The sequence below is a fragment of the Mus musculus genome, chromosome 3 (assembly GCF_000001635.26).
Source record: "Mus musculus strain C57BL/6J chromosome 3, GRCm38.p6 C57BL/6J".
In the NCBI taxonomy this organism is placed as follows: domain Eukaryota; kingdom Metazoa; phylum Chordata; class Mammalia; order Rodentia; family Muridae; genus Mus; species Mus musculus.
The window spans coordinates 80,820,497-80,964,675 of NC_000069.6; the positions used below are offsets into that span (position 1 = coordinate 80,820,497).

At 38.4% G+C, this 144,179-nt stretch overlaps 1 protein-coding gene and 1 pseudogene across 14 annotated transcripts; one reads left to right on the forward strand and one right to left on the reverse strand.

Moving 5' to 3' along the window:
- Positions 1 to 23,101: 23,101 nt before the first annotated feature.
- Positions 23,102 to 93,164, reverse strand: Glrb (glycine receptor, beta subunit). Of its 14 annotated transcripts, XM_030252428.1 has the most exons (12): positions 93,021 to 93,164; positions 91,472 to 91,622; positions 88,291 to 88,442; positions 59,130 to 59,236; positions 57,513 to 57,580; positions 41,396 to 41,625; positions 41,207 to 41,289; positions 39,665 to 39,805; positions 35,289 to 35,441; positions 30,412 to 30,704; positions 29,932 to 30,003; positions 23,102 to 24,761 (listed from the first exon to the last, which is right to left on the reverse strand). In XM_030252428.1, the coding sequence occupies exons 5-12, from the start codon at positions 57,513 to 57,515 to the stop codon at positions 24,468 to 24,470; spliced, it is 1,269 nt and encodes a 422-aa protein (XP_030108288.1). In that variant the 5' UTR covers positions 57,516 to 57,580; positions 59,130 to 59,236; positions 88,291 to 88,442; positions 91,472 to 91,622; positions 93,021 to 93,164; the 3' UTR covers positions 23,102 to 24,467. The 14 variants fall into 14 exon arrangements, with proteins under 14 accessions (XP_030108288.1, XP_030108284.1, XP_030108287.1 ...); NM_001345958.1 differs by lacking the exon at positions 88,291 to 88,442 and having other exon boundaries at positions 23,103 to 24,761; positions 29,932 to 29,979; positions 59,130 to 59,232; NM_001345957.1 differs by lacking the exon at positions 88,291 to 88,442 and having other exon boundaries at positions 23,103 to 24,761; positions 29,932 to 29,979.
- Positions 64,596 to 66,496, forward strand: Gm18545 (predicted gene, 18545; annotated as a pseudogene).
- Positions 93,165 to 144,179: the final 51,015 nt, after the last annotated feature.

Below are 144,179 nucleotides of genomic sequence, written 5' to 3' on the forward strand. Positions count from 1 at the left end.
TCTTTATATATTTCAGACACTAATATTGTCTCAAATGTCAGCAAAGATTTTCTCCCATTCTGTAGGCTGTATCTTCTGTCAATGGTTTCCTTTGTTGTGTGGCATATTTTTCATTTTGTTTAGTTGTTTTTGTCAGTTCTTGGTATTATGTCCTATATTAGTGTCTCCTCACACACTTACATCTTGGAGTGTTTTTGATGTGTCCCTAACAGTTTCAGAATTTCAGTTTTAAATTAAGGTCTTTGATTCATTTTGAATCAGTCTTTATACAGGGTAATCAATAGATATCCAGCTTCATTCTTCTTAGATTAGCCAATTTCCCTGTGCCATCTGTTGAAAGGTCTGTCTCTCCCTAGTGTATGTTTTTGGCATCTTTGTTATAAATCAAGTGGTTAACAAACTTTTGTTGCTTGGTACACAGAATTCAAAATGAAACTGAGCTGGAAGCTTCATCCTGCTGGGCAGCTTTTACAGTTCTGGAAAGTGCTATGTGACTCCTAGTGAGTGAGGTAGTGGGAGTCAGAAATCTTACCTATCTATGAATCCTATAAACTACAAGACCAACTTTCCAGGAAGGATATACCCACTTGAGTTACAGTGGCATGACTCTTATGAAGATATCTAACCACTTGCTGATTAAATTTGAACCTAGATGGGGTAGGGTCTATTGAAACTGAAAATCTGTTTAATACTTCATGGTGTGGAAGAATATAGGATCAGAGCAGAACTTAATTATTTGGTTTAGTCAATTGACATAGTGATAAACCACTACTTCAAAAAATATATTTTTATGTCTATAGACAGCTACCATTCTCAGACATAATCAGAGAAGTCTCTTTCTTCAGAACTGCAGGAAACACGGAAGTGGTTTGTGCAAAGTGTTATAAATAACCAATAGTTGACTGCTCAGCTGTTTAACTGAAGCATGACATCAATAACACCCCCCTCAGAATCTGATAACATTGTGAGATACAGTGAAAAAGGCATAAGTACCAACAGATAGAGAAAAGGGCAGTAGAAACAATAGCTGTGGGTGACTGTGCTGATTGCATAAAATAAATCTGCTACCATTGAGGCCAGAATGAGAGAAGTGAAGTAAAGAAGCCTGTTTCTCACTTGCTCCTGACAGATTCAGGGTGAGAAGGAGTCATTCCCTTCTGTTGTGTGCTAGTGAGGCCCCCTCGGGCTCCAGAGGACAGTCTAGATTCAACATTCATGCACATGGCCCTGGCTAAACTAAATGGGTCACAAAACAATTCCCGAACCTAGAAACACGGAGAGAGGCTAAGCAGGCAGACAAGCTTATAAAAGTGGGAGAGGGGTAAGCAACAGTGGAAGAAGCAAGTGCCTCAAAGACAGCGTGTACATGCATGCAATTGTCTAAGAAATGACATAATTTAAAAACCATGAACTGATAGCTGTGTGTGTTCAGTTCTAGATCACAGATTCTACTTCACTGATCCACAAGACTGACTGTCTAGTAACACCACAATTTCCTGGTTTCTTGGCTGATCATTTGTTCCTTTGTTTCGTTTGTCTTTACAATGGCTGTGTGAAATCACTGAAACCCTCTACCACCACTTATGTCTTGGCTGTCCAGAGTATCAAACAGTAGATACTTGAACACTTCATAATTTCATAACTCAGAACAACCTTATTAAGCATAAAATCATTGCAACTAATAACAAACTGGGCTATGTTATTTTCAACAACTCTAAATTAGTATGTGTTAAACATGAATATAAATATACACAAATCATATCTAGCTCCTAAAGTCATATGTAATCTAGCGTTCATTATATGTTTAGCATATAAGTGTACAGTAAAACTCTAATGAAGAAATACAAGTTTCGATTCAAAATCTCTCAAAAACATGTATACAATTCACATGTAGGCCAGCCTGTCTCATAAACACCCTTTCTCCAGTTTCACTCGCCATTTATATTATAATTGCTGGGTACCTCTGCAGGCTGAACAATGCACCATGGGAAATGTAGAAATATAAACCTCAAATGTGATCACTGATCTTTTGACAATAATATTTAATGTTGTCTTAAATAAGAGAACCACCACCAAGACATAAGTACAAAATCTAAGGTATTTATATCATGTAATAAGGAACAAGAAATAATAAACAGAGATCTTGTCATAAGGAAAGAGGATTACACTTTATTTATTGTTTTAAATTAGCTTACAAAAGACTATTTTCTCATATTGGGCTCTTATAACCTACTTTGGTTAGCTCTCCCCTCCCATCCCTCTGCCCTGACTCCTTTTGTTGCTATTCATTATCCCAGACAGTGTCTCTCCTGTTTTGCTGTATTGTCTTTCTCACCCACTTGCTGACTTCCTTAGAAGTTCTTTATTGAAAGTTTCCTGACATTTACCAATATATTCTCACTTGGATATGCACATTTAATTGTTAGAAGCTAGGATGAACATAGAACATGAGAGAGAACACACAGATTTTGTCTCTCTGAGCCTGAGTTATTATTTTTATGTGCTTTTCATTTCTATCCATCTTTCTACTAATTTTATAAATTTAATTTTCTTTACATATGAATGACATTCCCTTGTGTATGTATACCAAAATTTCATGACATAGTCATTATGTCTTTTAGATTTATTTGTTTTATTATATCTGTGTATGTGTGTGTGTATATATGTACGTGTACTACAGGTATGCCTGGTGCCCATACAGACCAGAAAAGGGGAATTTGAGTAACAGTGTTGTAAGCTATCATGTAGGTGCTGGGAACCAAACCTAAGTTTTTTGCAAGAGCAACAAGCATTCTTAATTACTGAGCCATATCTCTAGCCCCTTATCAGATCTTTTAAAGAATAGTTATTGAGAAGTCAATTTCAAATTGTGTGAAAGAATACAAGAGTCATATTGTCAATAGCCTACCTGTAATTTCAACTTAAATGATCATAAAATTCAACAGGAAGAAATTCACTCCAAATAAGGTGGTGGATATGCCAAGACACCCCAGTGATGATCGACATGCAAATCATCCCATTCATTCACTTTGACCTGAGAGCTATAGGACCTCTTTATTCATCATTATTTGAAACTATGTAGACAAAATCATTAATCTCTTATGAGGTTACCTACAACAATAACCACCAGGGATTCAATATCATTTATAATTCTCTAGATTTGGTAGACTGGGAGATTGAATGCTGAAAACATCTGCTGCTCTTGATTTTATTGGAGGTTGAAATATTTAAGGATTATCATAGCCTTCTGGCACAGGTGATTATAAAACATTCTATGACCATATCTGAGTATAGCAGAAAAGAGAACAATATGTACATCGTGTGTCCGACTGGAATTAGGAAGGAAGGTCAGCAGCCAGGGCTACCCAGTTACTATTCTTGCTGTAAAACATGGAAAATTTTGAATATCATGAGATAAATTGAATATACCTTTGATGTTTTAGATCACATAAGAAACAGAATCTGACTAAGAGTTTAAATTCCAGAGGACCTTGTGAAAACTGGAAAACCAGGGGTGAAGTAAATTTGGGAAGATAAGTAGGATACAAAAGGATGTTACTTCAGGAGAAATCCCATATTCAAGACCAGTGGATGTCTAACATAAGTGACTTGAGAGTGGGTGAACTTGTGTCCTTCCACATAGCCAGCAACTAGGTTCAGGCTGCCGATGGTTACATACATGAAGTCTATATACTTCCTCTTTTTCAGAGTGCTCAGCAGATTAAAGGTAATTTTCTCATTCTCTGAAGATGTGGGGAAAATGATAGGGCATCTGAAGGATTGGACCTCAATGCTGATAAAGGGGTCTGAGAGAGTCTGGGAACTGTACCTGCACACATGGCTATGACAATAACACTTATCAAATTGTGCCATCAAGACATAGGAACAGGAGACTGCTTACAGAGCAATACTGGGGAGCAGGAGTGTGATGGTGCATGAAAGCTTCTGCATTGTTTCTTACTCAAGCATCAATCTTGACCTTGACATGGCCACATGACTGTGGAAAATGACAGAAATGAAATAAGGCCCAGGAGAACTATCTCCATGTCAAAGCAAGACTACAGTGAAAAGGAACTGAAGAAGAAGTTCCATCAATAAATGGGTCAAAGAGACTGTCTGCTCAGGCCCTGCTTTTATTGCTATATTTTAGAAAATAACTGGGATGCCCTCAAGATATTTTACCAATAATCTTTAAAAATACATATTTTAAAACTCATGGTGTCCTTAGCCCCAACTTTGAAGTCTTTTCTGATCAAAGGACAAGCATTTCATATCTTTCTACTACATATTTGCTTTAAGATATTCAGGATAACCAAGTCATGGTCTGAATAAGTAACTGTTATAGATTTTTCTTCATCAAATCAATTACTTTTCCAGTTTTAATTTAATACTTTACAAGTCTCAGATCACAGAAAAAAATGCAGACAAGTTCTTTGCCAGAATATAACGAAAATGACTTCTACTCCACTCCACAGTTCAGTCCTTATTTCCATGTGAAAAGTCACAAGTGTTCTGTTCTGAGTTCACACCAGAATTTTCCTCAAGAGCATCTTACAGTACTGTAGGGTTTTCTGTAGTTCACGTTTTCAAACTCTTCTAAATATCTCCCACAAAGAAGTCGCAGAGGTTGAAGAACCACATGATCGTGTTTATTGTCTGCAACAACCTCACTACCCTGCTACCTACTTCCAATTAGGAAGTATTGTGTAACTTTCTGGAGCTATGCTAAATATAAGGAACATCAAATTAAAGGACAGAATTTCTCATTTTGGCTCATAGTTTCAGAGGTATCCATCCATGGTTTGCTGGTTTTATTTTCTTGGTCCTGAGATAAGAGTGAACTTCTGGTACTAAGAACATGTGCTAACAGAGGCTAGTAAGAGAAACAATGAGACAGACAGGCAGACAGACAGACAGACAGGCAAACAGATAGATAGAAAGAGACAGACATACAGAGAGAGAGAAAAAGAGAGATAGAGACTCCCAGACCACAGACTAGTCTCCAAGGACAAGGTCAACTTATTTCCCACTTGGAATGCCACTTCCCAAAGTTTTCAGCACCTCCTACAACAACATCACCATCTACCTTCAATATATAAATCCTATAATAAATCAAAGTTCATATTTTAAGTGAGGTCTTACTTCCTTTTCTGTGTAGGCAGAAGCAAGTTCTCCCTCAGTTGGAAAAAAACCCAAGCTTTCTGGTCACTGGTGGCAATCCTCAATATCAGGACCAAACCTCAATTAGAATCTGTCACAAAATACTTCAGATGGCAAAAGTTAATGGAAAATGGCATATTCATTCAGAAGACCAAGCGGAGAGGCGTTTAATTAAAAATGAAACAGGAATTAGATTCCAGCCCCTCTTAAGAGTTTTGGAATCGCCTTCGGCTGTACCAAAGGCTTGCTATAAAGCCAGCAAATGGGCCGTGGATGAGCTTACAATGAATGACCTTGTATATTGAGTGTTGAGATATGATATTCTTTATGAGAATTTAGAGGAAAAAATAATCTAGTTCATGAAGATACCCTCCAATTTACCATTGTTGCCAACTGTGCAGTACATTGGGAAGTTAGGATAAATGGCTAACTGGCTGATGAGTTTAACAAATGGTCAGAACATGTTCTCATGGTGTGAATGAAGTATTACTCTGACATTTGATGAAAGGCCTGATGAGAAAAGCAGTTGTGCTCAATGTTAACAGGAAGAGAATAGATACCTGCAGAGCTGACTACACTGGTACTTACCCAGTAGCACTTGGCAGCCATGCATGGCTTTTAATTGGAATGGCCACAGACTATGATTCACATTTTTCCTTATCTCATATTTTTTTAAAAAAACAACCTTAGAGCTAATTATTAAAATTTAGAATACCAAATTGTCTACTCTTTCAGGTCACCTGAATATATTTTTCATGATAAGTAAAAGGCTGCATGTTTGGTTTCAGATCCCTGGACTAGGGAGTGCATATTTTATAAACCAAAGCAGACATGGCCTCCGATTCTCCCAGCATCCCTCAGTCCCTACCTGGCACAAGTTTTCCCATCAGAGAATGTTCTAGTCCAGGGACTGTGCTGCCCCTCCCCCAGACCTTCTTCCCTAGATAATCCAGACATTGTAATTTCTTCCTCTCTTCTTTTTATTTCTCCCTTTCCTTCTTTCTGCAGGCATACATTCTGTCTTTCATCTTATCTCTGTCTAGATTCTCATGGTGACTTGCCTGGGCTCCTTCTTTGGGGCCAATGAACCTGCTTGCCCCAGAGCAGCTTCCCAATAAGCCAATGGTTATATGTATTTTAATCTGGCTTGATTTGGCTTATTTCACCAGTGGAGAAATAACTGATCAGTGTACTTTATTAATATTCCTTATTAAGCAAGAGAAGAAGAAGAAGAAGAAGAAGAAGAAGAAGAAGAAGAAGAAGAAGAAGAAGAAGAAGAAGAAGAAGAAGAAGAAGAAGAAGAAGAAGAAGAAGAAGAGGAGGAGGAGGAGGAGGAGGAGGAGGAGGAGGAGGAGGAGGAGGAAGAGGAGGAGGAGGTAAAGAAGAGGAAGAAGAAGAAGAAGAAGAAGAAGAAGAAGAAGAAGAAGAAGAAGAAGAAGAAGAAGAAGAAGAAGAAGAAGAAGAAGAAGAAGAAGAAGAAGAAGAAGAAGAAGAAGAAGAAGAAGAAGAAGCAGCAGCAGCAGCATCTGGACCTACAAAGTATAAAAATTTTAATTCTAGTGACTTGAAATACTGACTACCTAAATAAGTAATGGGGTCATAGGAATGCCTGCTCTACATTTTAAATTGATGTGGGACATGTATCAATTCTGCGAGTTAATGACAGGGCTTCAACTGGACAGACTTCTTAGTATGAAGAGGTAAGAATATGTGGAATGGGGAAATGTAATATCTTTTACAATTAATAATTGTTTAAATCCTTGCTGTTTGAAATACTCTTATATCTGGATTTAAAAGTGTCTTAGCTGCTTCTCTATTGCTGTGAAGAGACATCACGAATGTTGAGCTCACAAATAATGAGGAGAGGAACACTGAAATCAGAAAGAAACCCAAAGCAACTTTATTCACCTGGGGGAGTTACTGTGGGGTGCCTTGGCAACTTACAATATTTGTAGTCACATACAAATAGTCTTCAGCTTAAAACAGTAATTACTCTGATATAACTTCATGCCTATCAACAATAACCGGAGACAATATTCTCAAAGATAGGTTTTTTGATATGTAATATTTATATAATGTGCTATATTTAAGGGACATCTTCAGGAATGCCAGGGATAGGTTATTTCTCTGCAGGTGGAAAGAACCAATTTAAGCCAGAGTAGAATATATTAAAGGCAGGTTTATCAGGAAGCTGCTCTGGGGAAGGCAAGTTCACTGGCCCCAAAGAAGGAGGCAAGGGAAGTCACCAAAGAAAGAGGGGACAGGAAGAGAGAAGAGAAAGAGAGAAAGATCACATGGGCACAGAGAGAGAAAAGAAGGGGAAGGAGGGGTTGAGGAGGAGAGATAGGAGGAGGAGAAGAGAAAAAGAGAGGAGAGAGGGAGAGAGAGAGAGGAAGGAGAGAAAGAAACAGCTCATGTGCAAAATATCTCTCTTATATAGGGATTATATAGGGAAGATACTCTGGGGGAAGGGCAGCCCCCATCCCTGGGATGGGAAGTTTGGGTTGAGGTCAGGGTTGCCTGGTAGGGACTAAGAGATGCTGGGAGAACATGGAAGCCAGTCTGCTTTGATATGTAAAATATGCACCACATTCCCTTGTCCAGGTCCAAAACCAAAGATCTAGATAGCAAAGGTAACTGGGACACTGATGAAAACATGTTGGTAAATGTAAGACAAATATAATGAGATGTTAAAGATCTGTTAACTCTGTATTGTTCTGTAATGGCCTATACCCTGGATTTTAAAAGAAGATGGTATCATTTCCATGCTTCTAATAATATGAGTTATAAAGAATATTACATTACTCACAGCAGAAACAGATCAGTAAATTTACAGTTTGTTGTCTTAACACAAGAATTTGTAGGAAATTCAATTATAGTTAAAAGGACAAAGTTAAGTCACAGGTCAGACATAACCCATAATTTACTGTACAATAACATTGAGTCTGTAATTGTTGTGACTCTATGTGTATTATGGTTATGGTGTCCGCTAAGAAACAATGAGAAGTGGTACCAACATTCTCTGGTGAATTAAGTGTGATATTCTGAGAACTCTTTCATCTGCTACAAGTCTAAAGGGAACAAAAGACTCATAGGCCAATACGTACAAGAAACTAAAAAAGAAGCACAGTTAGTATAAATAATGGTCTCCATTTGGAGAAAATAATTTGAGAGGTAAATTTTAAAAACAGGAATGATTTCAAACCACTTCCATAAAGATTTACCAGTTTTAAACAAATATACCAACAAACAAAAAAATATTTTGCCTGGAGCTAACACTGTTTCTGTTTGTAAGAAATTCAAGTAAATACAGATGTGGAGTTAATAAAGCTTGTGAAAGAAAATATCAAAGCAACAAAACAGTATATGGTCACTGTTAACACACTCTCTAGAAAGACTCCTTCCTATACATGATGGAGCTCAGATCCTGGAGGTCAAAGGGTTTGGGTCCTATAATTTTTACTATAAAATAGTCCATAAAGTGAAATATAAAAATTTATTAATAGTTTGAAATATGCATCAAGTGGTTGGTTGAAGTGAACGGTGGAATATGAAACTGAACATTAGCAATAGTTATAGGGAAGATTCCCTCCCTTTGTGAGGCCTTTGCAGAAAAGCTTGGAGATGAGATATATTTGTAAATATGCCAATAAACAAACTACCTGGCAAACACCTTAGTATCAAGTGTTCTTAGTTTTGTGGTGTCCTGCAGAGGGTACAACAGTCTAACTAAGAAAATTTGAAGGTTTTGGAATCTGTAATGGAACTATTTCATGGTTGTGATAGTCAGTACCAACTGTCAGCTCTGTAGGATTTAGAACCACACAGAAGACACACTTCTGGGTATGTCTGTGAGTGTGTTTACAGAGAGGCTTAGCTGATATTTGAAGACTCAACCTGAATTGAGGCAGCACATTGTACAGGATCGAGTCCCAGACTAATAAAAAGCAGAAAGTGAATGTAGAACAATTGACTGTCTGCATTCTGAGTGCTGGCATAAATATCATGAAGTCATGCATCATATAAGTGTGAAATTTCAGACCCAGAAAACAAGCTGAGGTGTTGGCCTCCAGGTTCTCCAAGCATCCCTCCATCTCTCTTTATTACAGTTACGGCTGGCATATTGTTCTTGATTTTAGTGAAAATGCTTTGGATTTCTCTCCATTTATGTTGATATTGGCTGTGAGCTTGCCGTAAGTCTCCTTTATTATGTTGAGGTAGGTTCCTTGTATCCTTAATCTATCAGGACTTTTATCATGAAAGGAATGTTGGATTTATCAAAGCCCTTTTCTGCATAAATTGAGATGATCATGTGGTTTTTGTCTTTCTGTCTGTTTATGTGCGGGATTATACTTATTGATTTGTGTATATTAAATCATCACTGGACCTCTGAGATGAAGCCTAATTGATTATGTTGGATAATTTTTTGATGTGCTCTTGGATTCAGTTTGCAAATATTTCTTCAAGGATTTTTGCATTTATATTCATGAGGAATACTGGTCTTTAATTTAAGTTTCGTTTGCAATTAATTAAAAATCACAGAGGAGCAAGCCTGCTGCTATTGACCTTTCCTTAAGGCAGTAGGATAGACACTGAGGTTGGTTTTACAGGCATGTTCTCCAAATGAAATATGCCATAAAACTTCACACTTACTTTGAGGGTGCATGCTTCATGGTAGCTATGCCAGCACACAGAATGCAGAGAGGCAGTTGTTCTACACTTACCCTACCCTGAAAACTTCCAGCCCAGGGACTGGGCTGCCTTTCAGCTCTTCCTGTATAAACAGACATTTTTATTGCCAGTTCCCTGCCCTCTCTGCCTCTTATGTTTCTTTTGTACTTTTGAATTTCTGGCTGCTGCACTCCCTGGTCTCCTCTCTCCATTCCCCTTGCCCTCTCCCCACATAGTTCAGAGTCTGGACTGTCCCAGACTTGACTGCCTCTGGCTATGGCTCCGTAATATCTATAATAAACTTTCTCCTCCACCATACTTAGAAGCTGTCATAATTTCTTCCCTTTCCTTTTATTTCATTTTTTTTCATTCAGTATGAATCAAAATAAGCACTTTCTGAAGTTGCTTTTCTATGATGTTTTGCTATGGCAATGAGAAAAGTAACTAACATAAATACTGATCAAGAACAAGACAAGGTTGTCTATTCTCTCCATATTTATTTGATATATTACCCGAAATCTTAGAACAATAAGAAATCAGGGAGATACAATAAGAAAAGAAGAAGAAAGTATTTTTGTATGCAAGTGATATGACTTTACAAATGAAAGGCATCAAGATCTCTAGCAGAAAACCCCTACAGCTGAAAAATACTTTTAACAAAGGTTCAAGATATAATATTAACACACAAAATTGATAGCCTTTTTCTAAAAAAGACTTATTTGTATGAGTACACTGTATCTGTCTTCAGACACACCAGAACAGGGCACTGGATCCCATCACAGATGGTTGTGAGCCATCATATGGTTGCTGGGAATTGAACTCAGGACCTCTGGAAGAGCAGTCAGTTGAGCCATCTCTCTAGCCCGGTGGCTTCTTTTTCATATAAAAATGTCAAGCATGCTGAGAAATAAGTCAGAAAAACACAATCCCTTTCACAATAGATCAAAAAGAATAATGGAATATCTTGGAAGAACTGTTGCCAAGCAAGTGAAAGGTTTGTATAATAAAAACTTTAAGGCATTGAAGAAAGAAACTAAGGAAGACACCAGAAGATGAAAATATCTCCAAGTTTATGGAAAAGCAATCTAAACATTCTGTGCAATCCCCAGCATCATTCTTCACGGAAATTGAAAAAAAAAAAAAGTCGTCTGTTTCATATGGGATCACAAAAATCCAGGAGAGCTAAAATAATCCTGCATAATAAAAGAGCTGCTGGAGGTATCACCATCCCTAAAATCAAGTTGCATTACAGAGCTCTCATAATGAAAACAGCATGTTGATAAAAACAGATTTGAAACTCCAGTAGCTAAATAACAATGCATCTAGACAGAGTTGAGAATGTCAAGAGAAATAATATTTTATCGTGAGATAAAGCAATTGGCCTATAAAAAAAAATGAGTCTTATAAGGACATCTGACAAGTCACCAGAAACATTGCATCACAAAACACAGTACCTTCTTGGAAAACACAAGGTAGGTTGGATTAAAAAAGAAATCTTCTGAGCCAGAGCAATTAGGCAAGAGAAGAAAGGTAAATTAAATCAAATTTAAAAGAAGTTAAATTTCCCCTGTTTGAAAATGACTTGTTCTAATATATAGAAAATAAAACTCCAAAAGATTCTCCCACAAGGTAGGTAGACTATGAAACAAAAAATTAATAAAATTTCTGGGTAAAAAGTAATCAGTATAAAAAAACTAAACATTTCTATCAACCATGAACAATCCACAAATAATCTCACTCAACATAGACACCAATTTTTCTCTTTTTAGTTGTCATGTGAGCATTTAGCTCAAGGGTTTGTTTATTGTTTATCACATTCACTGCTCTCTTAAGGTTTTTTACTACTGTGAACAGATGCCATGACCAAGGCAACTCTTATAAGGACATTTAATTGAGGCTGGCTTACAAATTCAGAAATTCAGTCCATTATCATCAAGGTGAGATCATGGCAGTGTCCGGGCAGGCATGGTGCAGGAGGAGCTGAGAGTTCTACTTCTTTTTCCTTTTTTTTTAAAAATTGGTTATTTTGTTTATTTATATTTCAAATGTCCCACTAATTGGTTTCCCCTCCACAACCTCCCTATCCCACCACCCATCCCCCATCCCCCTGCCTCTATGAGGCTGCTCCCTCACCCACCACTCACCCCCACCTCACTGCCCTAGCATTCCCCTAACTAGAGCATCAAGCCTCTGCGGGACCAAGGGCCTCCCCTCCCATTGATGCCAGATGAGGCAAGTTCTAGAGTTCTACTTCTTCATCGGGAGGCTGCTCAGACAAGGGTATTAAAGCCCACACCCACAATGTCACAAGTACTTCAACAAGGCTACACTTCTTAATAATGCCCCTCCCTGGGCCAAGCATATACAAACCATCACAACTGCTCTCCCCTTTTCCTTTTCACCCAACATTGTGTTCTTAAAAACTAACTGAATAAAATAAACCCAGAAAATACATTTTAATACCCATATAATCTTGGATGTGAGGCCTTTTACAAGAGTGTGATTGATTGAAGTTAACTACTGGGAGCCACACCCTGAAGAATGATGCTTCCCTTCCCAGCAGCTACCAGTTGTCAATGCTTCATTTGCTAAAGTTAGGTACCCACCTCCCTTGCCCATGCTGGGATTTTGTCTGGGCTGAGCCTGTGCTAGTGTGTCTGCTGCCACAACTGCTAGGCATTCATATTTGCAACTGCTTGCTGCACCCATAAAAAGCTGTCTTCTTGTACTCACCACCACCTTTTGCTCTTATGATTTTTCAGCCCCCTCTTCTGGAATGATTCCTGAATTCTGAGAGATGAGCAATGCTAGAGATGTCCCATTTAGGTCTGAGTACTGTGCAATTTCTCATTCTCTATACCTTTGCCAGTTGTGAGTCTCTGTCAGTCCTTCACATAGTGCAGAAAGAAGTTTCTCTGATGAAGGTTGAAAGATGATCCCTCTATGAGCAAAACAGCAGTTTTGTTTTAATTGGTTTTATATTATGCCCATTTAGTAGGATAAAAAGGAGTGGGTTTTCCTAAAGGTTCTATGACTTCTCTAGTCATGGGTTCATGACAATAATAATAGTGCAAAATACAAGTTTCAACTTGTGGAGCTGGTGTTGTTCAATCAGAAAGTGGTTGGTTATTCTGATTATGTTTGTGTCATCAGTGCACCTGTAGGCACGTCTTGGCAGATCAGTTGTTATTGTAGCTCTTGACATTCAGGCTAGTTAAGATGGATGATTTCTTTCTCTCTTCCTGTAGCAAGTAAAATATTTCCAGCACTCTGAAAGCTAGCCATTAGCAATGAGGCTTCCAGGAATCCAGCTTGATTTCTCTGTGTTATGTGACTCAAATATGTGGTTTCTTCAATAGTATTTTACTATTATGTTCTGGAGGATAACCAAGGTCACAGGCCTATGACATCTGGAGGATTAATGGAAATTCATTATTCAACAACTACAAAGAAGGTTACCCATTCTTGGCACTGAGATTTTATTTATTAGACTATTATGCATATATATGTGTGTGTGTATACATATATATATATATATATATATATATATATATATATATATATATGTGTGTGTGTGTGTGTGTGTGTGTGTGTGTGTGTATTCATACATATGTGTTGTGTGAATGTATATATTTTATGGGACTTCTATAGTAGTAACCTTCTACAGGACATTGCTGTATCTCTGATGCTTTGATGTTAGTTATCCCTCCCTGTATTTCTTCCTATTCCTTTCCCTCCAATACTCCAACTACATGCCAATTAAAAACAAAAAAGCCTAAAGCTTTATAGAGATTAAAAGATGGCTCACCAGTTAAGAACATCTGCTGCTCTGTAAAGGATTGGAGTTTGGATCTCAGTGCCCACATTGGGTAGCTCATAACAGTCTGTGACGCAAGATCCAAGTAATCTGACAATCTCATCTGTTTCTACAGGCATCTGCAATTGGGTGCATATAACCACAGAGACACAGACAGACAGACAGACAGACAGACACACACACACACAATTAAAAAGAAAATAAATCTTTAAAATTAAGCAACGAATTAGTTTATTAAAATCTTAGGTAATAAAACTGCACACTAAAAACTATCAAGTACTGGTAAAGAATTAAAGGAGACATACAAATAATAAAACTGTATTATATGTGCATAAATTCAAGGAATATTATTAAATATTCGTATTTCCCTATTTTGAGAATTGAATGTCATTCCTATTACAATACCAGTGATATTTTTATGAAAAAATTTCAGACAAGCCACAAAAACATCTGATTAGCAAATGCAACCTTACAATTAAGAAAAAAACTACAGGATTCTCTCTTCTTTATTTTCAATTCACTATAGCAGCATTTACTGAAATGAACACAAACATGTAGGCCATTGGAGTAGATGGGAGAGCACAAAACTTACTCCTTTGATCTATTGTCTATTGGTTTCTGCAATGGTGCTAAGAGGAGAAAAGGGGAGGAGGAGGAAGAGGAGATGGAGGAGGAAGGGGAAAGGGAGGAAGAAGAAGAGGAAGAGGAAGAAGAAGAAGAAGAAGAAGAAGAAGAAGAAGAAGAAGAAGAAGAAGAAGAAGAAGAAGAAGAAAAAGAAGAAGAAGAAATTCAAGAGTAATTTCTTCAATAGATAGTATTGTGAAAATTGAATATGCGCATTGAAAAGAATGAAATTAGATCTTTATTTTATAGTATATATATATATATATATATATATATATATATATATATATAAACTCCAAATAGATTCACATTTTAAAATAAGAATGGGAACTGTTGAGCTTCAGGACGCAAGCATAAAGAAAAGGCTATATGACATTTTCAGTGTGGTGTGCTTTTGGATGTGATTTTTGAAGTACAGGAAATGAAATTAGAAAAGGGCTGCTTCGGTACTTCTTAGAAGTGGTAAAAAAATACTCAGGGGAGCAAATATGGAGACAAAAGTGTGGAGCAGAGCCTGAAGCAAAGACTGTCCAGAGACTGCCCTACCTGGGGATCCATCTCAGATACAGTCACTAAACACAAACACTATTATAGATGCCAAGTACTTGCTGACAGGAGCCCAATATAGCTGTCTCCTGAGATTCTCTGCCAGAGCCTGACATATACAGAGGTGGTTGCTTGAAGCCAACCATTGAACTGATTACAGGGTCCCCAATGGAGAAGTTAGAGAAAAGACTGAAGGATCTGAAGGGGTTTGCAACCCCTTAGGAAGAACAATATCAACTAACCAGAGCTCCCAGGGTCTAAACCACCAACCTAGGAGTACACATGGAAGGACCCATGGTTCCAGCTGCATATGTAGCAGAGGATGGCCTTATTGGGCATCAGTGGGAGAAGAGGCCTTTGGTCTGTGAAGGCTCAAAGCCCCAGTGTAGAGGGGAATGTGAGGGCTGGAAGACAGGAGTGGGTGGGTGGATGGGGGCACACCCTCATAGAAGCAAGAGGAAGGGGGATGGGTTAGGGAATTTCTAGGGAGGAAATCAGGAAAGGGCATAACATTTGAAATGTAAATAAGTAAAATATCCAATAAAAAACAAAAGAAAGAAAAAGAAAAGGGGAATTAAGTCACACCAAAGTCACTGGGCAGCAAGGGAAGCAACCACATAGGAAAATAGAGCATATGGAAGAGAAAGCCTATTGCAACCAATACATGCATATGCGTAACATTCAAAACACAGAAGAAATCCATAGAAAGAAAACAAAGCCAAGTTATAAAACTCTCAAAGCACCTAATTAGACATTTCTCAAAAGAAGATGCGCAAATGACTGACAGGGCTATGAAAAGGTTCCTGAGCATCTTCAGCCATCGGGTAAACAAGAGCTGAAGTCAAGAGTTTCAGAATGAGCTCAGACTCGTATGTCCCCTCCTTTCTATCTTTAACATCCCAAAGCCAATTTCATTTCATAAAAAAACCCTAGAAAACGCAAAGACCAATAAATTCTCCAGACTTACTTAATTTCTTTCACCAATTGCTAAGACACCGGAAGTTGCACAAGTCACAAGTTTTCTGGAACTCCAATGCAGATTCAGAACTTGGATGATAACTACTTGGCTGACCAATCCCATTTCTAAGAAATACAATCATTATGGCTCTTTGGTGGCTATACTACATATAAAAGAATTTTGCCAAAGTAAAACTTTGAAACACAGCTCTCTCCATTAGCGCCCTTCCCTACTCTTCTCTTCCTTCCATTTTCTCTCATGCACATACGGAGGTGTAGCATCGCACCATCATCAAAAGAAAGGAGGATTGCATAGGTAGAGAAGGAATGCAGGAACATTATTAGGAAGCACAGAGAAGGCTCCAAGTCCCATAAATAAATCCACCCAAAGAAAAAAGGAAATGGCAGGGTATGTTTGAATTTGACAGATTTAGATGTGTATCATAGAGTTTAGAATCTAACTTAAACAGTTTGTGGAAAAGTTACAACCGTGCACAAATGAGACAGACGTAGCAGTGGAGCACATCAAAATTAGACTGAAGGAATGACCATCCAGAGACTGCCCCACCTGGGGATCCATCCCATAAACAACCACCAAACCCAGACACCATGCCAGATAACAACAAGAGCCTGCTGACAGGAGCCTGATATAGCTGTCTCCTGAAAGGCTCTGCCAGTGCCTGGCAAATACAGAAGTGGATGCTCATAGTCATCTACTGGACAGAGCACAGGGTCCCCAATGAAGGAGCTAGAGAAATGACCCAAGAAGCTCTTCAGCCCTATAGGAGGAACAACAATATGAACTAACCAGTACCCCCAGAGCTCCCTGGGACTAAACCACCAATCAAAGAAAACACATGGTGGGACCTGTGTCTCTAGCTGCATATGTACAGAGGATGGCCTAGTCCGCCATCAATGGGAGGAGAGGCCCTTGGTCTTGTGAAGGTTCTATGCCCCAGTACAGGGAATGCCAGGGCCAGGAATGGGAGTGAGTGGGTTGGGGAGCAGGAAGGGGTGGTGGATAGGGGATTTTCAGAGAGTAAACTAGCCAAAGGGATAACATTTGAAATGTAAATAAAGAAAATATCTAATATAAAAAAGAATTTGATAAATAAATAAATAAAATAAAATAAACCCTCAGGATGTGGACCATTGTTCAGACACAGTATTTAAGAGGGTAACCAAGAAATACAAATAGAAAGGGGAACCAAAATATTTCATTGCAGCAGTGGTAAAAGAGTTGGGAATACATAGGCAACATAGGAAGCTACACCAGGCGCCCTAGAGGACATGGCCTATCTGGAAAGAGTTAAATATACTGGAATCTTTTTCATGTCTAAAAGAATTAGAGCAGGAGACTGGAGAAAAAAACGACTTAGAATCCTCTGAGGACTGTGTGGCATATAGGGAACGGGAGTTCTTTTGGTGTCTAGAAGGAAGGGGGAACACTTCATTTTATGAGGTGCAGGAGAATGAGCCTGGGGTACGTTCAAGAATGGCAACTTTTTAAAATGAATAAACATACAAATAAGTAAATGGAACAATCTGTTGAGACTAAGTCTTTCTTTGTGGGCCATCTGGTTCATATCAATTAGCACACACTTATTTTATTTGATCTTTTAATAGGCAAGCTGGCAAAAGGCTCCTAATGCAACTATAATGTGAAACTGTTATGGAACATGCATAAAATGCATACCCTGCAGAACTTAGAAAAGAAAAACTTATAGCACATGCTTGTGAATAGAACATTAATTAATGCAATCAGTTGTGTGTGTGTGTACATGTGTGTGTATGTATGTGTATGTATGTATATATATATGCTTATATAAAGATAGATATGCAACACATGGAATGTATTATAGACAAATAATATTTATATAAAATATGTATGTGTCTGTGTGTTGACTAACAACATTCTAAATGGTGTCATGAAAAAGTCAGAAGAACACAGTAGATTATCTCTCTCTTAAAAGCATACACCTGTGTTTATATTTAAATGTTCTTAAAAGCTTAAAATACAATAGGTCATATTTCAAGGATATTTTCTGCAGTGGAGAAAAAATTATCTATCTTTGCTGTATTTTAAAATCCTTATTTGAAGTGATTAATTTGCACCTAGCCAGTATACATGTCATACTGTCCTTCACTTATAAATTATTCCTTATTTAGAGCTTCCTTCTGGTTTTCTTGTTTTTCCTTTGTTAAAAAAAAAAATGAAGTCTTTGGATTTCCTTGTTTGTTTGTTTTTAAGGATTTGTATGTAATATGTGGTTGGATTTTTAAACTATTCAAGTGTTTTCCTTAGAGTGATACTCAAACTTCTTCAAAGTGTATGCAGAGTTAGAACTGGGTTAACAGTTTGTGCCATCATGTACTTTCATATGTCAAGAGCTGAGTAAGTATTTCCTTAGTCAATGACAGACACGATGGTTATAATGTAGCATATTGTGTTAAGGGGAACTCAATGTGACTTTATAAGTTCGAAGTTTGCCTCATACACTTAAAGGCAAGTTCAGAACACAAAACATTATCATTTGCTCAGAATTGTGTTAATTTCATATATTGATTGAGAATTGCTATTTTATTTAGTGATGAGACTATCTCATTTCAAAGCACTGGAATATAATAAAATACTTTAACATTGCCATTCTATTGAACATAATTTAAAATTCATTTCATGTTTCAGAATCATAGTTTTTTAGGGTAATATGATGAGTACTAATTATCATATATATAATCTAATATATCAAATATATGTGTTTATATATAAGATACAAGAAATTGAGCTAAATTTATACAGCTTGTTTAATAGATACAGGAAATGTGTCTTCATTCTTTGAAATATTCAGAAGCCCCTCATTTCCTCATGCCTTCCATTTAATGGGGTGGAAAGTGGGTACACGCTGAAGTTCTTGTGTTAGGATATTGTTTTGTCATACACACAGCCTGACTCACAATTGTAGCCTCCAGTTTAAAATTTTAATGTCCAAGAAGATGTAATTGTGTCATTTATAGGTCCTTCTACCACACTCTCATTCGAGTAACTGTGACTACTAACCTATCTTAGGAGCAGAATTAACCTGAAGCTTTTTCTAAGTGACCATAAAGGCTTTTATTTAGCCAGACACCCAATTTTATAAGGATTTTTTAAAAGGTAAGTAGTGGGCTTAACTATTTCCACATATTTTCTTTTAACCATAAATACAGATGTATGAATGATTATAGATTTATACATAGTTGTTTCTCCTCCTTTAAAAATAGAAGTACTGAAGGAAAGGTTCTTTAACAAACACGCGAGTTTGGCAGTGTACCCAGCTGCCATCCCAAGCTCTGGTCCAACACTTTCTCCTCTACTCTGATGATGATACTGGGCATTGAAATTAATTCACCTAAAAAATTTCAAAACTTCCAAAATGCCAGCACACTGACTGGAAACTTGTGATTTTCAAATGAAAGAGCTTTTGAGCTTAGGAATGAATGAACAGGAAAAGCGCAGCTGTGTTTAGGAAGAGTCTTTATAATAGTCCAAAACGGAATTTACTAGGTTATTCCCTCTTAATGAGTCCTATATAATATGCTCTCAGTTAATAAATTAAAGATACCTTCACAGCTGTCAAGCTGGCTGATGCTTACTTAGAATGATGCTAAACACTGGGGTGTCTGAGTGTAGCGAGCAGATCTGACCCATATTTTAGGAGGAAGTTTCCATAAATCGTATGGCACACGGTTGTAGCCTTCAAAGAGTAACCATGTGTGTTGCCATGGCATGTCAGTTTTCTCTGGCAAGGCAACGTTTACAGCTCTAACACAGGGTAACCTGAGTGGAGACTTTCAGTGCTAGGGCGCTTGGTCTGTTCCTCTTGCCAATCATTTCATACAAGGTGTTTCTGTTTCTGTCCTTGGTGGCCTACAGTGAGGCAAGAGTAATTGACCAATAAAATATCCATTCAGAGGGAATTGGCAGAGGAGGCTTAGTTGCACCTAGAGTCTTGGTAAGCCATTGGGGTAGGAGATGCTCTGCTCTGCTCTTCTTCCCACAGCGACTGTTTGAATTGAACTGCCTCCCACTGAAAATTAACACTTGCTGGAAATTGATTAAAGTTATAGGATTAAGAGCGGATGAGGGTTTTGGTTAAGAAATACACATTAGGTAGACAGACTTCAAAATGAGCTAAGAAAATTTGCCTGCTGCTCACCCAACAGCTCTTAATGATTTTTTTTGATTGAACTGTTCCTGCATATTGCAATTTGTAATTCTTCTTTGGTTTAACTTCTAGCTTTAAGATTCTATAATACATTGTTAAACTATCTTTAATTAGCCACATTTATTTCTTCTTTTTCTAATTATATTCCCTGGAGAGGTGTGTGCTATGATACTTGCATGGAGATTATAGGACAACCTGTAAAATTCTGTTCTCTCCTTCCACTGTGTAGGTCTCAGAGATCCAACTCAGAGCTCCTGGCTTGGCCATAACATTTTAGCAGCTGAGCCACTTTGCTCACTTCTTCTGTATACCTAAGACCTTTTACATTAGACAAATGACATAGATATATTTATGTCCTTTGGTTAATATGCTTTATATTGTTATCTTTATTATAGTAATTTAGATATTTAGCATATGCAATTCACACTGACAGTTGCTGTATGGCATTCTGTTATTAGTGGGAGCTGTGTTTTATTCAACTCAACAGTTTTGGATTCACACAAACCCTTGGCAAAATAACGTATCACACATTTGTTGACTTAAAAATTATTTGAGGTGTAGTGTGTAAGATTGAGACACTTAAAAATATTTAAGTGTGTAATAGAGATGGAACATCAGAATTCATGAACTTCAGTATTCTTGGTGGTGACACAGAAACGCCTACAGAGAAACTGTTAAATGTATCAAAATATAAGGATCTAGTTTATGGGTGCATGAACACTAGCAATAAAAATAACCTTATGTTAATTACACAAATGTTTTTAAAAGGTTCCTATTTCTTTGGTGATGTGGCTGACATTTTCCAAGAGCTTGATTTTACCCCCTTAGAAGGTTAAGATTAGCTTTATTCTAAAACAAAGTGAGCTAGTGAGTGCTGAACCATTGTTATACTGCATAAATATGCAATCAATTTGATAATATAACTTTAATAACCTTATTTTCTATAGCATGGTAACACTCACCATGAATGTGTTAAGTAAAGGTTATAGAATAGACAGCAAACTATTTGTTATTTTAGACCGGGTTGCTTAAATCTCACATTCACTATGCACATAAGTGGAAATCTTCAGTATTATAAATAATGATAAATTGAGTGGTTTTTAAAGCAGCTTAATTTGAGCACTTCACCTTCAGAGGAAAATATTTTAACTTCATTAGTCACCAGAGAGGGAAATCCTATGACTGAAACACACCTACTTCTGAATGAAATACGTATGAGTTAAAAGGAGTGTTTACAGACATGACACACAAGCCTGGTCTACTAAGAAGAAACAAAGCATTACACTAACCATTTCTATAAAAGGGGATGCCAGAATTTAGCCCTTTACTTAAGTCTAAACATGAGAGAAATTGGTTGAAGTCAATTTAGTGGGATATTAGGGTATAAATAACTTTATGATAAGGGAATGTTTTGTTTGGTTCACTGAGGCCCAGCATGAGACATTAAGTATACCTTTATGGATAGTGGTATAATCACATTTTAAAAATACTTTATATATGTATAGGTTTACCCAAGTTCCACATGTGGGGGGCCTGCAGAGGCCAGAAAGGGGCCAGGTTCTTTGGAATGGAGGTTATAAGCAGCTGTGAGCTGCTGCACATGGATGCTAAGAACTGAGGCATGGTCCTTCTGCAAGCATTCTTAACCACTAACCATCTCTAACTCAACATAGCCCCAGTCATGTTAAAGAAATTGATGTCATAACAATGAAACAAAACTCATGATCCTGGCTTGTACTATGAAGGAGAGTTACAGAAAATAGAAAAGAATTAATAATTCGCTCAGTGCCAATTTCCCGAGGAGGACCCATTCTATCGCTGTGGTCATGAAATGAAAGGTCCTTGTAATTTGGAAAGACACGCTGGAGTTGTATAGGTAAAAAGACATCATGGCTTCCATTTACAATCTTGAAGAGCAGCTTCTTGTGCACACAGAGTGATGGAAGAGAAAGAAAGCACGTCTGAGAAAAGAGGAGTGTCTGCGGACTGTAGATCAAGGGTGCACAGGAATTCTTTGTACTTTTTCAAGTTTGTTGGAACATTCTGAAATGATGCCAAGTGAAAGAAATGAAAAAGAAACAGGTCGACATGATGTTGGGTAGTAACTGGAACAGGGAGGGGGCTTGTTCTGGTAAAAGCATGCATTCGTATCTTTTAGCAGAAATGTATGAGGAAACACCAGAGTTTTAAATGTCTCAGTTTTTCAGGTCAGCAGCTTCACCCTGGGCATTCACATAAACAGCCACATCCATACACAAATAGCATTGTAATATAGTTTTGTATTTGAAAAAGGACAACTTCATTTCCACATGGGAAAAAAATCCTCCCAAGAGGAGGCAGAGTTCATACTTATACGTGAATATAAGTATGTTGTCATCTAAAAAGAATCCCAGTACATATAATGTGGGGAATCCAAATAATGTTAGGTTAAGTGCCATTTATTCTATATGCTTATGCTAAATTACTTTTTATAGTCAAAAGTCAGACTTAGCTTAGAGATACCTAAAAACGGGTCTGAGTTGGGATCTGGGCACATTGAACCCTGGGAATCATAGAAAGAGAAAAAAGGCAGGGATAACAATGTATGTGCTATTCTAAACAGATGTGTCTGGTTCATAAAACATCTGCATATTTAGCTCAAAATAAGAAGTAGCGATGAGACTCTAGACCAAGGATATAGTCTGATATTAAGAAGCTATTATATTGTATTACATGACAAAATTCCTTCCCCGCTGTTTTTACAATACATTTCTATATCATGACACTGCTTTCACTATCAGACACCTAATACCCTAGATGAAAGGCCCTAACACGAAAGCAAGTTAGAAAAACAAATGTAAGAAAATATCACTACAAAGAGATTCTTTAAATGATACATGTTTAAGGTATTTTTCCCACTGCTGGCCCATTAAACTAATACTTGCCTAGGTCTTGGGAGAGAAAACTATTCGCCATTTTACTTGTGGCATTTTAAAATGATCTAGACTGTCATGCTTTTGTAATTGGATGGTATTGAAAGACTACAGAGGATTACTCTATACACCATTTAAAGAAGGCCATAACCCCCGGAATGCTCCTGAGTTGAAAATCTTCAATAAATCACATAGCAGTAAAGAGCAAATGGCAATTGCACAAATAATACTTTTAATGCATTATGTTATGAGTTGGCTGTACAAACTATCAACAAGAACAAAAGCACTCCAAATAACGCAAAATGGCTTTATGGTCTGTTTACATTACAGTAATTACTAATAGCTCCAATTTTAGCTAAGACAGAAATAAACAGTTACACTATGACACTGTTAGAAAATGGGGCTTTATAAGAAGAGGCTTAGGGGTTCTTTTCAGATAGAAATAAGATGAAGTCAGCCAGCCCCAATATCTAGACTTTCAGCGAGAAGAAAAGGGTGAAGTCTAAAGGTTAAATAAAAAAAATTATTAACTAAATCATTGTTTTGTAACATATTCAAATACATTCAAATAAATAAAAAAAATTCCAAAAACAGTTTGAATATTACTTGAAATATAGAAACATTTTAATAAAATAAACAACCTAAGTCCTTCAGTGATTATGATTTTTCCATTTCAAGTTCATGCTAACAATTTCTGGAGTCTAACAGTAATCTGGACTCACATGTCACCACACTATTTAGGTTTGAAATGTGTGCAACTCTTTTTAAGGCTTATGCTTAATGCTCTCCATACCAACCAATGAAAGGCATGAAAATAGACTTTGATTTAAGGTGGATTAAAGGATTTATTTTATCCAAAATATTTAATTAATACATCTATCACTATTTGTATTTTGCCAGAAGCCAGAACTTGCTATGCATTTATACTAGCCCAGATTTCTCTTTTCTTCAGAAATGCTTACTGTTCTATTATCTGGCATTTTGACGACACAAGCACACTTAAAAATAAGCTTGCTTTATAAATGTATAATTATGATTTTATTTCTTAAGGAGCCTGCATAACTATTACTGATCTACCTCTCTTAAAAACTTTAAACACTATGCCATATAATCTTGCTTAATCTGCAATAATACTATCGAAAATTATTTAATAAGATGGCTTTCTTTCTTACAAGGAAGGGGATGTAAGATACTGCATACATGGACCAGTGAACATGACAGGGGTCAGCGTGCACATTATGTTTTCATCTGGATTACTGGAAGTATTTGTAGTTACAGAGTTACAGTAGCTGAAGAGCACATTATGTAGATTACATAGTATGCATATTTGTCATTGATTCTTAAAGCACTATGCTCAATATACATACATCTATCTATCTATCTCACAGTCGGTGCACAGACTTTACAGGGTCATGCTGCCATTCAAAAGTAAGGTGCTGTATTTTATTATAATCAAGTGGCATCCAAAATGCAATATATTGCTAGGAAAATGCAAAGTTTCCACAGATCAGCAATTATGAATTGCATTGGTCACAATGAAATGGTGCTGTATTTCATACAAAGGGAAATGGTTTATCATAAATATATAGACCAATATATAACATTGAAGAACAAGAAGCAGAAAGGAAATAATGCTCTTGCATAAAGGTCGATGCGCTTGGCTGCTGTTGGGATGACAGGCTTGGCAGGCGGAGGCTTCTTGTTCTTTGCCTGTGGTTTCCCAAGTCCATTGTTGACTTCGATGGGTTTCCCATAGCAGTCATAATTGGATAATTCAAAATCTCTTGGTAAGCTTCCAACAATGCTGAAGTCATTGGATCTCAAATCAGACTTGGAAGTACAAACTTTTTTGCATCTGGTCTCACCAACCTGAGCACAAAAATGAGAGATGGTGTGACAGGATTTAACTCAGTTATAGATACCATATCTCCTCAAAAAGATACTTTAAAATGGAGTTTATACATTAGCATGAATAATAGTCAACTGATTAACCAACCAGAATAATTAGACATTTAAGAAGGCTCTGATACTTTGCCCAAATAACAAGGCTAATACCATTGAATGGGCTTTTTTTTTTATTAATTTGTCTAAGAGATAATGCATGAATCAACATTAATTTAGGTTACTATTTAGGTTGTAAGACTTTTTAAGTTTAAATACTAAGAAATAAACATCTGTCCACGGTCCAGAGAAAATATTACTCTGAGTGTGAAGTCAGAGCTTTCATTATTGCCTTCCTGTTTCTGAATAGAATTGCTGATTAATTAATGATGGAGCCATTTGTCCTGCAATAAGACTTTTGACCTCTTAATCACAGCCATAAAAAGTCCAGATTACTTAAATATCTACTCACAGCAGTGAGGAGAGCATGACTTCAATATCATAACAAGCACATAATAAACAGTTCCCAGAAACTGTCACCTTCCCACACATAGTTCCCTGGAAATTCTCTGGGACATTGTGCTGGGCTGGCACATTCAGAGCAAGTGGCATGAAGCACGCACGTGCTAGAAAAGCCATTCCTGATGACACCACTGAAGAAAGAAGAAGACTGGCTCCCTGCCTACAAGGATCCTCAAACCTCCTTTAAGAAGTCATGACTCAGGAGCTGGAGAGATGGCTCAGAGGTTAGGAGCATTGACTGCTCTTCCAGAGAGCCTGATTACAATTTCCAGCAACTACATGGTGGCTCACAGCCATCTGTAATGGGATCTGATGCCCTCTTCTGGTGTGTCTGAGGACAGTGAAGGTGTATTCACATATATAAAATAAATAAAATCTTAAAAAAAAAAAAGAAGTCATGTCTCACTAGTTGGTGGATCTCTTTTTGTTCCATTCATCGGGGATTTTACACAAACTTTCTTTGCCATTTTGAAGTCACTATTAATTAAAATGTGTATATGGCAGGAGAAAAGATTTGCAATAGAATGCCCTCTTTAGCAGTTATAATTCCCAAAGTAGCTAAAAGAACCACCTAAGTAAAATAGCAATTCTACTCATCACATTCTTAATTTGTCTGTTTGAATCCTAAATTCATCAGTTTCCCATTGTTCCCCATATCTCATTTATTCTCAGAGTATACACAGTCCCCTCCGCCATATACTGATAACAGAAATGAGGCAACATAAAGATAAAGCTGTCAGGAACAACAACAACAACTGTACTATTTCCTAATTTAACCTCTAAAATTTTGTGTGTGGTTCACCTAAAAGCCAATGATTTTGTATAGAACTTCTAGAACTAAAGATAATTTCTCTACATGTTGGAAAGATGTCCAGATGAAACAACTTGGACTGAATCTAAATTAATGCTAGCTTTAAACATATCTTTACCATAAAGAAACAGCTTCCACGGTCAAACACCAGCTTTGTTCACTAAATGGTTGAAGTCTATGAGCATGGGAACTGTTTTGTCTTTTACTCATGAACTCACTGTGTACAAGTGTCGCATGTCAGGGAAAAGTTGATGGTAACAACAAACAGTTTGGAGCTGTTTTTATAAATGAAAAGAAAAACATATAATAGAAAGACATATCAGCTACCAAAATACTGAAAGCTGGCTAAGCCAGCACCATGGTTTTGTTTTTATGAAAAGCAAACAGCCTAATAGACAGACACATGGGTGAAAACTTAATTTTGCATGACAACCACAAGTCTATTTCCTAGAAGAGTCTCCTGAAATCTGGGTTATATTGTTGTGGTTTTAGCCATACTTTTCCTTAGTAATCATACTATTATCTTTTAAATTGGCATTTGGGTTTTCTACAATTCAAAGATTATTATGCCTCTATTGTTATTTAGACCAAAAATAGTGACATGCTTCCTTATTGAAGTTACTTAGGAATTTGTTGTGTATTCAAAAGCAAAATAAATGGAAACAAGTAGATTATGACTCTAAAGCTGTAATTATATACGTATTTTGTCATAGAATGGTTAGATTTGAAAAGAATTGATCTCCTTCTATCTTTATGTTATTGCACATATTAACACGTACCAACTCTGTGAACTTAGCAAGTTATAGATTACTGTAAACTTAGTGGTAACTTATGTGGGATCTCATGTTGTTGATAAAGACATGATAATGGGATGTCAGGAGGCTCCACACAGAGGGTGACAATGGTGGGGGTTCAACACTGAGAGACAACAGAATGGCAGGGAACTACAATTAGAAAATCACATGTGAACATCTCCCCACATGGAGGAGTCCTCAAGGCTCCTGTCTGCATTTCTGGAAGAAATAAGTACACACTGCAGGAGCAAAGGATCCTGTTAGTGTCCCTGAAAGAATTGCCAATGTGTTGAAGCATACCCTCCAGTCTCTCAGCTCTGCTCAGTGCCAGCAGCTTCTGAGGCTTTGATGGCAACAGAAACTCTCATCAAACACTGGGGGAGGGAACTACAATTTCTCTGAAAATAGTTTTCCTGGTACATGATAAAAGTGAGAAAAGTGTTAAAGCAGATGTGGTGTCCTAAGCCTATAATCATAGCCCTCAGGAGGCTAAGTCTGGAGGCCACATAGTGCATTGGTGAAAAGCTTTAATCATTAGTCAGGTGACGTGCAGAAGAAGTAAAGAGGAGTCTATAGGTCTGAATAATACAATGGACTTCTGCTCCTGGAAGGAGAGAGCAGACTTTGTCTTCTTTTCTCTCACTGAGTTTCATGGAAACCCTACCTTTTATATTGAAAACACTTTAAGAGAAGAAGCAGGCAACAAGGGGTAGAAAACTGAATAGTAGACTGGAAAGGAAATGTTACTATGGGAGGAACAAGGAAGAAGGGCAGGAGGAACAGGAGAGAGGAGGAGAAGGAAGAAGATTATCACAAGAACCACTGTAAAGGTGCAGGGGAGGGGCCACATTCTAAACCCATAGAATCACACAGTGATGCATTCAATCATTATCTTTTCCTTTACATGATTCTGACTGGAAGCCGTAGTTGTATCAACAAGTACAGACAAAGGGTCCCCAAGGGAGCCTGCTCTGTCCAAACAACAGAAAAAGTAAGAACAATCTAGCAATTCATAAAATGTGGAACCCATGATTTATCATCTGTTCCATCCAAATGTCACACACACACACACACACACACACACACACACACACACACACGCACACACAGAGAGAGAGAGAGAGAGAGAGAGAGAGAGAGAGAGAGAGAGAGAGATACACACACACACACACACACACACACACACACACTCACACACAAATGATCTTTTCTATCCACACCAACAAAAGCTGTGGGAAGGCTGTAGTTGCTGTCATTGAAGGCAATAAGTCCCATATTCCCACAGAAATGGTGTGAAACATGGTCATTGACAGATGGCCCTCTACCACACTGGCATGGCACCTTAGGAGCTGTACCTATGCAGACCACATGGAGAGTTGAGCCCTTCCTTTCTACTCATCAGGACAAAGTGGCCCTCCCTAGTGATGTGTAACATAGATTTCCACTTCTCCTGGGAGCAGCAATGAATCAATACTGTCCATGTCACAGGACACTTAAAGCCACTAAAACAAGAGCTTTAAATATGATTCAGAATCTCATAATATAAAATGTCTAGGATTTGGCAGCCATTCTAGGGGAGATCTCAAATTGAATGAAAAAAACATAATAAATGTCAATCCCAGATATCAAATCTTTAAAACTTGGGAACGATACTAAAGCATCTATGACCAATAAGCTTATAAAAATGAATCTATGACTAATATGCTTATAAAAAAATGAAAACTGAGACTATCTCAGTAAGAAACAGGAACTGACATGAAAAAAACACATATATATTCACCAAGTGGAAATTTGAACCTGAAAAGTTAGTAGCAAGTTATAAAAATTCTGACTGAATCAACAGGAAAATGCAAGAGCAGAGAAAAGAACTGGAAGAAGGAAGAGATTACCTTCTAAGTGTAAAGAACGCAATCTCATTGAAATTTAGAGATTAGTTCCATTAAATATAGAAAAAAGAACCAGAATGCTTATTTCCCATGGAAAGCCATAGAGAAAGAAGAAAGCGCCATTATACTTGTGAGGCGCTAAATAAAATTAACGGTTATCCTACAGTCCTATAACCAAAGAGAACAGCAATCATGGAGAAAGGAGAAAACAAAGCACTTTCAGATGGCAGAAGAGAGGTCACCTGCATCTCTTCTTCTTCTTCAATATTCATTTAGAATCATGGATAGCATGATTATGATTATTAGTTCTTTTTTAGATATAATTTATAAAAGTCAGGTGATGAGAACTATGCATGAATATATGTATTACGCTTTATAGAACTGCAGTAACAATGTGGGCTACACAGCTAGATGTCTATGTCCCTGGGGCTCTGCTAAAATTTCAAGGAATTTTCTATCTGTTGTTCCGATTGGGTAATGTCTTCTGTAGACTTTACAGCTCACCAATTCTTTCCTCTGCTGGCCTACTGATTTTTCTTACTGTCTCTCTCAGATGGCAGGAGACAGTTCAACAGCATACCACACAAAATAGCGAATAAAGGAATTATGTCAAAATATAAACATAACTTTGGAACACTAGGGTATAAGAAAGAATACAGTAAACACACACACACACACACACACACACACACACACACACATACACCAGCCTCAGGATAGCAACATAGGAAAAATCAGTTTGTTCTTCTGTCTAAAAATTCTATATGTAGCATATTTTCTAGAATTCCTTGTAAGAGGGCAGTTGGGGGTTGGAAAACACACAGAGACCCATAGGGCCAGAACACGGTCAAGGTAGGCCCAGTGTCCATGGATGTGGATAGGTCTATTGGTCTCCTGGAGAGTTTATAACCCTTAGCTCTGTAGAAACAGTCTTCTGGATGACTTTTCTTTCCTAACAGTGAACATCAAGCATGACTCTCTGAGTAAGTGCACAGGTAACTTTAATCTGCTAAGCAGCAGGTTGTTCTGAAACCAATTACTTGAATCTATTTTTAAGTCAAAGATACATGGCAAGGAAGGGCCAACGGCAGAAAGGGCATTCGGGCCTTCTCTGGCTATGATGGATAGGCTAGAGAGATCCTTACCTGTGTGGTGAGCGTGTCTGTGGGCCAGCCATCCAGTTGGTAAGTGATCTGCTGACAAACCATTGGAAGCTCCTTAACACAGTAGGAACGGGAAAATGACTGTCCAACAACAGCATGGCTCTCCTAGCCTCAGAGCTGGCTGAAGGTCTGCGCAAACCCTAAGTCCCTCGGCTTCTTACTAACATTTATATACTGAGGTAAAAACTCTTGAAATATCTCTCTGTTCAATGATGAGAAAGTAAAGCCGTTATTTTTAAACTCAGTTGAGAGTTTTCAAAAAATTTAAGGTATTAGGTCTTCCTAGGAATTCCTTGACCTGTTTTATGCTTTCGGAGAGTGCTTCCCAAAACCTCTGCTGGACTCAGTTCTGTTTCATCTATTAGAAATACATGTCAGTCCCACCACTTCATTCACATAGTGTCTCTTTTCTGGCACTGAAGAGGATGGGCAACCCACGTCCATAGTTCATTCCACTCTTACCTGCAAAGTGCTGATATGAACAGGGGTCCCCGTGCCGTTTACAGTATTCTTCTTAGCTGCGTTTCCACCTTTCCCATCTGCTTGCTCAGCCTTAGCTATTCGGGCCTTCTCGGCTTCAACCCTTTTGGGATTGTTCAGCATCACCTGGACCACAGCGTACTCCACGAGGGAGGCAAACCCGAAGAGCAGGCAGGCAATGAGCCACACATCCAGCGCCTTCACATAAGACACTTTAGGAAGCTCGGCTGCGAGGGTGGTGCACTCTGAGGCCAAACTGAGCACGGAGAAGATGCCTAGCAACAGGAAAATCAGCTGGGTTTAGCCCTGGAAAATGCTTTACAACTATTGCTCATTCACTATTGAGCAAGCAAACCTTAAGTGTCTTTAAGGATGAAAGACTGGAAGAAATATATTGTACTATGTAAAGTAGTAACTGTGGTTAGTAAATATTTGTAAATATACATCATTTAAAAATTAGATGGTTTTAAACCAAGGTTTGGAAGCACAGCGTGGATTTGATTTGAGGATTAATCATGAAACCTTGAGAGTGTGTCTGAGAGAACTGACGAGCTCTGTGATTTATTCCTTTTTTTCTGAGTTCTTGGCTTTTTGTAGAGTTTTATTTGTAGGAGGAATTTTCACCCACAAACAAGAATAGAGCACATAAAATTTTGATAAGGTTTTTTGTTTGTTGGTTGGTTGTTTCATTTACAATATAATGCCTAGCAGAGAAGATAAAGTATAGAGCATCCCTGTTCATTTCAGAAAGAAAATCTCACCTTTTTAAGATAAGGAATACAATCCTGCTATGGGAAATACTAACTTCAAATGGAAACCAGCATTATATATAAACACGTGTAATGATCATACAGTAATTAGGTTTATGTAACATAAGACAATTTAAGCAATCATAAAACTCCAGAGAGGAATTGTTCCAATTACAAGTGTCTTTCTCCTCTCTAGTCATTCGGTCTTCTCTTCCTTCTCTTCTAACCTTCCTTCCTGTCCTCAGGAGGGTGATGGTGAAAGATGACTTGCTGCCACAGACAGAGTACACACCATGACTAACACAGTGTCCAGTGATGCCCACAGAGAGATTCTGTCAGTCAAGATACTCAGCTTTCTGGACACAGTAAGCCCCCTTTCTCCTATTGGTTTTTCGTTTGTATGGTTGCTTGTTTGTTTCTGCTTAGATCCTCATCACATTTTTAAATGATAAATTGATTGGCATCTAACTTACTATTTCAGGCATAACATTTGTGAGTCGTATATTTGGAAATCAATATCAGTTTCAATGGCTTTTAATCTGTCAGTAGAATATTAACATGGAAGATTAGGGTACTATCAGTTATCGCAATAAACGACTGTCAATTGGACCCATGAGCCATCCCCTATGCATTCTCCTTGTTTCTACCTTTCCCTCACCACTCAGTCCACAATAAATTAGGCAAGGATTAATTTAAAATTAATAAAAAATGGATTCTGATAAAAAGGTTTCCATAGAACCAGACATCACTATTACTAATGGTCAGACTCAAGCCCTTGTTTTCCTCTCTCCTAGATAATGACATAAATTACTTTTATTTCTTAACTTCCTTGCTTTAGTAAGAATTCTCTCTTCCTAAGGCTTTTGCTGACAAGCATGTTGTTCTACTTTGTATCACTATCTTATATGATATATATCACATGTATTTGCTGTCTGCTGCTTCGCTAGGAAATATAGATGCATTAGAGCTAAAATGTTTTTAATCAATTTTACTAACAATCGATATTTATATTTATGACTACATTCTTCTCTTCTTGACTAGTTCCCAGCAAATAGTAACTACAAGCAAATATGTGTTGAATAAATGTAAATATCCCAAAGTGCCTTGTTAGCCATATACATATAATATGTTATATTATACATATTATACATGTACATGTATATGTATATACATACACATAACTTGTAGTATAAAATGTATTTTAAATTATTAGTCTATAGACTTCGTGTGTATAGTGCCTGCTATGTGACCATGATGACATGTGTTTAGTTCTGTGGCTCCTATGCAGATATGGTGGCACATTCCTATCATCCAGCACTGTGCTTAGAGGTAGGGACAAGCAGTGTAGCCAGTCCACGAACTCCATGTTCAATTGTGTTTGTACTCCACGAAGAATAAGAAAGAGCAATATAGACATGGGCCCAAGACAGGCATGGCTGCCTAGTCACTCTATTCCCTAGCCGGGGTCATGGAAAACAAGTAAATCTTGTGCCCCTGTCCAGCTCATCTTAAAAAAATAAAAAATAAAAGGGGGGGGGGGATGTGCCATTCCCCCAGCTGTGAGTAGGCTAAACAAATCCCTGATGGTTTTATGACCTAGATGGAGTCACCTGGCCTAACCCTTGATGGTTTTACAACCTAGATGGAGTCAACTAGCCTCATAGCATAGGAACTTCCTACCAGAGCTTTGAGGAGTTAACTGCCTGTTGAGCTTGCTTTGCAATTCAATCCTGCTGAAAGGAAGGATGGATCTGTGGGTTTCCCTTATATAAATGCAGAGCCTTTGTCTTGGCTTCATACTTCTCTTGCCCTCCTGTCCTTTTTCATTTCCAGCCTTACTTTCAGGTAGATCCAGTTCATCCGTGGCTGCTGGACACTGTGTCTTTAAAACACAGTGAAAACTGATCAAAGAACATATTCAATATCCACTCATGGCTTCTGAGTGTATACCCACAAGCTCACACCACTGCACAAACACACAAATGCCACCCATAGAGTAACAAAATAAAGACTTGGGCTTTATGGTTCCTTGATTGATTTTGATCAAATTGCTTATTTAAATATAATATTTATTTTCTTTTCTTCTTTGGTTTCCTATCCTTTAAAAATCTATATTTCATGTAATAAAATATAGCTCAGTTGCTACAAGGCATTCACCTTTGTAAAGACTTACTGCCCCTGTGCTCATTTTTCAGAACCCATACACACACTCACATAGAGGCATGCATGTCTGTGCATCATATATCTCTCTCTATATATTATATTATATTATATTATATTATATTATATTATATTATATACATGTCTAAAACATATATAATACATACATACATATCATCCAGCATATATATATATATATATATATATATATATATATATATATATATGTCTAAAACTCTGTATTCCATTCATTCCCTTCAATAATTCACAATGAGATATGCACAAAACCATTTTGGAGGGGGAATGTATACCAGAGTTTCATCTATGTGAAGTCCTGGGGAGATTCAGAAAGCACACACAAAGGAAAATTTCCATACTTTCCCTAGTCAAACTTTTGACAGGACGGATGTTTCCATTTTGACCTTTGCTTACTTTCCTCACAGAAAGAACTGTACATGCTTATTTTCTCACACAACACTGTTTGTGGGAGGGGGAGGAAGAGGTTGGTGGGAATGGTCCAGGATGTCCACATATCATGGCATCTTCCTTCCCACTGAGCTTCATCTGCAGCCAAAGCAAATGCTCTTTAAGACTCTGTAAACACGTACAAGTTTGAATGGCTGAAATGGTGGGATTTAAGTGGTTAAAAAATGGTGTTTCTTTGTCACCAGCCTTAAAAATAAAAAGCTGTAGCACATGAGTATTAAAAGGAAATAGAAACAGAACTTAAATGGCACTTAGTAGGCTTTTCCTAAAATAATAAATCATAGGATGGCACTCATATGCCATTTGAAGATGAAACTATGCCCAGACAAATGTATCATCAAGTAACCCTGTCATTGTGTGAACATCAGATTGTAATGACACAAATATAGATGGGAAAGCCTTCTATTCACATAGGTTATGTGGTACATACTATCATGTGATTTTAACACTGGAACTAGTGAAGATTTTATATTTTAAGCAATGCATGACTATATCCAATCAATAAGTACCTACTTGAAAAAAAAATCAATAAATCAACCACTGCAAAATTCTCAGAACAGGAAAAGAAAGAAGATTGCCAACTGCATAAACATTGAGAAAATATGGATCAGTGTCAAATATTGAAAGAAGCCCCCTCACTCCAATCAGCAGGCTGCCATCATTTCTAAATTCTCTGCTCCAAAGTAGTTGCTGATGCACATCACATGTTTGGTCTTTTGCTATGTATTGTAATGGTAAATTGCATTAATAATTACAAGGTTGTGTTGTCCTTAGGGATGAGAGAGTCCTCACTACACCAAAGTAATATGACCTTGCTCCTTATTTTAAAACTACTGGTTGGATAAAGATGCTGACAGCCTATAGCTGGGCAGAAGAGAGTTACATGGGGTTTAGGTTCCCAGGCTTGGGAGTCTGAGGCAGGAAATCAAGGGGAAGAAAGAAAGGTGCTATGATGCAAGATACACCATGAGCACATGAGCCAGGAGAAACAGCAAGTATTTGGGGGGACACTGCTCAAGAGGTAGCTGGACCAGCAGGTAGAAAAGTAGATTAGGAGTTACCCCCATAGTCTGAGTTTCATTTATTTGTTAACTCGTTGGGGATAAGCTTAAATTGGATGTACTTCACCACAAAATGGCATCGCTTAGTATTCCTGTTCAGAAATGCATTGACCAGAGGCTTTTCAGGGGTTTTAGACTTTGAAATATTTGCATATATCATATGAAGTCTTAAGGCTAGGACCCAAGTTTAAAAAAATATTCATTTACAGTTCATATACGTGTACACTTTAAATACAAAACCAGAAGGTAGTTTTATACATGGTGTTTTTATTATGATTTCCCAGGAAATGAAAGTCTGTAATTTTCTACTTGTTGCACTTGGTCTTTTCAGGCCTCGCGTTTTCAGGATAGGATGCTCAACCAGGCCCCACAGTCATGGTAGACTAGAAGCAGGGAAGCTTACCCAGAGGTACTCTGGCAGCACTAGCATCAGGGTTGATCCAGAAAGAGAGCCAGGAGAGAACCACAATCAGCAAGGTTGGTGCATATACGCCCATCATGTAGAACCCAACCTGTCTCCTCAGGGTGAAGATGACCTCCACACAAGTGTAGTAACCTGTCAAAGCCATATAAGTAACAGTTGTGAGAATCAGACCTACATAGAACCATCACTTAGAAGGACCTTCAAGGGACAGGATACCCCTGACGATTTCAGAAAGTAAAACTGCAAAGGGTTTTCCTTTAGCTGTTGACACTTTATAAAGAGGGTGGAACCTGCTGCCTCTGACTGGACAACCTCACATGTTGCTGAGGAGCAGCCCGTGCATGCTGTTCCGTATCATGTTTAGGCACTAAGTTTGTGTGAGAGTCTGCAACCCTTGATCTTTCTCTTGTTAGAGGCACTAGCATGGAAGATGAACCTGTGATATCCTACCCCAAATCAAAGCAGCAGTTTCATCTTAAGAGGAAACACACTTGGCCTGTATTTGTCAGCCAAACTTTCAGCCTGTGTGAACTACATCTGGTGGGTGGGAGATACCACGGTCTCCAAGAGGTCACAGTCAGAGTTCACCCTTAAGACTTTAGGTAAGTATTAGACAGTAGGCAGAACAATGACAGGTTTTTCGTGACCACGCCAGGGCTTTGAAGTGGGAAGACAGGACTTTCCTGTCCACCTTCATCCTTCCTGCACTTCAAGGCTCTCAAACTTCAGCTTTCATTCTCTCATGCTGAGATACATGCAGAAAATGCTCTAGAATATCATTCTAGAACTTCCAAAGCATCAACCAAAATTTACTCGTAAGTATCGGGAGTGTGGTGAAGGGTTTTGTTGTCCTTGGGGTGGGGGTGGGGGGCAAGAAGAAAAGAAAAGACAAGTGACAGAAATATTCTGACAAAACTCCATTTGAAAGAGACCTGCAACCCTGTAGGTTCAACAACATTATGAACTAACCAGTATCCCGGAGCTCTTGACTCTAGCTGCATATGTATCAAAAGATGGCCTAGTCGGCCATCACTGGAAAGAGAGGCCCATTGGACACGCAAACTTTATATGCCCCAGTACAGGGGAACGCCAGGGCCAAAAAAATGGGAATGGGTGGGTAGGGGAGTGGGGGGGAGGAGGGTGTGGGGTACTTTTGGGAGAGCATTGGAAATGTAATTGAGGAAAATATGTAATAAAAAATATTAAAAAAAAGAAAAGAAGACATACTTCTAAGTTGGAGATTTTTTTCCAGATATTTTGGTCCTTTTGGTCAGCAGATTACATATAATGCTTATTGTTTAAAATGTTTAATTATTTTGAACTAGTTGCCCCATATAGGCCAGGCTGACATCAAATTTATAATTCTTCTACCTCAGTGTTCTGGAATAGCAGGCATGCCTCACCACCCCAAAAGAAAATAGTTAATTTAAAAATGGCATTTACCGTTTAATAAAAGTAAGATTATGTATAAATACCAAAGGTTAAAAGACACCTCTTTTTTTTCACTTGGCACTGTGCATAATTATTTTAAACTATTGAAACCAACATATAAACCATACATAAATGAACTAATTATGGGTGGAATAGTAATGTTATGATCCATTGCCTTATAGTTAAAAAATAATCGTCATTCTAACTGGGAAAAACAAATGTGTTTCAAACACTAAAATAAACTTTATATCTATTCAACAAGATTTCCGTACAAAACTCTTAAATTTTGACATAAAGGAGGATCCACAAGCATCTTAAGCTACATGAGAAAGCTATTCTGCCCATATTATGAATTATTCCCAACTGCTGTCTCCAGGAGATTAGCGAGGTGATAACATGGAACAGAAGCAGTGAGTGGGTAGGGATGGGAGCACATGTTGATGATGACATCAGAAACAAAATGTGCAGCTCTCTAGTTTTAACTTCATTAAAAACAAAGCAATGTAGTATATTGTTCACAGGTCTCACAAGACAAGGGGATAGCCATTGTCTATCCTGGCACCCACTTAAACTTAGTCCCCTGATAACAAAACCATATGCTCTTAATCAATGACCCTGGGCAATATTTCAAAAGTATAACCTTTCATGAAAACAGAAACTATTTTGTATTACAAGTGATAGATTTAAAAAGACTCATAGTACTTCTTAAGTATGGTGCTCAAAGTACCTTGTTTTGTAATAATAATCACTTTATGTAGTAACAATATCATTTTGTAACACTATCATTTATTCATTCACCTACTGCATATGAATTGAAGTACAAAACATGTAACTATAAGCAATTATACATATATGTATATTTACATATATATATATATATACATGAAGCTTTTCCAGATACTATGTATACTATATATTAAACTATAGCTAATAGATAGTATTCATACTATATTAGTGTATATACTATATATACTCATTCATAGTCACTATAAATTAGTATAATTTAAAATAAAAATGTACATTTCACCTAATTATGTTTAAAGGTATCCTGACTAAATGCCACATCCCATGTGTGTTAAAGCAGAGTTCCACCATGGACTTTCATAAAGGTCTTTCACGAGCTGTCGATACATGTAGCTGTAAAATGTATGTTGAATATTACGGTGATTTGCTTCATAAACTTTTATTAGGAACATTTCTTGATCTTTTTGATCTTTCTCTAGTCTGTTACATTTATGAGAGGCAGGTGGGCAGCTAATTGATATAAATGTGCGTTGGGAAATTTCAATTTTCTTTCCATTTCCTGTGTCATTTTCTTTCATTATTCACTTAGGCACCCAATTTAAGTATTTTCATTTGTGTTCCTGCATGCTTCGCCTTCACTATCTGTTAGTCACGGAATAGCATAATTTCAGGAAAGTTAATGCCAATTCAGACTTCCTTTAGAAATTAGTTTTGCCAACGCTGTGTGAGAACATAAATAGATGTATATGCCTACATAATTTTATACAAATTTGCATGTTTAGTATCACATACATTTTGAACTATCTGATTTTACAAAGTTTTGCAAATATTATCTAAATACTGAATGTTTTACTTCTGACTTATATAAATAGTGATAATAATATGAAACATAGTGAATGTCCAAAGAATGTTAGCTACAACCTCGCTGTCACTGTTGTCTGCAGCTACTGGAATTAAACGGTCTTATGCATGATTAATCAAAAATTACCTTGCAGCCCTTACGGGACTCTAGAGCAGTCATCTAAATTATTTCTTTGCACCACATGTTCCAATTCCCTTCTAAGAAGTAAGGAATTTTCACTTTTTAACATTTAAATTGAAAAACTACTTATTTATGATGTATCCTGTAATTTACTATAAAGTCTCCCCATAAGAGCATGTAATTTCATTAATTCATTTGAAAGTCAACAGCAGATGCTTACTTTAAGTTTAATACAAAATTTCCTGATCTTGCATATATTTATATTAGGACTGTGAATATGAAACTCTTTATTCTCTCAATTTAAAGTATTTTCACCTGATGACATCATAATAGTCGACTTTTTGCATAATACAAATGCTTCCAAAACCATAAACTTAGCTCCCATGTACTTCTGGGTAACTTTGTCATGACTTGTTTTCCAGTGCAGAATTGCAGGCAGCTTCCAAGTTAAACTAAGAATTGCTAATAGTGGCATAATCAAATTTCTGTATTATTTAACTTTAAATTGTTAAGTGAAATGCCTTCACGCTACTGCAACTGAACCCCCTTAGTGACATAAGCTGATAGTGCAGATGCAGAGGCTGCATGCTGAGTTTTCTGAGGGCGGGGGAGTGACTTCTGAAGTTCCTCAAAAGCTCAGTGTAGTTTAATAGCGAAGGTTACTTTGCTTTGCCTTTCAGATCCTATGACCTGACAGATAACACCACACAAGGAATATCCACTTATGATCAATCCTCTCTTACTCTTATTGCTTCTCATGTAGCATAAAGATCAATGCTTTTAAAATTAACAAGACAGTCTAATTCTCATCCAAATAAAACAGTTCACAATACAACAGATGAATAAGGATAGATTATACTGTGCTATATTAAATGCTTACTTCCAAAGATAAACTTGTCAAAACTTGGCAACGTCTAAGAAAACCATTACTTGAAAAAGTTTGTGTTACTGTAGTGAAATATTGACAGGCTCTTACCAAGAGAATTACGTAGAGAAAACCCCATCTATTTCTTAATTAGAAGATCAAACATCTTAAATGAATATTCTGTATAAAAGGTTTTAACACATGGTTATGAGGATACATTTTTTACATTTATTTTATTTTAAATCATTTTGATTCTTTCCTCATTTATAATTAAAGCTCAAACAAAACTTTGAATCCTGGGTAATTAGTTTTATTTTCTAAGACATCACTTACCAGTGCCTTTATAGTATTTTGTACAGTTGCCATATTCGATATCCTCCTTTTTAATATCAAATTGAGGTAAAGCAATTTTTTCCAACTGAACAGGATCTCCTGACTGCCAGATGAATCTTAAATCATCGGTTGTATATCCAACTACAATAAGTAAATAAACAAGTTAGAGGAAAATATGCATATCAATGCTTTATCCTTATTTCAATAATCCTTATTAAACACAGAGAAGGTAAGAAATCATGACTTTATGTTATGAATTTGTAACTTAAAGTTCACAGTGGCCTAATTTTTGGCCATGCACAAAATATCAGCACAAGAATAACATGTCATCATCATAAAGAAACAATAAATTAAATAATCATCAAAATCAGATACAATCCTAGACCACCACGCATAGAAAATATCTTCTGCACCCCTATCAGTAAAAACCGTGAAAGTGAGATTGAAGCTCACGGCACATTTCCATTTATAATCATGGACTATGTACCTAAACTTTTAAAACAGGTGTGATTTTAAATAAATCACTGCCAGGTTCCTGGAAGGAACTGCAGAATAAGTGGTCATCATTATAGCATCAATGAAGTAGCGAGGAATTCGTGGCCTGGAATTAGGATAGGTGGTATCAACTCAAAACTACACCCAGAAATGACCTAACAAAAGATTGCAAAGATCATTGGTTTCTAAAAACCTACAAAGTATTTAAATGAGTGTAGTAAGTGAATATAGACTTATTTAAATCTGTATTAAGCATATTCTAATATATATATAATGTATATATTATATATGTACATATATATGGTACTAAAACATTGCATAGACTTAAACATAATCTCATTGTTAGAAATCAACAAATATCATTAAAAGTTAGGATTCACTTTAGAGCATTAAAAAACCACAAAACCACTAAATAACATATAATCTAACAAACATACATAGAATATTTTACAAGGTTGTTATAACTCATTAAACTAGCTTAATCTTTAAGCATCTACACTAAAGATTCTTTATGATATCAGCCTTCAATTATCAAGGCTGATGGCTTATTATTTTCTAAAGATAATCATCATAGAAAATTAGTGAATATGTTTTATAGAAATTTCAGGTTATAACATTTAGTACAACTTTTAGAAACTGAAAAACACAATCATAGGGACATAAAATATACATCAGTAAAAAATAATTTTTCTATCCTTCCATAGAAAATGCACACTTGGCTGGGCTTACATATATTTCAATGTTTTCCATTTTTTATTATGAGACTATTAACACAGAGCAATTATATTTTAGAAGACTATAATATTCTATATATTTTCCACACTGCCAATCCAAGTTAGTCCAGTCTTCAGAATAAGAAGTACACAGACCAACATCAACTCGCTAAAAAGCCAACTACAATGGAAAGCTCTGTCTTCTTCAAGATTAGCCTATGCAGTATGATGTTAGTATGTTCAAATAAGCATAATGGTTTTTCACAATAATAGAATACATTATCTAGATATAAACATTTTATTCCCCAAATCATTTATAACCTCATTTACATACAGCTCTCAAGTTGCATTTTGCAGCGTTGTGTGTCCATGGGAAACAGAGTTAAGTCTAGAGGACATGAAAGTGTAATAGACAACCTGAAGGCAAGAACAGAAAAATTGGAATCATTGAGCGTACATCGCTGAGATCCACTGACTTGAAAAGGAAACTACAAATAAACAAGATCTAAATAGAACAGGGTACCTCATGCTCACAAGGACGTCTCCATCCCGAAAGATAAACAACAGGATATTTTCTTGGGTCACATCATGAAAATTGGCACTTTTTTCATTTGCAAAGAATAAGTCAGGTTTCCACAAGCACTTATACATGGTGGGGTCAACTGTCAGTGCATCTGAGCCTCTGAAGTCACTAGGTAGCTTGAGTCTGGGGTCATTCCATTTCTGTCTCAAGAAAATGTTAACTCTATAGTCCTGGGGAAGGGAAAAGCAAATTCCATTGATATTTTTAATTGCTTAAAAGTAAAATAAATGCAGGCATGACATGTGATTTTTACAGACTATTTTAGCAACTAAAGTATGTTTACTGTTAGAGTAGCAAACAAATAATTCCACATGACTGAGTGATAGCATCATCTAAAAGAGAAAATTCTAAAGATACCAGTGGCTCTTCCTGCTCCCAAGGAAGGATGAAACTAATGGATAGAAAACAGAGGGAAACATTGCATATATCTTTTGTTAAATAGAAAAGCAATCAAGAAGGCAACAAGCATAACTGCCCCCCCCACATAAGTCTACATACTCCATTGTATCTTAATACCCACTAGTAATTGTTTTTAAGATTCCACGTGAATGTCAGAATCTCTATATAAAATGGCTTAGAATTTCCATTTAGTTTATGCAATACTATATACGTTTAGACCATTAGATATAATACCTAATACTATGTGAATGTTGTGGGAAAAGTTATTACGAAGTATTGTTTATAGAAGAGTAAAGAGAAACAGAAATCTGTACATGTCCAGATACAAACATGTTCACTGTAATACGCATTCTTTGTTCAAAAATCTACTTGCACATGAATGAACACATTTATAGAAGTCTGATTCAGGGGACTGATATATATTCTTGTGATGTTTAGAGAAAATTTATTCATAGCGATTCAAACATATGAGTTAGCACAAAGCCTAAGGCATATAATAAAATGAGGTTTGGACTATATGAAACAGACCAAAATGGATGCAAAATTTAAAAAATATTATGTTATACTTAATTTATTTTAGTCAGTTCTTGGTTCATGTTAAGAAACAATTGCACAAAACTATAACAATCAATTTTGGGGGCATTTTCTGCTAAAATATATGGATCAAAAAAATGTGTGATTGACAAAAATATTTTAAGTTTACCAATGAATACGCATCTCTGGCCAGACATGGTGGTGTAATCCCAGAACTTGGGAGGCAGAGGCAATTCAGGTGGTTTACATAATGAATTATAGGCTAACCAGTGCTATAGAGTGAGACCCTATTTCAAAGAAGACAAGAGAAGGGGGAAGAAGTGGATAAGACAAATTCTGGCACAAACTTGAGTCATCAGTGCACACTAAAATGCAGCATTGATGGCTTTCACTTTGTCCGCTAAACCAGCTGTATACAAAAGTATTCAAGGCACACATTATATTGGGTTTCAGGACTTTTATAGACAACAGTCCAAAGTTCATATATCATCCCTTCAAAGCTGTTTGGAAAATGAATTAAATAACATAATTAAACTCTAAATCCATGTAAGTAGATACAAAGAACTAGGTTACTTTTTATCAAAAACTAAAACTAATACCTCTCTACATGGTATAAATATATATGACTTACATATGTATAAATATTTAAATCAGCTGTAAACAGGGATTCCAGAGGGAAAAATAAAAGCAGGAATCATACTCTTCTTATCATTTTCTTTTTGTATTCAGATCCTGTTCAGTATCCAGAGGAGGTAAGACACTGAATAACTGTGCACTTTCCTGGCCACAGCCAAGAAACTACCGTGCAGCCTACGCATCTCCATCAGCAAGCTGCACTGAATATAGGAAAAACAGCAACACACTGACATAATAGGTGTGTCCATTTCTTATAAATGACTACTGTATAGTCTACAAGTCTACTGAACTATCACTGTGCTCCACATCAATATGAATTAACATATCATATAAAAGTAAAAATGATTTTAAAATTCAACATATAAACTGCCTTGCATATTATACACAGACCATAGAAGTTCCAAGTTAAGTCAGTTAAGGATTATCTGAGCACACTCCTGTGTGCATGCTCCTGAACACTGACTTTGCAGTACCAGCATCGAGAAGACACATTCTTAATCAAATGAACTTGGACCCAGATGGAGTAAAAGAGTCTTTTCATTCAGAATACAAAACTGGCAGTGCACAGCTAAGTCAATATACTGCATTAGCACACAGGCACATCTGCAAATGTGAGCACATGTGCACACACACAAGCACACTCATGCACACTCACATACACATGTACACACACACAAGCACCCTCGTGCATGCTTACATACACACATGTACACACACATACATACATTATTCTAAAGGAGGTAAAGTGATTATTTACTAACAACCAACTCCAAGTTTCCAGGAGACACAAAGTCTGGCAAACCTTTGTATCTACTCCACAGTTATCTATAACTTCCCTTCAGGAGTAATACGCCTTATGCTAAGTCAGTTTCTCAGAAAATTTTGATCATTGTACTTTGCATAAGCACATGGTAGTATTCAACTTGAGATCATAGTGAGCATTCGCTAGGATTACATTTTGAATTGTTAACCATCCCTGTCCCTGATATGATCTACCCTAATCATTGATATTATAAAGTTTCATAGTCAAAGATGATTTTAATTATCTTCTTTAAGTACTGTGCTTTGCTGAAGGACACCATCACATAATTCTATATTTAAACTATATTCTTATAGACTACTCATTCTTTTTTTTCCAATTTTTATTAGGTATTTACTTCATTTACATTTCAAATGCTATCCCGAAAGTCCCTACACCCCTGCTCCCCTATCCACCCACTCCCATTTCTTGGCCCTGGTGTTTCCCCTGTACTGAGGCATATAAAATTTGCAAGACCGATGGGCCTTTCTTCCCAATGATGGCCAACTAAGCCATCTTCTGCTACATATGCAGCTAGAGGTATGAGCTCTGGGGGGTACTGATTAGTTCATATTGTTGTTCCACCTATAGGGTTGCAGATCCCTTCAGCTTCTTGGGTACTTTCTCTAGCTCCTCCATTGGGGACCCTGTGTTCCATCCAATAGCTGACTGTGAGCATCCACTTCTGTGTTTGCCAGGCACTGGGATAGCCTCACAAGAGACAGCTATATCAGGGTCCTTTCAGCAAAATCTTGCTAGCATATGCAATAGTGTCTGTGTTTGGTGGCTGATTATGGTATAGATCCCCGGGTGGGGCAGTCTCTGAATGGTCCATCCTTTCATCTCAGCTCCAAACTTTTAGACAACTCATTCTTAACAAGGATCGATATAAGAAATGCTACAGTTCCATGTGCAGTCAATGATACTACTATGAAACCACCCCAGATGGAGTCTTCTCTTCATTAGTGGTTCCTTTGTTTATTAATAAAGAACAGTCACATCATTTTGTAGTTATTTTCTTCTGCAGAAAGCATATTTAGTGTGGGCATAATACAAAATACATCTAATCATCAGAGATTTTAAAAGCTTCCTTTTACTGGAAAATCATACTTAAGTGTCTCATTTTGTTTTGCTTTTGTCGGGAGACTAGGGAACTTAGAGATATCTGGGAGCCAACCACACTCACAGTTTAACTCATTTCCTTGGTACAGTTACTATGGCATGACATATTCAATCGGACTTTAATTATTTTCCTCTATATTTCTAGAAGTAGGTATGAATGAAAAATAAATAAAATGACAGAGAATCCATCATTATCTTCTGTGCATGGCTCTTAGAAATTCCCTATCACATTTCCAGATTAAGGATACTGTATTTTACTTTCATACTAGATTGTCTTGTCTTAGTAGGCTAGTATATATACATACAGAGATGGAAATATTAAAAACTCATTAGCATTCTTTACACTAAACCAATTACCTTGTGGAATATGTCTGCCAATTTGCTTACCGTTAATTAATTTTATGGATACTATATCAATATTTCATAATAACATTCAAGATGATATCTGGGAGGGATTAAAGCAATGCTAGCCTTTAATTAACTTCAGCTTACTTTGCATAATTATAGGTTAAGCTGTTCTAATATTTTGGGTTGAAGTCCAGAAGATTTGTTATATATTATATTAAAATTTCCACACCCCAACTGGTACTACTGGAAACACTTTATGTTCTACCAATTTCCAAAACTATATGGCTAACTTATGCAAAATTAACCTTTTACAGAATAATTAAATTTTAAAAAGTGTTCCTCCATGTTATTTTTTTTTACTTCTTTGCAAATGTTTAATCTATGATTCTACCCAATTCAAGATATATTCATGATACTTATTAGCACACTAAGTTCAAAGCATATTTTATCAGTGGACACTGGCAAAAGACAGAGAAAATTCATACAAAGCATCAGGACCCTTATAAAAGCACAGCCATCCAAAGGGAAAATGAACAATGGTGTGATGCTGTCTCTACCCAAATGACTTTTCAAAAATTACACTAATCTGGAATCAGAAGGTAGCAGATGACACCCAGAAACTGACTGATAGAATCTGTGGGACAAACTGGAGACAGTTAGAGAGCAGCTAGCATATGAGACGAATGGTACTGATAAAACAGTTTCAATTTTAAAGAAAGACAGGAAGCTTTGAACAGGAGGAGAGCAAGATGCTTAAGACACCTTGACCTGCAATGGGGAGGTAGATGGAGTTCAAATGGTTGGAAGAACAGCTTAAATCACAAAAGAGCCTCAGAAATTCCAACATGACTCTCAAAACTAGATAATTCACAGAGAAGAATGTCAGAGGATAATACAAAGGACAAAGCCACATGGCATCCATGGCAACAGGGAGAGGAGGCAAGATCAAAGGAAAAAGAATCAAAGATTCAAAAGCATCACCAACACTGGATCTTCACTGCGCAGGCCTGTGCTCAGGCAGGGATCTTGGTCCATCACTGCGCAGGCCTGTGCTCAGGCAGGGATCTTGGTCCATCACTGCGCAGGCCTGTGCTCAGGCAGGGATCTTGGTCCATCACTGCGCAGGCCTGTGCTCAGGCAGGGATCTTGGTCCATCACTGCGCAGGCCTGTGCTCAGGCAGGGATCTTGGTCCATCACTGCGCAGGCCTGTGCTCAGGCAGGGATCTTGGTCCATCACTGTGCAGGCTTGTGCTCAGGCAGGGATCTTCGTCCATCACTGAGCAGGCCTGTGCTCAGGCAGGGATCTCGGACCATCACTGAGCAGGCCTGTGCTCAGGCAGGGATCTCGGACCATCACTGAGCAGGCCTGTGCTCAGGCAGGGATCTCGGACCATCACTGAGCAGACCTGTGCTCAGGCAGGGATCTCGGTCCATCACTGAGAAGGCCTGTGCTCAGGCAGGGATCTCAGTCCATCACTGAGCAGGCCTGTGCTCAGGCAGGGATCTTGAGTCCTGTACATCTTCTAAGTGGCAAAAGAATCCCTTTTCAACACCTTATCAGATTAAAGGCAAGAGGTGACTTTACAGAGACCCTCACTGCTTCCACAGCTACGAGGCTGCAGGAGAAAACATACCTCTCTCTTTGCCTGGCCTGCCATGGAGAACCAGGGACTACACTGAATACATTTATCTGAAAGGGAAATAAAACTGAGTCAGAACAGTACAGAATCCCACACAGTGGAAGTCTCATCCGAACCACAGACTGGAGTGTGACTCACCAGCTATAAGAAAATGAACAACAGCAAGTACATCAAAGGCAGTCTACATGTTCTAGTCAAGTAGCATTATACAGACAGTGTGCATCTATGACTATGCAAGGACGAAAAACTCAGCACCTGAAATCAAGACAGGTAACCACAAAGAGTCTATACATATCAGACAATAGACTTAATAAGGAAGAGTCTACATCTGTGCCCAGGCAAGAACCCCAGCTGTACACAGAGGTATAACTACAGAGACAAGCTCAGTTTAATATCAGAACTCCGGGTCAGGATCAAACAGCTCAACATAAAACCAGATATGGTGAACCTGATAGAAGACAAAGTGAGAAATAGCCTTGAATACATTGGCACAGGAGTTGACTTTCTGAACAGAACATCAATACTGCAGGCTCTAAGATCAACTATTAATAAACATGACTTCATGAAACTGAAAAGCTTTTGTAAGGCAAGAAAAACCATCAATTGGACAAAGCAGTAGCCTAAATAATGGGGAAAGATTTCTTTTATGAACTCCACATCTGATAGAAGACTAATATCCAAAATATATAAAGAACTCAAGAAACTAGATATAAAAAAATAAACCAATCCAATTTAAAACGGGGTACAGACCTAGTCCAAAATCACTCAACAAAGCAAACTAAAATTGCTGAAAAAACACTTAAAGAAGTGTTCAACATCCTTAGCCATCAGGGAAATGCAAATCGAAATTAATTTGAGATTTTATCTTATGCTTGTCAGAATGACTAAGATGAGTAATTCAAGTGACAGCTCATGTTGGTGAAGATTTTAGCAAGAGAATAGTCCTCATTTGCTGGTGGGAGTGCAAAGTTTTACAGCTACTTTGGAAATCAATATGGCAGGTCAGCAGAAAGCTGGGAATCAAACTACCTCAAGAGTCAGCAATATCATTCCTGGTCATACACTCAAAGACGTTCCATCCTACCACAAGGACACTCACTCTACTATGTTCATTGCAGCTTTATTCATAATATCCAGTAACTGGAAACAACTCATATGTGCTTCAGCAAAAGAATGGTTAAAGAACATGTAGTACAATACACAAGGGAATATTACTCAGCTTTTAAAAATGATATAATAAAATGTGCTGGCAAATGGATGGAACTATACAAAAGTCAACCTGAATTAAATAACCCAAACCCAGAAGATAAAATCATATGTATTCACTTACAAATGGAAATTAGCTAATAAGAAAATAATAAATTAGCTCCAATCCATAGACCCAGAGAAGTAAGGAAAAGGTGGAGGTGGGGAGATTAGGAGGGATGTATGAATCTCCCTGGAAGGGAAAATTAGAATAGATTTTACTGAGAGACTTGGGGCATGTGGAGACAGATGTGGGAGTCAGGTCTTGGAGCATGAGGTTGGGTGAGATAGTGCAATGAGAGATGATTTGAATTAGGGAGTATTTGAGGGATGCCATGTAAACCTAGTTCCATGGATCCTAATGAGGACTCCTTGTAGTAGGGAATACAGAGTCTCAACTAGCCATTTCTTGTCCAAGTAAGGCTTCTAGTTGAAGGACTGGGTTACATTTAAGTGAGTTGTTGGCCAAAGGGGTCCCCTAGAAATTCTCAAACAACACAGGCTGTTGCTAAGACAAACAGTTGCTTTCCACCAACCAAGAATATTGCCCTGTTGTCAAGGGCAACACCCACACAATTCACTGAATATGGAAATGTTGAACTGGTGACTACATAAAGACTTCACCCCTATCTTCTAGTCTCTTTGGTACAGGAAAGGACCCCTGAAGGCTACTGAAAAAGAAACATGAACACAAAACCTTTGACTTACAATATGTCCTGCCTACAATATGCTAGGGTAACGGTGGCACAGAACTTGTGGAGATAACCCACCAATGTCTGATTTTGCCTAAGGCCAACTCAAGGAACTCATACTAAACACTCCTTGGATAATAAAGAACCAGAGACTAGCTAGCCCAGACACCTAAGGCATAACCAAACAAGACCGATCTTTAAAAAAAAAAAAAATCAATAGAATGACTTCTAATGATATTCTGCTAGAGGCATAGGTCTTTTTCCTATGCAGTCATCATCAGAGAGGCTTCCTCTTGCAGCAGATGGGAACAGATGAAGAGACCCACAGCCAGACATTACATAGAGAGGGAGTCTAAATGGGAGGTCTTCATTGAACCCTTCTCCCACAGAGCTCAGGGAATCCTGGGGAAGAAGAGGCAGAAAGATTGTAAGAGTCAGACGAAATGGAAGACAGCAGGACATCATGGGTCTGCACCAGGTCGTCTGATTTAATATAGCTATTAGATTAGTATTTTCACAGGACTCCTGATTGTAAGAATGGGTAGGTTTCTGACTCTATCACCTACTCTTGGGACTCTTTACCTCCTGTTGGGTTGTCATGTCCAACTTCAGTATGACAGTTTTTTAATTCATCTTATTATGTTTTATTTTGTCATCTTTGGTTATCTCTTAGAAACCTGATTTTTGTCATGAAAGAGAGACAGGAAGTGGATCTGGAGAGAAGGGGAGTTGGGGAGAGACTGGGAGGAGAAGAGGGAGGGGAAACTCCATAATCAGAATATATAGTTTGAGAAAAGAATCTATTTTCGATAAAAAAAATAAAAGGAAAAAGACTTTAATTTTATAGATGGTTTTGTCCTGCCATCATTCGTCCCTCTCCTTTTTACTAGTAGGCTTTCCCACTGATCACAAGAGAATAAAAATCAGAATGTTAGAGAAGAAAGGGGCTGAAAGGAGGGGTGATAGAGGTAGGAATGGAGATGAGTACACTCAAAACGCATGTATGTATTTGAATGAAAACATGTCTGTGGGATTTGTTACCACATACAGTGAAGATACACCAGAAAAAAAAATACATTACTCCAATTAATAAGACTGATTACTATGGCATCATAGACTTGAAAATGCAAAGCTTCTGATTCAGATCTCCACTCTACATTTTAAACACTTTGACCACGAGCTAGTTTCTTAGACTTCTTAGCATGTCTCCTTTGCTTCGGAAAACTTCTTGTATCCAGTGTAATTAATTCACCATGTGCTAGACTTTGTGCACTAGTAAACATTTCTTAATGGTGCCTTACTTCTAAGAAAAAAAATGTCAACACACTGTTAACACATTTATAGCACCTCTCTACACCCTTCTTTCCTGAAGATCCACTAGGGTAAGTACAATATACTACATAAACTTCAGACTCCTTTGATGATCCATTTTTTAGGTGTTAGTATGGGTGCATATGTAGTTATGAGTGTGAGTACATGTGTACCGTGTGCATTTAGAGATCAAAGGTCAGCCAAAAGTGTCAATTCTTACAGCCATCATTCTGTGAGCAGTTTTGTTTTTGTTTATTAGCACTGTTTTCCATAGGCCTGGAGCTCATAGTAGTAGACAAGAGCTCACAGAGTAGACAAGAGTGACTGACTACTAAGCCCCAGGCATTCACCTGTCTCTACCTCCCCATGCTGGGAGGTATGCATGCAATTATGCCAAACTTTTTAAAGTTTGGATTTTGTAGATCAAACTCAGGGAATCATGCTTCTAGGGCAAGCACTTTACCAACTAAACTATCCATGGCCTACTTTATTATCTTTAGCATACATCTACGAAAATGATATTCCAATGAACAACTCCTCCCACTGGAGGTTCTTTACTTCGTTTTCTCAATCTATCTACCACTTATTACTCTTATGATTTATTTTATTTTGAACAAACATCAAAGCTACTTTTCTATTAATTATAAATTACATATTGCTGGGTTTCAGCATGAACTGCAACAAAATCAAAGTCTAAATTGTTTTATTAAAATTAAGAGTTTAGTTCAACACTCATTAAAAGATAAGAACTCATTAGTTAGTAACCTCTGGCTAATGTTTAATGCAAAACTCCAAATAATTACTAGTTATTGACATTTCAAATGCTCTCTATTAAGACAGCTATCTTTGAAATCTATTATTTTCCTTTTTAATTGCTCCATCTACAATAATTATAGTGCTAACACTTATTTTGTATTAAACAAATTTCCATCAGAAACAGGCCACTTTATCCATGAGGAATGACTTAATTGTTTATTAAGTACTTGGTGACAAATTCTACTCATTGTTCATTCAAAGGAACTCTCTATTAGTCATTATTTGCAAAATGGATGTTCTCCAAATTTTCAGTACCAATTAAAACTCAAATTAAACTGTTTCTCCAAAGCAATAAAACACTTCACAATGAGACACTATAGCTAGTTATGTTCCATCAGTGGTATTTTAATAGGAAGAATTATTTATTGTTATTTCACAAACTCATTAGGCAAAACCTTCCATGAGTCACTTTTACCTGTTTCTCATATAAGCAAGTGTTAACTCATTTGTTCTCCTTACATTGGGATAAAAAGTAAAATTAGTATGCAAGGAAATGAAAAGATCAAGTCTTGTAGCATCTGGCAGCCTTATAATTAATTTTCTGTCAATGATTGCTTAGAAACATGGCCCAAACTGATGCCAAAGATAGACTTTTTTCAGACTAGAAGTTTCCCATGAGAGGCGTTGGGTTAAGAAAATGCTAATTAGGAGTTCTTTGTTCATATTTTAATGATTTTTCTCAAAAATATCACTTTTTAAAGTACTTACTGAGTTCTATTGAACTTTTTTATTGTTACATTTATTTTTTCCAGATCTATCCTAATTGACCATTTATATTACAAGCTCTTCACTAAGGACTACTGACATCAGACTAAAAATCCCATGAGGCCAGCATTTTAATCCATTCCTATTGTAAGAGGAAGATACTTAATGTACTTTCTTTTTTTTTTTTTTCCCTAAGCAAGAGAAATGTATTGTCCACAGTTCTGGGTGGAAGTCAGATGAAGGGCTGTTCCTCAAAGTGCCATTTTGATTTGTCCTATTCACAAGGTGGAATGAGAAAACAGCTCCCTCTGGTTCCCCTCATAGGATATGAATTGCATTATGGAGGACTCCGCCTTTAGTCCCTTTTATCTCAGAAGGCCCCACATCTTAAGACTATCTATTGCATTGGTGTTTAGTTTACATGTATGGCTTTTGGAAGGAACTAAAGAGCAGAAGGATAGCAAGCAGCATCCTTCAGGGACTATGTGTTTAGAAAGTGCTCAATATAGTTCTATTAAATACAGAAGAGAGGCAAGGAAGTCTGTGAGAGTTTGAAAGGTTCTAACATTTAATGTGTTTCAAGTTTCAAACTTAATTTTCTTCCTATGCATTGAGGATGATGAAATACTAGAAAAAGAATATCAAACTTAAATTATTCTTCTCCTTCTGAATTGGCATAGGTGCTATGACCTATGTAGTTTAATGACCTCTGCTCAATGGTATAGTTGGGTAAAAGAAGTAAAAAAGGAAGCATCATGAAAAACAAAACAAATTTTCTCTTGAAACTTTAGCATACTATAAGAGGAGCTCTGACAAAGAGATACGATAATTTTCAATATTGATTTTTAAATAGATCGCTATCAATTTCTTCATAGAATTTACTTTAAAGAGCTATTTTAGGAATTACTCGGTATAAATCAAATGAGATGCTTGGTACATGTAGAGTCAGACACTATCAGATAAATCTCTTGCAGGAGTAGGAAGAGTTTTTCTTTAAGTACATATTCCTCCAGCAGGATTTAGGCTTCTGGAAGTATTATTTATAAACATTCAAGAGCCTATGTATTAGTGTCATATTTGCTCTCAGAACTAAATAAAAATGCTGTGGAAAACATTGTTCAATATTTTATAGATTTGCAGTTCAGACATCAAAATAACAAGGGTGACACTCAAGCTTTTGTTCCATGGGGCTGGTGCCTTTTACAGACTTGAGAACATCTTTCCTTTCTCCTTTTAGCTTCTGCTAGCTGCCTATATTTCTTAGGTCACAGTCCTTCCTCAAACCATTCCAATCCATCTTTCCTCTCTTAGAGTGATGATTAATGTGTCTGATCTTCCTGTGTCTTTTTTATTACCTCTCTCATGGAAACAGGTGGACAACTACAATGGACCTACCCATTCTTCTTCTTAAGATCCCAAGGTTAACAGCAGCATCTCCTTTCCCATGAATACCATCATAGCCTCTTTCCTGTGATTAGGACCTGAGTAGCACTGGTAGACAAAGAATCAGTCGATCATAGGAGAAAACCTTGAGGATTAAGACTGTGAAGAGAAGAGGATCTAGAGATATGGTTCTGAAGGCAAGGCTCTTACTGCTGTGCGTGAGGATCTGGGCTCAATCCCTAGAAGCCACATGGTCAAAGTCAAGAACCAGTACCCCCAAATGTCCTCTGGCCTCCAAAGGCATGCTGTAGAATACACACACAGAGAGGGGGGGGGAACTATTTCATCACTTCTGATTTTATACCTAAGATTTAAAAAAAAAGATGAAAAGTAAAGAAAAAATGAACAAGTACATCTAAGGGTTCAAATAAATAAATAGGTTGGAATCCAATAACAAAATATAAAGAATAAATAGTACGGTGAGTTGGATTTTTTGAAGGATGTATTTGAAAATAGATTTTAAATCTGTACATACAAGGAAAGATAAAATCATTTTAAAATAACAAAGATGAGCAATTGCAAGGAATTAGAAATAAGCCCTTTAAGCCGATCCCAGACATGATTTTCCCTTTCTTGACAAGCACAGCTGTGTTGCCCAGAATGATTTGAAGTCTATTATTAAATCAACCAAAAGGCATGCAGGAGAAAGGCATAGAAATCCCGACAGGATCATGAATTGTAGCATAGCAATAACTCAATATAATTACAAAGCATGCCTAAAGAAAGAAAACGGATTGTGTAAACAGACTTTTATTTCCATGAAAGAGCTCTAGTGTGTTTCTGATGAGACAACGTGCTCATGCGTAGACTATTACAATCACCTATGTGGCCTGATTTTCCTCCATGGGTAATGGTTCGCTTTCCATTTAAGAAAATGCACTGTCTTTAGTAAATGGGAGGGAACACATGGAAAAATCAACAACTATTAAAAGTGTGGCTGTAGAGCATATGTTCCCTAGACACTCTTCTCATTGCTTCAAGAGCTCTTGTTTTATTTGCCACAAATAGAAGCAGAGAAACTGGTGAAGAAATTAGAATCACCACTCTGTCTAGAAATTTCATATGGGAGTGGTAAATAATCATTTGATAATTTGTGTGATGTTATGATTTATGACATCAAATATCACCTATGGCATTGATAATAACACCTGATAACAGTGGTGGGTAGCAGGATGCACGGGAACCACACAGTCAGTATGTGTGTCACACAAACAGACAGTCACTGGAATTGACACAGACACAGACTATTGAGGCACGGAGTGAGACCTCAGAATGGCAGGAAAGGGTACAGGTTCCGGTTTGCAGGCATAAGAAACAACCTAGGGAAGATGGATACAGATGCAGTGCTCCCTCCACTCCACAACGAGGATTTGCAAATACATTGAGATAACTTCTAGTGTAGGCAAAAGCAGCTGAAATCAAAGTAAAGGGATGAATAAACCAGGAGGAGCCCCCCCCACACACACACACACACACAGCGCTAAGGCTGCCATGTCAATTTCACGCACTGGAGGAAAGAGTTGCCTCTCTCTTTTCAGAAGTTGTCCCACATCTGTCTACCACCTGACTAGTGGCTATTAATGTTCAATCCAGCCCTCAACTCTGTGCCTTGGATTGAGATTTGAATAAGCAACTGCCTGTCTATCCTGGAAAAGTCTAAAGTAGAGTGACATGCTGGGCTTCCGAGACATTAAGATTTGTTTTATTTCAGCAGTTTCTCACAGGGAAGACTCCTTCATTAATGAATTAAACCACGAGTGCACGTGGAAGCTGTTGCACGTTCTTTGGTGCATTGAGATGTTATATTATTTTATAAAAGCAGAAAGTCATCATCACTGAACTTTAGGATGCTTGCAAGAACACTGTCCTCTGGATTGTAGACTCTCCTGTTTGCAAAGTGCCACCCAATGGAGCATGACAGGCTCAAGTTCAAGTCTATTTGGTGATGACTTGGATAATCAACATCATGTGGTCATGAAGATGTAACCAACATACTGGTGGAGCTGATCTTTCTGCTTTCCCAACATCTTGCTTGGGAAGAGTTTTGTTTTTATTAGTGTGTTTTTAATATGCAGCCTATGACGCTATTAATCCTGACCATATATGAATGTGCACTTGAACAACTCCACATTCAGCTTGACCTTTCTGCTCACTATTTATAACAAGTAATGAAGAACTGGTCTGTCTAGCTCCATTTTCTTAAAAGGCGTCTCTATGTGTGTGTGTGTGTGTGTGTGTGTGTGTGTGTGTTAAGTGTGTGTGTGTGTCTGTTTCTGTTAAGCAACAAAATTTAGCAAATGTCCACAATGAATCTATTCAATATGGCATCCTCAAAATACATCCTCTAAAATCCTGCAGGTACTTAAGAAGTACCACATAACACTGACAGAGTAGAACAATCTACCTGAGAAATGTGGTCCAGAGTCAAATATTTGTTTCATGTCACCTGCTGAATGATGACACATTAAAAAACAAAATCAATGAAGGAAAACAGAGACCAGTTACTTAGCGACCCCAGACTTTATAGTCCTGTTTTTGGAGATGAGAAATACAGAGTCAGGAGATTTCCAAGAGAAGGACGACTCTGGAGAGCAGTGTTTAGGGTTAGCTCATGGCTGCTAAGGAAGAAATCTAATACAATAGAGGACAGACAGCAGAGACCTAGCAGACTAAACAGAAACCCTCAAAACTTCACCTCCAAGAACCCTCTCTCACTCTTGTGAAACGAAGAGCTCACATAGATAAAAATTAATAAGTTAATTAATTTTAATACTTAAAAATTAATAAGCACTACACCTTTATCCTAAGTGACAAATGGCAGGATATTTCAGAGGAGTGTTTTATTGACCTATAATGTATGTCTATGCCATTTAAGTGTGAGAGTTGGATATGATTCCTAAATCTTTTAAATAATTCTCTAAAATTCTCTCTAACTATCTATGACTATCACGTGCTCAGGAGCTTAAATATTCTGAATATACTTCTACAACAGCAAATCCATCACAATTGTTACTATAAGTATCAGAGAGTAGCACAACACATAGTTGTTTGTATTATTAAAAAATATAATAGCTCTGAAGCTAAAAACAAAGGAAAAACTACTTTAGATGACCCTTTCTGTATTCCAAGAGACTCTGTATTCTGAGATATTCTGGAAGATTATAATACTCTAGAAGTTCCACTGGCATTATAACCAAACCCTCTAGCATCACTGAAAAAAAAGTATCTCAAAAACTAAAGTAAAAATATAAAACAAAGGAAATTTTTTCTCTCACTGAAGTATTACTTCAGTATTTGGCTTATTAACAAGGGAAGACAGCACCTACTCCTCTAAAACCATGAACACACAGCAGACTTTGTTAAAGCACTTTTTAAGAAGCCAGTGAGGGTGTCAGTTACATTACTCATTGTTCAGACAATCTGAAGAAAACACATTTCTGTTTTCTTCAAGATCATGGGCACTGCTCCCTCTTCATCTTCTCTGTGCCCATTACTCTACCAGGAATTTCAGGTCTGCTTTATGAAATAAATTCTCCCCTGTGGCCATTCCAGTTCTCTCAGAATGAGCTGAAGAGAGAGAACAAAGACTCTTCCCAGAAACTTAAGACATCATCTGAAAATTTATACATCGAAAAACTAAAAGGAGAAAATGTTAGAATTCTAAGTTTCAGCTACTTCATATAGACTGGTGAATGGCTCCACAGGGGTCCTTTTTGAATGGCTTCTTGAGGGCTAGGGGATGGCTCTCTATAAAGTGTTCACCATGAAAGCAAAGATGTGACTTCAGGTCCTTAAACGACCCCACAAAAAAGCCAGACACAGTGGTCCATATCTATAATCCCAGGGCTGGGAAGGCAGAGGTGGAAGCATCCCAGGGCTCTCTGCTCAGCCAGTCTAGCTTGCTCTCTGTCTTTCTCTCTGTCTCTGTCTCTCTGTGTCTTTCTACGACTCTCTGTCTCTGTCTCTGTCTCTGTCTCTGTCTCTGTCTCTCTCTCTCTCTCTCTCTCTCTCTCTCTCTCTCTCTCTCTCACACACACACACACATACACACACATGGGGCGAGGGTGGAGAGAGAGAGAGAGAGTGAATTAGCTTAAAAACCTAAGTCCTTCTCCCAGATGGAATACAAACAGTTTTTCAGGGTGAATTCATATTTCCTCAGCCTAAATGTTCCAAGGCTGAATTGAATTGTAAAATTACACAGGTGTTGAAAGCTCTGGTTTAACACAACTTGGGAATTTGTAGTTTTCCATGCTAGATTGAATGTATTTCTCTCCACCGTCACTCCTTGGTTTTCAGTCTTGATGGTTTACACTGTCCTCTGACTTAAAGTTTGGAAATCATAAGTATGAAATTATTATCTTACCATTGTTGTCTCTTGAATGGATCCAAAACTATTAATAAAAATGTTGACTACTACATCAACAGGAATGCCTATGAAAAAAATTAAGGATAGGTTTAGAGGCTGCAAAACCCTTGATCAGAATTGTTATAATAGGATTTTAATATTTAACCTTTGTATTTTTAAAATGTACATTTAGATGCAAAAATCTTTGTTCTTAATATAACATGCTCACAATTGCTGTTGATTTCATTATCCAAGCAGAAATCTTATTAGAAATAAATCCTAACTTCAGTTATATTCAGTGGTGTACATTACTCAGAAATATTTCTGTTTTAAGTTGTATAAACTCTGGAATATATGTTTTAATTGCCAACTGCATAATTTAATGGGTCTACTTACTAAAGAGCTTCATAAAACTCACTTTTAAAATAGTTTTATTTTTTGCCATTTCTAATCATTTCAAATCTTTAAATGAATTGCTATAGCAGTATTCAATAGCTTTTACTGATAATTACTATATTTCCATTTTATGTCATGAAAGCACAAAGCTAATCAGACTTATAATAGAGCCTTTATAAAGATTTCTGTCTGACCTGTTGGAAAATAACTTGAAAGTTCATGGAGTGAGAACTGAGGTATAGTGTTGCAATTTTCTTTCTTTTCTGACTCATTGTGCCTATCAAAGGGAACATGTGAATTTCGCCTTTAGCCTCCTAAGCACTGCTGATGAGAAACAGGTGTGAACCAACGCATGCTAGGCATGTGACAACCCAGACTGTGACTGCTGCGGCTGTGGAGAGGGACTGAATAGGCTCTGGTAATGAACACAATCCCTGTTTTTACAACATCGCTGTAGAACTCTAGTTGACTAGAAGCAGCTGCAAGACCTTTTTTTTTTCTCTCTCTCTCTCTCCTCTGCAAAGGCAGAAAAAAATTCGAGCCTTATAATTCTAATCTTCTGTACATTAAAGTCTGTCCCTTCCAAACAGTAACGATCACCGCCTTCCAGAGAACAACAATGCAATCTGGTCATAAAGGGTTTTTATTTTAACCATGGCTTTATTTTTCCTTAAAACTTGTGACAAGTGGGAATATTTTGCTGATGTAATAACTTTTATTCTGGAACTTTTTTATTTATAAAGTTAACATGTTTTTAAAACAAGTTGGCTGCCTTTCTTCAGCAAAATAACATAGGTTATTTTTTATAAATATGAAATACTAATAACAGAGAGAATTTATATACATTCGAATTGGTCATTTTCCCTGAGTAAATGGTTGGTCTACAAATTATTAACTGTTATGTCTATTATTGAATACCACATCAATGTTCAGAGCCTAAACTTTAAATCACTAAGATTAGGGACACAGAGTTCTTAGAAAATCGATCTCAGAGACCAGCCTATTAATTCACAGAATATACTTTTTCACTATTTTCAACTGGTAACTATATAACACTATTAGAATTAATATTTTTCTTAATAACAAAAAATGTATTTTAAACATTAAATAGCTCTTTCCCTAAGCACATTTCAGGACAGTTAAGTGTTAACTTGAAATCCTATCCTTTTGCACATTAGAAACAGTATTATATAGGTATGAAGACTGGAGGGAATTTGTGGGAACAGAGGGACAACGAACCTTTGAAGTTTGGTCTGATCCTGGGATCATAACTGACCAGCAGCCTGTTCAAGATATTGCTGGTGGAGTTGGGGGGCACACGGGCCAGGTCCTCGGGTGACTGCTGACTAAAGGAGAAGAAAAAAAAAAAACAATAAGAAGACAGTAAGTTTTAGGAAATAGCAATCAACAGAAAGCAGTCATTTTTTTCAGGAGAACTGGCTTGGCTCCCTTAAGACAAATACCCAACTCCACCAAGACTTTTCCTAGTAGAAGTAAATAAACAGTTGCAAACACTGTCAGAGGCAGGGTGATCTGTTTACAAATAAAAACAAGTGTATCCTAGCAAGTTAACTTTGCTAACTGCATAAAACAGTATTGTTAAAAACACTGTCCAAGTTTCCTATGATTTAGTAAAACTAGGCAGACCTTTCATGTGTCCTCAAGCAAGACAATCTACAGTCAAATGTGCACAAGTCAGTGAGATAGCAAAGAACAGGTTGGTTTGTTTGTTTGTTTGGTTGGTTGGTGGTTTTGTTTGGTTTGATGAACAATGGATATAATTTACTTGAAGAAGCAGAGTAGAATGTAAGTGTTGTGAGATAACATGTCCAGAGAGACAGTTAAGGATCCATAAGATAATCAGACTATTTATAAAATGTTATTCTTAAGAAACAATGACATTTTCACTTCAAATTAAAAAATGGCTACCCATGGTAGATATGGCTTAAACATAGTCTTGCTACTAACAGATCAATGACACAAACAAATCACCAACAAAAGTACTACTACATATTTTCTGTATATATTTGTCATAAGCTCTTTATTTAGAAGAGAGCAGGCTACCATGTTTTTCTCTTTTGCTGTTGGCTAATTACTATATATGCCACCTTGCTATTACTTCTGAATAGTGAGACATGACTAAATTGACAGCTTAACAGCACATTTTATAAATGTTATGTTGTTTCTGTTTGTTTTGTTGTACCACCCTTGATGTTTTATCAGACAATCATTTCAAACCAATAACAAACAGAAAACACACATATGACCAAAACCTCCATAATGACTCCAAGAAAGATTAAAAGGAGACAACATCTGGTATCATCTAATATGTACTAATGTGGTGATAAATGACATTAATTTCTGTGAAGCAAACTTTAATGGAATTGGCTTGACTTTTGATCACAACTAAATTACGTCCTAGTCGTCTCCGCTCTAATACAAGGAGGCCACTAGAGGAGAAACTTAAGACAGCACAAGTTTATGGAAGAGCTAGCCCAGCTATGAATTGCTACAAGGAATCTTTTCAGATAGAAATCATTCTGAGTGCAACATATTAAACAACAGATGAAAACCAATTAATTAAATTTCCCAAAGCACAGGAGATTGCATAGATTCTTTTAAAATTGCTTCTCATGGCCTTTATCAACTGCAATATCACACCTCTAGGGATCTTGGCACGGGTAATGAGATTTTCTATTTCGCTGCTGGTAAAATTGTAATCTCCCTAGAGCCAGTTGTCATCACTTCTCACAAGATCAGACACTCTAAGGAGAATGAAGGGATGAGGATAAATTGGATATTAGGATGCAAATTAGTGTTCAATCCTATCTATCGATTTTCTCCTTCAAGGAGGGAAAATGGAATTAATTATGAAATATACTTTTATTGAATCAATTAAGGGCTGCTATTATTGTGTCTCTTGATATAAAATCTTTTACAATTACATTCTTCCAAAGAAAAAAAGAGTATAAAGACAATTACCTCTAATTGTATAGTTTGGAACTTTCAGGACATTTCATTTGTTTCCTCCATCATAAACTGTGTCTATCAAAGTGTGTCCTGCCTCTGTCCACTTACACAGGATCAGCCCGATACATTCAACATTGCAAGTCCTCCTTATAATTGTATCTTTCTAAACCTAATTTGCTTTAAAATTACCTTAACCTTCATCTCGATTCAAAAATTTGCCTAAACCATGCAATCATATTCCAGGCAATACACACAAATAAATGAATTATTTGAGGACAATTGTGTAGCTTTCCTCCAGTCTATTTATAGAGTAACAACTTGATACAAAACACAACCTATGATTACCAAGGGAATCATGGCTTCTAACCTGGAGTGCCCTGTTCTAAACACACATAGGATTCAGTACTTTCTACCTGCCCTGACTGGCTCAGGTCAATTCTGAAGTATGGATTGGGTAGTAGAGGACTGATTCACTTATCCATTTCAACTGATAAACATGCTGTTACTTGATTAAAGAGAAAACCTATCTATCTAAGCAGAAGGGTATGTTTCAGGTGTGTGTGTGTGTGTGTGTGTGTGTGTGTGTGTGTTTGAGAGAGAGAGAGAGAGAGAGAGAGAGAGAGAGAGAGAGAGAGAGAGATTGATTAAAAATTGGTGATGAATGGGGAAAGTTGATGGATAAGGGAATTTGGTAGTTTATCAGCAGCTCCAAAAAGTAATAATGATAATAATAATGAAAACATTAGAACAGTGTATAAATAAATACTTAAAATGTAAAGTCTGGCCCTTCTACAAGTTGACTTCTCATCCCATGGGAAACTCTAGATGGTGTAAATAAAATATTATCTACCTTCTCATTACAACTCTCAAAGCTAAAGGACAGCATTTGACGTTAGTATTGTACATGCTCAGACTTTAAACTACAGAATCAAGGGGAGCGTCTCTCCATAAGACATACTAAAGTTTCCAACCAATCCGGACAAGGATGTTAGTTTTATAATGAGTAAATAAATAGCCCAAAACTAGGCACTGTGGCTCACACTTGCAATCCCAGCACCTAGGAGACTGAGGTCCAAGGATCTGAGTTTGAAGCCAGTGTGAGGACCAAAGTCCCAAGTCAGTATAGGCTATAGATCCTGTTCTCAACAAAAAACAAAGAAAGAAAAAAAGAAACAAAAACAATATGGACTAGTCACTAGCCACCTACCCGTGTTGCTTTCTTTGTAAGAGACACAGAAACAGAGCCAGGAAAATAAACTTCTCAGTATCAGGTTACCTTCCCATAACTTTGTTGTGTAAGGAGAAGGCAAGAGGAACCTCCTTACCATGCCAACTGCCGAAAGCTGGAAATGACTTCTCTACACTGATTGCTTCAAAGGTAAACCATGGCTCAGAGCTTTGGCTTGTTTGTGTGGATTTAGCCTGCATGGCAGCACTGTGATGGGCTCACTGGTCCAACACCCTGCAACAGTGTCTGTGTCCACCATCCAGGCTCAGTATTCCTATGCTGCTGCATCCAAGGTTCTATTGATCTTACTAATTATTGGTCTCAGTCCCTACAAAATATGAGAATTACCTTCTTCTGAGCTTTATTAGCGCCACATTGGAGCTATTCCCAAAGCCTTTTAATTCCCCTTAGAGTCAGAACAAACTGTTGTATTTTAACAAATAGAATCCGTATCCATTGAAAAACATCACTCAAAAGTCAACTAAACACACACACACACACACACACACACACACACACACGCGCGCGCGCGCGCGCGCGCGCGCGCGCGCGCACGCGTATCAGGGAATAGACCAAATTTTTTCAGCCTTTTTTCCCATTATTTGTTTCGGTAAAACTTGGCCTGAATATTTAATAAAGAGCTCATTTTTCCTATGTTAGAAGTTTATGTTAAAATTCATACAAAATGTAAAGAAATCATCATGTAGTTTATATTCATAGGCATGAAGTCTGGTTTTTTTAAACCCACATAAAAACAGTATCATTTGTGTACCTTACCAATATTAAAATTACATAAAAATACTTACTATTAATTTGGGGGAGGATTAGATGGCTGCAGCTGCTTTCTCTATAAAACAAGGTACAATGTGCACACAGAATATTTGATTGTTTATATAATCACACACATAATTTGCAAAGTGTGATATTAGTGATTTTAAGTGAAACCTAATTCGACTAACTGCTTCAGTAGTCGAATGTTCATATTTTGAATGGTTTAGCCATTTGAATATTTTCGCTCAGTCTATTAACAGTTCCAACGTATTATGAAATAAGATTCACTTCTTAGCTTTATGATATTAAGAAAATAACTCACTCAGCCGAAGTAATCAAATGAGCGGGGAAATTCTGTCTTATATAACAAGCCTTTTTACCATCATTCTTGCATTGTTCACTTGTCTAAGCTTGAACCAAAGTCATTACTAACATGGGAAGTTATGTAAAGAATGTGTCAGGCTATATGGCTGCATGATGTAACGCTTTCCAGCACTCAAAGAAAAACACAGAAATCTCTTTCTAAACAGAGGTTTCACTTTCCATTAAATGTAGAATAATCTTATCATCATATGACAACTCTGGCACTGATTATTCTAAAACGATCTGCATGGGCCCATTGCCTCAGTTTTCCTCTAACCGTAATTCTATGTCTAAGGGAATACCTCCTCTTTTTTTTCAGTGTAAAAGAAAAAAAAAATGCAACAACCACAGTCATGGGGTTTCTCAGGCTGAAAGCATTGTCCGAATGAGAGACCTGGGGCCAATGCTGCTCTGTACATGACCTAACTCAAGCACAAAGCCAAGAAGCCAGCAGGGGAAGGCATAGACTGTGGTGTTTCTACTCTTTGTTGGGTGGGATGTTGAAAATCTGATAAAATAAAGCTATATACTTCTGAAAATGGTACACAAGGATGCTGTGCATTGGTGGAGCATAGGGCGAGATGGGGATAGAACAGCAAACGGGAAGAAGATGGAATAAAGTAGAACATCCAACTACTGAGGTCTTAGGGATACTCAGGCTCAAGATGAGGATATTTGGCTCTATGGGGATGGCTGACACAGTGGTGCTGTGCACAGGATGCAGTTGAACCTAGAAGCCAGGTGGCCACCCTGGATATAAAAGTGAAGTTGTGGTGAGAGGGCCACAGGAGAGTGACCCTCCCTACCCTGCTGTGTTCCTTTGATCTTCCCAGAGCAATCTAAAGAGCTTCCCTTATCTTCACACTGCTCTGTGACTAGTGCACCAAGAGCAAGGATGGCTTCACCCCCCAGGATTCAGATGGGAGCTTCAGTATAGCAATGCATGCGAGCAGTGCATCTGTACCTTCTTCTTCGGGACCCTAGGAGAAAGCTGGGGAAAGAATCACAAATTCAGTCCATAGCATTTCATGTTTGCAGGCATGGTGATGACCTTGTCAGAGGTTGAGACCTGGCCTCAGCACAGAGGCCATGACAAAATGATATCAATACAAAGTTCTTTACCAAGAATCACTGTACACTTGGATCTTGTATTGATTACTGCTATGTTGCTGTGATAAAACACCAGGACCAAGGCAGCTTATAGAAGAAAGTTTATTTTGGCTTATGGTTCCAGAGAGATGGCGAGGAGGCATAGCAGCTACTGGCATGGCAGCAGGAACAGGAGGCTGAGAGATCATATTAGGAAGGAGACGCTTTAAACTGTTAAACCCAGTGATGTACTTTCCCCAGAATGGCTGCCTCTCCCCATAACCTCTCCAAACACTGTCACCAGCTGGGGACCAAGGGTTCAAGTGCCTGAACCTATAAATGCATTTCTCATTAAAACTGTTGCACATCAACATCGTGTTTAAGCAACTGGAGAAATGACCTCAAGCTCAAAATTAAAGGACAAACCTTTAGGTATTTAAGAGAGTGTTTAATGTTTACTTAGAACTGCTATGAAGCTAGGAAACTCAGGGGTTAAGAAATTTACAAGTGCCAGAGACTTAAATGAAAAGCACCCACAGCTGGTATTTGTTAATGGAAAAGGCTTGGGCCTTACAGAGAGATGTCTCATACAGTTAGAGAACAGCTGGGAAAATTTCATCCAGTTGCTGAAAGACTTACTGACAGCATTTCTCTGTACCTAGGAACCACTGAAAAGCAAGCTTCACAACTTCACAGTGATGACCTTTCTATGGGGACTGTGTCAGGTCAGAAACATGATAATCAGTCAGTAAATCTCTTGACATCATGCTCATCAGCTTTAGTCAGAGAAAGAAAGCATGGACCAGCTGTAATCAGTTGGGCTCACTGGCTTTGATGGTGTGGAATAATCTATTGGCAAAATGAACTTCTGGCATCTTTAAACCAGACAATCGATATCATAAACTGTCAACATCTCATTGATATTCTGAGCCATGTGAAGGAAATAACTAGCACTGGGCATAAAATTGCTAAATATTTTTGAAGTTCTAGGACCAATGGTGTTCGTAATCTCCAAATATTTTCATCCAAAATATTGAAAAAAATATATATGCATTAAGAATAAATGATTTTAAAAGAACATCAGAGGCCTACTTTTGAACAGTATGCCAAGGTGGAAGGGACTGCACAAAATAAGGCTCTGATCATTGCTCATCTCAGAAGCACTGTTCCTGTTCAGTTGTTACTAGCGGATTCCATTGAGTAATTTAGAAATTAGGACTAGGAAGTTAGAATGTGTTGAACCACGTGAATAGCACACTTATGAAGGGTCTTCAAACGATAGTGAGTATGAAGGTCTTCTGAGACATCGGTGCACTAAGACATGCTAAGGAAGTACCTATCAACCCACATACCACAATACCCTTATCAACGTCACACTCTGAAAACACAGCTATAAAATGACATATACCCACATGCAAGACTTCTCCATGAAGAAGAAACAAATGCAGATAGTTTGCTAAGCATAAGAACTAAAAGCTTAAGAACTCAGAATGGCCAGAAAGGTGGTTCAGAGAGCGGAGTTGCCTCTCAAGTCTACTGACATTAGTTTAATCCCTGGAATCAAAACACAGGTGGAAGAGAACCTATTTGACGAAATTGTCCTCTGTCTTCTGCACGACCTGACTGACATGCACACACACACACACACACACACACAGGTTAGGAGTGAGCACACATAATAATGAAGAACAAAACTTTTAATGAAAAATGGAGAGTCTTCAGTAGGAATTTCCCATTTCCTGAATCAAATGATACTAATCTTTCCCCTACAAGGATGGTGATCAAGAAATATTTGCACAAATATGCAGGATAAAAATATGGTCTAGAAGCATAAAAAATGTTTCAAGGACACAAAAGGATGAGCTGACACAACAGCTTTCAGACATTCTTTTCTTCAGAACAAATCCAAGGCAGCCCTTTGAATCTGGGAGATAATTCAGCCCCTGGCAGGCAGCTACTCTATCTCCCTGCGAACTTCATGATTAAATGCTCATAGCTATTGTTATCTAGATAGCCAACATGATTAGTCATACTATTTGGTCACCAACTAAAAATTGAAGAAACCCTGCCTATGAGAAAATAATGTTTCTATCTAATTTTTTATGAATGACCTCAAGGGACCTCTAAGGAACCCTTGGCTTAGCCTATGCATCAGGTTCCTTCCCTTGTGGAAACCTCGCAGCTAGTTGAGGTCCTCCTGCAACTCAGACTTCTGAGAAATCCTGCACAGTGTGACTAGCAATATGAGAGAAATATTCTTAGGTCATAGTTCTTATCCTAGCACAGGACATACTCAGCAGGAAATTCTCAGTTCAGCATCTCTTTCTGGAACCAAAGAATTAGATGAGGTATCTAGTGCCTAATTTTTTCAGTGAGACCTGACATCCTGGTTCTCTCTATCTTGGAAAATTGTTGGGGCTCTGCATAGGGCAGCTTCTTGTCCGATACAGAGGGCATAGTATTAATTTAACTAGCATGCAGACTTGCCATAACCCAGAGGAATACAGACTTAGCCTTGCTCTCAGCAGGGAACAGCTGAACCATGCGTTTAACCACACTGTAACTTCTGGAGTTCCCAGAGAGATTTTAAGTCCTTTGCCTCAGAGCACTGATGTGAACCAGTATTCCTAAGTCAATAAAAGTTTCAGAGGACAAAATGGTCATTTGAACAAGAGTCAGGACTAAACAGAAGACCTTCCCTAACTCAACTCAGAGCAAGCAAATAAAACCACCACGTGTTCAATTCTCACCAAGGTAGGAAGGACCCAGGTGCAGCTTTTCAACTTTTCTAAAAGCCAAGGGACTAGCTTCTGGTCTGCCTATCACAGAAGACAAAGAGGACATAACATACCTCCTCCATACTTGGGAACCATTGAGAAAAAACCACCATGGATTTGTTCTATGGTGAAAGTTTTATAACCTGCAGAACAGTGGACAGGCTGATCGACCAAGTTCCTCTCTTGCATGAAGTCAGTACACCAAGCAGGGATAAAAGGAGGTATTTTCTACTATATAGATACCAACATGGATTCATGACATCCATTAAGAAGAACATGATAAAATTCCTTGAACAAATGCTATCAAAATAGACATATATCAATTATCTGATAGAGAAAAATGACAAAATAAGCCAAAGGTTAGCAAAAAATGAAATAAAGAATGAAAACTTTAAAAAAATTTAAAAAAGAATGAAAAATTAAAAAACAATGCTTTGAGTATATAATAAAATGGACATATCTTTAGCATAATAAAGAAATAAAAGACAAAAAATAAAGTCAGACATGAGAGAAGAGACATTACAAGTGATGGCAAGGCAGGGAGGAAGCTGATAAGAGATGATGAACCACTAGATGCCCATAGGTGGATTAACTCTGAATGAGTAGTAAAATTCTAGACACAGCCAACATTCTGACTTTCTCATGAAGAAGTAAAAATCTGAACAGATCTTTAATGAGCAAAGAAAATGAATTTGTTTTAAAATGCCCAGGAAGAGAAGACGTCACTGGCAAATTCTACTGAACAGCTAAAAAACAAATTCAAGCCAGCACTTGTCAAAATCTGCCCAAACACTTAAAGGGGGAGCACCCCCAAGGACTTTATGAGGACAGCATGACCCTGATATTAAAGCCAGACAATACGCCATAAAAAACTATACCCCGTGTTCCTCATAAGCAAGAATCCTTCACAAAGCCTAGGAAAACACATACAACAGCACCTTCAATGGCCACATGCCACAATCAAGTGGGGCTTATCTCCAAGTTCAAGGATAGCTCAGCCTTTGCAAATTAGTGTTATACCTCACTCACAATAACGGAAATATAGATAAAATCCATGTGATCATATCAATAGGTGCATAAAAATCATCTGATATAATTGATCATTCCTGCTGGATTAAAAATATTCAAGAAAGTAGAGATGGAAGGAAAATCATTTCTGTGTAATATAGGCCATAGATCTGTGGGCCTCAAGATTCCTAATACTCTTTAATACAGTTCTTCATGCTGTGGTGACCCCCCTCATCTTCATTGCTACTTAATAACTGTAATTTTGCTGTTTTAAACTATAATGTAAATATCTGATATGCAGGCTATTTAATATGTGACTCTTGACCCATAGTGGTCATGACACAGAATATGAGGACCACTGCCATAGATTAAAAAGTCCACATCTAACACTGTTGTGTTTATAAAAAGATAAAGAAAGGGGGGTTCTGTTCAATGGAGGTGTGGTGAGTTATGGTGGAAGGTGCATGCCTTGGTGGTCCCATGCTGAGGCATCCCTTCCCCCTGAGGGATCAGCCACACGATGGTATAGTATAGAATACAGTTTATTTAGGGCATGGGGAAGGGAGTCAAGAGGCAGAGAAAGGGAGGGAGAGAGAGAGAGTAGAGAAGTAGAGAAGTAGAGAAGTAGAGGCCAGCCATGTGCATGGAGGAGGGGGTAATAGAGAGGGGAGAAGTGGGCAGAGAAAGAGCAAAAGAGCAAGAGAGGGGCAAGAGAGTGAGGAGGGGGCAAGCAGCCCCTTTTATAGTGAGTCAGGCATACTTGGCTATTGCCAGGTAACTGTGGGGCAGAGCTTAGACAGGATGCTAACAAACACCACATTCCAGAGTGAAAAACTAGAAGCTGTTACACTAAGATCAAGAACAAAGATGCTGTCTCTTTCTACATCTACTCAACACATACCAGAAGTCTTAACCAGTTGTCTGATGAGAAAAACGCATCAAATTGCATAAGTACATGCCTCTGTTTGCTGTAATATGGTTTTATCTGTAGAATTCCTTAGCATCCATACACTGTCAGACACTTGTGCAAGCATCCTATTAGAACTGAAAAAGTATCACTGCAGGAAACAGTATTAACTGAAAAAAACCATAAATATACTGTGCAATGGAAATTTGGGTAATTATCCCATTTACAACAGCATAAAAAAAGAATTCCATATTCAGAAATAACCTTAACCCTGATTAAGGTAATGAAATATTTGTACATTAACAACTATAAAAATTAAAGCAACAAATAGAAAGATAGCCATGTTTATGGATTAGAAGACAGTGCTGTTAAAATGTCCACACTCCCAATAGATATTTAATATTAAAGGCAATTATCTATTAAAATCCTCAAGATAGAGGCTTGGATGGTAGCTCAGTTTATAGTGTTGTCCTAGCATACAAGAGAGCCTGGGTTCAATTTTAAGCACCTCATAAACAGGGCATGGTGGCATAAGCTCCACCATCCTCAAACTTGGGAGGTGAAGGCAGGGATATCTAAAGTCCACGGACATTATTGGCTACACAGAAGGACAGCATGAAATACTGTCCTTATCTCTGACCCTATCTCTATGACAAATAAGTCCACAACCTAATGAAAATTATTACAGAAATAAAACTCAAACATCCAAAAATTCCTAAGGAGCCAAAAGAGACTCTGATGCTTGGACAAACAACTGAGAGATGTAGTTTAAGGAAGAAAGATCTGTGCTCATAGTTTCAGAAGACCATGGTGTGGAAGGTGTGCAGAGTGGTCTAAAAAGGAGAGAAAGAGTGACCCTTTTGCTCCCTCTGTTTCACCAATTATTCCTTCAAGACTCCCGGTATATGAGCTGGTGTTGCCCACATACATGGTATAGCTCTGTCACTTAGTGAGTCCTCTCTGAAAAATTTGAGGTCAAAGGCTTACCCAAGGATGTATGGGTATATATAGACACAAAATAATCAAACATTTTTAGAAAGGTTGTGTTTTAAGAAGTTATACAATTTCCTAATTTAAAAATATATTACAAAGCAAAAGGTGTATTAATGAAATAGATTATCAAGTGCATAGAGGCAGCCTGTAGGAGTTGGCTAATTTCCACTGTTATTGGCTATAGTATGAAGTTTTACACTGTGGTTAATAGCTGCTTTTTAATTTTCTTTTTAAGATCTGTCTCTCCTGAAAGAATATTTCATATTTCACATCCATTTCACAGGATGCCTTTTCTTTTTGAAACTATCCTATAATTTAATATATGCCAATCTGAACCTTCTCTATTCGGTATTCTCACTGCTAGCTAGAGAGTGGTGTGCATGTGTGTGTGTCTGTGTGTGTGTGTGTGTGTGTGTGTTAAATAAATTCTCCTAAAATATTTACCAAAATTTCAGTAGTTAAAATGGTTCTAGGTTGATGTAACAGAAGGGAACCAGAAATAAATACAGTATATAGCCAACTGATCTTCAGTTAATCAGCCAAGAAGAATGCAGAATGAGCAGAAAACATTGCATTTGACAAGTGCATTTACTAGGGAAGCCAGGCTTCCCTGAGAAAAAGAAAGAAACTGGATGTTTATCTTCTGGCTCACACAAAGATCAACTCAAAATTCATTAAAGCCTTAAACAGAAGATCTCAAACTTCAAAAGAAAACACAGGAGAAAGTCCTCGTGACATTGCTCTTGGCAATGATTTCACAGACAGACACCAAAAGTGCAGGCTGCCTGAGTCAAAGCAGGGCAGAAGGATCACAGAGCAAATGTGTGTCATGAAACAACAAAGCTGCTAGAAAACTAAGCCAAAACAGACGTATCCTCCTGACCCGAGAAGAGAGAAAAATACTGTGCAGAATGGAAAGGCATCAACAATGAAAGAAACAGTAATAAATCGGCCTTTTTTCAAAAAGAAATCTTCAGTGGAAGTTTATCAAAAAGACAGCATACTGAAATGCTCACAAGGACTTGGTTAACAGGGAACTCATGCAGTCTTACAAAGATGCTAGGATAGACATTATGGAAAAAAGTGTTTAGAGGTTCCTTTAAAAAATAAAAACAGATTTATCACATGGTACAGTAGTTCCAACATATATACCCAAGAGAAATAAAATCAACTTGTGAAAGAGATATTGTCAGCCCCATCTATACTGCTCTACTATATATAGCAGCCAAAGTCCAGAAACTATCCAAGCAACTTTCTGTTGAAGAATACAAAAGGAAGCATGTATTCAGTATATACATTATCCATATACATAGTATCTATAGTCTATGTATGTGATAGAATATATTCACCTATAAGGAAAGAACGAATCTTTATCTCCTGCATTAGTTTGGATGGAACTGGAGACCACTGTGTCATAGGAAATATGCCAGGTACATAAAGACCAGTAGCACACTATCTCATCCATATAAAAGACTTGAACAATGGGTCTTATAGAAGGAAGCAGAGGAGTAATGTTCATGAATACCTGAAAGGGGCTGAGGGCTGAGCAATTCAAAGCAGTAGACTAAGGGACATCGAAACTCAGGCGCAGAAGCCTCATTCTCATCTACTGCAGCACAACACACACACACAGACCACACAGACACACACACACAACCACACACAACCCCCCCCACACACACATACACACACACACACACATTACACACACACACACTCACACACTCACACACACACACACAGACCACACACACACACACACACACACACACACATCAAATTCCTCTGAACTCTATCAAGCTCTAAGGTACTGTCTCAGAAGATTAGACACAGAAAAGAATTTCTGTCTCTCCATCAAATGACCGTACTAAGAAAAGCAAAGAGGCAAGCCTGGGGAGATGGCTCGGAGGGGACATGTTGAACAAGCATGGAGACCTGAGTTGAAATCACCAGAACCCACATAAAGCCAGATGCAAGAGCACATATCTATAACATTAGCACTCCTACACCAAATTCAAGACAAACACAGGAGAATATCCGGAAGACGGAACTTCTACATCTCGAAATGTCATTGACCTGTACCATAATTATCTGCATGCTCTGCTGAATACCATAACTCGCCTCTAAAACAGACAAAGTTTGGCATCAAACTCTATAGTCCACTCAAATCTGAGACTGGAGAACTGGTGCTGTCTATTCTTCTAGAGAACTCAGTTCCACTCCCAGTACTCACATGGTGGCTCACAGTCATATGTGCTCATTTCCTAGGAGCGGGTGCCCTTCCTGGGCTCCTGAATATACATGTGCACATACATACACAAAGAGAAAGGGCTCATACACATAAAACAAATATAAATAAATCTTTGGAAAAAAGCAAGAGTCATTGATCATATAACCTTATATTTTGCAAACTAATATTTGTAATATACATGTAATTTGTATTGTTCAGGAAAACATAGTACATGAGTGTTCATGTTCAGCTCTCCCGCTAAGTAATAGGTATTTACTTTAAATGTATGTGGTCAACTATCCTGCTACATGCTGTTATGCAACATATCACTCAGAAATTTCCTAACTGTACATCAAAGGCAAGATCGTCCTCTCTTCTGACAGAAAAGAACCAAAATAGGTAAACCAGGAATGGTGACAGGCTTGCAGTCCCAGCAGTTCAGAGTCAGAGGTGAGATGACAGTGAGCCCAGCCCAGCCTAGGCTGTCTAGGAGCATCTGCCTTAAGTACAGGGAGACAGAAAAGACTTGGTGCTTCCAAGCCTCTCACTCTGCACATTTTCCATTTCTGTGGAAGGGAGGGGAGAGGGAAGGAGAGAAGAGGAGGGTGGAATGGGAAAGAGGGCAGGGGAGGAAGGAAGGGAGAAGAGAGAAGAGGGAAAGGCAGGAGGGGAAAAGAAAAAAATAGAAAATCAATATACAGCTGACCTTTCTGTGAGTTAAGCAGGCCTGGCTAGCTAGATTGGAGGCCTGACTTACAGCTGACATGCACTGTGGCTCGAGACATTTGGTAGCTGCCTCTGTGAGCTTCTCTGTAAACAGAGAAGATAACTGCAGGAAACTAATTCGCAAAAGGCCTGTCTCAGCAATGAATTATGGCAGCACAAATAAAGAAGCTAGATTAGCAATGATTCTGTGAGACAGACAACTCCTCGGAGCCTATTTGTGTCATGTGGAAAGGAAAAGAAAGCAGTAACTGTTTGGAATGATAGACATCCACAATTTACTCTCGGCCACAAAAAGCCATGGCCATGGGATTTATTTAAGCAAATATGCTGAGTATTTCCCTTCTTCTATAAATGCATGCTATATATTCATGCATCTTCCTTCCCCCAAATCCCCACTCTAATCCCACTCTTCTCCCAAAATTGATGAGACTAAGTTTTGAAAGGCAATATTTTCTCTGCCACTACAAGCCAATTTTTGAAAGAAGTAAAGACGGGATATTGAGGTATGAATAATTTAAACTTCAAAGCTCCTTAAGTAAGTCACTCCAGAGACACCACAAATCATTTAGATAAAGGGGCTTTGTTCCTGTCAGGAACTTAGTGGCAAAGCCCAAGGCCACCCCTAACATCATATCTGGCTCTGCTATCATGACTCTTTCACTCTCCTTTATGTCAGATCTTATGTGCAAATAATCTGTTACCAGAGACAAAAGCAAAGCAAAGCAAAACAAAACAAAACAAAACAAAACAAAACACCCTGTCTTTTGAATGACTTTCTTTGTTATAGCCCCACAGGCTAATGTGAACAGTGATGGGCAAACCCCACTATCCAGCAGGAGCAACCAACGAATATGGACATTATTCTGAATACTAGATTACCTACCTCCTTCCAGGACAGAAAAAGAAAGTTAGCCCTTTCTGTGTCTATAAATTATTGCTTAGCCATCAGTAACACCCTAGGTTGGAAAAGTTAAAATCCACAGGACTCCTTAGAAAGAAACTTTACCCCTCCGCACCATATGCTAGTTGCCTTGTGGGTTAGCATTTTCTAGCATATATGATGAAATCTCCAGCAACTTTCCTGATCCTTTCAGTCACCTTCAGAGAATGAGAACTCCTTTCTGGCACCTTCTTACCACTCAGAATTGTCACTGCACATTCAACTTGTCGAGTCCTGGTCACAAAACTGGATGCCTGATGGAAAAGCTCGAAACCAGCTAGGCCCTGAGACAGAGACATATAAGAGCATTGTCCCTGGCGTGGCCGGTTCCCTGTGCTGGCCTTGCACTTACTGATCTATACTTCTTTGTGCCTTTCTCGGATCCTGTCTCGGGAATTTCTGTTTGTTTGCTTGATTGTTTTTTTTTTTTTTTTTTTTTTTTTTGTTTGCTTGTTGGTTTGGTTTGGTTTGGGTTCCCTTGTACCAAGAGCCTACCTACTGCATAGCCCAGACTGACCTCAAGCTCACAGCAATCCTTCTGCATCAACTGCCAAGAAGGAGCTTTGGCTGTTCTCCAACTTCAGCTCCTGCCTGCCCCAAGTCTACACCTTACATCGGTTCTATTGGAGTCCAGCCCCCTCCTAGGTTCTTGTGGACAAAACCCCTTCTCTCTTAACTTCCCCATCCTTGTGCTTTTCAGCTGTCTTCACTCTCTTCTACCTCCTATACACCACATCTGAGTAACAGTAAATAATCAATATTCTCTTTCCCAGCAGAAATTCTCCCCATCCCACACAGCCTGCATCTCTGCTCCATGGCCCCAAGGCCTTGGCCACTGCTGCCTCTGGGTTCTTGGCAAGAATGAATCACAGTCTGCCATGAGCCTGCAAATGCCAGGGGCAGGCATGATTCTTCCTCCACGTGCTTCTTACTGTGTCATCCAGAAGGAAATGCACTTTCCTTACAGCTCCATGATCATAGTGTAGAGACGCAGCTGCACTCAGGGCTCCCTTGAATGCTGTCTTCCTTGGTCTCCTCAGCCCTAACAGAGCCTGAATAAGAAATACTTACTTAGCTAAGGTCTCCAGCCCTGGCTTCCTTTCCTAGTCCTCACTGCTTGCAGCAGGGCTCTGATTCCTAACATTGCTGTGCAAGGGCTGAGATCTATTGCTTTTTCCTAGTCCTTAGGGCTTTAGCCAAAACCAATACTTCTATTTTTTTTTCTATATACTCATTATTATTTTTGGAAAACCTATAAATGCCCCCCATGGTATTACTAACAGAAAATACAATGTTATATTATGTTAAACACACAATTTATATGAATATAAATACTACTATTTAATTAAAATGAAATATAAATAATTATATTAATAATTATTACTAATTAGTAATTGCATTAATAATTCAGCTATTATTATCACAGCTGAGGTTGAGTACTTTATAAAGGAAAGAAGTTCACGTAACTCTCAGATTTTATGGTCCAAGAGCAGAGTCATGTCATGACTCTCAAGCATGTCAAGAAGCAGAGAAGGACTCATCATAAGGGAAGCCAAACAGAGCAGTCTTATTTCTAGCAACTTGCTGTCCTAAAAGTAAACTCATTCTACACAACTCTCTAGAGGAGCCAGGACCAATCACCTTCAACTAAGTAAGATCTCTTAAAGTACCAACACCTCAACTCACCAAAATGAGGACCAAGCCTAAAGCACCTAAACTTCTGGGAAGATGTGGTTGCTAATAGCCCTGGGATTCCTTGTAATTTGATGCTAATTACATTCTCCTGGGAGGGTCTATGATTAAGGAATGAGTCAGCACTCAGGTGATTTCCTATAAACCTTTCCTCCTTAATTTTTAAAATAAAGGCCAGAGCCAGTGATTGGTAATTGGGTAGATTAAGGGAAGGTTGAGCTAAAAGTTGGAAGAGAGAAGAAGGAGGAGAGGAGAGGGAGAGGACGACTGAGGAGGAGGTGGAAGGGAAGCAGAGAAGAAGCACATGGCCTGGAGATACCATAAGTTACAAGGGCTCTCATAGATGTGGAAGATGGTAGTGTAGCAGTAGATCTGCCCAATCTAGGTGCACAGCTTGTATTCATATTAATTGAGTTGTGTTTTTATTGCCGGAACATATTTGGGTTGGAGATTTACTGCAACAAGGTATGCCCAAGCAAAGGTTGCAGTTATGGTATCCCTTACTATCAAATAGCAAGCAAACATTCTTCCTTACTGAATCTGGGCATGACATCACATGAGGACATGAAGTCAAGATAAACGGGCATAGTTAGGCAGAGATTTTAAAGCAAGAATTTAAGAATATTCGAATGAACCAACATTTAAGTAAACAATATATAATAAAACTTAATACCCTATAAACTAAAGTTCTTTGTCCAGATCAACATTTTAAACACAAACTGATCATTTTTATAGGAAATAAGACAAACGAAAAACCAAAAATCTTTCCTTCTATATCCACATCTATTCAACACAGCTATGAACTGATGCGGTGGGTTCCCATCACTGTTAAAAACCACTAAGGAACATGTGTCTATGAGAATGCCTGGGAGTGTAAATATATATCAGATGTGTCCAGATTCCTACAGAAACCAGAAGACAACAATCGATTCTCTGATATCAGAGTAATAGATGGTTGTGGGTGGCTGATATTGATGCTGATAACCAACCCTGAATCCTCAGGAAGAGCAGCAAGTGCTCTGAAACACTGAGCCATCTCTCCACCCTATAGCCACCAGTTTTCATGTAATAGGACACGGGTCTGGGAAAAGGCATCCTGTAAAATTATGTGCGCTGCATGTAACATTCTGTTATTCTTAAAAGTTTAGTGAAAACTTCGAGGAAACCCAGTAATTAAAATAAATAAGATTTAAAGAGCAACAATAATGAATTGTGTTCACTTGGTAAAAGAACCAGAATGGACAGAATTACACCTCAGTGCTATGATAGGCTTGTTTTCAGCTGGTAAGGGTTTAGAGAAGATCTGTGCTCACCTCTTAAGAGTTGTTTTCTAATCTTCCAAAGAACCAGGATGGCCTCTGCTATACATGGAATCATAAAAATGTTAGCCTGCCCCAGCTTCACAATAAACCATGCCAGCAATATGACCAACTCACTCTGTATACTCTGCATGCATTTCTCAGGAAGATGTAATGCATCACACCAGGCATTTGCCCTCACATAGGAAAATATGCCATAAATGCTGTCTCTAACCTGGCCAGCATCAAAGGTTACAAAGAAAGCTATGTCCAATGAAGTTATGCAGATATTTTCCTGCAATAACATTTTCTGCTTTCCAAAATTAAATAAAAGTCCAAGGACGTTAAGAATAATATTAAAAATGCAAAAATATTCTTTGAACTTTGCTTCAGATATTCTGTGATGACAAGTTAAAGTAACCTGCTTTAGAACCTTTGTTTTGGGTAGCACATGAGGCTAGCTGTGCCATTACCAGAGGAGAAAATGGAGGTGTTTGGAAGCACTATCTGCTCCATTAAGGTCAGAGACATTTGAAGTGATATGTCTTCAAACAGGCTATGTGCCTCTGAAGGAGAAGCTAATTTATTTCATATAGAAATTGCAGGAAATATTTCACTTTAGTTACACTGAGAAATCCATCAATCCCTACTATCAGTGCCTCTATTTTATAGATCTGGTTCAGTGGAAGGGCATAAGACAAAACTGAAATGAGCCCATGTCTCTGGGAGCTCAGAGTTATGTTTTCTTTTCAGAACTAACTCAACCAGTTTTGGTTGGAACTTGTAATTATTGGCATTGTATCTTTAGTACTGAATTTTGCACACGTTACAGGGCAGGGACTCTGAATAATATGTGGCTTTTGGCTGAAAGTAGTAAGATATGAAGGGATGGGACAACTTCAGGGAAAAAAGCAGGGCAGACATCAGGAAGAAGTCACAGAATATATCACAGTAAAGTGGAAGCTGAGTAGTTTAACTCAGAAGTCACTGGCCATGCAGAGAAAAGCTAGAAGGAGAAAAGGCTGGCCATAGCAGAGAAGTGAACAGCTGTCTCTATTCCAAACATCCGAGGTGCCTGCACACTAGAATACCAGTTCTTAAAGCCTGCTTTGCCTACCTGCAGATTGCCCACACCATAGTCAAAACTATTCTCTTAAAACCAGCAGCACATTATTTACTTTGTTAAATATTGACAATTGTGCTCATCACTCGAAGACCATGGTGGATAAAACTGCTTGCTCACTAGACAAAAATCAAGAAAATATTTAAATGTATTGGCAATCCATTCTTTGCCACCACATACAACGAAAATCATTGTACCACATACCACCAAAACATAATAATGACCAAATTATAGCACTACACATCAGTACATAAAACCCCACACCTCCAATATTTAACACCACACAGCACCACAACATGGCATATACTAATACATAACACTACACATCTCCAATACACACTATCTCCGATATACATCATCACACACCACCAAAACAGAAACTCACATAACCAGTACTTTAACACCAAATTTCATGTAAACATACCACCCACTGCCAACATAAACCAGACACCAAAACCTAAGTTCCCACAAAATCAAAATATACCACACACCACCAATATATAAACCCACACAACTTATAAGTAACACCACAAGCCTTCAAAACGTATCAAACATTAACACCCTAACAGCAACTTACACAAAAATTTTAATGTCCCTAAGCAGTGTTTCTAAAGAAATACTCAGATAAACATAATTTTACTGCATTTTGAAACTACAATCGGCATTGTACCAGCACAGTGCTATAGTTACCATATAAACTGAAGAGTGTTGGGAATAAAAACATTTGGGTAGTTTTACTTATGGGCTAAATTAGATTCCTAGTTTTCATGGAAGGTCATTCACAGAATACAAAACAAGAATAAAAGAGAAAAAGAAAAAACAAAACAAAACACTACACGTGAGGTTTTTGTTTTGTTTTGTTTGAAAAAGTAATAAAAAGATAAACATGGCTGTATGAGTTGCTAGTGACAAACACACATTTTCTAACACAAATCAGAATCTTAGGAGGACATTAACTCCTAGGAGTCTGAGCACTTCCCAAGATGTATATCCTCTCTCCACTGACACAGAGAGGGACACTCAATGGCAGTGTCATTTGATGCTGTGTAATGATGGGATCAACCTCTGAACGACATCCAAAGCAGGCAAGCAAGTATCTTCTAGCTGCTACTCTATGTTTTTATAAAATCATTTCTGAACAAAAGAGTCTATTCAATGTGCATGTCCAACCAATGAACTGCAATGAAACAGAACAAAATGTTCACTGATCTGATTGTAGGCTTCACATAAAATCACTCTCTCTTAAGGAAATATCATTTGTTAACTTTGGCACAACATTAAAGAACATTCAAAATAAGGAGAAGCTATTTAAGTGCTCTTCCCACTCCCCATTTCACGTGGTCATCTCTTCTTCATGATCAGCCGAATTAATATGCCATTGTGAACCTAATACAAACGTGCATGGGAGAATGTAAATAAGGAGTCTTCCATGATGTTAGCCCCCAGACTAACACACGGCAATGCAAACCAAAATGCTATTTTCACTAATTTAAAAACAATACTTACTGTGAAAATTTCATAAAGTAGTTATTCTTATTAATATTTAATGCCTACACTACATAAAATTGGTTTTTCTTGCTTGTTTGTTTGTTGTACTGGGGATTAAAACCAGGACCTCACACAAATACTCTACCACTGAGCTGCGCCCAATGCATTTACAGTGCAGTACTGTAAAGTACAGTAGGAAACGGAAATTGAATGGCTGGATATCACATAGTAAATACAGCTAGAGATAAAGATGTAGATACATCATTTCCCTATGGTCCCTAGTCACACACAAAGCCAGAAATTGCTACAGATAAAATATGGATGGGAAGGCCATGTAAGAGTCAAGAATGACTCTCGGGAAAGACCCAAGGGTTAAGGAGTCAGAAAAAGCAATGTATCCAGTAGTAGTCAGAAGAGTTAGCAGAAAGACTCAGCAGGGACTTCTAGAAGCTAACCATGAAGCAAGGAAAAGATGGAGAGGTGGACACAGGAGTGTGCTGGGATGTAGAGAAAAGCACATGGTCCTTACCAAGTAATAATGGTTCCAAGGAAGTGACTAGATTTATTTATGAGGAAGAAAATATTATCTGTGTCAAAAATTAGAGTAGAACTAGATGTGCACATTAACAAATAAACGACCCAAAGTGCTTCACTTCTTGTCCAGCATGTGTGAAGAGACGTGCAAGATGAACTCATCCTACTGATACCACTTCTAACTGCACTGCCATTAAACCATGGCTGTGTCAAAAGATTAGCTCTTGTTTTCCAGTGTAATCACTCACTTATCTGATTCAACTGTGTTATCGATCATACACGGAGCTCTGATGCACAAACCTTTAAATAGCCAGGTGCTAATCTATGTGGCCACCTCCTCTCAACTGTTGGCAGTGAAGATTCTTAACATACATATGATTTAACTAGGAAGTAAAGACCTCATCATATGAGGGATTTAATTTAATCAAAGGCCAAAATATATGATGTGAAAGAAAATGATTCTGGGAAAGAGCCCAACACCAGTCCTAACCACAGGGTTAGGAAAATTAATTTAAATACTATTAATATCCAAGGGATACTTGATTTTGGTTGGATCTCCTCCAGTTTAAAAATCACTGTGGTGACCAAAAGAGAAAAAAAAAAAAAAAAGCTACTAAATAATTCCCTTTCTTCTTCAGAGGCGTCTAAAGTATCCTTTAATTTACTTATGTCTTTTACAGTTCCTCCTTTAGTCATGGTTACATAATTTTGCTTATACAAAAGCAGTCTAATTTATTTCACAAAAAAAGCCTTAATCAGAAGTTATTTATATTTCTACTCTTTAAAGAAAAAAAAACCTGCAGTAAAAGAAATCCGACAACACACAATAGACATTCAGGAACAACCAAGTACCAATTGAGACCCTATGAACAAACTCCACATAATTTTAACTCTTGAAAATTATAGCAACAGGCATTTGGCACAGTATTACAGGTGAGTAAATCGGAAGATGGATACTTTTTTTTTCTTCCAAAAGCTGAATTTCAATCAGTTCCCAAGACATTAACTAGTTACCCTTTACAGAGCGCTGTTACTTCACAGAACTCCCACTTCCGACTGAAGCTGCTGACTATTTAAACATTCTGTTCGGACAAGGCAATATTTATTCAGCAAAGTCCCGAAGAACTGGCAAAATCTGGATAAACAGAATTATAAATGTAATAATAACAATAATAATAATAATAATAATAATAATAATAATATTAAGGAGAGGTTAGGAAATGGAGCAGATCAACCTTTCTAAAGCAAGATTGTAGCTGCACCCAAAGTCTGGAATATAAATTTGAAAGAGTCCCTTGAAGTCTAGGTTAAAGAAAATGTGCTGGAAAATGTGTTACTGATTGCAGGACTATCAGGAAGAGAATGGAAACAGTGTGCGGAGACATATCACAATAAGGCACGTCACTGGGAAAACACCATGACAAATCTGTTGACATCGGTGTAAGAGGAGATGCATGGAAATGAAACCCGAACATGACGGTAGAGGAGCTCATTTCAAAGGAAAGGTGCAGCTCCCATTTGGGCTTCATGCCTGACTGACTGGAATAATGGGGATGCCAATTTTAAACCCTGAAGAATTGTTTGGAAGGACAAGATCATTAATTCAAGTGATTGCAAAATAACAGTATGCGGGCAAAGAGAAATTGCAAAATAGATAGTATGAAAATAACTAACTGAACACTAGAAGAAGGAGGAAGAAGAAAACCCTGGTCTACATGGACAGTGATGACAGGACAGACAACCCCCACGTGCATCCCTTCTTACATGAGTGATATCTTTTTCAGTCAAGCCTCTCATCTTTGGCCAACATTTTCGTCATGAATAGTTCTACTGTAAGTACACTAAGCACATCCTCCTCAACTGGAAGTAAGTAACGAGCTACCCAGTCTGCTAGTGAAGCTAGGCAAAAGAAACCAGAGAGACTAACGACCACCATAATCATTTGCATAAACATGATGGCTTTCGTTTTTCCTTGTAAATTTGCCCCTCAGCAATATATACAACTGACGCCGTGCATATATTCTGGCATTAAATGTTAAAAGAGACAAACATTCTCAGAGAAGGTATCAAGTGCATTTATATTTATATATAATAATTTAGGTTATAGGCAAAGTTATAGAAATAACTCCCATTGTTTTTTTAGTGCGTCACAAGAGCAAAAGTAAAGCTGGGTTACTTATGTCATGGTTTTAACACTAGCATGTCAAGGATTGGAGAACACTTAGAAGATATGGTAAATATGGGCTGAAATGATTGCACACCCATAGAAGAACTACCTCAATCACTAATGGCTTCATGTGAAACTCCTCAGAAGGAAAACATGGTACAGGCCAGAAAAAGAAGAAAGAAAGATTTTGTAGAAAACACATAGACCAAAACTCTGAAAGCAACACACAGTGTTTCACAAGATGGTAGCAATCTTTGGTGTCTTGATACCAGAATTTGCTGATAGCAGAAGTAAGCAGCTGACTGTGCCCAGCAATGCCCTGGGAGTGGTAGCCTGTGCAACTCATGTGCAGAGGCTAACTAGGTTGAGAAGACAAGATTAGGCTCAGAAGCTATACAAAAACCCTGGCTCCAAGCAGCTCAGTAGATGTAGGTTCCAAAATACCTCAACACACATGTACTCCAGCAGCAGGTGGCCCTTCCAGTGATCATGTCTGCTCTGAGGAGGATTTCCTCCTCTGACTCTGGTGACCACTGGTCATCCAGCACCCTCACTGACCTGCATAAGCGCAAATGAAGCCATGAGTAGTTAGCATCCAGCGCTCTTAACTAATACATTTCTCAAGAATCTGAAGCACTGCTAACACCCACAAACTGTCCTCCCCAACCAGCACTGAACATAGGCTTGTTCTGCAGCCAACCTGACTTTCAGCTTTCTTCCTGCTATCTTGACCCAAGGTCTATGAATGGACCTTGCCTCCGAGTATTGGTGATGTCACTTAGAGCTACATTTTTGATTGATATGTGTTTGTTGTGAGTTGTCCCACATCTTTAATGTTTGCATAATAAGCCATACATTTGAAAAAACAAAACAAAAACAAAAACACAGACTATCTGCAGGTCTGTGACACACATGCCACATTCAAGACATTTCTCTAATACTCTTCATAAACATGCTAGTTCACTTAAAATTATCAGCTGCCAGATGGTTGAAATGCAGAGTTCTCGCCTAAAAATGAGCACCAGGGGCTGGGGAGATGGCTCAGTGGTTAAAAGCACTCACTGCTCTTCCATAGCACCCACATGGCAGCTCACAACTGTCTGTAACTTCAGCTTCAGGAGATCTGAAACCCTCACACAGCCATATAGTCAGGTAAAACACCAATTCACATGAAATAAAAATAAATTAATTTTAAAAAAATGAGCCCCAGTAGTTCAGAAATGACAAAACTAGTAATACATACCAGGACACTGTCCAGGCAAATCAATGAGAAGGAATTGCTATATCTCCTATGACAGAAAACTGACATACAAATCAAGGTCCCTCTAAGTTTGTTAAATCATATTTTTGCTATTGTTAGTATTGTTAAATATATTTCAGTTCTGGTTTTTAGGATATGCAAATACAGACCTATATTCACAAGCCTGTTTATGGACATGTTGATCATTATCATCTATCATCCTGAAGTCATTTCTGGAGAGGTATGGAGGATTGATTTATCTTTTCCTGCTGGATTCGGTCAGAAGGGAGATTTTTCTGGGTTTGAAGGAGATTTAAATAAAACTTATATGAAATTTCTGAGGGAAATTATAGTGTTTAGTTTTCTTTCTTTATTGAGTTTGGATTTTTGGGACAGAGTCATTCTATACATTTCTGTCTGAACTGGAACTTCCTATGTAGATCAGGCAGGCCATGAACTCACAAAGTGCCTCCTGTCCCTTCTTCCTGTGTACTGGGATTAATGGCATGAACAAACCTGACCTAAAGGAAAATTATGTTAATGAAGGTCATTAAATCCTTCTTACCAACTTAATATCAAGGCTTATGCATTTTATATACTAGAACCTTCCAAGTCAGTCCACCAAAAAAATAAAGGCACATCTGCCTAACTGGACCAAGAGAAAATTTAAATGTGTAGAATGACTCAATCTCTTGTTTTTAATTAGACATTAGATACAATGTCAAGTCTACAGAAAATTTAAAAATATCACAAATTGAAATATCTTTAATCACCAATATACGATCTACCTAGCTATTCATTTTCAAATCCCCTAACATAGGCCAGCTAAACAAATTTCCTATGTCAGAGTGGCTCTAATGATGATACCTGCACCACCCCTGATTCAGTCAATTACATTTCATCTGATTGCTAGTAAAAACTTAAGTCTAAGCCAAAAGTCTCACTCCATATAGCTCCTATTCATTAGCCTGGCTTTAAGCAGATGCCAAACCATAAAGTCTAGTTTCTTATTCATGTCACAGATTTTCAAGCACTTGCAAACAACCTTCAATTATCTCATTTCCTTTAGCACTTCCCAGTATGAAAAGATCTTAATTGCTTCTACTATTATTTCTCTGTCCTGGGAATACTGTGTAAAACAGTGCAAAAATGCCCTTAAACTTTGCTTTAAATGTCTGAATAAAACACTATACATATATATGTATATACACATTCATTTGTATCAATATGATAACATCATCAAACATTTTCCAAATATTCTATTAACCATGCTTGCACAAATAGTAGGTAAGCCAATTTCCCTATCTCATTAGGTCTTTGTCCATCACTTTATTTTTATTTTGTTGTTATTATCATAAAAAATAAATGGGTTTCATTATGACATTTTCCTATCTGTATAACATTGTGTTCCATTCATATTCATCCAAGTATACATTCTTGTCAGTGCCCCTACCCTCCTGCAAGATAGGCCCACTTCACATGACCTGTTATATATATATTTATATATATATACATATATATGTATATGTATATATATGTATATATATACACACACATATATAGTATATGTATGTAGTATATACTTAAATATGTATATATGTGTATATATGTATGAATACAGCATGTGTATATGTATATATATATATTACTATATCTATATACAAGTGGATATATACTACATATGATATTCAGTATGCAACTCTTATTTCTGAGCCTTAGTTTCTTAATTCAGGGTTATCTTGGCTCCCAATTCTATCTCACATCACCGTTTCCAATGTTACAAATTTTAGTTTGTTTTTTGTTTTCTTTAATATTTCTTTTTAATCATTGATAAAATGCTGAATAAATGAAGCCAATGTTCTGCCCCTGACAAACATAACCCAGGGTAAAAATATTCAATTCATTAGCCTAGTTGTGAATAAATCTAGTTGCCCATATGCTGAGACCATATCAATTGATGTAAAATCCAGACATAATAGAAGCATTAAGAAGAGGACAAAGGCTTTTTGGTATCCCTTCACTTATTAAAGAAATTATCACATGATTTACATTTTGTGCCAGGCATTCTGTTTTCCCTGGTAATGAGTCAAGTAAGCATTGTTCTCTCATGAGTTTACAAATATCTGGAGAAGATCCAGGAACAATCATAACCATGGATGTAAAGAAGGTTGTACAAATGGAGAAAGTTCTTATTGAAATCAGACTGTCCCAATGAGGAAAGAGAATGGGATCGCTTCCCTACAACATAGTGCCAGCTTACACACACAAACACACACACTCACACACACACACACACCCACCCACACACACACACACACACACACACACACTCACACACACACACACACACACACACACACACGTGTTTCTCAATAGAGGTCATAGTTTTATATTTAGGTTGATTTTGATGTCATTATGGTCAGTTTGAGAACCTACATACAGATTGGGAAAAAAAATCTTTACTAATCTCACATTCGATACAGGACTAATATCCAAAATTTATAAAGAACTCAAGAAGCTAACCACCAAAAACCCAAATTATCCAATCAAAACTTAGGGTATATAACTAAATAGAGAATTCATAACAGAAGAATCCTGAACAGCTGAGAAGCACCTAAAGAAATGTTCAAAGTCCTTAGTGATCAGGGAAATGCAAATCAAAATGACCCTAAGATTTCACCTTACACTAATCAGAATGGCTAAGATCAAAACCTCATGTGACAGCACATGTTGGCAAGGATATGGAGACAGAGGAACACTCTTCCATTGCTGGTGGGATTGCAAACTGGTACAACTACTCTGGAAATCAATCTGAAGTTTCTTCCAAAAACTGGAAATAGACCTACTGAAGACCCAGCTATACCACTCTTGGGAATATACCCAAAATATGTCCCACCATGCCACAGGAGCACATGTTCCACTATGTTCATGTGGCCTTGTCTGTGATAGTCAGAAGCTAAAAACAACTCAGATGCCCCTCAACAGAAGAATGGATACAGAAAATGTGGTACATTTACACAATGGAATACTATTCAACTATTAAGAACAAGAATATCATGAGTTTTAAAGACAAATGGATGGAACTAGAAAATATCATCCTGAGTAAGGTAACTCAGACCCAAAAGAACATGAATAGTATGTACTCACTGGTAAGTGAATATTAGCCAAAAAATGTACAGAATACAATTCACAGAACTCAAGAAGGTTAACAAGCCAAAGGGCACAAGTGAGGATGCTTCAATCCCACTTGGGAAGGAGAAGAAAGCAGTCATGAAGGGCAGAGGGAGGGAGTGTGGGAGAAAGGAAATGGAGGGAAAGGGGAGAACATGATCAGATATTATGGGGGGAGACAGGACTGAAGCCCTGAGGGCCAGCAGAAAGAATGGAAACAGGCAACTTCAGGAGGCAGGAGGTGGGGCACCCTCCAGCATGTACCAGAGACCTGGGAGGTGAGGGATTCTCAGGACTAAAGGGAGGGACCTTGGATGAAGGGCTCTATAGTTAGAAGGGGGGGGGGGGACTTGTAGAATCCACCTCCAGTGGAGAGGCAAGACATCAACTGGAGGGAGGGGATTGCCATCCCTCAGTCAAAAGCTCTGACCCAGAATTGTTTCCATGTGAAGGAACTGTAGGGGGAAAAATGGAGAAGAGACTTAGGAAAAGGAGGTCCAGTGACAAGCCCAAATTGGGATCCAGCTCAAGGGAGGCCCCAGGGCCTGACACTGTTACTGATACAGTGGTGTGTGTGCAGACAGGAGCTTAGCATGGCTGCCCTCCAAGAGGCCCAACAAGCAGCTGAAAGAGTCAGATGCAGATACTAGCACTCAACCAATGGAAGGAAGCTGGGAACCCCTGTGATTGAATTAGGGAAAAGCAGGAAGAGGCTGAGGAGGACAGGCTCATGGGAAGACCAGCAACCTCAACTGACCTGGACCCTCGAGATGTCTCAGAATTTGAGCCACCAACCAGGCAGCATACACCAGCTGATATGAGACCCCTGACAGACACATAGCAGAAGACTGCCTGGTCTGGCCGCAGTGAGAGAAGATGTACCTAGCTCTTGAGAGACTGGAGGCCCCAAGGAGTGGGGAGGTCTGGCAGGGTGTGGGTGGAGGGGTGGGGACATCCTCTTGGAGACAGGGTCAGGGAAGTATGGGATGAGGAGTAGGAGGGGGAGCACACTGGGAGGAATGAAGACTGGACTGTAAAAATTGATTAAAGAATTTTTTAAAATGCTGAGTGAAGAGGATATATGCAGTAGTGTGTGTATTTGTAAAGGTCTAGGCACACAGACTGAGGCTCAGTAGTGAACAAGTGATAGTTACTGCTATGAATTTCCAACAAGAGCCTGGAGGTGGGAGTTAACTAACACAGCCAGGGAGCACTGGTGCTTTAACTATTGCAAAGAACAGAACGATGATGGAGATGGGAAAGAGCAGGTGTGCACTGGGTCATCCACAGGCTGGGATGCAGATGTTGGACTCTAGCCATCAAAGATCTTCTGTGTAGAGACAAGAAATGTCAGCCACATCCAAAGAGCCATGGAATTCCTGCAAGGCATCTCAATATTGGAATGACCCAATTAGAACCAAGTTCTCAGGGGAAAATACCAAAGCAAAACAAACCAAAGCAACAACAAACCAGAAATAAAACGAAACAAAACAGCAACATAAACTCTAGAGTCAGTGTGGAGCAGAAATATCCGGGGGGGGGGGGGTGGGAGAATAGTGAAGAAGTTAAAACAAGCCGTATTATAGATTATAGAGAAGACAAATCAGATAACTCTGTAAAGCGGCGAAGGTAGAGACACTGCAGAGGTGGTAAAGAAGAGCGACTGAGCTGTTGACTCTTGGTACCTGCTGAGTTTGAGACGCTGATGTAGAAAAGGTAGGTCAAACGTGATCCGAGGATGGCCAAGGAGGTCGTGTGGTCATTTGCTGGCAAAGGGCCACTGTGTTAGGAGAGGTGTGGAGGAGTTCTGAGAGCAGTTTTCGCACATTGAGTTGAGCTTTGGAACAGAATGGGACAGTCAGGATGGAGGGTGTTACCCTCTAACCAGCTCTGAGCTAGACATAAAGTTCAGGGAGTTTATGGTATATGTATGGTATATGTATGGTATATGTATGGTATATGTATGGTATATGTATGGTATATGTATGGAATGTGTATGGTATATGTATGGTATATGTATGGTATATGTATGGTATATGTATGGTATATGTATGGTATATGTATGGTATATGTATGGTATATGTATGATATATGTATGGTATATGTATGGTATATGTATGTCATATGTATGGTGGGTGAGTGCAACTATATGCATAGGGTTAGGTGAACTCTTAGCAGCAGAATGGAAAAATCACAATCTTTCTGGCCCCTGCCCTGTATTTTAAAATGTACATTCTCAGAACAGACAGGAAAAACTACTCTTTTAGTGAAAAAACAAACATAGTTAATTTCTATTCCCTACAAATATACTGGTGAGGCTTATATGCTCCCATGACTTAGCAATGCCACTCCTGAGAGTGCTTAATAAGAGAAACAAAAGTTCACCAGGCAAGAACCTCATGATATTAAGTACATTTTCTACCCTCAATTTCTGAGATTTCTAATTCCAACTCTGCCAATCTCTCTGTATTAATACACTTAATAAATTTATACAAAATAGTTTAGGTTTCTAAACTACAAATAAGCATATAAGATTACCTTACAGCACTTTACTATGGCTGAGAGTGTAGCCTGAGTTTTTACAGCACTTTCATATAGTAAACCAAATTCCAGCCAGAGAAAACACTTTTGAATTTCTTAAGCTCTTAGTCTTAAGGCTGATTTTCATTTATTTTACTTCAGTTTTGTTTTTTTAGGTTAGGTCTTACTGTATAAACCAGGATGGCTTTGAACTCCCAATTCTCCTACCAAGGGCTGGGATTATAGAATCATATTCCTATGGAAAGAGATACTTATTTATAAAATGAATCCAACCCAAAAAATATACAAGTGTATTTTGCCAGAGAATATTTATCTGTCTGTCTATTTACTTTAATGATCATGTATGCACGTGTGTGTCTGCCACAGCAAGCATGTGGCTGTCAGGAGAGCTCTGTAGAAACTGGTTCTCTCCTTCCACTGTATGAGTTCCAGCGACCAAACTCAGCAGAACACATTTATCTGCTGAGTTATAATCTCAGATATGTTTACATATTGATAAGGTAGATGTTGGACAAGATTACTGCAACCATCAATGAAACTTTACTTATTCTCATAAAAAAATTAAAATAAATTTAAGACTATGGTAGAAACTAGCAGAGATGAATTTTCAACTCATGATGTAACATAAGAAGTACTGTGACAAGAACTCAATAGGCGCAGATGGCACCTTATGAAACCTCATAATTTTCACATGCTCTAAGAGAAACTTTACTATCTTACCCCATTTTCAAAAATCTGTCTTAAATAACTATAGACACTATATACATTGACCACTTATATACTTCGGGCAATTTAGTAGTGTAGTTGTGAAAAAGAACAAGTGTCCTCTAAATACTAAAGTAAGGTAAATGGAGGCAACAAGATTTGCTGTTATGATCTTTAAACAATATGACTTTGGATGCAGGAAGTACAGAAGGGGTTTGACTGGAAGGTAGTAACCATAGCCTCACTCACTTGTGAAAAAAAAAAAAAGCCAGACTGGTCCATGATAGCCTGACCCTACCCTCACCACACCCAGTTACCACAACCACAAGGCATTTACCAGCTTGTGTCAACAAAGAATATCTAGAACTTGAAAATGTGTCTTTCTCAGGAGAAGGCCTAACATCCTCTAGTTCCCTCGGGGGCTGATCTGATAAGGACACAAAAATCTTAACACTGAGGAGTTTTGATGTCAGCTCGTGGTAGGCCTGACCTGCCTCTCACTCCTCAGCCCAAGGGTATCTTACCCAGAGACCAAGAAAGTGCATGCATATAATTCAAGGCTAGCCTACACTTCATCCTGACATAAAATGCTAAGTAGGTAGGCTGTCGATGGTAGTTAGGAGATGCCTCTGGACATGATATGAAACTTCCTGAATGCTAGACATTAGTCTCCATGACCCTGCCTTCAAGCTTTTAAGTCTCCACATCTCTATAAAGTATCAACTACAATGTATCTATCAAGTCTAACATCTTTTCTCCCTAAAAGGCACTTTATGTTTCTTACAGACATTTATAAAACTTCAATGGTTCTTGATGCTGGAATAAACTGTTGTCTGTGGTCGATATAATTTCTCAACAATAGTAACTGGAAAATGGCCTATAACAGCAAAATAATGACATGTGTTATATTATTACCTAAAAACACATAATCTTTAGAAGTCATTACTTAGTGTTTATCTGTTGTAATGGTTGGATATTTCCAGCTTTTATTGACCATTAATATTAACCCTTCTCAGAAAAGAACCCAGGCTGATAAACTTTGACTTTTGGGAGACTGTAGCTGGATGGTTTTTTCCTTTTTTTTTTTTTTTTAAAGAAAAGTACTTCTATATTTTATCACACACTTTTTGAGGGATACACTAAATTCCTTTTGTAAGTCCTTTACAAAAAATACTTCAGAATAAATGTCATGTACCATGCAAATTTACTTCCACTGTGTATAGCAATGTAAATATAATAGACCTCAAGATAATAGTTATCTGCTTCTTAATGATTCTCATTTCAGATCATTTTAAAATCTACCCTTTGAACTTGTATTTGCTCAAAGCATGGGCCCACAGCATCCAATTAAAGTTGCATATCTGGTCAAATAAAGCTATAATAACTTGTTTCGCTTTTGTAAATGATATGGAAAGGTGTATTACAAAGCTTCCTTTACCAACAGGAAGCCACCATCACATTTCAAACATCTGTCTACTCTGACATCTTGCAAACAGGACACAGTAGGTGCATGAGTGGATGCAAACAGTGCTGTAGGTGGGCATTTTTATAACCGGTCTGGTTTTCTAACAAAAGCAGCAACATCGCTCTGCAGAAGGATATACGATGTGAGGAACGTACGATGGGCACAAGTACTGCTTCTTTTTCCCCTTCCCTTTCTTGGAAGACTTTTCTTTAGCACAAGCGTCTTCAAACAACAAGGACATTAAAATAAAAAAGGAGATTGCCAACGAAAACTTCATCTTGAAAACGGAAGTTTCAGCAGCTCAATCTAGGAGAGAAAACAAGAAGGTATTCACACTTAGGGAGCATGTGATAAGCCTGTGACTTCCCTTTAAGGAGCTTCTCATGATGGCTACCCAACGGGCAATCGTATCTCAAATCCTACATCACTGAACGTTTGAGTGTCCTTTATATAGCAGGAAAGCCTATTTATAGTCATGGTGAGACTCAGTTCAAGTAAAGATATAGAGAAAACCAGGTTCTAGTAACAGACAATTGGAGATTGTACAATTTCCAAATCTGGGATTATATGAAATTAAAATTTGGCATTAAGTTGGAGAGTATTTCAAAATAGGTTCATACCTGTAAGGATACTTAACCCACTGTTAAAATGGTTCACTCTAGCTAGAACACTTGATGTCAAATTTTAAAATGTAGGTTGTATGGATTTCTATGCTTTTTTTTTTTTTTCAAAAAAAAATCACTAACGGACTTAATTCAAAGGAAAGCAACAAACAGAAAGGTAAAGGAAGACTGGCATGAAACACTCTAAACTCACTGCTTGTAAAATATCATTAAATTTGCATGCTACTTTGTACCCTAAAAATGCCATGCAGTAAGTTGACTTGTTAGTTTTCCCATTCGTGTGGGAACTCTTGTACCAGTCATCTTCAAAAGATAGTTCTGAGTAATAGTAAAGAAACAAAACTGGAAGTGTGCTTCAGATAATGTTCCTACCTACAAATTAACATCACTGCCTATGCCCAGAAGAGAATATCCTTGCCAAAGTACAATAAACAATACAGCAAACCCTCAAGCATTTACTAACAGCAGAATAGCTAAAAACAAACAACAACAAAAAACAAAACAAAACATCAACAACAAAAAAACCCTCTTCTGTGTGCTTTGTTTTCAGATCATAAAATTGTTTTCTGCAAACTGAGACCTAAACGCCCAATTCCCATCCCACTCTGTTATCTGGAGCACCAGTGTCCTGTATTTACCCGCCCCCTCTTCTCAGGTTCACCCCATATTTATCCTATACACCCCCAAAGCAGGCCCAAAGGGCATGTCACTAGGTCCTTCACCCGCAGCCACCTCTACCACTCTGGGATGAGAGTCCCAGTACTGCAATAGGTCTGTCCCCACTTGGCTCACAGCCCCTTATCCTCCTGGAGCGATGCTAGCTGCTACAGCCGGGCTCCCGCGCGACCCTTGTCCGCAAGGCTCTGTGGCTTTCCAGAACGGCCGGCCGCTGCAGGGCCAGGTGAGCCTCCCCACAGCACCCCAGGGCCCTCGGCGCCTCTGGTCCCCAAACCCCGGCCCCGGCCCCCGCGGGCATCGGACACTGCGTCTTGCACCGAGCCCGCCTCGGGCCCCAGCTCGGCCCCGCCGCAGTGCGCAGACCCGAAGCCCGCGCCGCAGGGAGCTCGCCGCCAGGCCTTACCGCACGCGCCCCTCAGCCCTCCGCCGAGGTGACGGCGGCGCAGGTGGCGGGCGCAGAGGCAGCTGCGACCAGCGAGTCCCGCCGCCGCCCGCGCCACCGCCGCCACCGCCGCCGCCGCCGAGTTTGACGCGCCTGCTCCGCCCCTGAGCGTGCGCCGTGGCGCGCCGCGGACAACTGCGGGGACCGCGGGCGGCGGAGGTCGCCACCGAGAGGGACGAGACGCTGCACGGTGGTGGTGGGGACGGGGATAAGGGAGGGAGAAGGGACCTTAGGGCTCTTTGGAGGGCATCATCGCAGGACCCCAGCGGGAGACTGTTAGAAAAGGAGCTAAAATAAAGGAGCAGGGCTCAAGAGGAGGTTTGTGGCACTAACTACATGATGTGGGACAGCAGTTGGCCTTCCTGAACCAAAGTGGACGAGATTCCTGTGGTTTCATCATCTTCTCTTTCTGCCTTCTATCTTAATGTCGGAATGATAATTCCAATTTCTGAAGTCTGATCTTTCTACTCAGGCTTCATGTGGTCAGAATCATTACAGTAGTATAGCATACATAGTGCAAGGAATGCTGCTCCTAACATTGGTTGCACAGTTGACATTGAGCACAACAGGGTCCCTTCATAGTGTCGCCACTGACCCTCAGTGTGTCTAGACAACTGTACATCCTTCTCAATTTTATAGACGGTGAAATTGAAATTCATGCCATTAAGAGATTCAATCACCTGGAGTTTACAGATCTTAAAAGAGATTTAGCAGTGATTTTGCATGGCAGTGCCAGTTAGTTTTTGCCTTTTGGTACTAAACTACTCTAGCTTTCATTTCCATAGTTAAGAAACAACTTCTTTTAAACTTAAGCACCCTACCCATTCCTTTAAGACCCCACAGGAGTTCATTCCCTCTCTTCATACAATTTCCCTTTCTGTGGGAAAATTGATGCCCCTTGCTTCTGTCGAATAAACGCAGTTTTGTTTGCTGAGGTCAGACTGTATCTCGGAATCCCATCTGCTTTCCTCAAGCTACTGCTGGAATATTATTATGCCCGTGCCTCCATGCCCACCTGATAATAACTCTTAAGGGAAGCCTAGCAGATTTGAACCCAAGTGAGCATGGTCCAGCCTTGTATGTAGAAGAGCAGATGTTCCACTAATTCATGTATAGGCCTGTTAAACATGAGAGAGGGGCATTCCCTCCACCCAGACACTGTCTTTCAGCTCCACAAAGCTTTCTGTGTCACAAGGGCAGCAATAACTAGGAAGCAATCCTTATTTCCATTGCTAAGTCACAGCTGCCTTGTTTTAAAGCTTCACTAAATAGAACAGCATGCCTTTTTTAATTATATCAAAACATGACCACACATTTTATTTTATTTTATTTTTATGTTTTGGATTTGTCAATTTGGTATCTCTTTCACATTTTTAAATATTTATTTATTTTTAACTGTCTTCATTAATTAAACTAATAAAATTTATTTTAAAATATACAATTCAGTATTTACATTTTTAAATCATCAAAATAATTTATAATAGTTAAATGCCTCTTAAATATACATGATATCTTCTGAAGCTAAAAGTAACACGCACTCAAACAGTTTTTAAGGTCTATTAGAAACATTAAACACAATAGAAGTAGAAAAAAATTCTCTTATGAAGTCCTCTATGTAAGGAAATTGTGACAGGTTCCTGATTAGACAGAAACAGTTCTGTGGCTTCATAGAATGAATTGGGAAGTGTTCCTTCTGTTTCTAGTTTGTGGAATAGTTTGAAGAGTATTGGTATTAGGTCTTCTTTGAAGGTTTGATAGAATTCTGCACTAAACCCATCTGGTCCGGAGCTTTTTTTTTTTTTTTTTTTTTTTTTTTTTTTGGTTGGAAGACTTTTAATGACTGCTTCTATTTCATTAGGGCTTATGGGATTGTTTAGATGGTTTATCTGATCCTGACTTAACTTTGGTCTTTGCTATCTGTCTAGAAAACTGTTCATTTCATCCAGATTTTCCAGTTTTGTTGAATGTAGGCTTTTGTAATAGGATCTGATGATTTTTTTGAATTTCCTCAGTTTCTGTTGTTATATCTCCCTTTTCATTTCTGATTTTGTTAATTTGGATACTGTCTCTTTTGGCTGAAAGTTGATTTTAGTCTATATTAGAATGGCTACTTCAGCTTGTTTCTTGGGACCATTTGCTTGGAAAATTATTTTCCAACCTCTTACTCTGAGGTAGTGTCTGTCTTTGACACTGAGGTGAATTTCTTGTATGCAGCAAAATTCTGGGTTCTGTTTATGTAAGCAGTATGTTTTTCTATGTCTTTTTATTTGGGAATTGAGTCCTTTGGTATTAAGAGATATTAGTGATTCTTGCTTCCTGTTATTTTTTATGTTATTACGTTTGTGGGGCTATCTTCTTTTGGGTTTGTTTAAAGATTACTTTCTTACTTTTCTAGGGTGTAGTTTCCCTTCTTGTGTTGGAGTTTTCCATCTATTATCCTTTGTAGGGCTGGATTTGTGGAAAGATACCATATAAATTTGTTTCTGTCAGGGAATATCTTGGTTTCTTCATCTATGATAATTGAGAGTTTTGCTGGGTATGGTAGCCTGGGCTGGCATTTGAGTTCTCTTGGGGTCTGTATGACATCTGCCCAGGATCTTCTAGCTTTCATAGTCTCTGGTGAGAAGTCTGGTAATAATTCTGATTAAGTGTGGTGTAATTCTGATAGGTCTGCCTTTATATGTTACTTGACATTTTTCCCTTACTGCTTTTAATATTCTCTTTGTTTTGTGCATTTGGTGTTTTGACTATTATGTAATGGGAGGGATTTCTTTTCTATAACCATGCATTTCTAAGTCTATTGGTCTTGCAAACTTTATATGCCTCAGTACAGGGGAACACCAGGCCCAAGAAGTGGGAGAGGGTGGGTAGGGGAGTTGGGGGGAGGGTACAGGGGGCTTTTGGAATAGCATTGGAAATGTAAATGAAGAAAATACCTAATTAAAAAAATAATTTAAAAAAGGGGTTATAAAGGCTTACTATGCACATTGTACACCATGTAGCATTTGGAGAAAAGATCATATAAGGAATAAGAAGTGAGTGTTGAAAATGAATAAAACCTGAGTTTTACTCAGGAGAGTCTGAGCAATGACATAGATTTAGCTCTTACCCAATAATGTTTGGACCCATGCTCAGAATCTCCACAACTAGTTCAGTTTTCCTGCTAAATGTGCGAATACATACACATATGAAGTATTTTAAAAAGTATGCCCTGGCTTCAGGAAACTAGAAGTCCTGCTGCTTAAATGGCCTTACTCCTGTTCCTCAACTGTTATGGGTCAACCACTTCTATAAGTCAGGGAGAACTGCTTGTGGAGACACTTCTCAGGGTGCACTGCTTTGCAGTCCCTCCCCAACCCCCACCCCCACACACACAAACAATCACAAATTTCTTGAGACTGTCTTGCCCCACAAGTGTACCTTCACACCTCTATCAACTTCCTTATATGAAGAACTCTGCCCGTTCTTGTAAGATATCATAGGAGTTCCCTCCTTTTCACACCACTTCCCCTCCTCAAAGGACAGTTGATGCCCATTGCTGCTGCCCTAATAAATGCAGTTTTGTCTGCTGAGGTCAGACTTTTGTCTCTTTCCTGCCTTTTATTCCTTTATTCTGTACTCTGAAATCTAACAATTTTAAAGGAAAAGGGGGCTGTTCATTAAAATGTACCAAGAAGTTGTGATGGATTGGTGGGGTTTTGTGCCCAAAGCTTAGGGGACAGAGTTAACGATCTTGCATGAGTACAGTTACACTCACAATTTTGAATATTTTTCTACAAATATGACCACCTTGTAGTAACATGGTTGTTGACTGTGATAATGTGAAAGAAGACTCTTCTTTTTTTTTTTTTTTTTTTTTTTTTTTTTTTTTATTTTATTTTTTTTCCATTTTTTATTAGGTATTTAGCTCATTTACATTTCCAATGCTATACCAAAAGTCCCCCTTACCCACCCACCCCCACTCCCCTACCCACCCACTCCCCCCCTTTGGCCCTGGCGTTCCCCTATACCGGGGCACACAAAGTCTGCATGTCCAATGGGCCTCTCTTTCCAGTGATGGCCGACTAGGCCATCTTTTGATACATATGCAGCTAGAGTCAAGAGCTCAGGGGTACTGGTTAGTTCATAATGTTGTTCCACCTATAGGGTTGAAGATCCCTTTAGCTCCTTGGGTACTTTCTCTAGCTCCTCCATTGGGAGCCCTGTGATCCATCCATTAGCTGACTGTGAGCATCCACTTCTGTGTTTGCTAGGCCCCGGCATAGTCTCACAAGAGACAGCTACATCTGGGTCCTTTCAGTAAAATCTTGCTAGTGTATGCAATGGTGTCAGCATTTGGAAGCTGATTATGGGGTGGATCCCTGGATATGGCAGTCTCTACATGGTCCATCCTTTCATCTCAGCTCCATACTTTGTTTCTGTAACTCCTTCCATGGGTGTTTTGTTCCCACTTCTAAGGAGGGGCATAGTGTCCACACTTCAGTCTTCATTTTTCTTGAGTTTCATGTGTTTAGGAAATTGTATCTTATATCGTGGGTATCCTAGGTTTTGGGCTAGTATCCACTTATCAGTGAGTACATAATGTGTGAGTTCCTTTGTGATTGTGTTACCTCACTCAGGATGATGCTCTCCAGGTCCATCCATTTGGCTAGGAATTTCATAAATTCATTCTTTTTAATAGCTGAGTAGTACTCCATTGTGTAGAAGAAGACTCTTCTAAAACAGCATCAGGAAGAAGTTTATTTTCCATAATCTGTAACTTGTTTACTTGCTTTTCTAGATCTTTTTTCCCTCCACTCCTGGTTTACTCATCTATTTACACATTTTAAAATACTGTGTCAATTAATAAGTTTACCTCATCTGACTAGACTTCTTTCTAGAGCTTTAGACACTATATATCCAAATGCTTTCTCAACATCAAAATTTTTCTGTTTTTTATCTATGTATAATGTGTGTGTGTGTGTGTGTGTGTGTGTGTGTGTGTGTGTGTGTGTGTTTGTGTAGTGTTAATTCCTTTTATCATTGCTGTGAATAAATACTCAACAAGAAATGACTTAAGGGAAAGAATATATTCCTTACAGTCCTGGGGCTACAGTCTATCATGGTGGGGAAGGCGTGGTGGCTGTAATGTCAGGCAAATGGTCATACTGTATCGAAAATCAAGAAGCAGAGGAACATGAATGCTGCCCCAAGCTTGCTTACACCTGTGAATTAAGTTTATTAAATAGCTCAGCCCTTGGAGTGAACACAAATTGGGGTCTTTTTCTCACCTAGGTTATCCTAGTATGAAAGCACCCTCATACATTAGTAGGCCCAGATATTCATCTCCTAGGTGAGTGTAGAGCCTTTCAAGATGGCAATTACTATTAACCACTGCATATGCTGGCCTCAGCATGCTAAAAGCATCTTTTCTCTAAAACTGGTCGATCCACAAGCCACCTACCTCTTCTCCACTGATAGAAAGTCATCATCTGGGAGAACAAGACTAAAAATTGTGAAGCTGTTCAAGTTTTATCTTTTTTTTCCCCCTAACATCTACCATTAATGTAGAAATCCTGGAATCCAATTACTTTTGACCATATGTACTGCAACCACCCTAGAATGGGGCCCAATCAACTGTCCCCAAACTGTACCACAACAGTACTATACACTTTGCTTCCTACTATTCTCCTGTTTCTGAATCTTCCCAGCACACAGTCCAGAATACATTTCGAAAGCATTTCATGTTGTATTATATCATTCCTCAGCTTGAATCCCAGCAATGTGACCCCTGGACATTATGAACCAAAGTGCATATATTTGTCTGCAAGATCTTCTACATTCCACCCCATGCACACCTATGACTCTGTTTAGTTTATCTCCCACTTTCTCTTTCTCAGCTGCCCTGAGTTTCACCATCTTCATCCCACCTTGAGTGTTTGCCTTCAGTTGTTCCCTGTAATGAAAATGATCTTCCCTCAGAAAGCCATGTATTAACTGTTTAATAGCATTGTCTTCTTTTTCAGATACCAACACCTCAGGGAGATTTATTAAATATTATTTAAAAGTTCAATATTTTTCTACATCCAAAGATTTCTGATAACTTTAGACTTCCTTTTTTTTCTGTCTCAAGGTATTTATTACATTCTAGTATAGTATTAATTCTAAAATAACATCCTAATATACTATGAATACACTACTATTCTTGGGTTCAATGACAGCAAGAGCATCTCTAACTTTTTATCTACTGATATTGCTCAAGGAAAATGCAAATGACCATATATAATTTGGATAATTTCTCCAGGGCCAAATAGATTGATTGAGGTTAAATATTTAGAAGAAAAGAGAGGAGGAGCCAAAAACAATATTTTCCCCATTTATGCTCATTTCTATTTGCTTCATAGAATGATAGATGTGGAACCCAGTTATATATTACATTCTGTTTTTGTCTCATTTGTTTACAATAACTGGAGATATTGTGTAGGCCTATCTCAAAATAATAACAAACATATGCTCTGTGTATATAGAACTTCCATAAAATATGTCAATCTTATTTTTCCTGGTCATGTAGCTTAAATACATTCTAAAATAAATATTTTAAATACCTTAAATAGGTATCTTAAATTGAATATTGGAATAAGAGGTAATTATTATATCAGTTGGTCTTTGAGAAATGCAGTTTTTACTCATCCTCACAAGTAGTCTCAGAACTAAGATAAAATATTAATTACAAATTAATTTCTTTGTTGCTCAGTTCTACCTGGCTCATTCCAGAATAATAGCCTGCAATAGAGTCACCATTCGTGAAGTTTTCCATCATTACAGTCCATTTGGCATTATAATCAGCAAATATGAGCCAAAAAAAAAAGCATATCCAGCTGCTTGAGATGTGTTTTTCATGAATCATCATTTTCTCAAAATAGAAGAAATAAATAAAATGTAAAGGAGACTATTACAACAGAAGATGCTGAAAACAATGGGTCTATTAACCTCTGCTAAGCACTATTCATGAACTGTAAAGTAAAGCAAAAGAGGATGAGTAGCCAGCCTTAATGAAACAATGAAAATAGTATTTGGTAATCCATGATCACTTCCACATGCTCTCCTGATACAACAGATTATAAGCAATCATATAATTGCTTTTGAAGTCCATTTTCAAATAAGAGGTGAATTTTTAAAATTCAGTACTAATTACAAAATATCTTTAGTGTTGTACATAAAAATCTTCACTATTTACTATGAACTATATTTTTATGACAAACCAGGGGCTAGAAATGGAAATGAAATTACCCACAGTAATAGAGCAATAAAGGAAGTTAGAATGTTACTACAGCTTTAATGTCTATTGCAATATCAAGACACATTGACTCTAGGGACTACAGGTGTCACCCAGTGCTGGTCCTGTACTTCATCATAAGAGTTCCCATGTTTACAAAGAATCCTCCCTCCCAAATTTGTTTGGTTATAGTTGCATATGAATAAAGCAGGGAAAACAGCCAAATATCTAGACACAGACATGCTTGTATGCATCAGAAAAAAATGAAGTTAAAAAGGCTGTTAAACTCAAGACCCAAGCTGACCTTAAATATTAGTTAATATGTCAGCAATTTTATTAGATATTTTATTTATTTAGATTTCAAATGTTATCCTCTTTTCTGATTTTCCCTCCAGAAACCCCCTATCCATCCTCTTTCCCCGTATCCCACCCACCAACTTGCACCTCACCTCCCTGGCCTTCCCCTACACTAGAACATCAAGCCTTCATAGGACTAATGGCCTCCCCTCCCACTGATGACCAACAAGGCCATCCTCTACTTCACTGCAGCTGGAGCCAGGGGTTCCTCCATGTGTACTCTTTGGTTGGTGGTTTAGTGGGAGTTCTGAGATTTCTGGTTGGTTGGTATTGTTCTTACTATGGTTTGCAAAACCTTTCAACTCCTTCAGTCATTTCTCTAACTCCTCCGTTGGGGACCCAGTGCTCAGCCCAATGGTTGGCTTTGAGCTCTGACTGAGCCTCTCAAGAGACAGCTATATCAGGATCCTTTCACCAAGCACTTCTTGGCATTTGCCTTAGTGTCTGGGTTTGATGTCTGTCTGTACTTAGGATGGATTCCCAGGTGGGGCCGTCTCTGGATGGCTTTTCCTTCAGCCTCTGCTCCACACTTTGTCTCAATTTTCCTCCTGGGAGTATTTAGTGCTCCCTTCTAAGGGTTGAAGCATCCACTCTTTGGTCTTCCTTCTTCTTGAGCTTCATGTGGTCTGTGAATTGTGTCTTGGGTACTCAGAGCTTTTGGGCTAATATCCACTTACCAGTGAGTGCATACCGTGTGTTGTTCTATGACTTGTTTAGGATGATCTTTTCTAATTCAATCCATTTGCCTAAAAATTTCCATGAAGTCATTGTTTTTAATAGGTGAGTAGTATTCCATTGTGTAAATGTATCACATTTTTTGTATCCATTCCTCTATTGAAGGACATCTGTGTTCTTTCCAGCTTCTGGCTATTATAAATATGGCTGCTATGAATATAGTGGAGCATGTGTCCTTATTACATGTTGGAAAATCTTCAGAGTATTTGCCCAGAAGTGGAATAGCTGGGTCCTCAGGTAGCACTATGTCCAATTTTCTGAGGAACCACCAAACTGATTTCCAGAGTGATTGTATCATCTTGCAATCCCACCAACAATGGAGGAGTGTTCATCTTTCTTTCTCCACATCCTTGCCTGCATCTGCTGTCACCTGAGTTTTTGATCTTAACCATTCTGACTGGTGTGAAGTAAAATCTCAGAGTTGTTTTGATTTGCATTTCCCCAATGACTAAGGATATTGAACATTTCTTTAGGTGCTTCTCAGCCATTCAGTATTTCTCAGTTGAGAATCCTTTATTTAGTTCTGTACCCCCCTTTTTTTAATAGGGTTATTTTTTTCTCTGGAGTCTAACTTCCTGAGTTCTTTGTCTATATTGTATATTAGCCCTTTGTTGAATGTAGGATTAGTAAAGGGATTTTCCCAATATGTTTGTTGCCATTTTGTCCTTTTAACAGTGTCCTTTGCCTTATAGAAGCTTTGCAATTTTATGAGGTCCCATTTGTTGATTTTTGATCTTAAAGCATAAGCCATTGGTGTTCTGCTCATGAAATTTTCCCCTGTGCCCATGTGTTCAAGGCTTTCCCCCACTTTATCTTCTATTAGTTTCAGTACTGAAATGTTTTGTGTTCAGCATAGGAATGATAATGAAAATTACATACATAAATTTTCTTTTATATTGATTGAGGTTATATATACCTTACGACTCTTCATTATTGTGCAGTACTTTTAATTCACTGTATTCTAAACTATTTTATGAGATCCATATTATAGATGAAAATCCAAGGATACCATGCAACTTTTCCAAAGTCAATTTGCTAATAAATTATTTAAAACAAGATGTACCTACAAATGTCTGGATCCTTAAAACATTTTCTATTTGACATCATCACATAATAGATAGAATATCAATCATATTCAATGAAAACTTCATATTAATTATGATACTACAACTATAACCTGAGTGAGATTTAAATGAACAAAACTTACTTTTCAATATGTGGAGTGTATTCTGTCAACACTGAAGATACTGCTTAGACAATCACCTGACTCATCTTAATATCTACTAACCTGTGCTTGTGCTCTGACCACAGGGAAAAACAGTCTATACTTGATGGTATATGGACCTAAAATAATTTTCTGGGTTGTATCATTTTGTTGAAGTTTTAAGTACAATTGAATTTTCATGATATGATACAACACTTAGATAATTTAGACATATGATCTAAACCTTTAGTAAAATTAATAAAAGAAACATCACCATCTATGTAAATGACATATCATTACTGTTTTTAAAATAAGCCTTAGAAACAAATAAATATATTAGTTATTCAGTTCGGGGAGGTTACTTTCTTCAATATAACTTTTAAACCATTTATTTATTTGTTTATTTAGCATTTTGACCACAATTTCCACTTCCTTTGCTCCTCCCATACCTCCCCTGCTTCCCTTCCTCTCCTCCTCCATTTCTCTTCGGAAAAGGGCAGGCCTCCCACAGATATCAAGGAGCTGTGGCATAAAGCTGAAGTAAGACTAGGTACCCCACCCCCTCTCCTATTAACGCTAGACAAGGCAACCCAGTGGGAGGAAAGGGTTCCAAAGGCAGCCAATGGAACAGAGACAGCCTCTGACTGTGCTCTTATGAATCCTACAAAAGACAAAGCTGCACAACTGTAATATATGCTCAGAGTCAGTCCCATTCGGGTTCTCTGGTTGGGGGTTCAGTCTCTGTGAACTGCTATGGACCCAGGTTAGTTGATTCTGTGGGTTTTCTTGTTGTGTCCTTGGCCCCTCTGGCTCCCATAAGTCTTCCTTCTCCTATTCCTCAGGATTCCTCTAGCTCTGCCTAATGTTTGCTGTGGTTCTCTGTATCTCTTTCCATCAGTTTCTGGGTGAAGTCTCTAATGACAATTGGGCTAGGCACCAGTCTATGAGTATAGGATAATATCATAAGGAATTATTTCATTTCATGGATTTTTTTTCCATTTCTGTTTGGTTCTATCCTAGATCTCTACTTTATCTAGTCTCTGGTTCCTGGTCCTACACACAGTGTGAGGATAGGATCCCTCTGTTGGCATGGATCTCAACCTGGAGCAGTCATTGGTTGGCCACCCCCACAATTTCTGCAACACCATTACCTCAGCACACCTTGCAGACAGGGCAAATTGTATTCAAAAGCATTGTGGCTAGGTTGGCTTCCCAACCCCTCAGCTGGAAGTTATGCATGGTTACAGGAGATTGCCAGTTCAGGCTATACATCCCCCCACTGCTAAGAGTCTTAGCACACTCATAGATTCCAGGGAGTTTTCATTGTACTGGATTTCTAGCTTGTCCTAGAAATACCCTCCTGATTCCAGTTGTCTCTCCTAGTACTCTGGCCCTCCATCCTCCCCTCTTCTCCATCCCACCTCTCCAGACCCCTGTCCAACTGAAACATCTAGTCTATTTCCCTTTTGCAGAGAGATTCACACCTGAACTCCCTTTGTTACTCAGCTTCTCTGAGTCTGTGGACTGCAGCATGGTTATCCTTTACTTTACAGCTAATATCCACTTCTAAGTGAGTACACACCATCCTTGTCTTTCTGGTCTGAGTTACCTTACTCAGGATGATATTTTCCACTCCACCCGTTGATTTTAACAGTGGAGTAATATTCCATGGTGTAAATGTACCATATTTTCTTTATCCACTCTTCAGTAAAGGGACATCTTGGTTGTTCCCAGTCTCTTGCTATTATGCATAAAGCTTCTATGTACATAGTTGAGAAAATATTGTGGTATGGTAGAATATTTTTTGGATATATTCATAGGAGTTCTACAGCTGAATCTTGAGGTAGAGCTATTCCCAATTTTCTGCAAAGTCATCATACTGATTTCCAAGTATTTGTACAAGTTTGTACTCCTGATAGCAATGAAGGGGTGTTCCCCTTGCTCCATAGTCTTCACAAAATGAGGTTTCACTTGTGGTTTTGATTTTAGCCATTTTCACAGGTATACAATGAAGTCTCAGAGTAGTTTTGATTTGTATTTCCCTGATGGCTAAAGATGTTGAACATTTCTGTAAATGATTCTTGGCCATTTGAGATTCCTCTGTTGAGAATTCTCTGTATAGATCTATACCTGTTTTTAATTGAATTATTTGGTTTGTTATTGTCTAGTTTCCTGAGTTCTTTATATATTTTGGATATCAATTCTCTGCCAGATGTGGAACTGGTAAAAAAAAAAAATCTTATCCCATTCTCAAGACTGCTGTTTTGTCCTTTTGATGATGTCCTTTGCCTTACAGAAGCTTTTCAGTTCCATGAGGTCCTATTGGATAATGTTGATATTAGTGCCTGTATGATTGGTGTTCTGTTCATATAGTTGTTTCCTGTGCCAATGCCTCGAGACTATTCTTCACTTTCTTTTCTATCAATTTTAGTGTATCTGCTTTGTGTCAAAATCTTTGATCCACTGGGACTTGAGTTTTGTGCAGGGTGATAAATATGGATCTACTTGCATTTTTTCTACATGCTGATATTCAGTAGACCATAACCCCAATATAAATTATATCAAAAGAATGTATTTTAGCCCAAACTCTGCATGTCCAGATGCCTTCCCTGCTATGATGGAACCTGAAACTGTAAGCCAAAGTAAGCCCTTCCCCCCTCAAGTGTCTACCTGATACACATTTGGTCACTACATGAATGTAACTAGTTCAATCAGGAAAAATGAGGCAGAATAAAATATTTAGATAAAATGTAATACTCAGTGTCTTTTAAAACACAACATTAGCTCTTAGGATGTTTACTGTGGGAAAAAATAAAGGAAAATGTTATCTTTTATATGTTCTTTTTAAGACTTCTATGATACTTACCAAGCCAATTTTATCTCATAAAGAAGCATATCTCTGCTGTTTAGAATGTTTATGTTCTCAAAACCACCTATATTGAAACTCTATTTAATTTGAAATGAGAAGGTCTTAGGAGAAAGCATAATGAATAGGAATTAGGTCCTGAGGGAGGAGCCTGATGACCTGGTTCGCACCCTAATGAAGGAATTCCAGACAGCTCACCTGCCTCCTTCTATCATGGATGGCAGCACAAAACAAGAACATGGCTACGCCACCATGGATTCCTTCATCCACAAAATCTGCCAATTCTTTCATATTGGATTTCAGACTCCAAGACTGTTAGGAAGAAATACTTGTTTAAGTCATTCAGTCTATAGCATGTTTTTGTTGTTGTTGTTGTTTTGTTTTGTTTTTTATTTTTAATAGCATTGTGGCCATCTAAAACATTAAGTGTTTGAAAACATTTGATCAATAATTATATTTTTAGATAGATAAATAGATCTCATAACTCTAGGAAAATGATTAATGTCATACAGTAAATGTCTCTCTGGGGGAAAAAAAAACAACTTGTAAGTACAGGGTACTGGAGGAAGAAAGGAGAGATGACACAGAATCTATCCAGTTCTATGAGAACTGGATATGGAGTCTGTCTAGGCATCTTACCTGTATCACAATGTGAGGGACAAGACTAAGTTAAATAGAGGCCACAGAAGGAAATAGAAACTATTGAGTTCCACAAATCCTCCAGAGAAATAGAAAATATCCAGCTGAGAAATAAATTGGGTTGATTGTTCTGCAAAATACAGTAGGCAGCTGTGATGGTTTGTATATACTTGGACCAGGGAGGTGAGGCCTTGTTGGAATAGGTGTGACCTGGTTGGGATGGGTGTGTCACTGTGGGTGTGGGCATAAGATCCTCACCCTATTTGCCTGGAAGTCAGTCTTCCACTAGCAGCCTTTGGATGAAGACATAGAACTCTCAGCTCCTCCTGTGCCATGCCTGCCTGGATACTGCCATGTTCCCACCTTGATGATAATGGACTGAACCTCTGAACCTGTAAGCCAGCCCCAATAAATGTTGTTTTTTTATAAGACTTGCCTTGGTCATGGTGTCTGTTCACAGCAGGAAAACCCTAACTAATACAAAAGTTGGTACTGGGAGTGGGATATTACTGTGATAGGCCTGACCATGCTTTTATTTGAAAGAATGTGGATTTTGGAACTTTGTATTTGGAAAACAGTGGAATGCTTTAAATGGGGCTTAATGGGTCATCCTAGTAGGAATATGGAAGACTTAGTTGCTGGGAGTAATTTGAACTGTGTTGACCTGGCCCAAGAGATTTCAAAGGAGAAGAATTTCAGAATGTGGCATAAAGACTGGTTTTGTGGTATTTTGGTGAAGAATGTGGCTACTTTTTGCCCTTGTCTGAAAAGTTTGCCTGAAGCTAAGGTAAAGAGACTTGGATTAATTGCATTGACAAAAGAAGTTTCTAAAAAGCCCAGCAGAGACTTTGTTCTCTGGTTAAGTCTTATGAAGAGAAGTTTGAACAAGCATAGCAAGCTTAGAAAGGAAAAATATAAAATATATGGTTCGAGTATTAAAGGGGTACCAGGAAGTGAAATGGAACAAATTCCTGTGTTCTAGAAGATAACAGATTAAGGGAGTGGGACCTTGGGGCAAGATCCTACCCAGCTAAATTAAATCCAGGCATGGTGGTACACACCTTTAATATCAGGAGAAAGGCATGCTGTCTCTGCATTCAAGGTCAATCTACAGAGCAAGAACCAGGATAGCCAAGCTTAGGCAGTGAAGGATTTAGAAAGCATAAAGCCAGTGATAATGTAATTGTACAAGGGGATCACGTTCTAGTTCCTGTAAGCAGCAGAACTCGGCAGCTTCAACCATGTGGCTCTGGCTCTAGAGTTAAGAATGGAAGGAACTACTGGGAAAATTGATGCTGGTTAGCTGGGGCTAAGGAATTAGCAGTGATTAAGAAGAGACCAGCATCACTGAGGTGAAATCTTCTGGAAATTGCTTTTTTGGGAGCACAAAGAAGCTGTGTTCCAGAGATACCCAAGGTTGTACCTCATGCTGTGGCTGGACTTGGTAATGTGTAAGAGTCACTCAGGTGGTACTGCTTGTGAAGGAATGAAGGGATCATGGAGAGAAGCTGAGGCTTAGCACTGTGAGAGGCCAGGGAAGGCCATTGGAGAAGGTGAAGCCTCAGCTGTAGTTGATGGCCCAGGACTGAAGGAGTCATGCAAACGATTTGAGGCTTGGCACCCTGAAGAGAGCCTATGAGAGGCTATTGGTGAAGCCTAGTTGGAGTGGAATACCCCAGTGTATTGGAGATGTCAGTACCATGGAGTGATCACCAAGAACTGCAGCCATAGTGGAGTGGATCAACCTGAGCTACAGAGTGCTACAGAGGGCAGAGCTGGAAAAGTGATGTCAGCCCTTAGGAGGAGTCCAAAAGATCAAGTGGAATCCCAGACACTGAAACAAGAAGCTTAACATTGAAATTACCTTGGAGACTCAAAGATGTTAAAGATGCCAGAGCCATGGAATACATGCTGAGGAAAGCTGTTAACAGGGAGTGGAACCAGCCCAGGAGAAAGCAGTTTGTTGCAGTCAACAAAGATGAAAAAGGAGTGGAGATCTGAAAGACTGCTTTGACATCAGCCATGGAGATGCAGTGTTTGGAGTTTGCCCAGCTGGTTCCTGCCTTGCTTTGGAGATTACAGTTAATTAAGTTGAATTAATCTCAGAAGAGACCTTGAATTTTGGACTTTTAACATTGTTGCGACTGCTATAGACTATGAGGACTTTGAAAGTTGGACTAAATGCATTTTGCATTATGCTATGTTTAAGTATGGCCCCCATAGACTCATGTTTTTTTAACAAGTCTATGGGAACCAGGGAGTGGAATGTGATGGTTTGTATATCCTTGGACCTGGGAGTGGCACCATCTGGAGGTGTGGCTTTGTTGGAATAGGTGTGACCTGGTTGGGATGGGTGTGTCACTGTGGGTGTGGGCTTAAGATCCTCACCCTATTTGCCTGGAAGTCAGTCTTTCACTAGCAGCCTTTGGATGAAGACATTGAACTCTCAGCTCCTCCTGTGTCATGCCTGCCTGGATACTGCCATGCTCCCACCTTGATGATAATGGACTGAACCTCTGAACCTGAAAGCCAGCCCCAATTAAATGTTGTTTTTTATAAGACTTGCCTTGGTCATGGTGTCTGTTCACAGCAGTAAAACCCTAACTAACACAGAAGCCTTGCTAAATAACCTTGAAGTTCTGATTGAGATGTAGCCAAATGTGGATATGAAAGTACTTTAGAGGATGGGGCCAGTTCAGCTATGAGCACTTGGCAGGAGTTTATAAGGTAATGGGTTCCATCCTGGCAATAACAAACACAGACACAGACATACACATACACACACCCACAGACACACAGACACACAGACGTGCACCTTCAGGCAACATAAAAATATTCTTTTTAAATTATTAATCATTTTATTCATTACATTTCAAATGATAAACCCTTCCCCAGTTTCCCCTTCACAAACACTCCCAACATTGATTTAATGAAATTCTCAGGCAAATGAATAGAACTAGAAAATACCATCCTGAGTGAGGTAACCCAGACACAAAAGAATACACATGGTATGTACTTACTGATAAGTAGATATTAGCCCAAAAGCTCAGAATTCCCACAATACAACCCACAAAACATATGAAGCTTAAGTAGAAGGAAGAACAAAGTGTGGATGCTTCCCTCCTACATAGAAGGGGGAACAAAATTATCACAGAAGGTAGAGGGAGGGAGGGACCTGGGAGGGAGAAGGATGCAGAGTGGAAAGAGGGAAAATAATCAGGTATGGAAAGGGACAGGGGAGAAGTACAGAGGGTCAGGAAATTGAATAGAAATATGTAGCAGTGGGGGGGTGGGGAACTAGGGGTATCCTCTAGAAAATCTTAGACACCAGGGAACTGAGAGGCTCCCAGACCCAACATTCGCCGAAAGACCCGACAATGGGGAGATAAAAACCTGTAGAGACTAGCTCCAGTAGATAGTCATGACTGCTAGTTAAGTGATGGAAACACCCACTCATCTCAAAATTTTTAACCCAGAATTGTTCCTGTCTAAAGGAAAGACAGGAACAAAAAATGGAACAGAGACTGAAGAAAAGGCCATCCAGAGACTTCCCTGACTAGGGATACATTACATCTTTAGACACTATGCCCAGACTCTTGCTGATGCCAAGAAACACTTGCCACCAGAAGTCTGACTAATACAGATGCAGATACTCACAGCCAGATATTGAACTGAGCCCATGGACCCCAATGGAAGAGCTAAGGAAAGGGCTGAGGAGGGGAAGGAGATTACAACCCTATAGGAAGAACAATATCTACTAACCAGGCCTCCATGAGCTCCCAGGAACCAAGCCACCAACCAAAGAGTATACATGGAGGGACCCATGGCTCTTGATGCATATGAAGAAGAGGATAGCCTTATCTAGCATTAATGAAAGGGCAGGTCTTGTGGAAACATAAAAGGATTCTTGAGAACATAAATGATAAAATGAATGTATAATCAACATGAAAGAAATCATCAAGGAAAGCTTTAGGATTGTTTTTATTGATTATTTGGGAAGTTTACAACAGGAACCCCAATAATACTCACTTTTCAGTCCTTCCATGCCTGTGCATGGAAGAGGAGAAGGAAAAGGAAAAAAAGAAGAAAAAGGGAAGAAAAAGGAAGAGGAGAAGCAGGGAGAGGAGGAAGAGACAGAGGAGGAGGAGGGAGAGGAGGAGGAGGAAGATGAAGAGAAAGAAGAAGAAGAGGAAGAAGAAGAAGAAGAAGAAGAAGAAGAAGAAGAAGAAGAAGAAGAAGAAGAAGAAGAAGAAGAAGAAGAAGAAGAAGAAGAAGAAGAAGAAGGAGAAGAAGAAGAAGGAGAAGAAGAAGAAGAAGGACTATTGATGGAATTGAAATATTGAAATAGTCTTCTCAGAATAACATGTACCTGAGCATAAGCAGTGTGTTGGGACAGAGAGAAAGGCTAGGGATTGGCAGAGATCATAATGAAGCAGAATCTCTAGGGATAGTGGGAAAGAAGGAAATAGGTAAGGAACTGGTTGAGCAAAGAAAAGACCAGAATCAAGTCAAACCCAGAGAGAAGACAAGGAAACTGGCATTAGTGTGTGTGTTTTGCTTGGCTTTGTTTTACTTTGCTTCATTTCACTGGCACAGAAAAGAATATAAACCGTGGAGAGACGATTAAAGGAAAGCTTTCTAACACACAGTATGAATCCCAGTGCCTTGTATTGTTTTTATTGATTATTTGGGAAGTTTACAACAGGAACCCCAATAATACTCACTTTTCATTCTCACAGCACAACTCCAATAGCTGTGCATCAGATACTTCATTTACAAACTGTGAAGAGAGGCTAATGAGCCACCATTAAACTTCCAATGAATTATAGTAGAAGAACCATATATATTAACGGCAATCTTAGTGGGTTTTGTTCTTTTTTTCTGTGGTTATGTCACATGTCCACAGTCTTCCTACACTTCCACACAATCAAAGCAGGTGACGAAATAGAATGGACGACATTATAAATTTTCTGATGTGTTCTGAGTAAGTCTATTTGACATATTAACTGTATTTGTTTGCTGCCAGACAATTAGAGCGTCTTTTTTTCCCCCTGTGCTTCAAGTATCATCATGTCTCAAGCAGAGAGACATTATTTCTCTCCCTGACTTGACTTTCATGCACATTCTTTCTAATGACATCATTGGACACCAGGGCTTTCTCATCACTTAAAAGTAGAAATCTCTTTCTGCCTTTCCTGACCTTCACTTGTTTACTTGTCTGTCTATGTTTCTTGAATATAAGATGATCAGACATTCTCCAGTTCAGACTCCTCTGACCAGCACCCCCAGGGACTGCACACATCCTTTATCTTATTTCTCTGATGCAGTGAGGCTGTCTGTTGTTGTTTGCTGCTCTAAGGGTCTCCATTTTTGCCTACTCTGCCTTCTTTGGCTATTTTTTTTCCTTTCATATCATTGATTTCTCCCTCCAGTTTTGAATTGCTGTGAGTCCTTTCTGTTCTCAGGTCTTCGATCGAGCTCACTGTACAGTACCCTTCTCTTCATTCCATATGTTTTGGCCACTTCATTTGCCATCTAGATGAAGATGTCTTAGCTCAGATTGATATAGCAGATTCCCATAGAGTAGGTAGCTTAAACAACTTCGTTTTGATAGTTCCAAAGCTGTGAATCCAAGGTAGATTCGATCTGATGTAATGTCTGATGGAGGCCTTCATCCTGGTTTACAAACAGTGCTTTCTTTTCACACCACCCTCAAAGAACTGAAAGAATACAACATCTGTCTTTTCTCAGACAACAGTTTTAACATCATGACCTAGCCACCTTTCTAAGGCCTACTTTCTGATACCATTGTTTGTGGTTAGGGAGGATTCCAAAGTCCAAAATCTGGGGACAGGGACCCTTCCCTCTGAGTGCACAGCTTCCTCCTGTCCTTTCCTTGTCTTCAGAAGGACACAAATTCCTGGGCTCAAAATCCTCTTACAGTCTAGAATTCTCTTAGTTTCAGAGCAGTATAATAAGTGTGTCCTTCAAATCTCTACTTGTAAATACAAATACAGCAAGGAACACTAATGAGGAATAGAATTCTCCCTGCATCTATCTTTGTTTTTTTATACAGCACATTTTATTATATATATACACACATATAAACACATCATTACCTATTCCATTTGCTACATCCCCTGTTGTAATTTGATTCACTGGTTCTTCATTCTCTTTCAACAAGCCAAATCTGTCCTCTACCAAAGGCCTTTGAAATCATGATTAGTATGGAGAATATACTTTTTTTTTTTTTAGTTCTTATGACAGCAAAAATATTACCCTGCAATTCTACCTGGGATATTTCTTGTGTCACAGGCTCTCCTGTCCACATGAACATTGTGCAGCATTTCCCATTTCAGAAAATCGTGTATCTTCACAATTCTTTCATAGTCAGCAGCTATCTTTTTTATTTATTCATTTACCTTTTAAAATCTCTTTTAGGATAAGGTCTCTGGAAAATAATTTGTCCTCCTTATCAAACTACTCCTGTCCTGTGAAATTATAAATAAATAAATAAGTAAATAAATAAATAAAACTTCTTGAGTATTTCTCTTCTCTGCTGCATTGAAGAAGGCTGTCAGCTGGGCCAGGAATGCAAACAGAAAATAAAACAATGTGTACTGTTGACAGATAGAGAACTTTCTGCAGAAATATTAGATTCTGCAAATGGGCCCTTTGGTGGGGTTGACATCTTTTAACAAATAGATTCCATTTTACAAATAGTAATCAATAAATTGAGTTTTAATTTTTTTTTACCCATGGAGAGAATACAAAGAATCAAGAAACAGAAGCATCTTCACACTCAGTTCATTTTATAACATTCATGCTTTATACTTTTTTGTTGAAAACTAGCAATAAGTTAATAAGTTAATTGCTATTAACTTTAAGAGGAAAGGATTAGATAATAAGCCTTTTGACTTTGAAGAACTATGTCTGATCCAGTTGCCTTTGTTAGTACTATCTTCTCCCTTCTTACTGGTACTTAGAGAGTGAACAATACCAGCTACCAGGTGTTTAGAATGTTTTGACACTAAATTAATTTCCGATTGCTGCTGTAACAAAATCCTACAGTCTGGGTCATTTAACTGTTACAATGCTATTTGATCACAGTGGTGGCATATGCAACTAAAGAGAATGGGGCCTTGAGTCTGGGCTTCTCTGAGCCCAGTTTGCAGGTCTTCCCCTCCTATCTCCCTTCCCCAACTCCTTGCCTAATCTCAGCCCCCAACTACTGCAGGCCCTCCCTGGAAACTCAAAGACCCACTCTAGCCAGGGAATTTGGTAGGCTAACCTCAGATCCTCATCTTCCCCTTGATTTCTACAAGTTCAAACCCCCAGTCTCATTCCAAGCCCTGCAGACTACGTGGCCCAACCTCCCTTCCATTCCTGGGCCCATCTCTAGTGGGTTCCACAGATATTCTCCTCCTAAATGATCTCTCCCACTCCTTGATTTGAGTCCCCCTGCTATTGCTGGAGTTCTTAACAGCAGGCAGTCCCAGAAACCACAGGCTACTTTTGTCAGAGAAATCAGCAGTCCTAACAACATATCTTCATCTTTCCCTCATCTCTTCCAAATCCACTCTGACCTCCTACCTAGTTTTGCAGCAGACCACCTCCCAAGGCCTCTATTCTCCCCGCCCCCATCTAGAGTAAACTACAGAGATCCTAACCTCCAAAGCTCCGTCCTCATACCCTTACATTATCCCACCACCCAATACCAACAGGAAGTCACAGGAAGCCTATGGGCCACTCTGAACAGGAAAGCAAGTAGGCTAACTAAAGATCGTCATTTGTTCCTCCATTCCTCCAAGTCAAATCCCACAGTGCCATTCCCAATGCTGAAGCAGACCTTTTGCTCACTTTCTGTTCCCATTCAAATGGACCAATTAAGCAGAACCTGATGGAAAACCATGGTTTCCTTTTTCTTGTGAAATTCCTTCATTACCCTCAGCCTATTCCTCAGGTCCCAACATCTATGTACTCACTGGTTTTGTGTGTCAAACTGACCCAAGCTCCAGTCATCAGACAGAAAGGAATTTCTGATAAGGACATACCTCTGTGGAATCCATCTTTAAGGCACTTTCTCAATTAGTGAGAAATACGTTGATCAGGCCATGAGAAGCAAGACAGTAAGAAGTATCTCCCCATGGCCTCTGCATTAGCTCTTGCCTCCAGGACCCTGCCCTGTTTGCATTCCTGTCCTAATTTCCTTCAATAATTAATAGCAATATGGAAGTCCAAGCTAAATAAGCTCTTTCCTTCCCAACTTGCTTTATGACCGTAACATTTTATCACAGCAACAGAAACACTAACAAAGAAAATCCAGAAACCCATTTTGCTTAGAACCCCCAGTGAACACACTGATTAGGGCCACAGAGATTTTCCTACCCACCAACCCACAGCTGCTACATTCTTCTAAGAATCAGGCAGAAAATAAAAACCAAGGGAAAAACTACCCACACAACAAAGACAAGATCTAGATTTACAATCTAGATCAGGATCTAGAATTACAATCTTCCAAATTTTCAATGCCTAGAATCTAGCACCCACACCCACACCCACACCCACACACACACACACACCCACACACACACACACACACACACCAATAATAATAATTATTACTAACAACCAGGTTTTGTTCCTCCAGTATGTCTCCATTAATGCCAAGCAAGAAACTACTAAAATTAAGGGGCATTTGAGGGTAGTACAGAAACATAATACACAGTAGAAACTTCTAAAATATATAAACATATGAAGACAATAAAAAGGAAATCACCAAATAATGGGGAGACAGAGCCCCAATCAGCCGTCTCTTATCACCAAATGAAGATCCCAATACTGAGATTGGGTTACATATAATTAAGCTGTTGGACAAAGGAATCCCAAGTGAAGCCAAAAGCAACCCTGGCTGTTGCCAAGACTATAGGTTTACTTCCATACACTGTCAACAAGGTCCCATTAGTAAAGCTAACACCTATATTCAGGGCACATCTCATAATCAGGCATAGTCATACAATGGACTCAACATGGTTTTGTGGTTCTGTGTGTGTGTGTGTGTGTGTGTGTGTGTGTGTGTGTGTGTGTATTTATCTGGTTACTGTTTGGTGGATTTGCATGGTGGGTTATTTCATTTCCTTGGCTTTGCAGTTTTTGTTGTTGTATTGTGGTTTTGTTCGGTTTTGTTTGTTTGTTTTGTTATTTGTTTTTGAGAAACAAAGTTGAGTAAGGGAGAGAGTGTATCTGGAGGGTCTATGGAGAAGGGAAGAATATGATCAAAATATATTTAAAATTTGTTTATATAACATAAAGTTGATAAAATAAGAAGATATAAATTACTTTTCCAGATGAGGGAATAGTGCCTTGTCATGAATGTGAAGAAAAGAATTCCTCTAAATGTCAGTTGCAGAGCAGAGGTGTCTGTCTGTCTGTCATCTAAAGGGAGAGATGAGGGAAAACAAGAAACCAGTGTGGAGATGGTGAAGGATTGAAAGCAAGCAAGGATTTTTTGCTTTCCCTAGAAGCCTTATTTACACAGAGTGCCTGTAACACTCATGCTGGAAAATGTATTTCCTGCTTTTTACATGATAGCCTGACACTAAGAATTGATCCATTCCTTTTTCAAGTCTTCCTAATGTAGATTATTCATAGGACATTATATTTAAAGGATTTTAAAATAAGAATAAGGAAGTAAAAATATAGCACTAAAAAATAGAATATATAAAAAGGACATAATTTTGTAGAGCAGCTAGACATACAGGTACATGGATATACTATAGACATTGTGCACAGAAAAGTCAAGTCTGACAGCTTCAGCATCATGTATAAGTCATCACACGGCAATCAAGAGACTTTCAGAACATTCATGGAGTAAATTAGTTCAATTTGATAATACCAACATCAACTTATTTGATCTCAGGATAAAATAGTTTATTTCATTTTTGATATATAGCAACCTCTTATTCTGCTTTCTGATGGGATATGAGGTAGCCAGCTGCTTCAAGATCCTGCTTGGTGTACTGCTCAACCATGATATACAATACTCTTAAACTGTGAAATAGAATACAACCTTGATTCTATTTAGGATATTACATCACAAGAACATAAAAGTAACTAATACAAATATTAAAAATGAGCAGACTTACTATGGTGGTTTGGGCAAGAATGACCACCATAAGCTTGTATGTTTGACTGTTAGTAGAACCATTTGGAAATAATTAGGAGGTGTGGAATGTGTGCAGCCATACTGAATGAGGTGTGTCACTGATTTCAAAGACCCATGTTCTGCTAAATCAATCAATCTCTATCTCTCTCTCTATCTGTGTATCTCTATCTCTCATCTATCTGTCCAAAGTCAAAAAAAACCCTGATAGATAAAGTTTTTCGATTTTCTGACCAAAGCCAGAAAGGCTGTCAAACAAATTCTAAGAAAAACTTCAATAGCTCTCTGCTATCTTATCTCTTGCAGACAAAAAAAAAAAAAAAAAAAAAAAAAAAAAAAAAAAAAAAAAAAATCAGCCTTTATTAGCCTTTTATTTACTTATCAATTCAAATCATTTACCCTAGGTTTCCTTTTGATTATCCCATGAATCAACATTTTAGAATCGTAGCCCCTTGATTCTTAGAAAAAGACAGCAAGTACATTTTTTTAAACACAGCAATCAATTCAGAGATCTGCCTGCCTTTATAAATACAGACAGTAAGCTAGCTGATTGTGATCCGGCTCTGAGATCATCATTCCCATCCCCCATGGGCCTAAACTAGCTCTGTGCCAGGCTAACCTTGAACTCAGAAATCTGCCTGCCTTTCTAAGCTCTTACAATAAATGTAGCTAGGTAGGATCTTGCCCTGTGATCACAACTCACTAAATTTAATTATATCCTTCTTTAGTATCTTTCTGACAAGCTGGATCACAGTGCACCTACCTCGGTTCTTTTAGGTCTGTTAAGTCCCTCATATAATTGATATTGCTTCCTTATGTTTTGCATAGCTGAGAGATTATATATTCTTGAACTTGTGTTTTCAGAGGTCTTTCCCACAGTCTTAAGGTCTGTCCTGAATGTCACAGTGTTTACCATTTTGATGAAGCACACACACCCTTGCCTCCCAGACTCAGGATTCATGCTGCTTCTAATTATCATACAGTCATTAACCTTGGTGGGAGAATATTTCTGGAAAGAGGGATATAAAGTAAATTATGTACATTATTATACAAACAAGTGACATGCCCACAGCATCTGCCAGCACTCATGGAGGCCCATGTCCTGTTGGTGCTACTCCAGGGGTGAGGAACCATGTCACACCGTCCCTTTCAGGCCCTATAGGACTCAGCAAATCTCTATTATTCCAGGAACTTCTGCTTCTGCCAGTGTGCCATAATAGTGGTACTGACCACTTTTCCTACTCCTCCTTGTCATCCCTACCCATCTTGAAGAATTTCCACCAACATTAACCTCAGTGAAGTTCTCCTTTTGCCTCCTCTTAAGACAACCTCCTGCTCCTGTGTGCATAGGATATAAGAACATCCATGAGTACCCATGCAGAGGCTATAGAGTGCCTTCCTTTATTCTCTACCTTAGCTTCTGAAACAGTATCATCTAGTCAATTTGAAGCCATCTTGTTTCAGCTACATGGGTTGGCCAGCAAGACAGATCTCTCTGTCCCCCACAATGGGGTACAGGTTGATAAAGCCATAGCCTGGCTTTAATATTGGTTCTAGGGATTTGAAATCTAGTCCTCTTTTTTGTTGTTGTTTTTTATTTTATTTCACTTTATTTTATTTTTTTAATTAGGTATTTATTTCATTTACATTTCAAATGCTATCCCAAAAGTCCCCCACACGATCCCCCACCCACCCATTCCTGCTTCTTGGCCCTGGCGTTCCCCTGTACTGAGGCATATAAAGTTTGCACGACCAATAGGTCTCTCTTTCCACTGATGGCCGACTAGGCCATCTTCTAATACATATGCAGCTAGAGACAACAGCTCCAGGGGGGTGGGAGGGGACTGGTTAGTTCATATTATTGTTCCACCTATAGAGTTGCAGATACCCCCAGCTCCTTGGGTACTTTCTCTAGTTCCTCCATTGTGAGCCCTGTGATCCATCCAATAGCTGACTGTGAGCATCCACTTCTGTGTTTGCTAGGCCCCTGCATAGTCTCATAAGAGACAGCTATATCTGGGTCCTTTCAGCAAAATCTTGCTAGTGTATGCAATACTGTCAGCATTTGGAAACTGATCATGGGATGGATCCCCGGATATGGCAGTCTCTTGATGGTCCATCCTTTTGTCTCAGCTCCAAACTTTGTCTCTAACTCCTACCATGGGTGATTGTTTCCAATTCTAAGAAGGGGCAAAGTGTCCACACTTTGGTCTTTGTTCTTCTTGAGTTTCATGTGTTTTGCAAATTGTATCTTATATCTTGGGTATTCTAAGTTTCTGGGCTAATATCCACTTAACAGTGAGTACATATTGTTTGAGTTCTTTTGTGATTGGGTTACCTCACTCAGGATGATGCCCTCCAGGTCCATCCGTTTGCCTTGGATTTTATAAATTCATTCTTTTTAATAGCTGTGTAGTACTCTATTGTGTAAATGTACCACATTTTCTGTATCCATTCCTCTGTTGAGGGGCATCTGGGTTCTTTCCAGCTTCTGGCTTATTATAAATAAGGCTGCTATGAACATAGTGGAACATGTGTCCTTCTTACCGGTTAGAACATCTTCTGGATATATGCCCAGGAGAGGTATTGCTGGATCCTCCGGTAGTACTATGTCCAATTTTCTGAGGAACCACCAGACTGATTTCCAGAGCGGTTGTACAAGCTTGCAATCCCACCAACAATGGAGGAGTGTTTCTCTTTTTCCACATCCTCGCCAGCATCTGCTGTCACCTGAATTTTTTATCTTAGCCATTCTGATTGGTGTGAGGTGGAATCTCAGGGTTGTTTTGATTTGCATTTCCCTGATGATTAAAGATGCTGAACATTTTCTCAGGTGCTTCTCAGCCATTCAGTATTCCTTAGGTAAGAATTCTTTGTTTAGCTCTGAGCCCCATTTTTTAATGGGGTTATTTGATTTTCTGGGGTCTACTTTCTTAAGTTCTTTATATATTTTGGATATTAGTTCCCTATCTGATTTAGGATAGGTAAAGATCCTTTCCCAATCTGTTGGTGGCCTTTTTGTCTTATTGACGGTGTCTTTTGCCTTGCAGAAGCTTTGCAATTTTATGAGGTCCCATTTGTTGATTCTCGATCTTACATCACAAACCATTGCTATTCTATTCAGGAATTTTTCCCCTGGGGTATAGTCCTCTTGTTTTTAGAGTAAGTGTTTTTGCACACTGAGCCAGCTTAGCATCCTATTTGTTTCTCTGTTGTGTACTAGGCCTGAAGTAACATAGCCCATCATGGAATATGTGGCAAAGGCGATTTGGTGAATTTATTGTTGCCAGGAAGCAAAAGAAGAAGAAAGGGTCAGAATTTTAATATCCTCATAGAAAACAATTCCCAATGACCTAACTTCTCCACACATACCATACCATACCATTCTTCCCACCTCTCAGGAACCCACAAACAGGGAACCTTAACACATGGGCCTGTGCAGACATTTCACATCCAAACTGAGCACCAGGAAAAGGAATTTCCAAGTTGATTAATTAATCAATCAAAATTGACTCTATCTAGTTCCATATAGAGCCAGAAGTGTTCCTTAAAGTGTGAGCTATATATTTAAATAACATATATTTATTTACTTACTATTTCTTTTCTAATGTGCAATATAATGATGCATTTAGAATATGAACCTAGCAAAAGAATCTCAAATTTATATGTCATAGAAAGTTTTGTTTGGGCATGCTATAAATCAAAGGACTTTCTAAAAGAAAAATAAGAAAAAAAAACTTTATTTATCCTATTCTGCTTTTGTTAAGTGAAATTTCTAGCAAAAAAAATTAAAAAGTCATATTTACAGTTTATTGAGTTAATTGTATTTCTTTGAAAAGAAAATTGGGATGTTCAGAAAAATGCCAGGTGAGGTATAGTTAGCTCAGGAAACAGCTACAAGCAACATAAGCACCATTAGGCTAGTGAAAGAAGATTTACAATTCATAGTGTAAGACAGTTCACACTCACTGAGTTGCTCATGTGCACCAAAGCAAAACTTGTAACAGATTCCAACTCCAAATGGGGAATGATCTAGAAGAAATTGAGAAAAGGCCAAATTCTAAAACTGTCAAACAACTGAGATGTGAACATGAGAATAAAACTGAGGAGATTTAATGTCATTTCCATGTTTGGGGAATAATGTATTTAACTCTCTTTCTAGTGACAAATACAAATAGTTTCTGGAAGTAGACATCTTCACTTGCCCAATTTATCAAATAAGAATATTTTGTAAGTAAATGAGACGTTATTGATTTATGAACTTTAGCTTCAGCAGATAATAAATAACAATTGAAAGTTCTTTCAATACATAGATTTTGACATATTACTTTACTTTAGCTAGTTCAAAAGTGAGAATCTCATTTACTTATAAAAGTAAAATATAGATTCCGGGACTCAGCAGAACTTAGGAATTTAGTCTGCACAGGTGAGAGGGTGCGCCAGAGAACCGGACAGCTTCTGGGACAGGCGGAAGCACAGAGCCGCTGAGGCAGCACCCTTTGCGGGCCACAGACAGCAGGCCACCGTCCGGACCAGAGGACAGGTGTCCGCCTGGCTCGGGAGGCGGCCTCAGCCTCAGGAGCAGCGGTCACCATCTTGGTTCCAGGACTCCGCAGAACTTGGGAATTTAGTCTGCACAGGTGAGAGTCTGCACCACAGAAGCTGACAGCTTCTGGGACCTGCCAAAGCAACACAGCTTCTGAGAAAGGTCCTATTTTGGGCCTTCTTCTTCGGCCAGGCGGAAGTCCAAACACAAGATATCTGCGCAACTTTCCTGTAAGAGAGCTTGCCAGCAGAGAGTGCTCTGAGCACTGAAACTCAGAGGAGAGAATCTGTCTCCCAGGTCTGCTGATAGATGGTAACAGAATCACCAGAAGAACAATCTCTAAACAGAGTCAACTATAACTACTAACTCCAGAGATTACCAGATGGCGAAAGGTAAATGTAGGAATCTTACTAACAGGAACCAAGACCACTCACCATCATCAGAACCCAGCACTCCCACTTCGCCCAGTCCAGGGCACCCCAACACACCTGAAAACCTAGACCTAGATTTAAAAGCATGTCTCATGATGATGGTAGAGGACATCAAGAAGGACTTTAATAAATCACTTAAAGAAATACAGGAGAACACTGCTAAAGAGTTACAAGTCCTTAAAGAAAAACAGGAAAACACAACCAAACAGGTAGAAGTCCTTACAGAAAAAGAGGAAAAAACATACAAACAGGTGATGGAAATGAACAAAACCATACTAGACCTAAAAAGGGAAGTAGACACAATAAAGAAAACTCAAAGTGAGGCAACACTGGAGATAGAAACCCTAGGAAAGAAATCTGGAACCATAGATTTGAGCATCAGCAACAGAATACAAGAGATGGAAGAGAGAATCTCAGGTGCAGAAGATTCCATAGAGAACATCGGCACAACAATCAAAGAAAATGGAAAATGCAAAAAGATCCTAACTCAAAATATCCAGGAAATCCAGGACACAATGAGAAGACAAAACCTACGGATAATAGGAGTGGATGAGAATGAAGATTTTCAACTCAAAGGACCAGCAAACATCTTCAACAAAATTATTGAAGAAAACTTCCCAAACATAAAGAAAGAGATGCCTATGAACATACAAGAAGCCTACAGAACTCCAAATAGACTGGACCAGAAAAGAAATTCCTCCCGACACATAATAATCAGAACAACAAATGCACTAAATAAAAATAGAATACTAAAAGCAGTAAGAGAAAAAGGTCAAGTAACATATAAAGGCAAGCCTATCAGAATTACACCAGATTTTTCACCAGAGACTATGAAAGCCAGAAGAGCCTGGACAGATGTTATACAGACACTAAGAGAACACAAATTCCAGCCCAGGCTACTATACCCAGCCAAACTCTCAATTACCATACATGGAGAAACCAAAGTATTCCACGACAAAACTAAATTCACCCATTATCTCTCCACGAATCCAGCCCTTCAAAGGATAATAACAGAAAAAAACCAATACAAGAACGAGAACAACGCCCTAGAAAGAACAAGAAGGTAATCCCTCAACAAAACTAAAAGAAGACAGCCACAAGAACAGAATGCCAACTTTAACAACAAAAATAACAGGAAGCAACAATTACTTTTCCTTAATATCTCTTAACATCAATGGTCTCAACTCCCCAATAAAAAGACATAGACTAACAAACTGGCTACACAAACAAGACCCAAAATTTTGCTGCTTACAGGAAACACATCTCAGAGAAAAAGACAGACACTACCTCAGAATGAAAGGCTGGAAAACAATTTTCCAAGCAAATGGTATGAAGAAACAAGCTGGAGTAGCCATCCTAATATCTGATAAGATTGACTTCCAACCCAAAGTCATCAAAAAAGACAAGGAGGGGCACTTCATTCTCATCAAAGGTAAAATCCTCCAAGAGGAACTCTCAATTCTGAATATCTATGCTCCAAATACAAGGGCAGCCACATTCATTAAAGAAACTTTAGTAAAGCTCAAAGCACACATTGCACCTCACACAATAATAGTGGGAGACTTCAACACACCACTTTCACCAATGGACAGATCATGGAAACAGAAACTAAACAGGGACACACTGAAACTAACAGAAGTGATGAAACAAATGGATCTGACAGATATCTACAGAACATTTTATCCTAAAACAAAAGGATACACCTTCTTCTCAGCACCTCATGGCACCCTCTCCAAAATTGACCATATAATTGATCACAAAACAAGCCTCAACATATACAAAAATATTGAAATTGTCCCATGCATCCTATCAGATCTCCACGGACTAAGGCTGATCTTCAATAACAAAATAACCTATAGAAAGCCAACATTCACATGGAAACTGAACAACACTATTCTCAATGATAACTTGGTCAAGGAAGGAATGAAGAAAGAAATTAAGGACTTTTTGGAGTTTAAAAAAATGAAGCCACAAAATACCCAAACTTATGGGACACAATGAAAGCATTTCTAAGAGGAAAACTCATAGTTCTAAGTGCCTCCAAAAAGAAACTAGAGAGAGTATACATTAGCACCTTGACAACACACCTAAAAGCTCTAGAAGAAAAGGAAGCAAATTCACCCAAGAGGAGTAGACAGCAGGAAATAATCAAACTCAGGGGTGAAATCAACCAAGTGGAAACAAGAAGAACTATTCAGAGAATCAACCAATCGACGAGCTGGTTCTTTGAGAAAATCAACAAGATAGACAAACCATTAGCCAGACTCAGTAGAGGGCACAGAAACAGCATCCTAATTAACAAAATCAGAAATGAAAAGGGAGACATAACAACAGATCTTGAAGAAATCCAAAACACCATCAGATCCTTCTACAAAAGGCTATACTCAACAAAACTGGAGAACCTGGATGAAATGGACAAGTTTCTAGACAGATACCAGGTACCAAAGTTGAATCAAGATCAGGTTAATGATCTAAACAGCCCGATATCCCCCAAAGAAATAGAAGCAGTCATTAATAGTCTCCCAACCAAAAAAGCCCAGGACCAGATGGGTTTAGTGCAGAGTTCTATCAGACCTTCAAAGAAGATCTAATCCCAGTTCTTCACAAACTATTCCACAAACTAGAAACAGAAGGTACTCTACCCAACTCATTCTATGAAGCCACAATTACTCTGATACCTAAACCACAAAAAGACCCCCACAAAGATAGAAAACTTCAGACCAATATCTCTTATGAATATTGATGCAAAAATCCTCAATAAAGTTCTTGCTAACCGAATCCAAGAACACATCAAAACAATCATCCATCCTGACCAAGTAGGTTTCATCCCAGGGATGCAGGGATGGTTCAATATACGGAAATCCATCAACGTAATCCAGTATATAAACAAACTCAAAGACAAAAACCACATGATCATCTAGTTAGATGCTGAGAAAGCATTTGACAAAATCCAACACCCATTCATGATAAAAGTCTCGGAAAGATCAGGAATTCAAGGCCCATACCTAAACACGATAAAAGCAATCTACAGCAAACCAGTAGCCAGCATCAAAGTAAATGGTGAGAAGCTTGAAGCAATCCCACTAAAATCAGGGACCAGACAAGGCTGTCCACTCTCTCCCTACCTATTCAACATTGTACTTGAAGTACTAGCCAGAGCAAACAAAAGGAGATCAAGGGGATACAAATTGGAAAGGAAGAAGTCAAATCATCACTTTTTGCAGATGATATGATAGTATATATAAGTGACCCTAAAAATTCCACCAGAGAACTCCTAAGCCTGATAAACAGCTTCAGTGAAGTAGCTGGATATAAAATTAACTCAAACAAGTCAATGGCCTTTCTCTACACAAAGGACAATCAGGCTGAGAAAGAAATTAGGGAAACAACACCCTTCTCAATAGCCACAAATAATATAAAATACCTAGGCGTGACTCTAACAAGGAAGTGAAAGATCTCTATGACAAGAACTTCAAGTCTCTGAAGAAAGAAATTAAAGAAGATCTCAGAAGATGGAAAGATCTCCCATGCTCATGGATCGGCAGGATCAATATTGTAAAAATGGCTATCTTGCCAAAAGCAATCTACAGATTCATTGCAATCCCCATCGAAATTCCAACTCAATTCTTCAAGGAATTAGAAAGGGCAATCGGCAGATTCATCTGGAATAACAAAAAACCTAGGATAGCAAAAACTCTTCTCAAGGATAAAAGAACCTCTGGTTGAATCACCATGCCCGACCTAAAGATGTACTACAGAGCAATTGTGATAAAAACTGCATGGTACTGGTATAATGACAGACAAGTAGACCAATGGAACAAAATTGAAGACCCAGAGATGAACCCACACACCTATGGTCACTTGATCTTTGACAAGGGAGCTAAAACCATCCAGTGGAAAAAAGACAGCATTTTCAACAAATGGTGCTGGCACAACTGGCTGTTATCATGTAGAAGATTTCGAATTGATCCATTCCTATCTCCTTGTACTAAGGTCAAATCTAAGTGGATTAAGGATCTCCACATAAAACCAGAGTCACTGAAACTTATAGAGGAGAAAGTAGGGAAAAGCCTTGAAGATATGGGTATAGGGGAAAAATTCCTGAATAGAATAGCAATGGCTTGTGCTGTAAGATCAAGAATCGATAAATGGGACCTCATAAAATTGCAAAGCTTCTGCAAGGCAAAAGACACTGTCAATAAGATAAAAAGACCACCAACGGATTGGGAAAGGATCTTTACCTATCCCAAATCGGACAGGGGACTAATATCCAATATATATAAAGAACTCAAGAAGGTAGACTCCATAAAATCAAATAACCCCATTAAAAAATGGGGCTCAGAACTGAACAAAGATTTCTCACCCGAGGAATACCGAATGGCAGAGAAGCACCTGAAAAAATGTTCAACATCTTTAATCATCAGGGAAATGCAAATCAAAACAACCCTGAGATTCCACCTCACACCAGTCAGAATGGCTAAGATGAAAAATTCAGGTGACAGCAGATGATGGCGAGGATGTGGAGAAAGGGGAAAACTCCTCTATTATTGGTGGGATTGCAAGCTTGTACAACAACTCTGGAAACAGTCTGGTGGTTCCTCAGAAAATTGGACATAGTACTACCGGAAGATCCAGCAATACCTCTTCTGGGCATATATCCAGAAGATGCCCCAACCGGTAAGAAGGACACATGTTCCACTATGTTCATAGCAGCCTTATTTATAATAGCCAGAAGCTGAAAAGAACCCAGATGCCCCTCAACAGAGGAATGGATACAGAAAATGTGGTACATTTACACAATGGAGTACTACTCAGCTATTAAAAAGAATGAATTTATGAAATTCCTAGCCAAATGGATGGACCTGGAGGGCATCATCCTGAGTGAGGTAACCCAATCACAAAGGAACTCTCACAATATGTACTCACTGATAAGTGGATATTAGCCCAGAAACTTAGGATATCCAAGATAAAAGATATAATTTGCTAAAAACATTAAACTCAAGAGAACGAAGAACAAAGTGTGGACACTCTGCCCCTTCTTAGAATAGGAAACAAAACACCCATGGAAGGAGTTACAGAGACAAAATCTGGAAGTGTGACGAAAGGATGGACCATCTAGTGATTGCCATATCCAGATATCCATCCCATGATCAGCTTCCAAACGCTGACACCATTGTATACACTAGCAAGATTTTGCTGAAAGGACCCAGATATAGCTGTCTCTTGTGAGACTATGCCAGGGCCTAGCAAACACAGAAGTGGATGCTCACAGTCAGCTATTGAATATACCACAGGGCCCCCAATGGAGGAACTAGAGAAAGCACCCAAGGAACTAAAGGGAACTGCAACCCTATAGGTGGAACAACAATATGAACTAAGTAGTACCCCGGAGCTCTTGTCTCTAGCTGCATATGTATCAAAAGATGGCCTAGTCGGCCATCACTGCAAAGAGAGGCCCATTTGACTTGCAAACTTTATATGCCCCAGTACAGGGGAATGCCAGGGCCAAAAAGGGGGAGTGGGTGGGTAGGGGATTGGGGGGAGGGGTATGGGGGACTTTTGGTATAGCATTGGAAATGTAAATGAGCTAAATACCTAATAAAAATGGAAAAAAAAGTAAAATATAAAACTCTCCTTGATGCTGTGAAGTCTTCTGAAGTGGAGCAGAAAGAGTCTTCCCTGGTCAGAACTATTGCATAGTGGATAAACTAATGACAGAATACAGGGGTCACATATTGTTGTGACTGAGTAAAAAACATAACATTCAAAATTAACCTGGAAAGAAGTTACTAAATAAATGAGCTTCAGCTTAATGGTCTAAGTATATTTTAATTGCAGTGTTTTCAATGCTGGATCCAAATCAAAATTTATAGAACATAGACTTGAACCACTGAAAAGAGAAAGCTTGGGTCCCAAACATGCTGGAGATATAAGTCCTGTAGAGCTGATGGTGGCTCTAAGGGAGCCTATGCCACAATTTAGAAGTAATTATAGAGAACAGTAAACACAGGTGAGAACTGCTCTGTGAGAAGACTCACAAGGCACCATGAAATGAGGTGGACATCAGTCCAGTAGACATTCAAGGATTCATCCAAGAAGTTTTGTCTTCTTAAACCAGGAAAGAGAGTTGGAATGTAGCCACTAGGATTGTTGTTTGTTGTTTGTTTGTTTTTTCATAACCTACTTTTGTTCCATGTGATGGTACACTGCTATATATGGTTGACTAGCACAAGAAGCCGCAGCTAGATTTCATGGACATAGTGTTCCACCCAGATATCCATGCACTTAGAAATTGATAAAATTCTGTCATTTTCATGGCAGAAGGGATATGACAAACTTGTACTCCAGTTTACAAACCCTTAATATTGTAGAAATCTCTATCTTGTAAGATATCAAGATAGTCTGGGCAACAAGACTCATTTTGTTCAGGACTGCAAAGCAATAGAAGCAGCAGTCTTTTACTCTCACTACTCTGAAGGTCTTGGCTGACTGTTCTGCATTTTGGTAGCTAATAAAAATGGCAGCTGTCATGTTAGTTGACTTTGGTGACCTGATGTATCCTCAGCCAGCAGGATCTCAGCTCCTACCAGATCTCCTTCTTGCTTCAATGATGGGGCAAAATATGTGTGTGTGTGTGTCAAGGAACTCCAACTTCTACAAGTCACTCACCAGTGCTGTTGGCCTGAAATGAAAAAAGGCTGATGTAGACTAAAACTTGTCTGCATAAGCTCCAGTTTGGTCTTGCTATCCTCCATTTTATGTCCATTTTTCTTTCTAAGCCATTTGCTTTGCTAACTGTAGATTCAGAATGAGATGTCAGAATAATTACTACACATGCAATTGCTTAGAAACAAATCTGATCTTTTACAGCAGTACCTATGATTCTTTCTCTGATTAAGCACTAGTGTTTTTCAATCGCAAGAAAATTGGGGCATCTTTATAATCAGATAGGCAGCTTTTAGGTCACCAGATGAATGACCATCAAATCAATTTCTTCTTTCAGGGCACATAACTACCTACATAATCTATCTTTATCATAATTTATCTTCATCCAATTCCAAGATGAAGAGAGAGAAGGAAGTAGAGGAAGATGAACAACATAAAGAGGAGTTTGGACAAGAGTCAGATACTCAGCGTAACAGGAAGATTGACAGCATGGCTGGGTCTGGAAATTAAACTGGAAGATGAAGATTCATCTGGATTCTTGAAGCATAAGAAATTATTACTACCTATGGAAAGAAAATGAAAGAAGAAAAGTGGAGTTCTGTAATATATGTAATATCCGAAATAGTCATTGTTGATTAACTAATTGACTAGAGTAAAAATAAACCAGTAATCTCAAACTACCAAGGTTGAAATAAATCTTCTCTGAATACCCCCACGATCAAGACTGGATCAACAATCTGTGACACTATAGGTAAATAAAGAAATATTTAGGAAGTTGGGCCCAGTGGAGGAAAGTGTCCCTTAAGGTAATAGTGGGACTCTTACACCCTCATTTCTCTTTGTTTCCTAGTTGTTATAAATTTCTCAAATATACCCTCCCCACAATGGGTTTAAAAATCAATGGAGTCAGAAGTGGATGCTCACAGTCAGCTATTGGATGGATCAGGGCCCCCAATGGAGGAGCTAGAGAAAGTACCCAAGGAGCTAAAGGGATCTGCAACCCTATAGGTGGAACAACAATATGAACTAACCAGTACCCAGGAGCTCTTGACTCTAGCTGCATATGTATCAAAAGATGGCCTAGTTGGCCATCACTGGAGAGGCCCATTGGACTTGCAAACTTTATATGCCCCAGTACAGGGGAATGCCAGGGCCAAAAAGTGGGAGTAGGTGGGTACGAGAGTGGGGGGAGGTATGGGAGACTTTTGGGATAGCATTGGAAATGTAAATGAGGAAAATACCTAATAAAAATATTTTAAAAAATCAATGGAGTCACATGATATGCACTCACTGATAAGCAAATATTAGCCCAGAAACTTAGAATATCCAAGATGCAATTTGCAAAACACATGAAACTCAAGAAGAAGGAAGATCAAAGTGTGCATACTTGATCCTTCTTAGAATGGGGAACAAAACACCCATGGAAGTAGTTACAGAGAAAAAGTTCAGGGCTGAGACAGAAGAAAGGACCATCCAGAGACTGCGCCACCTGGGGATCCATCCCATATACAACCACCAAACCCAGACACTATTGCATATGCCAGAAAGATTTTACTGACAGGACCCTGACATAGCTCTCTCTTGTGAGGCTATGCCACTACCTGGCAAATACAGAAGTGGATGCTCACAGTCATCTATTGGATGGAACACAGGGCCCTTAATGATGAAGCTAAAGGAAGTACCCAAGGAGCTAAAGGGGTCTGCAACCCTATAGGTGAAACAACAATATGGGCTAACCAGCATCCCCCAGAGCTGTGTCTCTAGTTGCATATGTAGCAGAGGATGGCCTAGTCAGCCATCAATGGGGGGAGAGGCCCTTGGTCTTGTGAAGATCATATGCCCCAGTACAGGGGAATGCCAGAGCAAGGAAGCAGGAGTGGGTAGGTTGGGGAGCAGGCTGGGGGGAGAGTATAGGGGGCTTTGGGGATAGCATTTGAAATGTAAATGCAGAAAATATTTAATAAAAAAATCAATGGAGTCACTGACTGTGAACTTCAACTGTCAGGTAGCTATATGGGCAGGAATAGACTTGAACCCAGTTGTATAGCCTTTTCTAAGATATTGAAACGTTCTATCCTCCAAGGGAACGTTTTAAGACAGAAGGTAAACAACTCAATATAGGTTCTGGAAGTCCCTGAAACTGACCAATTTCACTGCCCTCAATACTCCCAGAGTGAGCAGTAACGATGGATGAGAGCCTCTCTGTGATAAGCTAAGCAGCAAAGAAGACACTGAGGTTAGAGCAGCAGCCTCGAAGAAGCAGAAATCAGCTTAGACATCAGCAGAAGAGGTTTAGAGCAACTGAGTCACTTGGAGAGGATACTCTCCAGCCTATTGAGATACCCAGCAGCTATGCCGTGTGGTCTAGTGCTCTCGGCATTTGTAAACTGTCACCTACACTAAGGTGGACTTTGGTGATGCAGTTGTCTTTAAGTCATTTCTACTCCTCTAAGTAACCCCTCACCTGTACACCTTACACATTACACGTTACATTAAAGAATTAAGCAACCCCAAAGACTTACATCATCATTGGCTTTGCTCCCTCTTAAGACGTAAGATAGTTCTTTCTCCCTTTCATGTGCTATGGTGTCTTTGTTGAGATCCATTAAAGGAAAGCTACTGACTTCTTGTCAGAATATATCTACGTTCTACCTGCATCATTCTAAGACCCCAGAACATTTCATACTTTCATGTTTAAAAAGAAAAGAGTGAATCAAATTTGGCTTGTCTGTCATCTGGCCAGGGGACTACCCATGAAGCAGCCTGATATAGCTGAAGATGCTCTGAAGAGAAGGAAAGAGTCATTACGTTCTTAGTGATTATTTCTTTTGTTTCTGATTTTTGATGTTCTGTTTGTTTGTTGTTTCTTTGATTTGGAGAGAGTCTGATGTACCTCAAGCTGAACTCAAACATGTTACTTAGTGGAGGATCTTCAGTTTCTGATCCCTGTCTCTACCACACAAATGAGTCAAAATTCTTGGCTTGATTTTCAAGTCTTTTAAATGTCCAGTAATCAGAAGTCCTAAAAATTAAATGGTCTATTTCTTAATATTTTTGTACAATGTCATTGATGCATCCTACTTAGGGAATATTAGTTAAATATGCTCTCCTGTTTTCTCCTAAAAATGTTTCTGATTTATCCTTAATGTTTTTGCACAAAGTCATCTGACATTAATATTTGTGTGATATTGAAGTAAGGAACAAAAAACTTTTTCTCAGTTGGCAGACATTTCAGCTAGTAAGTACCATTCGTTGAAAATGCAATCTACCACAAACATATAGGTTTATCATAGAGATATTTCACTTATTAATAGAAGTGCTTGTATAGGCTGTGTTTCCTGGGAAGATGAGATGGAATTAAGCAGGTCAATAGTTGGTTGTAGAATGCTTCTAGTATCAGTACAGTTTCAGGGAAAAGACTAGACTGGACAGAGGGTTGAGAGAATAGACTTGACAGAGAGTTGAGACTGGATGTATACAGGGAAGCCATATTGAAATCCAGCACCAATGACAGCATCAGTGAACCACTCTGGAGCAGGCACTCTGGAGCTAAGGTCTGAAGCTGAGATCTTGAAGATGCTCTTCAGTCTTTGGATTCAGACCTTAAAAATAAGCAGAACCTTCTACAGAGATCCTGCCTTTGGCTAAAATTATCCTATTCAATGAGGACTGGCAACTAAAAGCCATTTTCTAGCTTTACTAACACCAGAGGACAGAGGATCAGTTTGTAGTATCTGAAGCAGGAGCCATGACCTTGAGTATAACTCTTATACAACATAGATCTAGTTCCTCCAGGATTCTAATGAACCTCCCCTTCCAGGCAACTTTAGAAAAGGAATCTTATTGAGATAAACACTACTGTCCTAGATGTACTGTCCTTAGGTGTATAACTCATAGTCATCATTTCTTTCTTCCTAAGTTGTGCAATCTACTTGTGTTAGTTAGGGTTTTACTGCTGTGAACAGATGCCATGACCAAGGCAACTCTTATAAGGACAACATTTAATTGGGGCTGGCTTATAGGTTTAGAGATTCAGTCCATTATCGTAAAGGTGGGAACACGACAGCTTCCAGGCAGGCATGGTGAGAGTTCTACATCTTCATCTTCAGGCTGCTAGCACAACACTGGCTTCTAGGCAGCTAGGGTCAGGGTATAACATCCCATTCCACAGTGACACATCTACTCCATCCAACAAGGCCACACTTCCAAATGTGCCACTCCCTATGCAGAGGATATATAAACCATCACACTGCTAAATGTTTGTGATAGAGTGAATCATAACATCTGCAGCAGTGTTTTGTTTTTCAATCAAAAATTTTAATTAAATATTTTCTTTATATACATTTCAAATTTCAAATTCTATCCCGAAAGTTCCCTATACCCTCCCTCCGCCCTGCTCTCCTACCCACCCACTCCCACTTCTTGGCCCTGACATTCCCCTGTACTGGGTCTGCAGCAATGTTAGAAAAGATTTCACACCGTCGAACCAAATACTTGGTTAAACTCTTATTATAATATGTAGTTTTCCTGTCAGATCCACCATGATCCTTTCCTCTTGACAGGTTCTCTATGCAGTCAACTTCGCTTCAGTACTAGTAGAGTTCCTCAAAGAAAAAGACCCTAAATATGTTGAATTTTGGTTCTATCTTTTGAACCATAGGCATTTCATAGAAAGGATAATTCTATCCTGCTAAATGGAGCCCAAACCTCTGGACCAAGCCATAGTTAATCTCAGCCACTATCACTGTTTCCTTTATGAATATACTGTGTAGCCCTGGAACGCCACAGTGATAGAGGCTCGCTGGAGTTAACTGTATGAAAAACAATGTCCAATTATTTGTTTCTTATTTCTCTACAAGTGTTCTCTGGTGGAAATTCACATGTAATATAGACATATTTCATACATGGTCCCCATCTCTGTGTATCCAATTAAAAATGCTTCTCCAGAGACTTTTCTCAAATTTCCAATTTTTTCCTGTTTAAACTACTGTCTAGCTGGACAAGCCATTTGCTACTGACCATTATTTCGTAGAATTCTCACTGTTAGCTATTTCTCTGCTCATGCAAAGTTAATAAGCAGGTACTTCCCCAAAGCTTTGTTCATTACAATGGTGGTTTTTCTTCACTTCCAAGGACAGACCAACCTAGAATATACCTTGAAACTTTTACTCCTCTAGACAACAAATTTAGCAATGAATATGAACAGAGAGAACTGTGAAGAAACCTTTGATAGCATGGGGCCTTGAGTGATATCATTGTTCTCATTTTATTCTGGTTTTGTGACAAACACTGTCACTAAAAGCATTTCTCAGGAGGAAAGTATTTATTTGACTTATATTTCCAGGTCACAGTCCATTACCATGTGAAATCATGGAAGAAACTTAGGCAGAAACTTGAAGTGGAAACTTTACCAGGATGCTGGGTTTTGAACTCACTTGCAGACTCATGCATTTTAGCTTTCTTATATAGCCTAGGACCACACGCCTGAGGTGTGATACCACTTGCATAGGTCTGGTATCCTATATAAATGAATATTAAGACAATCCCCATCAGTAATACCCACAGACCAATCTAATCAGGACAATTGCTTGGTTGAGACTTCCTTCCAGGCTGCGTTAACTTGACAGTTCAAGTTAACGAGGGTGTGCTGGCTGGTTTTGTGTGTCAACTTGATACAAACTAGAGTCATCCAGGAGGAAAAAGCCTCAGTTAAGGAAATACCTCCATGAGATCCAGCTGTAAGACATTTTCTCAATTAGTGTTCAAGAGGGAGGGCCTAGCCCATGGTGAGTGGTGCCTTTTCTGGGCTGGTAGTCCTGGGTTCGATATGAAAGCAGGCTGAGCAAACCATGTGAAGCAAACCAATGAACAGCACTCCTTTGTGGCCTCTGGATCAGTCCCTGCCTCCAGGACCCTGCTCTGTTTGAGTTCCTGCCCTGACTTTCTCCAATAATGAACTATAGTCTGGAAGTGTAACCCAAATAAACCCCTTCTTCCCCACCTTGCTTTTTGGTCATGTTGTTTTATCACAGCATTAGAAACCTTATCTAAGACATGAGGTGAACCTCAAGTACCAGCTTAGGCTTTTAGACATGCCCATATTTGCGCTGCAAATTGTACTAATTCTGATTCACAGAAGGTTGTTGGTAGGCTTCATTTCATGGCTGATTTGGAAGAACCTGGCTCATCACGAGCAGTTTTTACCACATAATCACTTACAGTTCTCCAGTACTTTTCTGGACTGTTATCATGCTAGACACACCAAGTCAGGGACTGCTCTTCAAAGGCATCAAATTATCCAGGGGAGATGGTGTGGCTTTGCTATTGAACCTCGAGGTTCCATGTGATGTCCCTGCAGAGACTAATAAACTCTTCATATTTTTTTTAACTACTGAGGCATTAACTAAAATAAGGGTGAAAATCACAGACTACATCTAAAGAACATATGATTGATTGTCTTAAGAACTGTTTCCTGTGGGAGGGGCTGTGAGGGTGGGACTGGGAGGAGAGAAACCAGGGAGTTTCAATTAGTGAATAAACAAATAAATTAATGAGGTATAAAAGACCCCCCCCCCATTTTTGCTGTAGGTCATACCCATAGGGTAGAAGATTCTCATGTTCCTTACTAGGACAGCAGTAGAACACTCATCACCATCTTCCAGTTTAGCATGTAGTATATCCTTAATGGGAATGGATCTACCCAAGTTTGTCCTTCATTATAATAGGAGATAAGGAAAACAATAATCTTTCTCTCACTTCTAAGCATAAAGGACCTCTTGACCCTTGAAAATGATAGTGTTGTAATACATGCTGATAATCTGTGAGTTTTATTGCAATATATGGATGGTATGAGGCCTCTAACCAACCATTAGTCACTTATGGCATATACATTTCAATTAAGATAATGATATCAAACCAATTGAACAATATAATTTCTGTTCTGTACTGTATCTATGGGTGCAGATTTTCTTGAACTGAATCATGGAACAGTGTGAGAGAATTAACACAATTCAAGAAAAAAGCTATAAATGTTTGTGAATATTCTGATTATTCTAATTAATTCCAAGTTTTTTTTATGACCTTCCTAGTAGGTAAAGATGGGAAAGAATGCACAGAAGAATCAGTGGCCACATATCAAGCACCTGCTGTTTTGCCATCCTGAAGAGCATCACATCTGGCCCTGCAGGTGCAAGTGGAACTACTTAGTATGTGGTTGTCTTCACAGAAGCCTGCTGTCCTCCATCAGCTAACAGATAACTTGACTCTGGAAACACATTCTAGCATCTGCTTTTTTTTTTCCAGAGTCCTGGCACTAGCTGCTGCAATTTTGCTTTTATGTGGAGCAGATTCCTAGACAAAGATGAGCTCGCCAGGCATTTATGAAGCACTCTTGGGATTCCACTTGAGTATAGATGAAACTGAAAAGAAGTGACATCAGCAATAGAAGATATTCTTACAAGCCATCTCTACAAAAGCTTTGGTGGATTCCATGAATAGATTTGGAGCCTTCCAGAGTTACCCAGATTAGTGAGTAGCTGTGTCTTTCTGTCCTTGTGAGGGGTGCAGGCTAACTTAGAAGAGGGGGTGACCACTTGTCTTCAACTGAAATGATCCTCAAAGAAGGAGAATTGAAGATGATCAGCTTCAAGCAGCATTGTTAGATGGGAGAATAAGCCTTTTCTTTTGAAGGGCAAAATAGACTACATGTACCTCACTACATTTATTAACAAACTGATAAAGGGTGGAGAGGGTGTCTTTAGATCTTCTGTTCTGTTCCATGGTGGAACTAGGCTGTCTTTGCATAGATATTATGTTGATTTACTTACTGTACCTTTAGAATAGTTCTTGATGTTTAGTACGGTCTACTTTTATTTATCTTCATCAGCCCTGCCTTGGTGATTATAGAATTCATCTGCATATTTTTTAAATGGCTTTTCTTTTGAGACAGCATCTCTGTATATAGTCCAGGCTGTCTTGGGAATCACTGTGTATACTAACCTGACCTCAAAATCCCAGAGATTCACCTGCCTCAGCCTCCCAAATACTGAAATTAAAGACATACACCACTACACACTCTCATCAATTTTAATTTAAGATTAAAAATAAAAGCTTTGGGATTTTTATTGTGGTTTTTATAGGATCTATGCAAACTTTGAAGAAAATTTACTTTTTTTTAATATTGTGCCTTCAAACATTGTACCATACAATAAGTGTACATCATGCCTATATTTAGTTTACAGGTTTTGGTAATTTGATTATAGATATTTGATGTTTATTGATTGTGATATAGTATTGTCATTTATTATTGTTTCATTTTATGTATGTTGTCTTATTACTATAATGCAATTTATTTCTGCATATTGAACATTTATCCAATACACTTGAGAAATTCATCACTTGATAATAATAGTAATTTTTATGCTTTTTGGCCATATGATAATTATATTTAAGAATGATGGCTATGTTTATCTCTATTATTTCTGATTACTGTGTCATTTTTCTTACCTTATTTCATATAATTGTAGTGTCAATAGTTTTAAGCAAAATATTAAATGGTACCCTGAAAATGAATTTTTAAATTTCAATTAATTAATTTTTCTTGTTCTAATAAAATATTTTCCATTTTTATAATTGTTTAATTTTTTTCTAATTTTTTAAATTCTCTCTATAAATCTTACAGGTTATTTTTATGCAAATCTATTTCCTTATAGGTTAATACGTTTTTCTTTATTCCTAATATTTTGGAATTTTTATCATGGATAAATATTGCACTTGCTCAAATATTTTTTTCTAAGTCTTTTCAAGGTAATCATGTCATTTTCCTTGGCTCCCTTTTTCCCCCATTCATGTAATAAACTGTAGTCATCCCATTGCAAATGTTAAATTAACTTTGCATATGGAATGACCTCATCTGGTATTGGAATTTATATAATTGTAAAACATGCTGAATTGCATTTATGCCCAAGAGTGGGCTGTAACTTCCTTTGTAATTTCCTTACTAGGATTTGGAATCAAGATTTGAATATTAACCTAATAAAAAAAGGAACCATGCCTGCTGTGGTGGCTATTCTTGGTTGTGAACTTGACCACATCTGGAATTAACAAACCCAAGCAGCTGGGTATACCTGTGAGGGATATTTTTTTTGTAATTAAATCATTTAAAGTGGGGAGACTCACTTTGAATCAGGACCTTTGAAGTGGGAATATGTACCTTTAATCCAGATCATTGGAGGTGGGAAGGTCCTCCTTTAACCCGGGCTACATCTTCTGTTGGTAGCCTATATAAAGGGCAAAGAATAAGGAAATTGACTCTGTCTGCTTGTTTTCATTCTTGCTGGCAAGTTTTATGCCTTCACTGGAATCAGAGCCTACTTTCCAGGATTCCAGAATATACTGAAGACCAGTGAAGACATCTAGCCTCTTGGCCTAAGCAATTACTAGATTCTTGGACCTTCTGTTTTTAGGCAGCAGCTGTTGGACTAGCTAGACCACAGTTTGTAAGCCACTCTAATAAATTCCCTTCATACACACACACACACACACACACACACACACACACACACACAGATACACACACACACACACACACACATACATTCTGCCATGTTTGTTCCTCTAGAGAACCCTGACTAAGACACTTCTTTTTCTGTTTTCTGACAGAATTATATCTAACTGGTCGTGGTTCTTATTTATATTAATTCTTTGAATATTTATGAAGATATGCTAGCAATTGTATATTGGGGGTTGGGATTTTCATTGTAGGAAGGGATTTGGATACTATATTTAATTTTTCCCGTTAAACTGGATAATGTTTGTCCTGTAGTCTCTGAATAATTATTGGATATGTCTATGTACCAAACGATGTATCCAAAGCATGTTAGGAACCCTTTGACCTGAGTTTATGGTAATGGAACAAGGTAAGAAATGTGTGTTCTTATAGAATTCACATTTTGAAGGGGAGACAGATTTTCCAGCAATACAGCAATAAATACAATATTTCAGTTATGATTAATTCTAAGTAGATGTTTCTATTGCCATGGGAGTGGAAAAGTTGAAAATGGAAAGCTTTGATTTAATCTAGATATATTAGGAGTGTTTTTTATGAGTAATTTATATAAATTATTGTGTTTTCAACTTGAATTTAAGCCATTCCTTTCGTTTTTAAAATATATTCTTAATGTAGTTGTTCTTTTCTGTGCTACACTTCTACCTTGGACTCTGAATGCAATTATATCTCTAGTTCAGTACAAAATATCCTGATTACAAGAGAAACCCTGTTTTCTATGTGTCCTACCATTGGGACAGCTGATTTCATTATCTTGGCTGCCATTGCCTCTCCCTACCACATGGTGTCTCTGTTGACAACTGGACAGCCATAGCCACTGAGCCTTGCACCTCCTAAGAAGGGTGGCATTTTGAAATCAACATTGCAGGGATTTTGAAGTCTTGCTACTGGTTGCTATTAACCATAGCTGTTGGCAGCCATGGCCCAGACTCTGCTAGCACTGTTCGAGAAATATTCCCAGCAGTGTCTTGGCAGATGAGAAACACTATTATAGGCCTATGTAGATTTAGTTAGCTCTTGTATTTCTCAAGACTCTGGGAGTCTTGGATATCTCTTTTTACTGTTTACCGTGGTAAGAGATAACTAACCATTTATTTGGTTTCTAATACCAGCCAAACACAGAAAATACCTATGGATTCCATTTGCTACTAGGGAGAATAATTTGTTCAGAATGATCTGGGAACCTGCTTTCCAATTTCTGGGAGACTTATCCTCCCAGGGATTCCATAGATGACTTTCTAGCATTTCCATCACAGCAAAACAAAGGCAGAATCAAAAACATATAAAAGGTTGTTTTATTAAACCCCTTTTTATTCTAGGTAGCATTGCCAAGGGGGAAGTATTAATTGATTCTAATATTAGAAAAATGCTCATGCATCCAATCATAGCAACCAGACTGTTCCTCGGGGCTTTACCTCTTATTGTTCTTGTCCTTCCTCGATCAATTTCAGTTTGTCTATATCTTTTCAAAAATGCAGTGACCAAAAGTGCCACAATATCCAAATAACTAGCTAGTGAATGCATAATGTAGCACACAGATTGCTTCCAAATGTTCTGCACATTGTTCTGCTTAATAAATTCCAGAATCATAGCGTTGCAGTTTAGTGTTAGCCTCAGGTCTTTCTTGTCTGTGTCCGTAGTCACAACTTCCAATATTTTTATTCCTTTACTACAATTTTATTTTGTTTCAGAATCCAGCATTTTTGTTAATGTCATTTTGACTCTTCTTTGAACATTCCAGAAAAATGCTGAGATTTCCAGATGCCAATATACCTGACGCCCAACCCCTACGCATGTGCTAGTTATTCAGTAGTTTCAAAACTGAGTTCTTTAATAACTACTGTGTAGTTTTCTAAATATATCATAACTCTAATGGAAAAAAGCATCTTTGAGACAATAGGTCACAATGTTCTTCTGATTTTCACAATGTTCTTCTGATCCTGGGAAAAAGTAATTATGTTTTTCTCCCACTTGAGTAAAAATGCAATAATTCTGTTCAAGACAAAAAACAATTCTATGTCCTCCTACAAGTTCTATAAGAACCACTCAATGAAAAAAAAAAACAAAAACAAAAAAACACTTCTTCCTACAATGTGCTATAAGAACAACTCCATTGAAAACACTCTTCCTACAGTGTGCTATAAGAACAATCTACTGCAAAGATATCCTCCTACAATGTGCTATAAAACAACTCCTTTGAAAACAGTGTCCTCCTACAATGTGCTACTACTAAAGAAAGCCTTGGCTTTCATGTCTGAAAGCAAACAGATTGATCCAACATTCCTGAATATCCCTGGTTGTTTCCTAAGCTTCTGTCTGTAAATTTTAAAGCATATTGCACTGTTTTAAAAACAAAATAAATTCAATTTGCTCATCTAAAAGTCACAGAATCAAGTATAGCCAGGAAGCTTAAATTTTATTGGCAGTCATTAAATAAGCACCACAATAAGTAATGTGGAGCTTAGGCAATTTTTAAAGAGATTCATCCAAAATCAATGATCAAAATTAAATTAACAACTAGTTAATGGTTGTAAATTATAAGGTCCTTTTTTTCTCCATACAACGCTGTCTCTACACTTCACACATCAATTTGATGTGAAATTTAAATAATACAGTTAATATACATTGCCAATTACTCCTTTGTGGGTATGGTATATTTTTACCCTTCAGTGAGCTCCAAATTAGCACTTCAACAAAGGGTCTTGTGGAAGTGGAATTGAGAGTCAGCAAATTATTTAGCTAGGATTTCCTGCTCACTAGCTTCGAATGACGTCCACCTATGAAGAATCCAAAGGGAGTCTAGGAAGTAGGACAGACTTGTGACTCTCCTCTGCCACCAACACTGAGAACTGTAGCAGGTTTCATCATTCAGCTTTTTCTACTTCCTGCTTCTGCTCAATGATACAAATGGCAGTCATGAAGTGTCCTGCCTTGTCGTCTCTTTGAATCTCTGGTTATTCTGATCTCTTCCAATTGTTTGCAGCATTGAGGATGGTAGCTAATTCCTCCTATTTCTTTCTGTGGTTTGTCTCAGTGTTTTTCCAAGACGTGGGAAGCAGATCCTGTATTAATACTTCCTACCTCAGATCGCTTGCTCACTCATACCAGAAAGAAATCTGGACTTTTTGTTTCTCTATTCTGAACTTTATACAATTAAATTCAATATTCTTTGATTTGAGAAACAGAGAATGGTGGAAGAATGCTGAAATCAAGTTCTCTAAAAATGGTCAATGCTGAGAGCTGAGGAGTTAGCCTAGAGCAGAATACTTGTCTAATATTCAGGAGGCTTTCCACCTAATCCCAGCACTAATGAGAAAAATAAAATAATAGCTGTTAAAATAGTCAATTGTGGATGCTCACAGTCATCTATTGAATGGAACACAGAGTCCCCAATGAAGAAGCTAGAGAAAGTACCCAAGGAGCTGAAGGAGTCTGCAGCCCCATAGGAGGAACAACAATATGAACTAGCCAGTACCCCCAGAGCACCTGTCTCTAGCTGCCTATGTAGCAGAGGATGGCCTAGTTGGCCATCAATGGGAGAGAGGCCCTTGGTCTTGCAAAGATTCTATGCCCCAGTATAGGGCAGTGCCAGGGCCAGGAAGTGGGAGTGGATGGGTTGGGGAGCAGGGGGGTGGGGAGGGCATAGGGGATTTTCAGAGAGGAAACTAGGAAAGGGGATAGCATTTGAAATGTAAATGAAGAAAACATCTAATAAAAAATAAAGTAAAATAAAATAAAATAAAAATATAGTCAGTTGTGAGAAAGCACACCTCTTACCACAACTGGATTCTAGTGTCAGTGTATGCAAGCTTGTGGGTGAGGGAGGAAAGGAAGAGGAGAGCGAACAGGGAACAGGGGCTTGTGCTCATTATCCAGAAGAGAAAGCTTTCCTGCAACAAATGAATAAAGTCAATGTGCACAGTAGAACCTAGTCAAATTATCCTTGAAGGGTCTGTTACATTTTATTAATATAATGCATAAAACTAGTGGTAAAATGCTGTATTTAAAGTATTTATCCAGCAAAGGAAGAAATGGGTAAAGCTTATTAGGTCCTAAACTCAAAGATAAGGTTAGGAAGTTCCAGTACGTTAGTGCAGGGTAGAGTAACCAGTATACGTTAAAACAAAACAAAACAAAACAAAACAAAACAAAAGCAACAAAAAAAACCTTATTTAATATTTGAAAGTTTTATCTATTCAGTTCTTTATCAGTATATTTTGATTATATTCTTTTCCCTTCCCCAACTCCTCTCTGATGTCCAAATCCCGACCCACCCAATTGTACATTCTTTCTTTCTCTTTTTTTCCTTTAAAATATATTTTTATTGTGATGTTGACTTTGGTTTGGGACACTGCATAATTTAAATAATAAAGGATTTGGAGAAGGGAACCTGATCTGATATTGCTTGAGAGAAAAAGACTGAAGCCCTGAAGGTCAGCAGAAAGAATGTAAATAAGCAACCTTAGGAAATAGGAGGTTGGAGGGACCCTGCAGAATGCACCAGAGACCTAGGAGGTGAGAGACTCCCAGGACTCAAAGGGAGGGACCTTAGATAAAATGCTGGACAGTAGGGAGAGTGAACTTATAGAGCCCACCTCCAGCAGGAAGACAGGACATCAAGTGAGGGATGGGGTTGCCATCCCACAGTCACATCTCTGATTCATAATTGTTCCTGTCTGAAAGAATAACAGGGATGGAAATGGAGAGGAGCCTGAGGAAAAGAAAGTCCAGTAACAGGCTCAAAGTGGAATTAAGCTCAAGAGAAGGTCCCAACGCCTGACACTATTACTGAGACTATGGAGTGCTCACAAAAAGGGATCTATCACGACTGCCCTCTGAAAGACCCAACAAGCAGCTGAAAGAGTCAGATGCAGATATTTGCACCCAACCAATGGAGAGAAGCAGCTGACCCCTGTTGTTGAATTAGGAAAGGCTGAAAAAAGGTGAGAAGGGAGATCCTGTAGGAGGGAGGACGGGCAGTCTCAATCAATCTGGACCCCAAGATCTCTCAAACACTGGACCATCATACAGACAGCATACACCAGCTGATAGGAGACCCCCAACACACACACCATAGAGGACTTCCAGGGCTGTGTTCATTCAGATGATGCACCTAACCCTCCAGAGACTGGAGGCCCCAGGGAGTTTAGAGGTCAGGTGGGGTGGGGGATGGGGGCATCCACGTGGAGACGGGGTGGGGTGGGGAAGAGGTGTGGGATGTGGAGCAGTTGGAGGGTGGATGGGAGCACAGGGAATGGAATATGAAGTGTAAAAAATAAATTAAAAATAAAATACACTTCAGTAAAAGAAAGAAAACAAAGTCCTGCAGTACACGGCAAAGCCTGTCACCCACAGATCCTTTTCCTGTCTCTTTCATTCCTCATCAAATTCCTTAAAGACCCTATCCTCTGCCATAGCTGGAGGGAAGCAATTGATAAAAATATACAATACTACAGTACAGTGTCCTATTTAAAACAACAGCAACAACAAAACTTTCTTTAGGAAAAAGAAAGAATGGGTCAGCAAGTTTGTCTCCACAGGCACTTGCCACCAAGCATGATGGGCATGGTCAATCCCAGGATTCCAGGTGGTAGAAGAAGAAAGCTGACTCCTGCGGGCTCTCCTCACATGCACCAAGGCATTCACACATAGTAAGTACATGTAAGAACAACTAAGTACTTTATTTGTTACTTTTACTATCTCTGTGGCAAAATGCTGAAGATAGACATCTTGAGAGAGGAAATATTTATTTTGGTTCATGATTCATGAGGTTAACTGTCAATCATGGCTGAGAAGATACGCTTAAGTCCATGGTGGTAGGGAACACATGGCAAAGGAGTGATGGGGCTAGAAGTGCCAAGTGCAGTGGAGGCATTCACATGCAAAAGCTCTTCCTTAGTGACCTCTTTCTACTAGGGAGTCTCTCTCACCTCCTGCAGCTTTCAAAGCCTCCTATAATGCCTCTGCCAGGTGGAGCTCCATCATCAGCCTGTGGGATGTTTCTGATTCAAATCCTTGTGAATACTATTTGGAAAAGCACCTCAAGGCCGCACAGCTTAAGCATTGATGTTTGAAGGGGACGTGCCTTAGATAAAGACTTAAATTCTCAGTGGTAAAATCTTAACCTGTTTGACCATTTGAGCCCATGGGGGCAGTTTTAGGTTTATGCATGTGCCAACATCTTGAGGTTGGTCTCTGAGAATATTATCAAAACAAAGCAAGCAGAAAGGCCTCCACGACTGCTAGTGAGTGAGGGTTTGTGAACTTAGAACACTGGGGGGAAAAAAAACCCTTTCACTTTGAACAAGTTCTTGATTATTTAGGTTTGCAAATTGTAACCCTTGAAAGGGAGCTGAGCCAGAAGAAAAATAAAATTAATCTCACTTCAGAGGAAGACATGGACCATCGTCCTCACCAGAAAATAATGTGATTGTTTTTCTCTTTGGCCACTAAAAAGTATATATTTTTTTTAAACAGTTAAAGATGGAACTTTGGCATGATGTTATAAAACTCGAGCCAGATTATCTTATTTTACTTGGATCTCTGTTTCATCTCAAGGGTTGGAATTCAAGGACAGCCCCTGTATGGAACTTTCTAATTATTTTCAGAGTCTTGACTAAACCCTCTAGATCTTTAAAATAACTAATTATCTCATGAGCTTGACTTTTTGTAAAAATAATTACCATTTCCCCTT

Excerpts from the sequence above, each read along its gene's own strand:
- Glrb (XM_030252424.1), bottom strand. The coding sequence starts at position 72,783 with ATGTGCAGAGTGAGAGGCTTGGAAGCACCAAGTCTTTTCTGTCTCCCT. Across the intron at positions 39,806-41,206 it reads CAAAATGCAACTTGAGAGCT|TTGGATATACAACCGATGAT; the intron begins GTATGTAAATGA and ends TACTTATTGTAG. Across the intron at positions 30,004-30,411 it reads TTCATATCAGCACTTTGCAG|GAGCTTCCAATGGTTTGTCA; the intron begins GTAAGAGTGGAA and ends TACTGTGTTAAG.